This window comes from Notolabrus celidotus, chromosome 1 (assembly GCF_009762535.1).
Source record: "Notolabrus celidotus isolate fNotCel1 chromosome 1, fNotCel1.pri, whole genome shotgun sequence".
Lineage (NCBI taxonomy): Eukaryota > Metazoa > Chordata > Actinopteri > Labriformes > Labridae > Notolabrus > Notolabrus celidotus.
In genome coordinates this window covers 28,718,030-28,845,657 of record NC_048272.1, presented here as the reverse complement: position 1 = coordinate 28,845,657, position 127,628 = coordinate 28,718,030, and the positions used below count along the sequence as shown (strand labels likewise).

At 38.7% G+C, this 127,628-nt stretch overlaps 2 protein-coding genes and 1 long non-coding RNA gene across 5 annotated transcripts; 2 read left to right on the top strand and 1 right to left on the bottom strand.

The window, feature by feature from the left end:
• Positions 1 to 4,406: 4,406 nt before the first annotated feature.
• On the top strand, positions 4,407 to 13,039 carry setmar (SET domain and mariner transposase fusion gene). Its single transcript, XM_034691000.1, has 2 exons — positions 4,407 to 4,475; positions 10,998 to 13,039. Exons 1-2 carry the CDS (start codon positions 4,407 to 4,409, stop codon positions 11,793 to 11,795), a joined length of 867 nt encoding a protein of 288 aa, XP_034546891.1. The 3' UTR covers positions 11,796 to 13,039.
• Positions 13,040 to 13,278: 239 nt separating this feature from the next.
• LOC117813668 lies at positions 13,279 to 14,246 on the bottom strand. Its single transcript, XR_004631429.1, has 3 exons — positions 14,157 to 14,246; positions 13,638 to 14,017; positions 13,279 to 13,536 (listed from the first exon to the last, which is right to left on the bottom strand). It is a non-coding gene; the product is annotated as an uncharacterized LOC117813668 (long non-coding RNA).
• Positions 14,247 to 22,860: 8,614 nt separating this feature from the next.
• itpr1b (inositol 1,4,5-trisphosphate receptor, type 1b) lies at positions 22,861 to 126,969 on the top strand. 3 transcript variants are annotated; one of them, XM_034692065.1, is made up of 63 exons: positions 22,879 to 23,089; positions 24,609 to 24,722; positions 29,461 to 29,531; positions 40,836 to 40,951; positions 41,682 to 41,768; positions 44,477 to 44,635; positions 47,042 to 47,140; positions 47,296 to 47,379; positions 47,732 to 47,878; positions 48,109 to 48,213; positions 48,442 to 48,486; positions 48,598 to 48,627; positions 49,032 to 49,186; positions 52,887 to 52,986; positions 53,072 to 53,232; positions 54,422 to 54,563; positions 54,659 to 54,817; positions 54,906 to 55,078; positions 55,404 to 55,523; positions 56,052 to 56,243; positions 56,541 to 56,792; positions 56,886 to 57,027; positions 57,117 to 57,270; positions 57,457 to 57,650; positions 57,734 to 57,872; positions 57,997 to 58,051; positions 58,142 to 58,307; positions 58,420 to 58,587; positions 58,705 to 58,776; positions 58,861 to 58,998; positions 59,131 to 59,256; positions 59,402 to 59,602; positions 59,743 to 59,994; positions 64,205 to 64,330; positions 64,535 to 64,663; positions 64,788 to 64,805; positions 66,256 to 66,376; positions 66,472 to 66,656; positions 68,107 to 68,255; positions 68,569 to 68,680; positions 71,722 to 71,757; positions 78,234 to 78,269; positions 79,173 to 79,220; positions 79,724 to 79,853; positions 83,343 to 83,527; positions 92,037 to 92,220; positions 92,772 to 93,034; positions 93,771 to 93,971; positions 95,663 to 95,773; positions 96,541 to 96,636; positions 96,708 to 96,842; positions 97,325 to 97,432; positions 97,944 to 98,175; positions 101,131 to 101,253; positions 109,299 to 109,474; positions 109,949 to 110,113; positions 111,331 to 111,520; positions 111,829 to 111,921; positions 112,695 to 112,843; positions 114,491 to 114,656; positions 115,708 to 115,868; positions 124,131 to 124,292; positions 125,665 to 126,969. In XM_034692065.1, the coding sequence occupies exons 2-63, from the start codon at positions 24,631 to 24,633 to the stop codon at positions 125,749 to 125,751; spliced, it is 8,373 nt and encodes a 2,790-aa protein (XP_034547956.1). In that variant the 5' UTR covers positions 22,879 to 23,089; positions 24,609 to 24,630; the 3' UTR covers positions 125,752 to 126,969. The 3 variants fall into 3 exon arrangements, with proteins under 3 accessions (XP_034547965.1, XP_034547956.1, XP_034547974.1); XM_034692074.1 differs by lacking the exon at positions 64,788 to 64,805 and having other exon boundaries at positions 22,861 to 23,089; XM_034692083.1 differs by lacking the exons at positions 64,788 to 64,805; positions 78,234 to 78,269.
• The last annotated feature ends 659 nt before the right edge of the window (positions 126,970 to 127,628 follow it).

Genomic DNA, 127,628 nt, shown 5'->3' with positions numbered 1-127,628 from the left:
GAAAAAAGTTGTGCAGTGTCGCTGTCTTTTCCAGCACAGCGTGCACTCAGCTTTCAATGAATGGGGATGTGTTTTGTTAATAGGGTCAGGTCGCACGCAGCCATGTTGGAATCATTTTCCAGGACTATATGTGATTTTCCAGGACATTTGACTTTTTCTCCCATTTTCCAGGTGTTTTCCAGTACTGGAAAACTGGTCAACTGATTTCCAGTTTTCCAGGTTTTCCAGGACGCGTGGGAACCCTGGGTACTTGAGACACAATGGCCACAAAATGTAACCCATACACCAACCCCCTGAACCAATTCTGCTAAACTGCAAGCACAATTCCTGCCTTTACACTCAAAATCCAGTTCTAAAACGCACTTTTTTCAAAACACTACACACAATTCTCTGCATTTGGCTTAATTTTCCTGAAGAAAATCTCTTGTTTTCACACGGAACACACTGTCATTCAAAGTTAAAGTTAATTGCCCTACTACGCACACTGACTCATCACATGGGCAAACACCTGTCACACAGTTTACAATTAGCAGTCAGAGCTTTTTTGGGGGGGTGGGGAAATAAAGTATATTTGTTACCGTGTATTTGTGTGTTTTGAGTATAAAAACAATATTGTAAAATATATTACAAAACATTTATGTATGTACTGTCTGTAGTAAGTGTAACAGTGAACACAAAAAAGGCCTAAGTCATTATGATGAATGGAGAAGAAGAGTTTTCCATTCATCATAGTGTTTTACATTGAGCAAATCAATGTTCAACTGGTTCTTATAAATGTCTATTCATATTGTGGTTTGTGTGTGTCATTTCAAAACACAATACCATTTTGAGAAGAAATAACATTGTTTTGAATGTAAAGTGTAATTTTGCCTTAGAATTGAGGGGTTTTGCCCATTGTGTGTGTTTTATTTGATTTGTGTGTAGAGTTCTGAGATTATGAGGCATGCTTTCAGAAAATGTGTGTAAACAATCGAGAAACACTGTAATATCACATGGAAAAAAAACACAAGTGACCAGGGAGAATGCTCAGAGGGTTATGTTCATTAATTTCACCATCAAACCATCAATGCCTTCATTCCCTGGATACTGTTTATCATGAAGTTCTGAGGTTCATTACAAGTCTTAAGTCTCTAACTCATCAATGCTGCCTGTATGCTCCAGTTGGCTGTCTGCATTGTCTACCCGTAGACTAAATCACTGGCATCAAGCCGTTCAGGAAATTAATATATATTGAATGAAGTCTGAATATATTGAATGAAACTCGATAAATATTGAATGAAGTCTGAATATATTGAATGAAACTCGATAATATTGAATGAAGTCTGAATATATGGAATGAAAGTCTGAATATATATATATAAGTGTGGACAACTTCCGGTTCCTGGGATCTACTATCTCCCAGGACCTGAAGTGGACCTCCCACATAGACTCCATCAGGAAGAAGGCACAGAGACTGTACTTCCTCAGACAGCTCAGGAAGTTCAACCTGCCCTGAGAACTGCTCATCATCTTTTACACCTCCATCGTCCAGTATGTCCTGTCTCTCTCCATCACTGTTTGGTTTCCCTCTGCCTCCAAACGTGACAGGCACAGACTGCAGCGCACAGTCAGGTCTGCAGAATAGTTCATTGGAGTCAGCCTGCCCTCCATCCAGGACTTGTACCGGTCCAGGATCAGGAAGCGGACCAGTAACATCTCTGCAGACCCCTCACAACCCTGGACACTCACTTTCAAACTCCTCGCCTCCGGTCGGCGTTACAGAGCTCTGTACGCAAAAACATCCAGACACAGGAACAGTTTCTTCCCCTAGGCTGTCACACAAACAGTAAAGCTGCCAAAAAAGCAATTTGATTTGTGAAACAGCAAAACTTCCAGCAAGCTACTTAAAAATGTATTTAAACTACTCAACACTGCTACTTGTAGCGCCATTACTGCACCATGCTTCTGAGTGTTCAGATCTTCTTACAAATGTGCATCACCATTTGTTTACTGCCTTTGATAAATTAGTGGGGCAGTCAAAATAGCCTCTTGAAACCACTTGAGTCAACTCATCACAATCATCCCAACTGAAGCTGACAAGGCAGATGATGGAAAACTTTGAAATATCTCTTTGTTCTCCACATGCAGACGAGTGTATCCGTTAAGCCACTGTGCAGCTTTTCTTGCAAGCTTGGAGACGCATCACAGCCAATTTGAGACCAAGTCAATCAGCACAGCAGCAGAGGGAGTGCTAGACTGTTGTTGAGAATATCTCCAGAGAACATTCTCTGGCATGCCTTCAGTTCGTTAATCAATTGCATCCAGACACTGAGTTTTTGCTCTTTGGTGTTGTGTGTGTTTTATATGAGCCAAGGATTGTTGACAACAGCACCACTTAAGACTTCCAACAGTTGTCCTCATCTTGAGCATGGGAAGCTAAACAATGTCAAAACATACTCTCAGAAAAGATCCTTAACTGCAATAGAAACATTTCCTATTTCTTTTGATTAGGTTATGATTAGGGTTATGATTAGGGGTTAGGGTTAGGGTTATGATTGGGGCTAGGGTTCAGATTAGGGTTAGCGTTGTGATTAGGGTTAGGGTTATGATTAGGGTTAGGGTTTATGATTAAGGTTGGGGTTGGGGTTTTGATTAGGGTAAAGGTTATGGTTCTGATTAAGGTTAGGGTTATGTTTAGGGTTAGGGTTTGATTATGGTTAGGGTTTTGATTAGGGTTAGGGTTATGATTGGGGTTAGCGTGATTAGGGTTAGGGTTATGATTGGGGTTAGGGTTAGCGTTGTGATTAGGTTAGGGTTATGATTGGGGTTAGGGTTATGATCAGGTTAGGGTTAGTGTTGTGATAATAAGCGAACAGAAGCCGAACCAAACTCCAAGCAAACATAACCAGAACCAACTCAAGCAAACAGAACCAGAACCAAACACAAGCGAACAGATACATGACAATCTCAAGCAAACATAACCAGAACCAAACTGAAGCAAACAGAACAAGAACCAAATCAAGCAAACAGACCGAACCAAACTCAAGCAAACAGAACCAGAACCAAGTCAAGCAAACAGAACCAGAACCAAACACATGCGAACAGATACAGGACCAAACTCAAGCAAACAGAACCAGAACCAAGTCTAGCAAACAGAACTGAACAAACTCAAGCAAACAGAACCAAGAACAAACTCAAGCAAACAGAACCAGAACCAAACTCAAGCAATAGAACCAGAACCAACTCAAGTAAACAGAACCGAGAACCAACTCAAGCAACAGAAAACAGAACCAGAACCAACTCAAGCAAATAGAACCAGAACCAACTCAAGTAAACAGAACCAAGAACCAAACTCAAGCAAACAGAACCAGAACCAAACTCAACCTAACATTATTAATGTCCTCAGGTTGGCATTGAGAAAAATCAGATTCCTCAGCTGGATGGCTGATCCGATTTCTCCTCTCAGTGAGTATTTGCCCGGTCTTCAAGAAGACTCTCTCGGAAGGAACAGATGTAGCCAGGATACACAGCCTTCCCTCCATCACCTGTATCCTATATCCTCACATTGTGATCGGCCGCATGGCTGCCATGCTGACCAATCAAAACAAAGTTCTGCTGTGAGCAGAGTTGGGGCTGAGCACTGTGAGAGCTAAGCAGCAAAAAGGAAAAAACTGGAAGCCTGCTCTCTCTCGATGCGAGCCGGCTCTTCTGATTCACTATAAAGCATCGGCTCTCAGAGCCGCAGCTTTTGATCATGACTTGTAGCAACTGGAGTAACTAGCTCTCTAGAGAATATTGACATTCACTAATGAACTGTGTTTTTATTTTATTTATTTATACAGCATACTTTCATCTTGCTGATATTTTGCCTGTCTTCTGATTTCTTTGTCTTCCCTTTATGCTCAAGGCTGATTTTTCCATTTTTGATCCATCAACCTTCTTAACCAATACAGAGAAGAAGACTATAACCTGCCTTTACAACAGCTTAACTGCTTCTGGTAAATACTTGTTGAGAGAGGGAGGGAAGGTGGACAAAAATTGGTGGATAGAGTTATAGGCTGAGGGTTATTAGGCAGCATTATCAGTAGCCTGATAAAAACGTACAGCAGCAGTGCAAAGCAGCAGATCCCAATGCACTTCGTCTGCGTATAATTGTACTGCACGTGAATGTGGCAGTGGGAGTAGATTGAACCTGCTGTTTGGGGCCCCCTGGTGGTGGTGAGGCCTTAAGCAGCCACTTACCTTGTTTAATCATCTGGCAATCTCTGATTGCAGATGAGCTGCAGCTCTGTGCCCAGGTGCACTGAGTTGCTTGATAAGGGGGGCATGGCCGGCAGGAAGAGAGACAACAATGGGTTTCAATTTAACCCACAACAGAGCTTTGGGTCCTACACGGATACCTTGTAAATTGGTGGGCAGACTCAGTGATGTTGGTACCAAGTGACAGCAGTATAGAGTCGTTCAGGATCTACTCTGAGACAAAGCCTATCATCAAGGTTAGTTTTAGCCAGGCATTAATCTCCAGAGTTAGAAATTGAAAAGCCATGCTAATGTGCAAGACATGGCTCCATAAGCAAACCAATATAGTACCCATATCAATGCTCTTTTTTAAAAAAATAGCAGAATTAAAGATATTGGTCTGATACAAAATGGTTTTGGTCTTTACCCTTTTTTGACCACTTGTGACAACGTAAGAGTTTTATTTATTTTATGCCTCAACCTTTACCCCATTTGCCTCAAAAACCTACAGATAAATAGCGCCCGTAAGAATTACTCATCACAACATTATAACGCAAAGGAAAGTCAATATATATGGAAACAGAATATTGTTTTCTGAAAAAAGAGAAATACAACAAAAAAAAACTACTTATCTTCTCTCAGCTGTTGCCTGACAACACATGAGTTCAACAGACAGTTTAGACTTTCCAGCAAGAAAAAGTGAAAAAATATATCATTTTTAGGAAGTAATAAAATATATTACCAATCAGAATTGAATTGATCCTGCAAATCCTGTGCATATGTTCTGGTCCTGCGCTTCTTTGAACAACTACTTCAATACTAGACTGAAATATTTGATACCTTGACAAAGATAACAGGGATACGTATAGAGCCTAATGCCATCACTGCTCTGTTTGGTATATCTCTTTTACCTCTATCTAAACTTCAGCTGATTTGATAGCTTTGTAACATTATTGGCGAGACACCTCATATTATTGAGGTGGAAATCATCAGCCCCACCCTCCCACATTCTATGGATTAAGGAAGGTATTAATAACCTGAAACTTGAAAAGATCAGATATACAGAAAGGAGCTTCTGAGAGGTTTAAAAAGATGTGGGACCCCTTCCTGGATCATGCAAAGAAAATTATCTTTCCAGTGATTCCCGAATGAAAGCTTACCTTGTGCTGCCCTGTTCTTGGCCCAGCCCAGTCCTGTTTTAATTTGATCACTTTGGTTGTTGGAATTTGAGATGACCTGCTCACTGTAACATATGAGATGTGACCAAGCAGACCCACCCCCCATTTTATTAGTAACACAATTTTAAATTTTTTTATTTTTCAATGTAAATTTTTCCTACCTGTTGGAATCTATTTCCTCATGTAATATACACATTATCACAATTGTTTTTCATTTTTCATAGATATGTATGTGTGTATACATTTGTGTACGTGTATAGATTTAATAATTAATTTGTTTGCTTTTTGCATTATTGTTGTTATTGTGATTATTAGAGTTATAATTATTTTAAAAATCAGAATAGTAATCTCCACTTCTTTTTGCCCTTGCCCTTGAGCCATTGGCGGAGGCCATTCGGCAGGACCCGGATTTCAGAGGCATCCAATCAGGCCAAACATCCCATAAACTGATGCTATACGCGGATGATATCCTCTTGTTTGTCACTGAACCAGAAATATCCTTGCCATCCTTACTTAAAACAGTCGATAACTTTTCAAAAAAATCTGGTTATAAGGTGAATTGGTCCAAATGAGAGGCTCTTCCCTTGACAGCATTCTGCCCTAAATCCCTCTCCCAATTGTGCAACTTTACTTGGCCTCGGAAAGGCTTGACATACCTTGGGATTATATTCCCCCCAAGGCTGTCCGATTTTGTTAAGTGTAATTTTGAACCTTTGTTAGCAAACCTACGAATTGACACAGAGCAGTGGGCCCCACTGTTTCTCTCTCTATGGGGTAGGGCCAATATAATAAAAATGACCTGTGCCCCTAAATTTAATTACTTGCTTCAAGCCTCCCCAGTTAAAATTTCACAGACATACTTTAAGCAATTTGACAATGTCTGTAACACTTTTCTTTGAATAAGAAACGCCCGAAAATTAAATTATGGACACTACAGAGGCCGGTTGATCGTGGCGGGCTGGAGGTCCCTAACCTCCAGCTTTACCACCTTGCTTTTAGCCTCAAACACATGGCCCACTGGTTTCTACCTCCTGAGAGAGCTCCGCCATGGTTTACTTTGGAGAGTGCTTTATGTAGCCTACTCTCTCCACATACCTTGTAACAGCTCAGCTACCTTCTGAGGTTAATGGGCACCCAGTGATCTCACACCTACAATGGGTCTGGAGAAGGGTCACACAGAGTCTGAATATTAACCCCTATCTCCATTCTCATGCTAGAATTTGGTTCAATCCTAAGCTTCTTATAGACAAGGTACCCTTCTTTTGGGCACTGTGGTATCAAAAAGGGACCAGGGTGCTTGGCGACCTCTAAGATAAAGGAGCACTGAGATCATTTGAAAATATTAAACAACAATATGATATCCCATAAAATCAGTTTTGGTGTTATCTACAGTTGAGACATCTGCTGAATAAACCTTTAGCTCGACCTCCTTAGCTCCCCCTAAAGTTGACTTCTGGCACAGAATACAAAAAAAATTTGGAAAGGGCCACGAGGCAGCAGCTTATTATTCTGTGTTGCTGACATTAAAAACTGTTATTCCGAGACTCTGTGGCTGCATAGTACTCTAATTCAAACTGAACTACAATTACATGTTTGTTTGTTTTCTGTTTAATTATTTTAGAGTGTTGTTTTAGTCATGCCTCTGTGTCTGTGTTTGTTGGTTGTAGTTTTGTTTTTTGTTTTTTTGTTTTTTTTTTTTGTTTGTTTTGTTTTGTTTTTGTTTTTTGTCTTCTTTGTGCTGTTTGGTTGTGTGCATCCAGACGTGCCAGAATGTACAAACACAGGAATGATACTTCTTTCGACATTCCTACAAGGCCATGTGTATTTCTGTGTGTGTTGCTGTACCCAAACTGTTTGGTTGTATTTGGATGTTGGGCTTGTGTGTATGTGTGTGTATATGTGTATTGTTATTGTAAAAAAAAAAAATCAAATAAAATACAAATCCTAAAAAAAATAATAATAATCATAGTAATGATAATAATATATGAATAATAATATGAATAATTATATGAATAACAATAATAATAAAAAATATCATAATAATAATAATATAATAATAATAATATAATAATTATTATTATTATTATTATTATTATTACGTTTTGTTTCTTGTTTGTTTTGAATTACATTTTTATTTATTTAAATTAACCTTTTTTTGTTATTAGTTCAGGATTGTATTTTCTTATTGTTATTGTTATATAAGATAAGCATATACTTTAGTTGTCCCCCATTGGGGAAATTCTTTTGTTACAGCAGCTTACAAACAGGGGACAAAGTTGATTATTTCATTAAAAGAATTGCATTGATACCAGAAAATAGTTATAAATAAATACCAGAACATTTCTAAACTATTTTACTACATTTTTTTCCATTTGCAGGTAATATTTTAGTCTATCGCAGCAGTCTGAAAGGGGTTTAAAAGCACTGTTTATCAAGAAAGGGGGACCATCAATAACAGGAGATTGAGGGAAATATTGCGTCAAATAAATTGGACATTTTTTCAAGACTCCTCCTTTGTCCCGAGTAAACCCCATATTGACATGATGGTCAATAACTAATGGTTAATAAGTAGAGTGCAGTAATAATACAATGTATCGCTAGGGGAGCCCGCCTCTAAGAACACACCGGAGTTGCAGCTTTCAGATTGGAGTTTTTGTCCCAGCTGATCTGCACAATGCGGTAGTTCAAAACCTTCAAACACACGACATGAAGAGGTGAAAACATGAGCTGTGGATTTGAGCAACGGGCTTGAAAACGTTCATGTTTCTATCGAGGGGATTTCAACCAGCCTGCCTGACTTTGAGGTGACGTAACGTACTTTGATTCTGGGAAACCTAACAGTTCATAACAATGTCGTCACACTTATTTTTAACAAATTTAACAAAACATGCATCTCTTCAGTCTCCAATCATTAATATGTATTTTTGAATTGTGCTAGAAGGGTGAATGATGCTTACTGATGTTTTATGAGGTGCATGTAATGTCCATTTTAAATGTGGTGTGACTATTGTTCAAGAGCTTAGTTGACCTCGAATAAATTAAAATGTGTGTATGTGAACAGCTGTTCACATGAAGTAATACATTACAAACTAAAACAGACTGCTAGATGGAGCCAATTTGGAGTCCGAATATTTTTCAAGTGGAAGCTTTGCTCTTAAACTTTTGAAGAATTAAATAAGAACTAGATAGATAGATAGATAGATAGATAGATAGATAGATAGATAGATAGATAGATAGATAGATAGATATGATTAAATTTGGTTTATGATCTCTGTGATCACATGAAATTGATGGAACTATAAGGGATATTTTAAATCCAGTTAATGTATCTCCATATGGTGATTGATGCAAAATTACTATCTTTACACAGCCCTTGTTGTCTTTAGTTTATTTTCATGAAAGGTACCAATTGTCACATTGGAGAAAAACTGAGGAGGACCCATGTGCAGAAAATAAAGATTTAATAATGAAAGAACAAAAGGTACAAATAAACTTAATAAAAACATCTAATAATTAAATCCAAATAAAACACAGGGAACACAAGAGACATACAATGATCCAACACAGGACAGGGGAAACAGAGCAACTAAATACACAGATTAATTACACAGGTATGGAACAAAGGACACAGGTGGAAGTAATCAGGTTAATCAAAAAAAGGAGAGAATCACTCCAAGGGCAGGAAGTAAACTAACTCTGGAAAGACATGATAAATTAGAACAGAGTAAACACGATGAAAATGAAAATGAAAAAACAAAATTAAGATCAACACATGACACCAATAGCACAAACAGGACCAAGAGGTCAAGTGACTGAATAAGCTGAGGTGATACAAAGCCCCCATCTGCCACTAAATGTGGCCATAATCCTAAATATGCACAAGTTAAAAGCTAAATTTTATTATCTTGAAAAGATAATCAACTGGACGGTTTGTTTAACTCTGCTGGACCCAACAGACTGAGTAGTTTTTGAGGACAGTCTCAAGTGGCCATATCTACAACCAAAGTTTGATTGTAGATTTGTTTTCATGTCATTACACTTGTAAAATGATGCTTTTGTTCAAAGCTGAGAGTAAATACACACAAGCAGGGACCTGGACAGGAGTAATCATTGTAAGTAAGTGCCACTGAAACAGGCAGTGCAAATATTCTGTCATTATCATCAACAATATCAGCAATGCCACCATCATCATGACTATCACAATCATAACAGCAACACAAAGCCACGCCTTCTGATTTCTCTCACCACAATTAACACGTGTTGGCTGGCTGACTGATCAGCCTGGTCCATTTAATACCCATTAAATATCCAAAACAAAGTTGTAAGACATGAGTTGTAGTGATATTGTGATACGTCTGCTATCATGTATAACTCACAGACACACTGCTTGCTCAAATACACGTTTGAAGGTATTAAGTGTGCTTTGTTTTTTATTTTCATGCATGGCACAGCAACTATGAGGGAAATGGTATGCAAAAAAAAAAATTCATTCAAGAAATGCACCACTACAAATAGCTAAGCTGATGTGTGATTGGAGAAACATCAGATAGTATATATAGGTAGTTTATTGAGATGCACTTTATTTATGGAATCAATAATGCCTGACTGAAGCTTTAATGAAACATCTTGCTTGTTAAACCTGGTAGTCCTAAACTGTTACAATGATAACATGTATTTAACAGGCAGATGGCAGCACACCATAACATATAACAGCTTCAGACAGTGAGCAGCACAGGATGTCAAAAATGTACTGCCTCTGTTAAACTAGAGCTGCTCTAGTAAACACTTTTTTGCACATGTTGCTGTCGGTGCCTGTTATGCATGATAATAAAAAAAGGATTGTAGGTCAAAATTGCTGAACTTGGTGAAACTATACAGGAATAGATTTTAAAGGAGTTAGGATATAGGTGTGTGGTTGCACTGCTTGTAAAAAAACACGTCCTCAATTACAAACTAGGAATAGATACAACAGATGGTTATTATCAATCTTTCTCAGGAGTAAATGCTCAGGCCATTATTAAAGACTTTTAACAGAACAATGGCACGTAGTTTCCTTTTAGTGTATTCAGCCAGTGGAGCCTCAGACCTGAATTGACATACCTTTTTTCACCTGTTTTTTTTTTTTTGTTTGTTTGTCTTGGGTTTTAATTACAGTGATAACAGCAGTGAAAGTAAGGAAATCATTAGAAACATAAAACAGGGTAACAGTTGGTTTAACTACACTAAAGGAAAAACAGCAGCTCTTTGAACTGTGTTTTGTTTTGTTTCTAACTTTTTTTATTAGAATTTTCTCAGACAGATATAAAACAAACAGATAAATGCAAACACAAAAAAGAGACATGGTGGAGGTTGGAATCAATCATCAACAATGTAAGATATGATAACTTACAGTAAGATAAACTACCCCTGTCAAATATTGGACATCATTCAAATATTGATGCCTGAAGCTTCAAAATAGCACAAGCTGGCTGCTGAAAGCTCTTGTGAATAGGACTCTCAGCAAAACCTCACAATTGAGAAATGGCTTGGTACTTTAGCTCATTGCTAAACATATTTGTTGTAATTTGGTTTAAGAGTTTTGTTTTGATTTTCTTTCACTAGTATTCTCCGGACAATATTCAAGGACCAGGATGCACTTTTGATCCCAGTGAAGTCACCCTTCCAGGATGTTCCTGCCTCGCCCGCTCCTGCTTCACTGAGAGCTGCTCCTGTCTGCAGACACATGGACAGGCGTATGACAGCAGGGGCTCACTTCTGAGCCTAAGCAGCACAGACTCCGGCTACTGCTCACCTGTGTTTGAGTGTAATGCCCTTTGCAGCTGCAGTGATGCATGCTCTAACCGGGTGGTTCAGAGGGGGTTAAGGCTCGGGTTAGAAGTGTACTGCACAGAGAACATGGGCTGGGGAGTACGGACTATAGAGGCAATTCCAAATGGGACTTTCGTTTGTGAGTATGCAGGAGAGGTGATAAGCTTTGAGGAGGCCAGACGTAGACAGCTTTCCCAGAGGTCAGAAGAAAACAACTACATTATCGCAGTAAGGGAGCATGCTGGTACAGGCTCCATCACTGAGACGTTTGTGGACCCAGCAATGGTGGGAAATGTAGGTCGCTTTCTCAACCACTCTTGCCAGCCTAACCTTTTCATGCAGCCAGTCCGTGTGCACTCTGTGGTACCTAGACTTGCACTTTTTGCTGGCCGGGACATTAATGTACTAGAGGAACTGACGTTTGACTACTCAGGAGGATACACTAACCAACAACCTGTAGAGGTGCCTTCCACACACAGTGCTAAAGCAGTGCAGGCCAACAGGATAGATGGAAGTCAAAGAAAAAGGTGTCACTGTGGTGCCAACAACTGTACGCAGTTCCTTCCACTGGATTTATCTATTCTCAGCTGAAAGAATCTTAATTGGATTGGTACATGTTTTTATCTGAATGTCAAGAGACTATTGTATTTCTGAATAATGGAGGAACAATTTCTGTCAAGCCTAGTGTCTTTCCAGATTTATTTTGAAAGGTCTCCATTGTTATGTCTTGGTCTATTTTTAGTCCTTCTGAAATCTTGGTTAACTTAACACCTTGTTGGAACAAGACATTAGAACATGTTGACTGGTCCATAAACACAATCAGCTGGATGAGTCACATTTTTGCCCTTCATTGTTTCCTGTGTTGCTCTTCCTGTGGTCACCTGACCTTCAGTTGTTTCCCGCTCGATTAAGGATGTTACAGTAAAAGCTACACCTCAAGGCAGGAGGAACAGGTTGTTGTTGTATTTTTTAATGGAGCAAAGTTGTTGAGAATTCTGTTTTCTTTGAACAATACATTTGATCTGTCAGAGGATGCTTGTTGCGTGATTAACATTCTGCAGCTGTCATCTTGTCCCGACAAAGGGATTCCAGTTACCATATGACTCATGAATTTCAGGAGCAGAGGCATCATTTACAGTGACAGAGATGAGAGAAACAGTGTTCAAAGGTTACTTAGATAACCAAACAGGCAGAAAATTGATCTATATGCCCTTAACAGTTTGAAGTCAAATCAGTAAAAAAAAATCAGAATTCTAATAAAGTTATAGCTGTCATGTGTTTCCATCCACTTCCCTTTTTTTCCGTCTTCATGCATCACCCACTAGAGATCTTCATTTTCTCATCGCACTCAAACCTCAGGAGAGGTGGGACCAATTAAAAAGGGCCAGGGGGTATTTTTTTTATATAGAAACAGACTTTATTCCCCTGTCAGAGGAGGAGTGAAGGTGTCCCAGTTTAGTGTGACCATTCTGAAATCAGGACCTTCTCTTTTCAATCTGACCCCTTTCTAGTCTAGACCTGCTTTCATCTTATTAATATCCACATCTGGGTTAATTAGGATGGAGACCGTTTTTCATCTAGAAATAGGACCCGTTCTACAGCCACACGGGGGCTGAGAGAGACTAAATGGTGGGGGAAGATGTAAGCCCTCTGTTGATTGGAGACCACCTTCAAGTTGCCTGGTTTCTGTGTCACCCAGATGAGAAGCAGATGTTGCATCTGTTTATTTTCATAAAACCCAGAGTAAGACTTTAGTCACTGATGTTATACTACTTTATGTTGTTAATAAATGTTGTGAACTCGTTAAATAGAATAAAAACTTTCTAATAAGTGGACGAGGTGTTCGAAAGCGTAGTTTTTATAATAAAGATTGAAGTTGCCTAACTTTGTTTTTATGCTATCCTTTGCTAACCCGTAGCTATGTGTTAAACATACATACAGTGCACATCGGAGAGGTATCAGTTTTTCATCTCAATATGTGCAAAACAACATAAAAATATACATATATTTATTTTCTCACAAAATCAAATTGCTATAAACAAATCAAACAGCAATTAAGAGTAGTTACAAAAATAAAGCAGTAATATGATCCTACAAGAGTGGACCAAATCAAGGTCATGGTTGTGATGTTCCTTGAGTCTAAGAGTAAGAACAGTCAGAACTGCTTTGCAACATTTGGAGTTTCATGACAGGTACTATGATAGTGTATTTTATATGAAAAATTATACAGCCATGGGGAGTGACACTGCTGTACGTCTGCTGTAGCTGTGACCTTGGAGAAAAGTAGGACAGCGATAATGTAGAGAGAAAAAAATCCAGGCGTTGCTCAAACCTACGGAAACATAAAACGGAGAAATGTATAAAAAAGTTCTGGGTCAAGGCTTCCCTCTCCACCATCAGCTAAACCATGCATGCTGTGGTCTGGTATTTTACCTTTGCAAACAAATGAATCCGATTTTATTCACAGGACAAGGAGAAGCCTTGAGCCCTCTTGATTTGAGATCCTCTTTGTTGTGCCATTGTAATAAACGAGACTCCACTGTCCATTCAACAAATCTACTACAAGCAGAAGAAAAATATATTTCTTTTTAAACGTATGACTCATGTCATCCTTGAGTCAGATGTCCCTGGAATCCCTATGGCAACCAGCGTACAGGAGATGATGTGGACAGCAGTATTTGGTTCGGAGGATCAGGAAGGCTGTCCTCAAATCCTGCTGGTTGAAGTGCTGGGCTGAAAATGAGTGGCTCCTTTGCAGGACTGTCACCTAGCAACCACCAGTTAATCACATGAGGTGAACCCCTCCTCCCAACCTTACAAAACAAACATGTCGAGTGTTACTTAATTTAAGTTCCTGGGAATTATGTTGTTTTGTGGGTGACAACTAGCCCCGTATTTTGAATTTCAGAAAACTTCTCAGAAGGAAATAAATGAAACTTCCCATTGGCTTACCTTGGCGGACCCAAGATTGAGTCTTTGCTACTTATTGAGTTATTCCTTATTATGTTGTCACCAAATTTAATTATGTCACAGGTGTCTTGAGTCAGTAGTGGAGCAGGTCATCTTCTGTCAGTAGATTGGCCATCTGATCCCTGCAGTCCACAGCCCTTTCTCAAACATGTCCCTCCCCACTTCCACTCGGAGTGCACTGCTTCATTTGAAGTCACGCCCACAGCTTAATGGAGCAGCCTTGATCAAGGTGGAGGGATCAACAGCTACAAGTGATGGGACAGACTCCCCTCACTCATATGGAAGCAGGCACCTAATGTAACGTGCAGTTTTGAAGACTGGAAAAGGATTAATCAGACCCTGAATATATCCCAAACTTTTAGGTTTTTACATCTGTGTGCCTGTATTATTTCATTATCATTATTCCAGCATTTTCTCTACAGTTTTACTGCTCAGCTGTCTACCGTATCGAGACGATTTCTCTGCTCAGCTACGTAATCCACATCTATCTGAACAGAAAGACAGTCTCTTCTCTCAGAGATCCATGGTTACAATCATAGACTGTATTATAAAATCCATGCCATAAATGTTCACTGACCATGAAGCCTCAAGATTTAGAGCTCCCTCTGCTGATTGGCTGCAGTATAGGTTATAAACTCCATACCTCATGTTAACAGGTGGAACAGAGGTCAAACTTCCTGTCATTTTGGTTAGTTCCTATTATGCTGATTTATGTCCAAGAAGTTTAGTTTTAATCAGTTACTTCATTTAAAGAAGATGATTTCAGCTCTATTGAGAAAGGCATGCTACTGAATCATCCTGTAATAGATTAGCATATATTTAGATTAGCAGAGCAAATGAAGAACAGTAAGAGAAACATAGCAAATACCAATATAAGAGTCATTTAACCCTACAGTGCCATAAGCGCCTGCTTCAAATCAACACAATAATCTGTTCTGCTGTGGACTGTTCTGACCTGGGGGATCTTAATGGTAAGTTTAATTTTTGTTTTGGTTAGCAGAAAGGGTGGACATCAGTCCCACAGCTCTTCCAATTAGGTTGCTTTAGTGCACGCCTTAGCTATATTGCACAGGGGGCGTTCTTTGGTCTTCAAAGCTCACAATGGGTGGAAACGTAGCCATGTTGTCCATTCTTTATACATTCAGTGGTTACAATGAAACCTATAGATTAGCATACCACTAGACCTGAAACGGCTTGCCATGCTCTGTCATGTGGTTACAAAATCTGCATTTTAACAACTGCAAAAATGCCTTCTCCGCTGCTTATAATGAGTTTATTTTCTTCACTTATAACACATTGTGTACATCATTATCCCAAAGTCATCTGAAAATGGAAACATGGAGGAAGAGGAATACAATTGTATACTAACATTGCTAATTGTGGCTTAGATTTAGGCCCCCAAAAATTACACCTAAATGAAACAAACAAAGAAACATATTTTGCTTATCCAAGCCATGCATTACATCGATGAATGAGCAAGACACTATTTCAGGCTGAGGGATCAGTTCAAAAGCATGGAAATGGAAGTCTATTTGTTCAAAAATGGAACTTATTTTTGATGATCCAGATGTCCTTAACTTGAATCCTGCAGCCCATAGATAGCTGTAACAAAAAAAAAAAACATTTAAATAATGAACTCACTGAATGTATGGAACACTTTATTTCTAAAAATCACATCTGTCTATTCTCTTTTACTCATGGGTTCCTGGGCTTTTTGTATTGTTGTATTGAGATATCACCAAATCATACAGCATGTCTTAAAGCAGATGTCTATAGCTAATTATGTTGCTAGGTTGCCAGAAAACATTGAAGCTTCCTCATCATCTGACTAAAATCTGTCAAAACATATGAGCTGTTTGTTCTTAAATCTTTATTTGAAGAAGCTTGCTTGACTCTTTCTCCATAATTTACATTACATATTTAAGCATACATACATACATACATACATACATACATACATACATACATACATATATATACCTGGCTTCTGCTGTTTTGGTGTGAGACAAACAAGACATCAATGGTGTTTTCAAAGTGGGGTCCTCCCATCACAGATGCAAAGTGAAACTGAAGACAAATTTGGCCCAGAACACCTGCAGCATGCACAGCAGGAAGTGCTGGAGCCCAAGAAGCACAAGCTGTCACAGCTGCTCTCACCACTGATCAAACATATACACACATACACGTCTCAATCACACTAACACTACACTATACAAAGTCTTCTTGTTAGAAGTTTTGGAGTGCTCATCAGCCTATGTGTGAGATTTAAATAGCAGGTAACAAAAAGTTTTATTGTTATTTTGCATAACCTGATACATTGAGAGATATGCCTTCATTTAATCAGTCATTATGCTTTACTGCCATCATAATCTTGCTGAACAACCAAATATATAGACAGCTGTTTTGTTTTGGATCACCTTGTTAATTTCAGGTCTAAATAGGGATGTGTTATTTTTACCACTGAGACTTCATTCTTTCTGGGGAAGAATAACACCGGATGATTATATTGCAAATGTGGAAGACACTCTATGCTTATCAGGCTAAGAATAATTATGTGTGAGCTATAACACCTGAGGAGTTTTAAACCTTATTCAACAACACTGTGACAAGCAGTCAATCCCAAGCGTTTCTGTGCAAACCAAACCGTGACAATCCTATTAGCAGTCCTGTGTCCCCTTTGCAGCATTCAGCAGAATTATGTGTTTTCAGTCAAAAAATTTTTTTGAAATATCCGACATTGTTATTTAGTACTGTTACACAAAACAGCAGATTGTATTATTTTACAACAAAAAGTATTTAATCTCTGGTATTTGTATAATACAAATGTATATGCGGGCCTAAGTCAGAAGAAAATGTTAGCATCTTTGTATTTTTCTTTGTATTAGTATTTTTTCAGTTGTATACTACACGTAAGATTCAGTAGTCCAGAAACAAATGTAGGACTAGGTAACGATATGTAGTGAAAGTACAGGAAGAAGTCCTCCAACCCCTAATGATTTCAGTGGATTATCTGCTGTCAAAGCAGCTTACAGAACATGTCCTGTAGGTTAGATAGGTACCTTCAGACCACTGCTCTGGTTGGGTATTGCACTCCTTCAGTCAGATTAGCCCCAACAGTGTTAATGTTTCAACAGTGTGCTAAAACCCTACTCCTCTTCACAAATCAGACACCTGGCAGATAATTTTCCTGGCATACAGTTTGTCAGTTGTCTGGCTTATTGATTATGCTGTAACCACGGGGATTAGGTGAAGTGATCCTCTCCTCTGTATGCACTGTTTATGTGAAAGGACTTGTGAGTGGCTGGGTACTTGATCAATTATCTCTGCTTTACTCTGCTTGGTCTTTGAGCATGGCATACATTTGATACCTGAAAACATGCACATTGAACTTTGCTACTAATGCTATGGACACTGTTAAACTTTTTAATGCTGATTTACATGCAAGGTCCATTTGAATCAATTTTTTTTCTTCCCACATGTATTAACAAGTTATCACTCAAAATCACAGGGCCTACTTACGATAGTTCTGCAGCTGTCCTAATCAGATTATTTCCATTGGGAGTGTGCAGGCCATTATACCAGCATAATTGTCTTTTATTTTTAGTGAGGTAGATCTCTACCTTTTACTAGTTTGAGTATCAAAACATGTTGTCTTGCAAGAAAGACAGGGGGGAAGAAATATATTCAAGGAATTTATTAGCACAACCTCAAAGTCTGTAACACATATTTTATCTAATGGTTAATGTTTAAGCTGTATTTTCCTACTCGTTGCTTGATAGTTATTTACTATCTGAAATACATGTGAAGATCCAGAACGCTTGGTTCTTCAAGGACTTCTTGGGAGGAGCACATATTTTAACTACATAGCATTGTCTGGTTCCTGCGTTGGACCTGGGCAAACTGAAGTATGTTAAACCTCATCAACTTTTACAGTGCTACAGGCTCAAGTCTACAGAGACCTACAGAGACCTACAGAGAGAGACATTATAGTAAACTCAGACTGTTGTTTGCACAGCCTTCTTACACTACACCAGTGTGTGTTTTAAAGCCACATTTATTCACATCAGGCACTACTTTAATCTATTTTTCCCATGTCACATACTGACCTTCAAAAGCCTTGTTACATAGTCCAGAGACCAAAGTCCCATTAAGAACTCAAAGTTCTTATAAAGGTGGGGTTTAGAGCTGGGTACAGCTGCGATTCTGACAAGTTCTGTCATTATTTCATGTTTAGCTTGAAAGCACTTTATCCCTTATCTATTGTTTTTGCTCCCAGTGACAGCAGCATTCAGTGGTTCACTGTCCCAGATCTGTCACAGCAGGTTGATGCTTCAAATAAGTTGACAAAAATGGTGATACAGAGACCCCCATTTTTTTATTCTTCTTTTTTTTCAACCAAACAAGATGTGATCCAAATTGTGAAACTTCGTGCTCTATAAACGAATCAATGGATCTGTTATGACCGAATGGAAGGGACTCTAAGCTCTACTCTGGCATTTCCGATGAATGTGGGGCTTAGTTTGCAGCCATGGCCCACACAGAAGGCTAACAGAGTCTCAGACAGGAAAACTACCAGCCATTGTACCCACACATGCTTCTGTGCTGCCGAGAGAAGGCCTACGTCTGCACATGAGAATACTCCCCCTATTACATGCATAATGATGAATCTCACAATCTGTGCACCCACACAGATGTGCATGATAGTTTGTCACTCTTCTATCTCTGGAGAATTCCAAACGTACAAACGTTGTGTTTTGTAGTTTGTGAGACATTTGTTGTTTTGTCGGGAAAACAGACCTTTGTCTCCAAGAGTGAGTTACCAATAGAAATCTCCACTCACTCCCGCCAAGTTTGACTGAAACCCTTGCAGTGTGTTGGAAAGCAATTTGTGTCTGCATACACATCATCTCATCCCTATCAGTAACAGTGGTTCAGTTGAGGTAGTATACTGTGTCCATATAGAGCCCTCTGGAGTAACAAGGCCTCAGATTGGTCAGACTGCAGCATGTCCCTCCACATAAGCTCTGACCTATAAAATGGGCAACCATTTACATTTAGAAAGTACTCACTGCTGATAAAATCTGATATTATTTCTTTATTTGGATCCCCATTAGCACAAGAATAAGCATCAGCTATTCTTCCTGGGGTCCAAACAAGTGGCAACCTCCGGTCTCAAAATATGAAGCCTATGCGGAAGTGTTATAAATTGCAATTCATCGAGCATCTGCTTGAGGCTGACTGCAGGAAACACCGGAAACCACATACAAAACAATTCAGAAAAGAAATCTTTACAGCAGAAATAATAAACATGTTAAGAGCCTGGTTAAATAAACGGCTTGGGTCTATGAAGCTAATTTCTCTATCGGCACACACTGTACGGGAAGTTAACTGTCCAGAAGACATTAAGATTTCGAGTTTTGCCCAACAAAGGCCATGACTGGCTTGACTGACAGGCGGGAATACTGTAGCTGTTGGCTAGGAGGCTCAAACCCCACCTCCTTACCTCACACTGAGCTTCGTTGAGTTCAGCATTACCGATATGGCTCCCGCCGGCGGCTGGCTTCAAACCATGGGTGACGTTACGGATACTACGTCCATTAATTATACAGTCTATGGGTCCAACACATACACAATCATGCACACAACACACAATACAATTAAACAAAACAAAAAAACAAACCACAAAGCAAAAACAGCTCCTCATAATGAATTACAAAATAACATACAGAGGAGAAACAAATTGGTCATACATTTCACATACGTCATATCAAAAACTTTGTCACAAGTTGAAATAAATGTCTTAACTTTCACTGCACCTCGAGATAACATGATGTACATGATACATCCATAGCACTTAGTAGTAAGACACTTTAGGAAACTAATTTACACTGATCTGACCATACATTGTAGTTGGGAATTTTTTTTACAGTTGGCTGTGTGTAGTGGTCGCTAGACTTTGGACATTCCTAGTTTTTGGCTAGGCCCCTCATTTTTATCGTGTCTGGTTTCACCCCCGCTTGTCACTAGGTTTTGATAACTGATAACTGCCACTGAGCCCATTCAAGAGGTGGTAATATTTGTACTTATTTATTCATTTATTTTGTCTCCCTGTCATTCTTTATTATTGAAGTAAAAACTTACAATGGATGAATTTCCACACAAATTATAAAGCAACCATACACTTACGGTGTGGCTTCAGAGAGATATTGGAAGTGCATGTCTTCACTGTTTTGTAAGAATTACTAGGATCTTAGTGAGGTCACCCACTAAATTTCACTACTGTTTATTTCAGTACAAGAGTCTGTTCCAATTTCAGTAGCTGAAACTGTCAGTGTGCTTTTAATGGGTCATTTGCAAATATACCAGCTCAAACCAGATCACTCTGAGCTGATGGCTTTGATGTCGAAACTGTGTGCTCCAAACAATGAAAAGTAATGGTCCAGCTGGAACACTACATGCTGCTACTTTCCTGCACATAGTGTTCATGGTGCTTCCCTGTAATATCCCTCCAAAACTGAATACACTTGTTTTTTTTTTTTGTTTTTTTTTAATCAAAATAGATGGAAAAGCAGACTGAAAAAAAGAAGAAGAAAACATCTAGGTATTGATCTAACAGATATATTAAATTGATCTTATCACATACCTGGGAATTTGACTGCCAGCAGCTGAATCAGTGTTTCTGACAGGAGACAACAAACACAACTGATGTCTTTCTCTCACTTCCTTTCAAGCTTGGGCCGGCACAGCATGACCCTGTCTTTGTAAGGTGGTGTGTGCTTCTGTTTCTGACATTACATACGTGAAATGATGTAGACATTGACAAAAAAAAAACTTAGGTCACATGGGTTTTATCATTCAGAGACAACTTCATTACAGCCCACAACATGTGAGGGTTATTTGTCAGTCAATTGGTTATTTGTCACAAAAAAGGCCCCTCTTGTCAAATCCTCATTTGACAGAGCTGTGAATTTCTATTTTTTCTCTTTCTGCTATCGTTTGTTTTCTTGTGTTAATTATCCTCATTTAGCCAAAGTAGACAAACTGATGTTTTGCAAGCTTTGTGATATGTATGTTATTCCTATGTTATCTCCACCCATTGAGCTCTGCTTAGCCCCACCTTGCTAGGCTTTGATTGGTGAGGAAGGCCAAAAGCATAAACCCATACATCTAGGAAGCTACTGTTTGTGACTTGTGTGATTTTGGTGGCTATACCTTGCTAAGTAGTCACATGTTTAGAAATAGGCACCAAAACTACTTGGTGCCTATTTTAAGAAAATTCAATCAATGTGGACTTTTTGGGATTCAAACAGCAGAGCTCATATTTTTTAAGGGTTGTGCGAGATAAGATAAGATAAGATAAATACTTTTTATTGTTCCCCATTGGGGGAAATTATTTTGTTACAGCAGCTTATAACAATTGACAGGAATCGACAATACGCTTACAGTGTTAAAATAGAATTATATTAAATGTAAAAATTAAAAATAAAATATCAAAATATATATACACACACTATGTACACTTTCTATTTATGCAGAGTGAATGTAGCGTCCCAGAGTCAAACTTCGGGGCATCCATCACTAGCCAATCAAGATACAGTAGGTTGGAATGGAGCAGAAGCCTCTTGGTGAAGACACCGTATCAGCTATGCTCTATACAAAAAGGCTACTTTAACAAATAAAGTAGGCTATTGGACACACAGATACTTTAAATAATCATCAACTATTGGTGTGGGAGCCATTGTAAAGTGCTGCTGAGTCGTGCAGTCAAAGTTCTGTACAAAATATGCTTCTTGACTGCACTAGTCATCCCCTTTGGATTCATCCTCTGCAGAGCAAACAAACTTTATCTTCCCTATGTTGAAAAATGCGTAACTGTTGTCTAAACCAGGTGTTCCCAAACTTTTCAGCCTGTGACCCCCAAAATATTGGTGCTGAAAACTCGCAGCCCCCACTGTGCCTCCAAGTGATTTAATGTGGCTTCATTTAGTTGGTCTGCAGAAAATGGGCCTACCTATATATGAGCATGTGGCTTTGTTTCTACTGATACTTTTGATAATTCACTGTTCACTAACCCTAAACTTAGGAGTCATTTAGCAAAAAGAAAGGCAGAAAACTCATTGCATTTTCTATTTTCAAGGTTTCATTTTAAATGCAGCTACAATTGTTGACAATATTTTTTACTATAATGGGTAAAATTGACTATTTTTGGATAACTTTTGTCATTCAACTTTTTATTGCATTTTTTTAGTATTTCTTTGTTCACCACAAGTTAACAAATTATATATATAAATAATACAAAACCAACAAAGAGAAGAAAAAGAATAAATAAATACAAAAAATACAAATAAATAATAATAACAATAATTAAATAAATAATGATAATTAACAGTTCAAAAAAAAGGAAGATAAACATAAGAAAACAAGGTAAATAAACAAAAATAAATAGTAATAATAATACAATTTTTTTTAGATATATTTAAAAACAAAACAACTGGAAGACATCTCGCGGCCCCCAATTTGTGTCTCGCGACCCCCTAGAGGATCCCGACCCACACTTTGAGAACCCCTTCTGTAAACGAAGAAAGAAAATACATTTTTTTTCTACTACAACAGAACAGTGCTCATGCTTTTAATTGGATACCTCAAGAACTACATTACCCAGAGGGCTCTGCTGCACTATAAATAGTAACGAAAGAGGCGGTCCCTGCAGTGACATGTGGAGGAGGTAAGAAGCGGATTGTTGCCGAGGACGCATTCAGCTGTCAGAGATAACACCGCTCAGCCTGCCCTTACCTGGAGTTTCACTAACATGGACTTAACCGAGGATAGCGCTGTGGAAATGATCCTTTGTTGACCCACTTCTTCACACGTTTCTTTCTCTATCTGGCTTTGACGCCTTCTTTCTATTCTGTCAGGTAAAATCCATTTCTATTTGTAGTGTTTCAGTGAGGGCATTGTTCATTTTGCCACTGAGCTGCAAGCATCCCTGTCAAGGAAGTAGCCCACGCGCTCATTTGTTGCTGTTGTTTTTGCTACAGCTCGTGCGATGAAGAAGAGAGGCGACATGACATTTCAATCAGCCAGCAGAGAAGTTTGTGTCCCATTTGGCACCGCTAGTACCACAAGATGATCAAATGGCTTAAAAAAACGTGACAATGGTTTAGAACCAGCTTAACTATGTTGTTTATTTATCCTAGCTTAAACGTAGGAGTCTTTATTTCCTTTTTCCCCCCATAAACGGAGGAAATAGTGCTGCTAAAAATACATGGGATTTTTCATTGTGCTTTTATTTTCTTTCAAAACCTTTTCTTTCGTGGTTTGATGAAAGTTCATATTGCAAGGCATAAGGTTTAATATTGAGGAAAGAAGTTTCAATGGTCGGTAGATTAGACCTGATAAAAAAGATAAGTAGGGACAATACTGATTTTTTTAAATGCCTCTTTTAGTCTGTAAAGGGAATGGTGACCCATATTTCAGAATCAGAATCAGAATCATCTTTATTGGCCAGGTATGCTTGAACACACAAGGAATTTGTCTTTGGTAAACTGTGCTCTCTTTGTACAAAGGCGTAAGAATAAGGCATAAAAATAAGAATATAATAATAATAAAATCAACTATAAACACAAAAGAATAACAAATAGGCATGACTAATATGGACAGGCTAAAAATAATATATGATAATAGTGCAGTGGTGAGTAGTGCAAAGATGCTGATGTGAACCTGAGGTAGTTTTACATTAAACAAAAGTATATGTAGGTGATAGTTAAATAATAAAATAAATACAAATATGTGAATTCTGCTTGGAGAATTGTTACATTGTATATCTACATGTTTATTTAAGATGTAGTCCAAAACATGAAGCACACATCAACTTTCTTAAATCTGCTTTTCAGGAATTTTTTTCTTGTAATGTCATCCTATTGTGTATCAGTTTTTAACACAAGTTTATAAGCAGTAAATTCAAACACTAGTTTCTGTGGTTTGAATCTGATAATGTCATACTTTGCATGAGTATGTTGCCTTCAAAGATTCATAACTTATACTTACAAAATGCCCTAAACCAGGAGGGCGAAGATGAGCTAAATGGCTAAGTTGTTTATGTCTAATGTAAATCATTTTAATTCAGTGGTATTTCTCCTCAATTGTTCCTCATAACCTTAAAGTAAGAGGCGCAGCTAGGGTAGACCAAAGCAATTTAGTCTGGACTAAACCCAGCAGAAACTCTAGCAGTATAACTGAGCATCACTATGACTGCTGTTGACACTTAATCTACAGCAGTAGTGTGCAGGACAGGCATAGTTAATGTTTTTTACTTGATTAATGACTCGTATGACTAACAGACAACCTAAATAGTCTTTTCTTCATTTTGAATGATTGTGCAAAATATTTGATGAGGTTCCACAGTGTGTGATTTTATGTTGTCAATCTTTTCAGGTGTTGTCAACCCTGAAGAACCATGTCGGACAAGATGTCCAGTTTCCTCCATATTGGGGACATTTGTTCCCTGTATGCAGAGGGTTCCACCAGTGGATTTATCAGCACTTTAGGGTGAGTCTACAACCTTGTTTTTTTTTGTGTGTGAGTGTCATTACCCTTCACTATCGTGTCGAGATGGGATGCTGCAGGATCACAGGAGGGATGGACAATATGGTTCGGGTAAACAAAAAACTACTACTGTAACAAAGGGCAGACAAGGAAATAAACTCATAGAAGAATCGACATGATTGCTGTGTTCAAGCCAACGAGACTGTGTTTAATGGAGGGATTCATATAACAGATGGTTGCTATGAATGTTGGAGACAATCAAAGTGTAAACATGAGCCTCTTGTTAATTCACATTTTTTAAGGGAATAATGAGTGAATTATTTTCATTTAAAAAAGGAAACAATTGTTGCAGTTTTAATTTTGAGTTATGCAAGGATCAAGTTAATAGTTTGAAAAGAGCGAAATGAAGAAACGCAGACTATCTTTCTATCTTTAACTCACCGAAGACCCTCCTCTTTGAAACATCTGGGCTGAGCCTTGAATTTACTAAAGGGTTTTTTGCAGCAATTTGGTTTAATTTTTAATAACATATTTGAAGCCTTAACATATCAACACAGTTGGAGCTACCAAGCGGCAAACTCCAGGCCGCGAGAATTGAAGCCAATGCAGAAGTGTTAAATACTGCAGTTTCTCAAGTGTCCGTTTGAGGCTGGCTCCGGAAGTACGGCAAGTCACATACACACCCATTCAAAAAAGGTGACCTTTACAGCAGAAATAAACATGTTTACAGCCTGGTTAAAAAAACGAGTGTAGTCTGGATAGCTCATTTCTTGATCGGCACACACTGATGGGGGTTGATTTTTTTCATAACGCAGCAGTTTCAAACATATTAGGATTACGAGTTCTCTAATGAGAGGCACAGCTGACTTGATTGACAGGCGGGAACACTGTAGCGATTGGCTTGGAGGCTCAGAGCCCGCCACTTTACCTCACATCGCTTCAGAAACAGATGGGTGACATCACGGATATTACATCCATTATTTATACAGTCTATTACTGCATATCCATCAGTAATGTAAAAGGTTTCAAGGAAATTAGAATACAGAGTTTTTTGTGATAATTGAAACTGACAGATCTGTTTGATGCTTTTTAGAATAAAGCAAGGTTATCGGAAAAAATGATGAGTCTTGAAGTTGTCACTAAAAACCTTTGCATTTCCTTGTTATTTATGACTAGCGTGAATGCATCCCCGGCCTCATGATGCCTCTTCCTGTTCATTGCTTGACACCATTTATTTAAGTACTTGATGTCTTCCCCTCCCCCTTAGTTATAGGCTTTAGGTTAAAAGTGTGTATCACCATATATAATTTGTCAAAGTCCTTATGCACAATTGGTAGTCACAGAAAAACAAGGCTTAAAAAAGATGTAATGAGAGCGAGGCTGATCATTCACATTCATTTCCCTGTCCAGCTGACATTGTTCTTTATTTGTAGCGTCCTATGTTATAAAACTGTTGTATTTTATTTTTGTGTGATTAATCCAAAACCTCCTCCATGTTCATTCATTTAATGTTGAATAAAACGGATTATTCTAATAACAATGCTTATAAACCATATACCTTGTTACTTATAATTTTTGCACTATCCTTGCAACACTGCTCCAGACTTTCATTTATTGCAAAATGCATTCCTCCTCTCTCTTTGTGCTGACTAAGACGAGCACGGCATCTGTTTTGTTCTGTCCTTTTTAAATGACAACACAATGTGCTGCAATCTCGCTCTCTCTTGCCATACCACCCCTATTGAATTGCCACTCACTCCAGGTCTACTGCCCTCCTTGCCAGCTCTCAGAAACATCGCTCTTTCACAGTTTAGTGTTATGCGTCATCCACCATAGCAACAAATGTGTGCACGGCTTTAAAGACAGCAACCATGACAGAGCTCGTTTGTCAAATTTCCCATCTCGTATAGTCATGCCTAGTAATCAGCTGCGCTCACACACATACCCCTCGGTTGTTGTTACTATAAATAGCACTTTAGTAAGAAGTGTTGCTTCTGCTGCCAGCGTACAGAATGTGACCCCTGAGAGACAGCTGCATCCACCTTGAACACTGCTGGACCAACATCTTTCTGCCTCTGACTGAGATGCTGATATGAAACACTAAGTGGGGATGCAGGTGAAGGTTTTGTTTTTGACTGAGGATGCAAATGACCCTGTAAACTGCTATTATTTCTAACCTTCCATGCATCTGTAGGATCAAAGCTATATGGGTATTTTATTCTAAGAAGAGAAAATTCTCACAACATGTTATATCTTCATCATCACAGCGGTCCTTTGTTGCAGTGTGCACTGCAGGAGCTATAAAAAGATGTAACTGACTGGAACAGCTAGTGCATCCCACTAAAGTGTTGTATTTGTGTTACTCAACTCTCCACTAGTATTCCTAAGGGTTTCCCCCAGATACCCCCCATATATTGGTACTATCAAGCTCAAAAAGTGTATTTAGATATATTTAGAATATTGTTCGGATAATTAGGGATGGATTCTGTTGTTGCTAAGGAGTAAGATGAGGTAACAGTGTTGCAATCCTTCAGAAATGTTCTGTTTCCCCTTTTTTATGTTCAGGTGATGTAGAATATTGAAATGAATCTGTATGAGATTTTCCAAAGCAACTCATTTCCACCATCAAGTCTAAAAGTATAAGAAAAAATTGTGCATAATGTATTTAACATGGCTAAATGCAGGACTACGGAGTCTGTGGTCAACAGTGTCAAATTGATTCGCAGAGTGTGGCTTATATAAGCTAGCAAGCTAGCAAGCATCGGCCTTTGGACTTCCCTGCAGGTTACCGTCAACATGTCTGTGCTTGTATCACATTGCTCTGGCCAAGTAAACCAGACACAGCCAACATACAATTTTATCTTCATTTTCTAAATGAAAATACCACCAAACTGCGCCGTGCTACGAGTTGCCATCTATCATATGTGCTTGTTCACATCCCCATAGTTGAGTATTATAGCATTATGGTAGTCACCTTTAACCAGAACTACAGCGCAAGCTAACAGTGGGTGACTGTGCAGCAGCTGAGACCAAGCGACAACCTCCGGTCTCAAAATATGAAGCCCATGGGGAAGTGTTATAAACTGCAGTTCATTGAGCATCCGCTTGAGGCTGGCTGCAGAAACACCGGAAACCACTTACACACCAATTTAAAAAAAAGACGATCTTTGCAGGAATAAAAACATGTTTACAGTCTGGTTCAAAAAACGGCTTGGGTCTGAAGAGCTAATTTCTCTATCGGCACACACTGTAAGGGGGTTAATTTTTTCTGACGCAACAGTTCCGAACATATTAAGATGACGAGTTTTGCCCATTTAAGGACATGACTGACTTGACTGACAGCCGGGAACACTATAGCTGTTGTCTAGGAGGCTCAAAGCCTGCCTCTTTACCTCACACTAGTTCGTTAGAAGCTAGGTTGCATTCAACATTTCCAATATGGCCCCCGCTAACTTCAAAACAGTGCTTCAGAAACAGATGGGTGAAGTCATGGATACTACGTCCATTATTTATACAGTCTATGGCTGAGACATTACATAGGACTCGGACTGTTAGCCTACAATAATACAAACTTTAATAACTTATGTAACCAACAGCTAATTCTGGGGTTGACAGCATTGGATTGTTAGTCAAGTAAATATTTACACCCCTTATTATAAGAGCCTCATCAATCTGTTGTTTTATGTAAGTGCAGTGAAATGTGTATTTTTCCTAAAATTCATGACTAATGAAAGAGTTGTCACTTCTTTTTATTCCATGCACTACACAAATAATATTTAGAATTTGCGTAGCAGAAAAAGCTTTCTTATGCTAAGTCAAGTCAATTTTATTTATAAGACACTTTTTAACAGCCCCTGTATTTTAAATAAATGGGTGTGACTAACAATGAGAAAACTTGCTCTCTTCCATCAAAAGTACCCTTTGGATGTCTTTGACATTGTGTTAGTTATCCAAACTCACACATTTTGAGCTCTACCCAACATGCTAGCACTCAAAGTGTTAGCAAATCAATTTATATTCAGCATTGTTTGAATCTAAAATTATTGCCAGCAATTTTTTGTTCTGTGCCTTTGCTGTTGGCACATTACTGCATATTTCCATATGTTACTAGTATGTCAAACTGGAGATCTGTGAGCTAGCATAACACCATTGAACGGGCTAGTATCACCTACTGTTATACATGCACAAGACAAACAGGATGAGGTTGACTCATAAGCCCAGGAGCTGGAATTCAGCTGTTTATTAATCAAGGTTTGGATTTCTCTTTTGGAACAAATTGGAACTAAATAGCTAAACAAAATGACCTTTCAGCTCCATCACAACATGAACTGCTAGAGGACACCATGGACAGAAATCTGTTGGATTGGAATTTCCTACCTCTGTTTAAAATAAATAGTAAATTCCTGATATGAAATTTAAAAAAGCTGTAAAAATGTCTCAGTGATCACACTGTATGCGTTCTGGGACTAGTTGTTATTGCAATAGTGTCTCTCTGTTGGTCTACCTCTAATTAAATTCCTTTTTGCAAACAAAACAACTTGAAAAGACAGGATAGAAATTATTTGCGACTCAGTATTATCACCCTCTTTTTCAGAGATTGGTTGTGAAGATGATATCAGTTAGAATAATTGTTGATATGTGGAAGAAAGAAGCTTTTAGTGTGTGTTTCTATGTGTTACGTTTACTAAGATTGCATGTGTCTCCAGTGACTGACTCATCATTATGGTGAATGTGTTCCCAGGCTTGTGGATGACCGCTGTGTGGTACAACCAGACACAGGTGACCTTAACAACCCACCCAAGAAATTCAGAGGTAAGACTGCAGAAACACTCCATTCCCACTTCATGATGTCTTGTTGTTTAAGATATTTAGGATAATTTGAAGTTTATTGTTTATCCATGTCAATTTATTATTTTCAACTGATTATTTGAATTTCCGTTGTTTGGGAAAATGAATAATATATTTTATTATCTTCACCTTTTTTCTTATTTTGTTTGTTTTACTTTTGAGAGTCGAGCTGTGTTGAAAACTTGAGAAGCAGGTCTGGAGCATTTTGAGAACATTTAAAGAGAATCAGGGAGAGGAGAATAAGTCGGAGTTGGTTTAAAGGAAAGCAGATTTCAAGGTTTTAACGAAACTTCTCTGTAGGGATTCCTGTCAATTGTGGAAAGTTAAATCACAGAGCTAATTTCTGAATATAAAGATTGAAATGTAACAATTCTGTTAGACATTGAAGACAAGACAAACCCTGATGAGCCCTGTTTCTTGAACAAAATACTAATACAGGCCTGCAGCACTCAATATTCCTTAAAACTGCCCAAACCAAGGCTACATTATGATAATCCCTTGATTTCCTGTTTGCTGTCCTGGATATGGATGTTTTAAAATCATACTCCTTTTAAATGCTTTGCTTTCTTTTGCTGTTCAATCTTAGCTGTAACGTTACAGAAAGTGGAAAGTGGCTGTTGATAAGGAAAGGGCTAAGCGGCCTTATTTATTCATTTTTTTGGTCACACTTGTGTTTGAAGTAAAGCTAAATGATTTTGCTGCTCACTTGTTTGTTACCATGTTGCTTGTGCTTGCAACAAAAAGGATTGTAGATAGTTAGAGCCACAGAGTAATTTGCGTCTGTGCCTTATTTAACTAATTTTATAGCAATAACAGACTTGGTCATTAATTTTGCTTAGAATTATTTTGATTATATTTTATATTCACCTAAATGCCTTTCTATTTTTGTCTAGCTGGTCAGGGTGTCTGTGACTTTAATTGTCCTGCTGCAGTCATTTGGTCCTGCTGATTGGAGCAACTGAGCAGGTGCGCTGCGATGAGTGCTTTTGGTCTGTTAGCTTCGTTTAGTTGTTGATAGTTTTGATGCTTTTGAGGAAAATAAAAGTATCTCTATTTAGTAAACCAGTTAATAGAGACTAAAGAAGAGATTTTTGTTTGTTAGCTGTCTACATATATATATTTTTTATTGAAGTTATATTTGTGGGCATTTTTGCCTTTATTTGCTGAAGAGAGACAGGAAATGTGGGGAGTAGAGAGTGGGGGAGGACATGCAGTGAATAGTTGAGGCTGGAATCGAACCTGCGACCTCTATGACCAGGGCTATGGCCTCTGTATATGAGGCTCGAGCTTAGACCGCTTAGGCCAATGTCGCCCCAGCTGTCTATATTTTTAATAAATTCTCAGTTTGTTTAATTTTATACGGCACCCCTTTCATATTTGGGTAAACCTGTTTTGGAAAGCACGAGTCAGAAACATCACGTCCTGCAAAAGTGGCAAATAAGATTTTTGCTGAAATTGCCACTACATAGATTTTCAAACATGTGTTCACGCTGTGCACCCCCTTACACTTAAAAGTTCTTTACTGAATTTTGTAGGCTGTGCATGTCACTGAATTTAACCAAAATCACTTTTGTGCTCAGAAACTATCTTGAGATGACAGATTTTTTGGTTGCATAATCTAGAAGATGGGTGGACTGTAGCCATGGTCACTTGATGAGGAGCGATGCCAACAAGTTTTGTTGCGTTCTGATATGCTCATCTTATAAGAAAGACCCTTAGAATACATTTGGTACCCAGAAAGTGCAGCCATTACCTCTTTGAAACATGAATACATGGATTGATTGATACATTGCAAGAAAAACTGCACGGGTTTATATAAACAAACTCTTACCCTGGCATTAGTCTCTACTGGGGTTATCATCTGACCATGACACTCTTGAATGTTTTTATTCAGTAGTTGTTAAGAAAGGATTTCCTCAAGAAAAGTAGTTTGGCAAAGTGCAAGTGTTTTTGGATGTGGGCTAGCAGTTATGGGGGCTGCTGGGCTGGCAGCTTATGATAGTTGAAAGTGTCAAGTGTTGAACATCACTCTGCTCTCAATGGGGCGTGAAGAACACTGATCGCAACCTGTTGTTACCATTGGTGCATCAAGTAACTCCAGTAACTTAGGTAAAATATAAATTAAACCCAAGTTACTAAACACTTGTTCAGACACTAATATCTGTTTCCCTTTTCAAATGCATTACTAGATTTTTTGACAGGTATCTGAAGGAAATTTAATGAGTGAAATGCTAAAACAAAAGTCCCTATTTTCATGTCTTTGGAACAGCATGATTTCAGATTACTGTAAATCAATTAACTTTCTTTTTTCAAGAGATGTCATGCAGGACCTTGTCTTTCACATTTGAATGGTTATAACCTAGAAGTCAGAGTATAATGCACACAGACAGACACATGCAGATAACTCTATTCCCCTGGATCTTTTAGCCCCAGCAAAAAGTAATGGATGTCTTTTTTATCCACCATTTGATACCATGTACTATTTGCACATGGGCCAGAATGCCTAGCTGTTTAACTAAAACCTGACTGAATAATTTCACTTATTTGGTCACAGCCTGAATTAATTCTCTGAGTCATATCTCTAAATGTAGATAAGACTTTCGAAAGATGGGAGTTGCCGGGGTGGAGAGAGACTGCGTTAACCACGTCATCAATCTACCATCACATCTTAACATCCAAATCACGCTAAAACCATCTGTATGAGCTAGCTCCCATAGGGATTTTTAGTTGCTTCAGTTGTTCTGTAGATTTTGTTCAGCTTCAGCCCACATTTTCAGCCCATACTATTTAAGATATTGCACCTCATGATGTATTAAATGCATTTGTTGAGAAAGATTTAAATAATTAGCTTCTTCAAGCTTGGTGATCTGTTAGCATGTTTAATTAACAATAGAAGGGCCAGAATTCCATTTCTACTAGAAAGGCCACAAGAGGTCATTTTGACTGCCAGATTACAAATTGTATCATCTGTTATGATAAATACCCAGTGTAGAGAATGATGTGTTTATTGTTTAAGGATAAATATATATATTTGTACATAGGATGAAACATTCAAAGGCAAGTCACTTTCATCCACTTCTTATTCAGATAGATTGCCGGTCTGCGCTGTAATTCCTGGAACAACTGTCAAGCTTCCTCAGCAGTCATCCCTCTTTGAGCTTCTCTTTGCCATAATTACCAAAATAGAATTTCTCAGTTTCAATTCAACACCTTTCAAATTGCTCTGTACTCTAACTCAAGGCCTGTCTCTAAGTTTTATAGAGACAACGATAATTGCCAAGCAAGCAAGAGGCACATGCCCATTGTCAACATTTATCAATCTAATCGCAGCAGTCATTATGACTGCCTGTGGCCGAAGTAGGTAAAAATAATCATATAATTATTGCCTTTTGTGTACTTTGTATAAATTACATTATAAATACGTTAACACACAACTTTAGGAGAAGTCAGGAACTGGCACCACTGTAATCTTTAATTCAACAAAGTTACACAACATCCAAATGTGAAAACATTTTCTGTTGAAAATGTAGAGAAAGGCTGTTTCTTCAGTGTGCCATCAATCCTCTTGTCTTACTGTTAACCTCTATCAGCAGTTCTTTTTTGTAGGTCATTAAAAGGTATCAGTTTCAATTTCAACTTGTATCACAAGTAGTCAAAAACCTCTCGCAGGGCTTTAAATGATGCGATTATAACAGCTGTGTCATGTTTCCCTTTTGGCCTTGTTTATACACACCACCTTCTCACAACTCCTTCTTACAAGTTTCATGTCTCTGAGTTTCATCAAGTTATCTATGACAATGAGCATCCACATAATATTCTACCAAACTGACCCTGACCCCTGTCCTTCATTTCATTGCGTATCACAGGTGTTTAGTTTTTTCTGCTCGCTGTGTCTAGAGCTGGAAACATGAGATTACTACACATAGATTTTTGCCAGATCCTCAACAACAGTGACCAACAGCACAGATCAATGTGTGTCCAACAGAGGTTTAAACATCATGATAAACATCCAGAGTTAGTTCCCCCTAAAAAATACAACTCATCTCCGGGTTTAGACAAACATTTTAATCATAACTTTTACTAAGTTAACTAATTGTTTAAAGATTAAATTCAAGATATCACATCCGTGTGGGGTCGTTAGAATTCTCAAAAAAACATCTGCCTTTACTTTTTGAAACCTTGTCACCACCATACACAGTACAGATGGGCATACTAGGTATGGATGTGTATTATTTGAATTTGAATTTTATTTTAATTCATCCCAAAATGTTTAAAAAAAAGTTGAAATTTTTTTAATGGTTTCGAAGTGGCAACGTCACATCTCAGCATAAAACTGTTTCCGGGTCGAAGCAAATCTTCACTCTCTGGTAAACTCTTGCCGTCCCTGCTTTTTATTTCAGTCTAATGGTAAATATACAGCCAATACATCATCTAAGCAAATGGTAAGCATGAAGAAATGCTCATCTGCGCATGGTTGAGACGAACACGATATGCTAGCTCGGCCAATACCATCTTGGCTAATACGACAAACATGTAAAACTGAAGTTGCCATTCTTCAGTCTTTCTTCTTGGAGCTCATTGATCTTAAGGTTTTGTACATTTTCTAAACTGAGCAGATGGCTAAGATATATATATATCCTCAGTAATTTTTTGTTTTAAAAATACTGGACCTGGACTGTGTGATCTGTGATCATGTTCACAACACCTGTGTATCCATACAGCTGTTTGTGAGGTTATGTGTAGATTATTGACTGTTTACAGAATGGACACCATTCCTTCATTTCTCACCTATTTTGAGCTTGAAGCCAAAATTACCTCACTGATCGTGACGTGCGACACCTGCGACATTTACCAAAACACACATTAAACGTACATCAAACATCATAAAACACATAAAACATCAAAAGTCCCTCAGGTGGGTACAGTCCACAGCAGATAAGATTCTTGGTTGATTTGAAGCAGGCATGTATGGCCATAGAAAGTTATGTGACTCTTTTGTTAGTTACGTTTTCCTTTGCTGTTCCTCCCCTGCTCTGCTAGTCTTGAACAGAGACTGCATGAGCCTGCATTTGTCAACAGAGCTGTCAATCATGATGCCACATCCCCTCTTTTTGAAGTTGAATAACTAATTCTAACTCAACTTTGTCAGAAAATACTTTTTTTTGACGAAAAGAAAAAAGGTAACTTGACGTGTTTGATAGTTTGGCCTCTGTTCCATCTGTTAACATTAAGGAGGTGGGTTTATGACCAATACTGCAGACAGTCAGCAGGGTGAGCTCTAAATCTTTAAGCTTCACTGTCAGTGAACACGTGGCGTCTGTTTTAATAAACAGCCTATTATTACTTTAGATTTTTTTTTTTTAAATATTACAAAATGTAAATTATTATATTTGTTATTATTATTTAACTCATCTTTTCTTATCTTCTGCACCACATTGGAAAAGTACTAATGAACGTCTGTAAGACTGATCTGCTTAAAACAGCCCTTAATACAGCACCACAGCACTTTAGAATTACGATAAGGCACCTTGTCCTCCACTAAATTAATAATTACTACTCAAAGGAAGGAGAGAGCTTATTGTCTTCATTCTGGGTCTGACTTGTCGATCTGGTTTTGTGGTTTCTTCTGACACTCCTCTTCATATTGTTTATGTGTCATTAGCAACAGCTGCTCAGAGAACAACAACAAAGACATTCCTCTCACATACTGTATATGCTCTCAGGACTTTTCCACAAAAACTACCACAGGCAAATAGAAATAAATGACCTTTAGAAAAACAAAAATATTTTAATGATTGAGAATTGTGTTTATACATACATTTCTCTCTATAATATAATTACCAAAAAGTACACAAAAAGCGTGAGAACACATTTTTAACATTATTAGTAGATATGTGCAGGAAAGGAGACAAAAACTCTAACGTATGACTGCCTTGATAACCACAATTAATTAAATTCTTATTTCCAGGAGAAGAGATATAAGACGGCAAAGAGCAGGAAAATGTGTGACAGATCGTAGAAATTCATTTTAAAAAGATGAAGTAACAGAAGTGAGGCTAACCACAAGAAAGTCCAGCATTCTCTTTTGAAAGGCGTCTGACCTCACCTATTATAATGCTCACCTAGCCCTTATTCACAACAATTCATAATAACAAACTGTATGTCATGTCTATTGATGTGTTGCATAAGTAGCCTTTCAACCAAACAAATTCTCACCTGTAAACACAAGCTCTGACTGATTGTATAGCTCCTTGTTTCATTAAAAAGACACACCACACGATTTTACCCAGTCATTACAAAAAGATACAGAAACGTAACAGCGTGTAATGAATTTAAACAAGACACAGACAATTTAGTGCAGGGTGTAACAAACAACTTCTCATGTCTGTTTCTAACTGAACTATTCAAATCATATTCAAAGCGCCTGGTTATCTTCTCCAAACTGAAATAGCAGCAGAGTAATCATGCCAGGGGCTACATTTATCACCTGCTCATTTAAATCATTCCAAACAAAAGCACCCTATTAGCTATTTTTCTTCTAGAACATAGACGAATAATGAGACAAGAGGAGTGTACAAATAAACATTGAGCAATTTTTAATTTAAGTAGTTAATCAGTGTGTTTTACTGGTTTTAATGATACAATTTGCGGTCTGGCACCCTTCATTGAGGCCAGTGTTACCAGAAGCAAATAGTACAGTACCAGGGCCACGTCCTACTGTCCTGTTGAGTATTAATAGCACACTTAAGCTATTTAAAAGTCTGTACTGCAGGGAGCTGTAAAGCAGAAATTTAAACCCTACTTATTTCTCTCTGTTACGAGTGAAAGATTTACATAAATTGTGTGTGTGTGTGTGTGTGTGTGTGTGCGTGTGCGTGTGCGTGTGCGCGCGTGTGTGTGCGTGTGCGTGTGTGTGTGTGTGTGTGTTGTACTCAATTACAAGTTGCTTGCATGCTCATTGCTGCGTTAGAAATGATTGAACCTGTTTTACATATGCAAATAAAGCTTTGTCAGATCAGTTAAGACCATGCATGAGGATTATATCCTGCAGTGTGCTTCGAATCCTGACATTGGTATGAAGTCCAGCTCTTTTTTGTATCTCCAAAATGAGACATCTACCTGCTTAAAATGGTGAAGTTACCAAGTCTGGACTGGGACCAAGGCAGGGATTAACTTTACTGTAGCTATGTTTACAGGGGTAGTCAGTTGTGCATGACTTTGCATCACATACAGACACTTCTATAGAATGGGGTAATAATCAAAGCTGGATGCCTTTTGCTGTACAGTTAAAACCAAAATCATGACCATACATGATTTTTCAGAACACCTTCAACACGTTAGGTCTTAATTTCATTGATGTGTGCAGGGCATCTTGCAGCACAGGTGAGCCACAAAATGTAGCTTTTGAAACCTTGACTGTGTAGATCATTCTCAAGGTCACTCATGGTCACTCATTCACTGTTAACTGAACTATAAACCTGGAATTGTAAGCAAAGAAAAAAAGGCACACCATTGCTGTTGCTTTTTCCCCTTCTTTAGCCGTCATTTTTCAAATGACTGTTTAGAGCACATGATTGACATCCCACTTTAACGCCCTTTGATGGGCACACAGCAAAACTGCACCATCTTATGACTTATGTTGACATCAAGAGCAGGTTGAAGGATTAAAATAGATTTATACTTTTGCTGACATTAATGTGTTAAGAAAATTTCAGTTCAGTGTTTTTTGTTTTTACTTGTTCCCAAAAAATCTTTCAAAAGCCACTTTTATCACTTCATGGCAGATATTTTTCAAGTGACTTCATATAGAGAATCCATTCAGAATTTCAAGGACAGTAAATGTAGATACAATACTACACTTACATCCCGGTTTGCTTCTTGTCTGCTTATTGAAGTATGTGCCTGGTAACTACAGCTTTTTGTGGTCAATTGTATGAGGATAGTAAGTTTGTTTGTCAGCTCAAATGAAGTTAATCACTTTAGACTAATTCCAGCAATAGGACTAAAGACAAAGCTCTGAAGTTCTTTCTTAAATGCCCCCTCCTTGTTTGAATATTACAATTTGCCATACATTTGCTATGTTGCACAGCAAGTTTTTCTTTTTGTTCATCAACATTTTGCCAAAAGCTTCCCAGCCCGTGAATTCCACACACTTTCTCCATAACCCGAACTGTTTACCCCTGGCAGACTGCCTTTCTCCCAGTGCCCCATTTTCCAGTATTTGTCCTTGGCCTCGTCTCCTGCTGTTCTCCTCTCCAGCCCATGCCAGCCTAGGTCTAATCCCAGGTGGCTTGTGTGTTTGCTGTATTTCTAATGGAGGTTACCGTGGTAGCTATTTTTACCTCACTGATAGATCACCTATTCCTCTGCACCAGATAACATTTTGAATGGTTCAAATGTAATGTGATAATAATGATGACTTATGATTTAGTCTCTTTTTACACAACTATGTCCAGTTTTTTCAAATAACTTTCTTTAGGATAGTATGGCTCCCTAAAAATCAATCAATTAATCTATCAATCTTTATTTGTACAGCGCAGCATCACAACAAACGTTATCTCAAGACGCTTTTACAAACATAGCAGGTCTAGACCGTACTCTTTGTTAAATTATTAACAACATCAAGAAAGGATACGACTCAGTCTTATCTCACCTTCATCCATTCCTGTAACTTGTTAAATACTGTGAGCAGCGGCGAGGAAAAACTTCCTTTAACAGGCAGAAACCTCGAGCAGGACCAGACTCATGTTAGACAGCCGTCTGCTTCGTCCGAGTTGGAGTTGGAAAGAGGGATAGAGGAGAATAAGAGAGAGAGGGAACGATGATAGTGATGAGATGAGTAATGTATTCTTCTGGTACATAAAGTGGAAGCAGACACACAGCAATGTTAAATTTTTGTTCTTTGAATGTGTTATTATTGCTCTACTACTGAGCGGTAAACCTGGAAGCTTAGATGTATTCACTGATACTCCATTGTTAAAACCAGCGTGTGATAGATGAGGTGTGAAATTTTGGCAAGAAGTTTGAACTGATTGTGGGTGGGATCTCTGTGAATTCATCAACAGTGCCCATTCATATTTATACATTCATAAATAATGAATGGAAGTGAAATATATAGCCCATGTGAAAGCTGGCTGGTTTGTGCAAACAGGAAATAGCCTTGTATGAATTTCCCTCATGGCCAGAACCTGTCATCTACTCCTGGCTAGTCATCCTACCTTTTCGCCCTTTGATGGCCATGGAGGAGAGCTCACAGGGAGATGAAACTAATATATCTTTCCTATGGAAAGCATTAATTGGCGGAATGATAGACTTTATTCTTTCTTATTACAAGTGAACATTTTTTACCCTGTTGTAAAAAAATCAATACAAATATTTGTTTTTCATTTTTTGCAAATCCATCTGGATTGGATGCATTGCTTATTTTTATGACTGTAATTATTTTCTTTTTTTAATCTAGACCCTAGATTAAAAAGGAAAATAATTACACCAGGGGTGTCAAACTCATTCTACCTCAATAACTATGTGCAATATTGTAATTTAATCCATAGCATAATTTATTATTATATTCATCTGCTAAAATATGCACTCTGGCTTAGGCTAACTTAACTTATTCATGTCTTTAAAAGTACTTAGATTAGATTTTAGGTTTCTATATTTATTGTCCTTACTGTCTTGTTGTGTCCTTATTGTCTAGTTGTTAAGTACCAGTGTTCCAATCACCATGTCAAATTCCTCATGTGTGCGAGCTCACTTGCTAATAAAGCTTTCTTGATTATGATTCTTGATTCTTGATTTCGATTCAGGGGCCACATACAGCCCAAGTTGATCGCAAGTGGGCTGGACCAGTAAAATCACAACATAATAACCTCTCAAAAAATGATAACTCCAAATTTGTCCCTTTTGTTTATGTGCATAAAAGTACAAGTACATTCAGAAAATGTTCACATTTCCTGAAATATCTTTTTACAAAAACAGCTGTTGTGTTTTTCGCTTTGATGAGTGAGTCTCATAGCGGGGCCAAATATTTTATTCTTTTTATTCTTTACCTGCTGCGAACACACCAAACACATAGGCTACACATTCACCTGACATACAGTGTTGTGTTTAAATCAAAAGAACTTAGAGATTATAATAATGAAGAAGGTAAACTTGACTATTATGGACCCCCCAGCTCCAGCATGAACAGTTTGCTTGCTGGACAGTGTTGTAAGCAGGGGTACAGGGTTATTGTTAGTAGTGATGGAGTGCACCTACGACGCATACACATGCATGGTAAGCACATGCACGATATGTGGCTCCTTTCGAAAATTGTGTATCCACCGCTCTTGCTGTCACAACTTTACATAAACGTAAACTTTAGCGCTAAGTGTATCATGAAGTGCTCTAAAAAGTCTATGAATATCAACCAGATTACGCAAACGGAAAGTAATCTTTTTTCTTAATTTGAGAAAAAAGGTCCCAGAGCGCTGTTCAGATGTGCTCTGTCAGCACTATGATTGTATGCAACCCCCAGATACAAATCTGAAACAGCAATTACTTTATTGAAACATTTCAGGTTATGTCTTCTCTGTCATTTTTTCACCTTGCAAAGTCGCGGCGGGTTGTATTTTCGACACCCCTGATCTAGAGCATCTCAAACTTTTCTAGGACACTCCGTCAGTTATTCTGTTCCTTGCTTGGCCTTTTCCACACTCCTTCTTGCTGAAGACAATTGTAGACACTCCCCCCTTCAGTACTGGCGAACCAATTATTGCCTTAAGTTGTTAAACACAATCTAACCTGTGACTACACAGATGTCAACATAGACACCAGATTATAAAAAGTCTGGTATACCGTGACACGGATGAGATAGACCTGCCTTCACAGTGTGTGGACTGGTTTTGTGAGGGATTTGAATGCAACATACATCTATTTGTGTGTGTGACTACCGCTCTGCAGCTGTAGACTCACCGCTGCAGGGGAAACATTCTTCACATTTCCATCTATAATATTGATTTGTCGTGCACAAGTCGTGCAAGTGGTATCAAGTAGCACATTATTAGTATCCTGATGCAAACTCAGGTATGTGTGTTGTCTAACTGTCCTACCAAAACTACCAAACTGAATCACACAAAATGTAAATTGGTACGTTGTATTTCTGTTGTTGACTTAAATCAAAATGTTGCTGTTGTCTTTTTTTAAATGCGTTAAGACAGTCTGATACCTAATATGTTTAGTTGTAGCTCTTCACCTTTCTCTTCCTCTCCTTTTTTTTTCTTTTACCAGACTGCCTTTTCAGATTGTGTCCCATGAACAGATACTCGGCGCAGAAACAGTTCTGGAAGGCGGCGAAACCAGGAGGCAACAGCACCACGGACACAGTCCTCCTCAACAAACTCCATGTTAGTGTTCTCATAACCTTAGTTAGTGCTCCACGACTTTCGTAATGATGTAGAAAATGAATTTGTTTATCAGGGCCTGATTACTTCAGGCTTGTTTTAATGTAAAACATTCATGTAGCGGTCACTTGGTTGAAGCCCTTAATAGGACTTAAACGAGGACCAGTCTCCGTTTGGATTAACCTTTGAATTATCAAAACCTAGATCAGGGGTCCCAAAGTGGGGGTCGGGACCCCCTGGAGGGTTGCCAGACACTAATAGGGGGTTGCAAGATTATTATTTTTTCTTAAGTAATCAAAAATTTTGCATATTGCCGTTACCGTAAATATATATTTTTTAAAGTAATTTATTTAGAAATAAAAACTTTCTTTAGATGACTCCTAAGGTTAGTGTTAGAGTTAGGGTTAGTTGACAGTTAATTAACAAAAGCATCAGTAGCACCGGTTAATTCATAACAGCACAGGAAAGACGGCCACATGGGCATGTATGTGGCTACTTTTCTGCAGACTAGCTAAATCAAGTAAGAAGCTACATTTAATCACTTCGATGGACAATGGGGGTTGCAAGTCTTTGGCGCCTATGTTTTGGGGGTCGTGGGCTGAAAAATTTGGGAACCCCTGACCTAGATGACTGAAAACCTACACACTGTTGTTCATGTGGCATTATTCTTTCCAGGTGTAGTAATTCTGAAAAACTCTGGGCCCACACGTATCTGTTTCCCTCTGTGTTTTAGCATGCCGCTGACCTGGAGAAAAAGCAGAATGAGTCTGAAAATCGCAAGCTGCTGGGAACGGTCATCCAGTATGGAAATGTCATTCAGGTGTGTTCAGGCTAGATAAGGCGTTTGGTTGATAGCACTGCATCACCATGTATGACACTGTGTGCTGAGTCATTTTGTGCAGGTAAGTTCTCATCATAGACAAGTTTTGAATAATTGCTACAGCAAAAAATTGTTCTGTGGAGTCAACTGTTTTCATGTTGTATCTTACTTTGCTCATCACAAGTGAGTATGAGACGATGTTAAACCAGGTCTGGCAATACATTCCTGCTCTGTGACGTACACAACACTGTACGTACAGTTTTCTGGTTGCGGTGTACCTTCATCCTTGTCATAAACACAACTCTAAGGCCTGATCGACTAATGATTTGCGTGTGCAAGAATGTTTTTTAACTTAATATCACCTGCAAACAAAGGAGCAAGCTGATCTGCCAATGTCAGGCTTCTTTCAAATGAGCAAGATAACACGCAGGGTGCATTTAATAAGTTTGCCTCAATGAATTTGCAGTGTAGGGCGTTTCTACTCTAGAGTGCAACATGCAAATAAAATATTTCAGCACCTTTTAATTTAAGAAGCCTGAACATCATTTCGGTGATTGTGACTGTGTCTGTAAGTAAGTGCTAATCCAGGTGCCCAAACTTCTACATAGTGCTGCTGTTATTGGGGTGAGAAGGAGACATAGGCACAGTGAAAGGAGGTGTAGAGAATGCGTTTTTTTTCCACACATATTCACATGTTTGGAATGACAGAAGCAGAATTAATTCAGACATTTCGCCTATCCAACAATGCCATTTTGGAGCTCTTCGATAAACTGCGTGCTGATTTGGAGACAGTCACAAGAAAGAGTCCTGCAGTACCTGCCATGCCACAACTTCTTTCACCTCTGCGTTTCCTTGTGTCTGGATAATTCCAGTGTACTGTATCGGTTTCTCCTGGTGCCTCCCTGCTTTGTCACATAGGATGGGCTGGTATATAAAGTTTCCACGCACTTGGGACTGAATGAAACAAAGCACGGCTTCTATTCGGTAAAAGCAGTGATCGACTGTTCTCACGTGCAGCTTTTCTCCCCCTTCACCACTGAGCATGTATACGTGAATTGCAAGCACACATTCTTTAAATATACAGGTCTTATGGTGTCATAACAAACGTTGAGGCCAAATATCCTGGGTCAGTACGCAAGTAATTTATTCAGCAGAGCAGTTCTTTTTTGCGAGTTGGCAAGGATGAAGACAACTGGATTTTAGGTGAGTCAACTGTATAATATTTGCTCTGTAAAATTATTCCTCACATTAAAGAAGAGAAGATCATGCATGTCAATTCACTCTATATCCTCTTTGTTTTTTAAGGTGATAGCACATACACCCCTTCCCCCTGACTCCTCTACTTCGCCCGACCACTCCAGGAGAGACTAGATACAATGTGACCTATATACGTACAAGGAATATTGTGGAGCGCACCCTCGGCATACTGAAAAGCCTGTTCCACTGTTAGGACTGGACTGGAGGAGCACAACTATACAGCTGAGACGAAGTGGCCCAGATTGAGGTTGTCTGCTGTGTGTTGCACAACAAGACCAAACATCAAAGGATGGAGAAATGATGCCATGCAAAAGGAAAATGAGAATGACCGCCGGTCACAACGCAATGCTGCAGGATTACAGACAAGCATCAACGGTTGGACTTCTGATAATGATTTACTTTTGAAGAAATTGAAATAAAAAAACATTATTGAGTAAAATGCGTTTGTCTTATTGTGTATCTAACTTCTTCAGCAATTGGCTCACGGTTGTCATACCCTGGTATTCCATTTACCTGCCCATCACAGAGTGAGGTGCACCAATGTTCGTATATACTAAGGTTTTATTTTTAGCCACTTTTTCTTGCGTCCCTTGCTTATATCTTGCCATCGTCTCTTATCTTCATCAGTTCTTCTTGTTTTACCAACAGCATTGACTTCCACACTATTACTCCCCATATTACATTTTTTGTAATATTCAGATTTACTTTGTGTAGCTTACAAATATGTTTATTTCCCCCTTCCACTAATGCATCTAATTCCATGTGACCAAATATAATTTTGCTCTTTTGGTCATTCTGCTTTCTGTCCAAACTCTCCATGGGGTAATCCAGCAAAACATGCAAAAGCCCACACACTAACCAAACATGTTGGATTGAACATGAAATTAAATACTCTTTATTTAGAGTCTTATTTAATCAGGCCCTTGGTGTTTGGATTGCCCAAACAAAGTCATATAAACTGTTTTAAGAATAGTCTTTATGTCATGCATGGATATTCTATGTTTGCAGCCAACAAGCCAATAACAAGCGTACCTGTCGCCTAACACATTCACTGTTTTGCATATCAAGCCTCAAGTTGTTTAACATATTATGCAAAGTCACTGACTCCAACACCACACTGTATCATGTAGGATAAGGTTGCACAGTTTTGTTATGGTTTAACTGTTAACTGGTGTAATTCTTGTAGATTATTTTGGGTAATTCGAAGGCCATTTTCTCTCGGGTTATGAGAATATTTTAAGGGCAAGAGATATCAAGGACATAAATAGGTTGTGAGGAAATAAGGACACAGATGTTACATATTTTAGTGAACAGTTCCCATGGGTCAAGATATACCAGACTGTGACATATTTCCATCTTTTTACCATTTCTATAATTCTTTCTGATGCTTGGATTATGTCATTACCAGTATCTATGTATAACACAAATGTTTCTTTTTGTTTTGCCAACAGTTACTGCACTTGAAGAGCAATAAATACCTGACAGTGAACAAGCGCCTACCTGCACTACTGGAGAAAAATGCCATGAGAGTTACGCTGGACTCAGCCGGGAATGAGGGTTCCTGGTTCTACATCCAGCCCTTCTACAAGCTGCGGTCCCTGGGAGACAGTGTGGGTAGAGCAGGGTGTGGGATTATGATTATGCTCAGTAGGTAATCTGGGATGCAATATTAGATGGCAAGTTACAATTTACTGGCATTCAGTATTTATTTTTTTACGCTATCAAACAGATCAAAGATGGAGCACTAGCCCAACTTATTTTATGAGACCTAAAAAGAGTTAGGCATAAAAGACAAACCATGTCAATGGTTGTGTTTTTGGTACTATGGTTAGATACAGTGCACCCTCAGTAGCAAGAAAACATCCTGCAGTTCAGTCAAGACAGAATGGTGAAATGCATTCTCAGATACTTGAGCTTGAGTGTGATTTTATTACCTGCCCACAAAGTCAAACTTGGGTAGAATATGGATCAACCTTTACAGACAAAGCTAGCTTTCCAAACTTTCTCTGCATTAAAGTTATACAGTAATCTTCCAGCACCATCATTCTTTACTTGCAGATTGCTTAATGTGTGTCATAGATCATGTAGGGCACAGAAGGCAAAATGAAGATGTTTTCTTTAAACTTACACTAGTTTGAAAATGGAAGAAAAAGCAGCCCTTTTGTTTCGGCTACTCATAATACTAATAGTAATAATAATACTTTTATTTGTATAGCACTTTTCAATACAAGTAGCAATGTGCTTCAGAAGAACAATGAAAACAGACAGTAGAAGGAGAGAGGCAATAAAAAAAAACTGACAGTAAAAGCAGAGAGGTAAGATGCTAAAAATTAAAATGAATTCACAAAATAAAAGCTTTACTATAAAGGTGTGTCTTGAGTAGTAAAACAAAATTAGGCACTGACTCAACAAGTCTGATTTCATCTAGCAGGCTGTTACACAGTTGGGGGGCTCTGACAGCGAAGGCTCTGTCGCCTTTAGTTTTCAGTCTAGACCGAGGAACAGCAAGTAGAGCACTACCAGATGATCTCAGACTGCGTCTAGGTTCATGGGGGGATAGAAGCTCAGAAATATATTGAGGGGCTAGTCCATGTTGTGCTTTAAATGTGATTAAAAGTATCTTAAAATCAATCCTAAAAACAACAGGGAGCCAATGTAGGGATGCTAAAATTGGGGGATGTGAGAAAATGTTTTTGTTCTAGTTAAAAGCCAAGCTGCTGCGTTTTGCACTCTCTGAAGTGGGTAGATTGCTTTCTGGTTAAGACCAGTGTATCGTGAGTTGCAGGAGTCAAGGCAGGAGAAGATAAAAGCATGAATGAGTTTTTTTAGATCTATTGATGAAATAATGGACGTTACCTTTGAAATATGTCTGAGATGATAAAAACAGGATTGGACAACTTTCTTTATTTGTGGCTCAAAACTCAAGTCCTGGTCAAGAATGACTCCAATACTTCCATCCTCATATCTATGGAAAGGGTAAATTGACCAAACCATGAGCTGCATAACTGTATTGTGGGAAGTGAATCACCAGCTTTTAATTGGTAAGAAACACACTTAAATTAAGAAACAAAATAACTCTGGTCCTGCTTACTTGATTTTAATACTTGAAGCAATGTGTTGAATTTAAATTCAAAAATGCTTTAGGACTTGATCACTAAATCATTGGAGTAGTCTCCTAAGGGTGTAAGATCTGATGCAAAATATGTAACGCATCACAAATAGCACATGGAATTACCGTGCTGATCGTGATGTAGTTTCTGCTCGTGCCCGTGAGCAGTTGTTAGAGTAAAGAATGGCCAATTTGCAAATTATGCTGCACCTAAATTTGACTTATGATCTGCCTTGGATTCATCTCAACTATTAATTTTAAGGACAGGAAATGTGCAAGAATTCATGCACCGACTCCAGTCCCTGCGTCTTTGTCTGCAATAGTGGAAAGAAATGTACAAAAAATACAGTAGATCAAAATATTCACCTTTTCTGCAATAGCTATTACACTGTGTACTCATTTATTGTCTTCGCCTCATTGAAATCCAATTTGTGATGAAATTGTTCATTTTCAAACCTTGCTCAAGTAATAGGTTCTGTTTTCTGGTGCATTCTGAGTTTATCTTAAGGCAGGGCAGTGGTGTCAGTCATGGTCTGGGTCAGAGCAACACCTTAAGACTCCTTGGTCTGATCCAGTTCTCTTACACAGAAAACGGTCCATAGCTCCCTCTAGTGCTCATCTGGAGAATAGCATGATCCAATATTGGTCATCCATTACACCTCTGGGTTTGTGAGGAGAGGAAATTACAGTGCTGAAGAATGATTGCTAATATCATGGGACCTGACATACTTCTGGTTTGGAGTTTAAATGGAGTTCTCCATCCCTCACAGTGATGTATTTGAGGGACCTGTCCTGTCATGGGTAATGAGTAACCTGAAAGCCAGATTCCTGTTGTTGTTATTGAATTCCTCTAAACAAATGTTCCTTTAAAAATACTGTGCTTCTTGTGTCTGTGTTGAAACTGCAGGTGGTGATTGGAGACAAAGTGGTCCTTAACCCTGTGAATGCTGGACAGCCTCTACATGCCAGCAGCCACCAGCTAGTTGACAACCCGGGATGCAATGAGGTGCAGAAAATAAGACTCACACGAGGCATTTGCATAATGAAGTGTAACATTAACCTAGGGTTAAAACTCTGTATTATATAATGATACATAAACAATTTGATGAAATGATGTGAATCTTTAGATTGGTTCAAATACTGTCCCTCCTTGCCTTTCAGGTGAATTCTGTAAATTGCAACACGAGTTGGAAAGTTGTTCTGTTCATGAAATGGAGTGACAACAAGGAGACGATACTTAAAGGGGTAGGCACTCCTTTTTGGATGACATCAATTGTAGTTAGCTGTTTTCATGATTATATAATATGACCTCACTTTTTTTTACAGAACTTCAAACACACATACAGTTTTAGATGAGGTGAAACATAATTTTCTTAAATGTTAAAAACACAGTAAGTTAATAAACATAAGAATTAAAAGAACAATACAAATATGATTAAATGTCTGTACAGTGTTGCATTTAAAAATAACATGTCACATTCACATGTGTGTATGTATTTGTGTGTGTGTGTGTGTGTGTGTGTGTGTGTGTGTGTGTGTGTGTGTGTGTGTGTGTGTGTGTGTGTGTGTGTGTGTATGTGTGTGTGTGTATTTGCAGGGTGATGTAGTACGGCTGTTCCATGCAGAACAGGAGAAGTTTCTCACTTGTGACGACCACAGAAAGAAGCAGCATGTTTTTCTAAGAACAACAGGCCGCCAGTCTGCCACTTCTGCAACCAGCAGCAAAGCACTCTGGGAAGTGGAGGTTAGAAAAACAAGTCCCCTAATGAAAACTAATTTACTATTTTATGTTTGTCGACCATTGTGCCAGCTGTTTAGTTTATTAAAGAATAATATCCTAAACATGTAAGAGACTAATTGTATGGTAATTGTCATAGTGCTACAGTATCGTATGAAGAAATAAGAAATAGTTCAGCTTTATGCATATGTTCACATATTTACTCATTCTTTTTTCATGTCTTTTGTCACTGCCAGGTGGTTCATCATGATCCATGTAGGGGAGGTGCAGGCTACTGGAACAGCCTGTTCAGGTTTAAACACCTGGCCACAGGGTGTTACCTTGCTGCTGAGATGGGTGAGGTGTGTGTCAACTCCTTCTTTTTGAAGTGTTATGATTCTGTTGCAACAGTTTTTCATACTTACTTCATCCAGCAAAGTAGCAGTAAGTTCTGATCACTGAAATACTCTGACATGGTTTGACAATAACTATGAGTGGAAAAAAAATGCATTTGTTATCTTGACATTGTGTCCATCATTTCAAGTTAATGATGTCAAGGAGGATATTTGACATGCCAATGCTTTCCCTAGGTTAATCAAGACTTTGAAGAGGAGAGTGCTGAACAACGGTCCTCGGTAAGACCTGATATCTTATCCAGTGAGTGTTCAGTAACTTAAAGCTGGATGCCCCACTGCTATTGATCTAATCTGTTCAACCCTGTGCTGGATCTTCGCTTTCTGCTTTAGGTGGTGGACTTTACACCCTTTAATTTCCAGGTACTATTCTGTAGTCTTTACTTGGCTGTAGCAAGCATATACAAAAATCACTCTCATGTCTTCTCATGATCATGCTATGCTTCTACTAATTGTAATTCATCATTTATAACTCATTAATATAGGTTGTGTATGCTTGTAGCAGAATTACACTGGGTATCATTATGAACTCAGTTTATGTATTTCTCATAACAGAATAACCATTGGGTGGCACTGTTGCACAAACCATAATCCCCCTTCCATGGATTTTGTGTGCAACTGTAGTGTTAACTATTCTCTAACAAGGCCCAGAATTTTGTAGCACTGACTGAAGTACATTTACTGTCTGATTAGCAGTCATGTGAACTTGCAAATGCAAATCCTAGCCAGTGCTTTGCTCCCTCTCACCGCATGTGTTCTGACTGCAGCTTGATGGGGATAATGAAGCTTTACGAGGTCGTCTGCGAGCGCCGCTGGAGAAGATCATGTACACTTTGGTGCCGGTTCCTGATGGCATGGATATTTCCTCCATCTTTGAGCTGGATCCCACCACTCTGAGAGGAGGGGACTCCATGGTGCCCAGGTGATATATTTATTAAGAATGTACAGTGAACCTACACAGATACATGATAGTTTCTTTTGTAATTGGTAGAACATGGCTGCAACTTCCATAATGACCAACACACACACCAGTCTTAATCGCTTCCTACAACGACAAGGTTGAAAACAAATATTTAAATGAATAAAGTTGGTATGTGTTTGTAAAACACTCATGACCTAAAATATTTTAATATTTTATTTGAAATGCCCAGGGACACAGATACCTTGAAACAGAGACCCCTTTAATACACAAATGTTTCAAGGATTTTTAAACTATGGAGGTGTGTGAGTGGATTGCTAAATACATAAACATCATTTTACAGAAACAGAAAAACCACACTGATGTCCAAACTACAACTAATTAAATGACACTAATTAACATTTGACTCTTGTTGGTTATGGTTTGTACCAAAGTATTTCAACTGGACCCAAAATGCAAACCGCAGATGGGGGTTAAAGGTTGTGACAGAGGGATTTATTAAGAACAGGCTGTTTGAGGCAGTTGAGAGGCTGAGGTTGGGAAACAAGTTGAGGGAGGCACTGGAGACAAAAAAAGCTAAATGTTAGGTACAGGATAAAGCTACAGGTAACACATAATTGGGCAACAAAATCAATGTTTAAGGAGCCGACTATACCACTAGAGGAATGGTAACAATCTGGCAGCAAGTGGGGAGAAGACCGGAGTTTATATGTGGCAGCTAATCAAGAGTAGATGGATCACAGGTGAGTGGAGAGCCCAGCGCCTGGTGACCACGCTCAGCCTCTGAAAAGGAGAACAGGGAACAAAAAACAAAAACAAAACAAAAAACACACAGCAGGGAATATGACTTCAAAACATGAACTAAAAATCCAAATCATGACACTTGTTTGAGTTAAAGCAAGGTTTGGATAAGTAAAGGCAAGATAGCCTGACTTGTTATTCAGATGACAGCCTGCTGTCCAGTCTTGGTTGAATCATAGATAGCAGAAGAAGGAACAGTTAGTGGAGAGAGGTCATATAATGAGGTTTTATTATTTACTACTTTGGTGTTTGGTTATCTAGATTTTTGGCTTCTATCCTGACAGTGTCCTGTGTGTCATAAATGTAATGATTTCCTAAGACATCATGCGACTGAAGTATAAAGTATTGTTTGTGTTGTGCTTTCATTTGTAAAAAGGAATTATGAGAATGTGTATGGAGATGACTCAAGTCCCTTGCAGCAACACAAATCTGATGATTGGTGATAGTCTGAGTTTTACAAACAGAGGATACTACCTCTGCAATGCATAGACTTTGTGTTCAGAGGTTAAGCTTAGGGCAAGGTGAACAGGTTCACACAAGTCACAGTTGTGGATAAGGGTAGGAGAAATCTCCAAAAATAACTCTGCTGAACTTGTTGTTTTTTCTTCTTGTTTTTGTGTGTTTCTGTGTTTGTGTTTTAATTTATATGTACTGGTCACCTTTGTATGGTGTGATGTTAGACAAGGACAGCAAGTAAAGTCCTAGCATGGCACAAAAGTCAAACCTTTGTAATCAAGCAGAGACTTTGTGTGTGTAAGGTGCACAAGAGGAGGAAATGTTTAAGTCAGTGTTTTGCTTTAATATATCAAACTGACTGTTTGAGTCAGAAAATCATTCTGTGACAGCAAAAACATTCAGTTTTGCTTTGTTAAAAGTGGTGACATTTCATGTACTTGTTGATAAAAGCAGGGCAAAAGAGTCATATCTTTAGGTGTTGGCAGACCTGTGTACTTTTATTAATAGATTTTCTATACATCCACTCGGAGCCTCTGTTTTGTCCCTTACATTTGGACTGTGTCTTGTGAGAGGATACACTTCTCGAATTACAAAAGTACATCTGCCCCTGTCAACTGCACATGAGATTAAAACAGGCTCTGCACGTTTTTAAGGCCTCCATTGTGTCCCACGGTCAGGTGTGCGCATGCATGCTATCGCTGCAAGCTCCTCCCCTTGCTACCTGAAATAACCCCGTCCCTCTAACTGTAGCCAGGGGACTAATTATTAATGCCCAGGGGAACCGGTACACAAAGGTAAGCCTGTTAGCTTCAGTAGGACTTTACGTAACACCTGACAAGAATACAGCTACAGTCTCCTGTCTGTGTGTAAGGTCTGACGAGCTTCACACACACACCTCCTGTTGCACACGTGAAGAGGGTACAGAAGGTGATGTTGGCTTCGACCTTACTAAGTGTAAAGGTTAAGTGCCTGATGATGGAGAGCTAATATTGTATTGCTACTGTCATACACTTCACTGAGGAAGTTTTAATAAGCATGATCTTTGTTTACATGTATTCCTCACTTCTCACGTTTGCTACAACTGCCTATCTCTACATGTACATGATCCATTTTATGTTGGCACTGTTTCAGTGAGGCATAGATTTATGAATGTCTTATCAACATTTATGAGTTTATGAGTTCTTTTTGGGAAACTGCAGGTGTTGTACTGTTGCTTGAGGGTCACTCGTATTTCTCAGATCTAAAGTTCATCAGGAGAATGTGGTCTGCACATTCTCATGTAAAATAAGCTCAGTGCTCTCCATAAAATACAATGTCAATCCTACAGTAGAAGTAGTAGTCAGTCTGTCTGTCTACCTCAGGGGACCTTGTACACATGCCAAAGATAAGTTTAAAAGTAATGATTTCACAAACAAAAATCATTGAATTATGAGAAAAATTAAGCAAATAAAACTAAATTAAAAAAATAAATACGAATAGTTTAGATAACACTCCTGGATGAGGCAGTGAATTTTGGTCTGGCTGCCTGGGGGCTCTCTGCTGTTGTTGTTACAATGCCACAGCTTCTTATTATTAATTTATATCATTATTTTTTCCCTAACTTGATGATCATCATGATGATGATGATGATGATGATGATGATGATACTAATGATTGATAGCTTTTTTTGTTTTATTTTTTTTATCTTGTATTATTATTATTATTGTTATTATTATTATTATTATTATTATTATTATTATTATTATTATTATTTATTTATTTATTTTCTCACTTTTACTTTCAATAGAGAGTAACTGAGAATGTTAAACTGTACATGCGCCCACCACCACCCACACACACACACACACACACACACACACACACACACACACACACACACACACACACACACACACACTGACAAGCACCTGCACACACATACACAAACGCAAACACACACAAAGATACAATACATTCACTAACACCTTCGAAACACAAAATGAACCCATTTCCTTGACTATTATATCTATGTAGCCTGTAGTCTTTGTAATCGTCCCTTCTCTTTTTTATGTTAATGTCTGTTGTTGTCTGTGCACTGTTTTGCAATAGAATAAAAAAAATAGTAGTTAGTCAAACCTCCTCCGTTTCCTCCTCTGATTAGTTTACCAAAAACGAGGGGTCAATTTTGTTGAAACAATACACTGTTAAGAAAAAACTAACACATCTGTGCCTCACTCTGTTGATTATGGTCTTGCAACAATTATTGGTCAATGCATTTCTGTTTACTAGAAGTAAGATAAGTATAATATTTGGTAGGATAAGCTTTTTAAGGTCATGTAGCTTGTTCAAACAAAAAAGCTTGTTTCTTGATACTGAAACTCTCAGAATTTTGGAGCACATTGACACCTTGTGCTGTAAATCAATTTAAAATCAATCTTTCTTGAAAACTGTCCTCTGTTACCTCTAGGAGCTCATATGTGAGGCTAAGACATCTGTGCACCAACACGTGGGTTCACAGCACCAACAACCCAATTGACAAAGAGGAGGAGAAACCTGTCATGCTGCGGGTGAGTAGTTGATGACTAGGTCTGCTTGAATAGAACAGCTGGTGTTTTCTGAACGGATGAACTATAAACAGCACGTTTTTTTCAGATTGGAACCTCAGGCCTTAAAGAAGATAAGGAGGCTTTTGCTATTGTACCTGTGCCGCCAGCAGAAGTGAGAGATTTAGACTTTGCCAATGATGCAAGTAAAGTGTTGGCATCCATCGCTGGCAAGCTTGAAAAGGGCACCATTACACAGAATGAAAGAAGGTATGCAGAAACATGTACATTTCAGGCTTTAAACGCAACATTAGAAAGTATCGTGTGTGGTGTTACTTAATTATATTTTTCTCAATCAATCAGTATTTATTCATAAAGCCCCGATTCTAAACAAATGTTATCAAATGATATGTCTTTACAAAAAGAGCAAGTCTAGACTCTACGCTTTGTTATATTATTTACAAAGACCCAACATCAAGATAAGATAAGATTGAGTCCCATCATACAATAAAAGACTCAGTCTTATCTCATCTTTATCCACTACTTTGCAGCATTTAGCCAGTTACAGTAGCAAGGAAAAGCTTCCTTTTAAAAGGCAGAAACCTCCAGCAGGACCAGACTCATGTTGAACAGCCATCTGCCTCGACAATGTTCGGGTTGAAAAGGGGATAGAGGAAATGCAAAAAGGGAGAGATGGACAGAGACAGACAACAATAATAGATTATGCAGGCTTATAGCACGGGTTCCCAAACTTTTCGGCTCAGAACCCCCAAAATATACGTGCCAAAGACTCACAACAAGTATCTCAAAGTGGTAAAGGTAGCTTCATACTTAATTTAGCTGGTCTGCTGAAAATTTGCCATCTACTTGCGGATGTGTTTCTTGTGCTGTTATGAATTAACCGCTACTACTGATGCCTTTGTTATTGTGAACTAACCCTAACTCTAACCCTAGCCATAGGAGTCATCTAGCAACAACGAAAGACAGAAAAAGAATGACAAATTTGTGTATTTATTACTAGTTTTTCGATATATTTACAGTAATGGACAAAATATCACATTTTAGATTACTTAAAAATATAAAAATCTTGCGCCCCCCAAGGGGTTTCCGACCCACACTTTGGGAACCCCTTGCTTATATTTACAGTGCCATTAGTAAAGGTAACAGTGTGCAGAAACAGCAGTTTGCTGATAATAGACTGATCCTATATATCTGACAGTAAAAGTCAGCAGGTCTAATATTAGCATTAAAATAATGATGTTGATAGCAGGGGTAGGAATTGTGATATCAATCAAAGCAATCAGAGTTGAGCTGATTTAGGATATATGCTTTTATTTCTACATATCTGATGAAAATAAACTGATCACACCTAAGATGCAGCTGAAACAAAGAAAGAGGACTGTGGTGTGTCATGCTTTACTGTTTGTTTATGACTTTGTGACTTCCGTATCTTTTTCAGATTTGTGACCAAGCTCCTGGAAGATCTAGTCTTCTTTGTGGTGGACATCCCCAACAGTGGGCAGGATGTTTTGGAGATCATGGTCAACAAACCGAACAGGGAAAGACAGAAACTCATGAGAGAGCAGAATATCCTGAAGCAGGTCGGTCTCAAACCTCAGAGACGGTTTCTGCACTGATGTGTAGTTTATGAATAAGCACTTTTTTCGGGGTATTAAAATTCTTCATTCTATTTCAGATTTTCAAACTTCTCCAAGCCCCTTTCACAGACAGCGGCGATGGTCCTATGCTGCGGCTGGAGGAGCTTGGAGACCAGCGCCACGCTCCTTTTAGACATATTTGCAGGCTTTGCTATAGAGTGTTACGCCATTCCCAGCAGGATTACAGGAAGAACCAGGTAGGCGGGCACAGCAGCTCCTCTCTAACCCCTGATCTTATGGCCTTATCTTTGCAGTAACCATCCCCTAATTTCGTTCTCTTTTCAGGAATACATAGCCAAACAGTTCCGTTTCATGCAAAAGCAGATAGGGTATGATGTTCTGGCAGAAGACACAATAACGGCACTGCTGCACAACAACCGGAAGTTGCTGGAGAAACACATCACTGCTGCAGAGATAGACACATTTGTCACTCTAGTGAGGAAGAACCGGGAGCCGAGGTGAGGCCTATAGGAGGGTACAAGCTTTAAATGGTGTATTAGTTTGGCAAAGACAATGCAGCTCTTGCAAGATTTGTTTTTATAACAGCACCAAAGAATTGCAAATGTGTTCAAATGTGATCAGATGAGTATTAGTAAAATTATTTGGCAGCAGATTAACTGCAGTGCCAAGGACATGTGCCTTAGTTGTTTTGAAGTCCTGTCAAATGCTGATAATGATGTGTATATCAGGTTGATCCAGAATTTTAAAATAATAGGCTCTCACTGATCTTAGTTTAAGAGCGTTTAGATATTTTTATGATCTGTGTTTTGCATTTGTACCCAGGTTCCTGGACTACCTCTCAGATCTTTGCGTGTCCATGCAAAAGTCCATCCCTGTGACACAGGAGCTCATCTGCAACGCAGTTCTGGACCCTACCAATGCTGACATCCTCATCGAAACCAAGTGAGTTTGTCAATGTTTTATATATGATAAGGATATTTGCAAAACTGAAAGGAGCATGTTCAATGGAGGACCACTCGTGTCAGAAGAATTATTTATTACATGCAATCAGTTATATTTTTGGCAGTATGGCACTGTTCTGGGAGCTCCCTGCCTTTCCATGTGCCTACGTGGAATGTCAAAGTTGTGCAGGGCACAACTCCCTTCTCTTTCGTCTTCATACATGAAAAGCCAAGGCAGGGAGAGCATCAGCAGCAAAGCCCCCCCGGGTATAGAGCAGAGCAGGCATCAGTGACAACACATATGACACTGGTAAAAGTCAGAAACAGCATAAAAGGAGGCTTGGGTGGAGGTTACAAGCAGCAAGTGAAGGCAGGCTGAAGCAGTTCAAATAGAATGCCAATTTTTCTTTTTGCCACTTTGATGTGTACTGTAGATGTAGTCAGCTGAGCTTTCAGCTGATATGGGCTGGTGTCAAGACTTCGTGGCCTGCCTGAACCAACACTTTGCTCAATTTATGTTGTTCACCAGATTGGTCCTGTCGAGGTTTGAGATTGAGACGACTGCAAATGGAGAGAGTCCAATGGAGGCGGAAGATGAAGAGGAGGTCTGGCTGTTCTGGAAGGACAACTGTAAGGAAATCCGGAGTAAGAGTGTCAGAGAGTTGGCCCAGGATGCAAAAGAGGGCCAGAAGGATGACCAGGAAGTGGTTAGCTACTATAGGTGAGATGGCTTTTATTACACCACTTTAAAAACATTATGTTGGACAGATGACATGATGAATCTAGAGTGTGTATTTGGGTTAATTGTTCCTTTTAAGGTAATTTCATTTTGTGCTGTAGCCTCAGAAACAACCATATTCCAGGCTCACATAGGGAGCTGTTGAGGAGGGGAAAAGTTTAAGCTAATAATTAAACATGTTCATGAAATATTCATTGTTGTATCAGATGTTTTTTTTCTGCCTTTATATTGACACATCTGACGGCATAATTCAGATATACATTCACTGTTTCCTTACAGGTGTCAGCTGAACCTCTTTGCAAGAATGTGTCTGGATCGTCAGTATCTGGCCATCAACAAGATCTCTGGTCAGCTGGATGTGGATTTGATCCTGCGCAGCATGTCAGATGAAGACCTGCCCTTTGACCTGCGGGCGTCCTTCTGCCGCCTGATGCTGCACATGCATGTGGACCGGGACCCTCAGGAGCAGGTCACGCCTGTCAAATATGCCCGACTTTGGTCTGAGATCCCTTCAAAGATTTCGATTGATGAGTAAGTATTTTCATAAACACTTCAACTTCTCTTGTGCTACTATTCTAAAGATAACACAGCTCCCTTAGATGTATTTTTCCTCTAATCACTCAGCTATGACAACGATGAAACCACAAGAGATGAGATCAAAGAGCGGTTCTGCCTCACAATGGATTTTGTGGAGAACTACCTGAGAGAGGTGGTGTCACAAAACATTCCTTTCTCTGACAGGGAGAAAAACAAGCTTACCTTTGAGGTACTCCTTTTTAATGGATGGTGATAACAGCAGAGAAGTCACATTGCTTTAATAAATCTGAAAGAATGGTTCTCTTTTTTTGTCTGTAGGTAGTGAACCTGGCAAGAAACCTCATTTACTTTGGTTTCTACAACTTTAGCGACCTGCTGCGACTGACAAAGATCTTGCTGAACATTTTAGACTGTGTTCATGTCAGCACCATTTACCCCATCACCAAAATCGAAAAAGGAGAGGAAAACAAAGGTAAACATTGAGACACATAGGCTGAATTTTGCTTTACTGGACATCAGGTAAATATGTATAAGTGTGAATCCGTTCCAATACAGTTTACGTTCATGATTAATTCATTGTGGCCTCTCGTATCTAAAGTAAATCAATTAAGATCAATTGAATACCATTATTATTGTTTTTTTTCTGCATGAACTAAAGCGGGCAGTAATGTGATGAAGTCCATTCATGGAGTTGGGGAGTTGATGACCCAGGTAGTGCTGCGAGGGGGAGGATTGTTGCCCACCACACCTACTCATGAGCCGGAGGGAGATGTGGTCAAAACACAGACTGAGCCAGAGAGAGAAGACATCATGGTCATGGACACCAAGCTCAAGGTCATTGAGATTCTTCAGGTGAGACATCAGGACACTGATCATATCTATGTCTTAAAGTTGTGTTTCTTGTTCCTACCCTAACTCTTTATCTCTTTCTGTAGTTTATTTTGAATGTACGGCTCGACTACAGGATTTCCTGCCTGCTTTGTATTTTCAAACGTGAGTTTGATGAAAACAACCCACAAGGCGACATGAATGCCAGTCAGAATGGAGCCAATAACGTCCCAGGTCAGATGCCAGGTATGACACCATAGTTTTATTACAGAACTGTAGTTCTTCTGAAAAATGTTTGTTACAACTTTTTCTACAACAATGTAAAAATTGCTTTCTGTGAAGTATTGATTATTACTTTGAAAATCTTTAGGAAATCTTGACTTTGAGAATATTGAAGAGCAGGCAGAGGGGATATTTGGAGGAAGGTAATCCAATGTTTGCTTGCCTTTAATAAGCTATTTTAAAGAAGGAAACAGTGAGATTAATTCATTTTTTTATGTTCCATTGGATTTTAGCGAGGAAAACACTCCACTAGACCTGGATGATCATGGCGGTCGTACCTTCCTAAGAGTCCTGCTACACCTGACCATGCATGATTACCCCCCTCTTGTGTCAGGAGCGCTTCATCTGCTCTTCAGACACTTCAGTCAGAGGCAGGAGGTTCTCATGGCCTTCAAACAAGTAGGCTATACCGCTTCTCTGGCATTGCAAACAGCAAGTGCAAACCTGTAAATAAGGAAATAAAAGGACTTTTGAGATTAAGATTAAATCAATGCTCTTAATCTAACATCAGGTCCAGTTACTTGTGACGAGTCAGGATGTGGATAACTACAAGCAGATCAAGTCAGACCTGGACCAGCTGCGTTCTATCGTGGAGAAGTCTGAACTGTGGGTTTACAAGAGACAGGGAGAGGATGGGATGGATGGAGATGGACCCTCAGAGTCTGACAACAAAAAGAAGGTGTAGTAAAACACGTCACATTTGTTATTACGTTTATTAAGAGAATTAAATGCCCTTTAAAAAGAGTGTATGAATAATGCTACAAGATATCTTCACCTTATTGCTGCTTCTTTAAAGGGAGACTCTCATGGTTCAGACAAGGACAAATCAGAAAGCACAAGCAGCTACAACTACAGGGTTGTAAAAGAGGTATGCTTTTCTCTATTGTAATTTCTTGGGGTTGTATTGGTGATGTGTTTCCTGTAATTAAATCGTGTGTTTGTGCTTGTTCAGATCCTTATCCGTCTCAGTAAGCTATGTGTTCAGGAGGGAACCTCAGGGAAGAAGAGCAAGAAACAGCAGCAGAGGCTGCTGAGGAACATGGGAGCTCACAGTGTAGTGCTGGAGCTCCTTCAGATCCCCTATGAGAAGGTATAACCCTACATCTACATCAGACAAATAAAAATACTTCAAAGCTCTGAAAAGCTTTTACAGATCCAAAGTGTACCATTGGTCAAAAGTGAATAAAAAGGGAGTCTGACCCTCCTGTTTTACCTCAATCAGGGGGAGGATGTCCGAATGCAGGAGATAATGAAACTGGCTCATGAGTTCCTGCAAAACTTCTGTGCAGGGAATCAGCAGAATCAGGCTCTTCTCCACAAGCATATCAATTTATTTCTTAACCCAGGGGTGAGTAGTACTAGAATATGATATCTACTATTATGAACTTTTTTCTTAAGTTGATACAGTGCAGTGTTAAGAAATTTATTTTTGTAACACATCATTATTTCTCACTAATTTCAGTTTTTCTCCATCTCTTCTCCATCTCTCTCAGATCCTAGAGGCGGTCACCATGCAGCACATCTTCATGAATAACTTCCAGCTGTGCAGTGAGATTAATGAACGTGTGGTTCAGCACTTTGTTCACTGTACTGAGAGTCATGGTCGACATGTCCAATATCTGAAGTTCCTGCAGACGATTGTGAAGGCAGAGAACAAGTTCATCAAGAAGTGTCAGGACATCGTCATGGCTGAGGTTGGTTCTGTGATGAAATATATCTAAAAGACGCAGTGGGTTGAAAAATGTTGATGCTTAATGAAGCTAACAATACTGACTGAGATGTGCTGCAGTAACAAAGGATTTTGGAAATAAGACTGTTCCCTCTACTCACTCAGCTTGTGAACTCCGGTGAGGATGTCCTGGTCTTCTACAACGATCGTGCCTCATTCCAGACCCTAGTCCAGATGATGCGTTCAGAGCGAGACCGTATGGATGAAAACAGTCCTCTCATGTACCACATCCACCTGGTGGAGCTGCTGGCTGTGTGCACCGAGGGCAAGAACGTGTACACTGAGATTAAGTGTAACTCTCTGCTGCCCCTGGATGACATTGTACGTGTTGTTACGCATGAAGACTGTATCCCAGAGGTATGGAGCATCAGTTTTATTTATTCTCAACAGCACTGTGTTTCCCCCTTAGGTATTCAGGAATTCTAACTCAGCGCATAGATACACTGTGGCACACGTTTTGTTATTTGGTATTATACTAAGGCTCCTTGGAACTGTAATGAAACTGTTATAGCCGGATATTTATTCACAATAAGATAAGTAAATCAGATAAACACAAACATGAACACAATTTAAATGACAAACAGCAAACAACATGTTTAAATAGCAGTTAAAGACAGGTGAGAACCCTCCTCCTCTTTAAACAGATCAAACCTAATTTCTCATTTCATGAATCAAATCTATGATGAAAAGATTACAGACTACTAACTTTTCAAATTTGACAAACAGGACATGTTTGCCCGAAGAATATGAAAAACGCAGCCTTTGCCGTATAGATCCATAGAGAGAAGTGAGATTAATGTTTCCAATAACTTCCCTCTCTTTTTACTGCATATATCTTACTGTGTTTGAAGGTAGTATGTAGTATAACTGTTCTGTTCGATCTGTTCTGCAGTATGCTGGGTCAGGCGTCGCTGGATTTCCAGTTTCAGAAAGCGGAAGTAAACAGCTGATCGCAAAACTGTTTCTTTAGCATCACTTATGATTTGAAAAGTTAAGAAGAAACTTAATAATTTTCACAGCACCTTTGCCCCCTGTCAAAAAGAATAAAAAAGAAAAAGCATAACGTTAGCGCTGTGCATTGTGGGAAACAGTAAGGGAGACTGGTCCACTGTGTACTGAGAAATTTTCCCAAATCAGTACCACATCCGGGTAGTTTTGGCATACTGCAGATTTTCCTCTTGTTCAAATACTTCAAAAATACGGCCAAATCATTACCTACTACTAGTATAGTAGGCGGTTTCGAAAACAGCCATTGTTATATGTTGGTAATGCATGATTGTTACTGGAACATCTTTCTTTTCATGACCTGGCAGATATACATCTGCTCTGTTTTTGTTGATCTGTATCAGTGACGAGCATTAGTTCAACTTTCGATCACCCTTTTCAGACCTGCACAGAGTTCCTGAAAACGTACTTGGGTGAGCCGCATGTGTGAACACAAACAGCAGGATTTTCACCCTAACTATTTCCTACGCCTACTTCCGAGGCTCCTAGTTTGATTTTACAGTGATGTCAGGGTGATCTCATGTGAGAACACAACAGGAAATCTTAAAATTCACTGTGAATGTGCGGGCGGTGGTGTAACATTTATATGATGTGGCTGATGTTCTGTTTAGTTAAGCTGCTTGGTTAAAAAAATGCTATTGGAGCACAAATTGATGACAGAGGCGGTCAATTTGGGTTACTAATGAATGTCGCCAGGGGTGGGTGTACTATAAGAATAAGTCGAGCATGTATTATTACTCTTATATGAAACTCTTATTTCAGACTTTAGTTGAAGTGTATCTCAGTGCGCCAATACCCCCATCAAATAACGCTCCCAGTGCAGAATCATTTCACATCACACCACTACTCTCTCCATTTGGACGGTCAGGATAAGGAAAACATGTTTACATACTCTTATACAAAAATATTCCTTAAGATTTCAGGAGATGTGATAGACTTATATCCTCTATCGCTTAATACTGTTACTGGATTCCAGAGCCCAGGATTCTGGCTCTATGCATGTGCTGAGCTGCTTGGTAGCATATCTCGATAGGAAACACTATTCAACAAAACACCGGTGTGCACCTGGTAGAGTAATATGTAATGAGATAAAAACATCGAAAGGCTAAGAGACTGCCTCATACTCACTTCTGCTCTGGAGTATGTTCTTTTTCACTCATTTGTTGATACTGTTGATACGTTCAAGTACTTTTAGCTTTCTTACAAAGGCAAACACCGTTGTACAGCCAAGACTCTAGGTGCTTTAGACCAGAAGTTCCAAGAACTTTTAGTTTTAAAGGTGACATATCATGCAAAATCGACTTTTGAATGGTTCTCTACCTGAAATATGTTTTCCTGGCATGTCTACAAACCCTCCGAAAATGAAAAAAAATCCATTCTGCCCCTGTTCTGATTTCTCCACCTTTCTGTAAATGTGTGTGAAACGAGCCGTTTCAGTTTTCAGTGTTTTTCATACGTCACAACGGCATCCGGTCTGTAACGGAAGTCAGAGCTCGGAGCTTGTTCAGCCCATAGACTGTATAAAATACAACTCAACTCCTCCTCCGTTTTTCATTCCCTGCACACATGTGTGCTAACAAGGAGCTTAGGAGGGAGGCATGCTAGTAGTAGGCTGTCTTAATAAACACAAAGGTCAGTTTTACTCCCCACGTCTGCAGATTTGAAGATCTAGTGGATGATTTTTATATTTCATGGAAAAGTGCTAGCGCTAGTTAGCATAGCCACATAGCTACATGTTTGTAGCTGTGTACCAAGACACACGTCGACGTACTGACAAATAAAACAACAAGAAACACTAAATCTGTGACCAATGGTTCAGAAAGGTCCTGCTGCAGGCGCCTCTCCGTCAGGATCAGATTCTGGATCAAATTCAGAGGGTTGAAGTAACGCTGGTCTGTGAGCAGCCGTGTATATTCAGCCAACATGTAAATATTAGATCAACGTGCTGGAGAGCCGAGGCCACATCCACTTCCTTAGGGGGCGTGGTCAGAGAGCATAAACTTTAAAGACATGTTTTGGGGACCTCTTAGACCAATATATTTTGATGAAAAAGAGCGTAATATGTCACCTTTAACAGACAAGACAGGTGGACATCATTATGAGTCACACTACAGTTAGCCTGTTAGCATGGAGGAGATTGAACTTGTGCTGTTTGAGATTGTGCATTGCGGATGGACTCAAAGGATCAACACTTGAAAGGAGACAAGCACGAGTAGCTGAGTAGGTTTGAAGAGCGACCCTGTAACCTGGCCACTCTCAGCTGCATGTATCCCTCAAAAATGTCTTAGGATATTTTGACATTTTAATAAAAAAGTAAACTGTGCATTCCTGAGGACTCGTTCTGCGTTCAAACAGCTGTTGTAAACCCGATAAACACGACACGTTCAGCCCAAGGTCTCCAGTTTACAGGGTCACTTTTAAAACTATGTTATTAACTTGCTATTTGTATTTACAAGTGACCTGATAGGATGCAAAGTTCACTGTTTAAGACAAAGCCTCCTCCCTGGAGTGGACAAGCAAGAGCAGCTTGTTTAGATACAACTAACTCATCCTGGTCCTGCATACCAGCACAGGCCATCTCTGTATATGTGGACAAATGTGTCGCAATATGCTTAGGATGGGCACAGAGAACAGAGAGAGAATTTACTCAGATTGAGATGCATTTAAACCGTTAAACCCTTTATTGGCATTGTCCATTATGGGAATCAGGCAGTAAAGGTTACAGTGTGTTACAGGTTTCTTTTTTTTAATTTATTTTCATTTTAGAAAACGGTTATATAACAGTACATGAACACACATAAACATTTTCAGGGGCATTTCTAGTATGTGAGTCCTCCACCTTAGTCACTTCGAGACCGTTCAGTTACTTGTTGTTCTCTCTTTCCGTGTATGTGGTCCATTTTCTCCAGTTCTTGTCGTGGGTATGTCCTCTGAGCTTTAGTTGGTATGTCAGCTTTTCCAGTATATAGATACCCTGAATGATTTCAAACCAGTGCTCTTTCTCCGGGGGTTCCGCTTTGTACCAGTTTGTGGTGATAGCTTTTTTACTGGCTATGAGTAGAATTTTAATCAGATACCTATCTTTTCCTTGAACAGTCTCTTCAATGTTTCCCAAGTACATGACGGCACAACTGTTTGGAATCTCATATCCTGTTATGTCATTTATAGTCGTATTTACAACATCCCGGAAGGGCTTTATCTTAGAGCAGTTCCAGAAAACGTGTGTGGTTGGCGTGTTACAGGTTTCACTATGCAGAATCATTATATCGATTGTCCATAGAATTCTAAAATGATGATATCTATAGATATGTGTAGAAAGTTATTGATAAGCTGACTTGTAGAAGAGTATCAGCCATAACATGCAGGACAAAATTACACAACAAATGTACCTGGCAGCTTTGTTGGTTTTGAGCCTGCAGTTACTCCAAGCTACCAACACGTCATTGGATCAATGCTGTTTCCCACATGTGAATGTTTTGAGTCGTTTTTTCTCTCCATTCATCCCCAGCCCACCTCTGTTTTAAATGTTGCTCATAAGTCTCTTTTGTTTTAATCCTAACAGGTGAAGATTGCCTATATCAACTTCCTCAACCACTGTTATGTTGACACAGAGGTGGAGATGAAGGAGATCTACACCTCTAACCACATGTGGAAGCTGTTTGAGAACTTCCTGGTGGACATTTGCAGGGTAAGCCCCCTTTGTACTTGACACCTCAATATGAGACTGAGTGGTTTTGTGAATCAGTAAATGGAGAATACTTTCCTGCTTTGTTATGTCTTGTGATTATGTCACCACAGCATGCAGTGAACATATGTTACCTGTTGCCCACATGCAGGAAGTGTGATCCAGTGGCTGTGCGTCATCCTAATTTATTCTCTGTCCTAACCCTAGGTGTGCAACAACACCAGTGACAGGAAACATGCGGATACCACGCTGGAGCGTTATGTAACTGAGACAGTCATGAGCATTGTCACATGTTTTTTTAGCTCTCCTTTCTCTGACCAGAGCACAAGCCTGCAGGTAATCATGATTGAGAAATACAGCATGTCTCACAGTTGTTTAAATGGCATGTTTCTCTGGGTTCAGTTGTTTGACAGAGAAAAAACAAAATAGACAATAAAATGTGGTTCTTTCCTCTGCATAGATGGCACGTCATATGTATGTAAGTAATGGAGACTCCCCCATGATTGTTTCCCAACCCTGTGGTGCTCATCAACAGTCTCTGAATGTTGTGTCTTCACTGTCTGGGTTTTGATGATTTTAGCTAAGTCAGCTCACAGACTCTGTTGTTCCTGGATCTGTGGGTGTGTTGCACAAAGTTTTTCTTGGAACATGGTGAAGATGATGTTTGCAAGCAACATGGTTCCTTAGTTTCTTAGAATGTAATATAGTGGTGTCTTGTTGTCCACAACTTCCCCAATTAACCGTGAGCGGTACATTCTGCAGTGTAGTCACTTTGTGGTGTGGTATCACGTACATCCGTACACTTAAAACTCTTATTCTTACATGGAGATGTTTTGTTCCAAGTTGGTCATAGTTGTAATAGTTTATTTTCTTTATGTGAAACTTTGCCCATCCTGACAATTCTGCTCACTGAGCTTGTTCAGTTGACAACAACATTGCCGTTATCTTTCTTTCATAACAGGCAGCCATTCTTGGAAAGATAACTGAGGTATTTATTGTACTTCAGGGCTGTGGACAGCTGATCGTTTTTTCATGGTGGTAGATGTCAGTTATGCCCTGTGTTTAAAACTGGTTTTGTGTTGGGATTCCATGATTAGGAACAGCTGACTTGTTAGACATAAAGCTGTAGACCCTCCAGACATAGGTGTAGTAGTTCCCTTGCATTATATTTCTAGCACAAATAGAATTATTATTTCAACCTTAACAGAGCCACAGGACCACAGTAGCCTCTGTTGTAGAAATTAGATTTGTATACATATTATCTCCTCCATCCATCCTATACAGCAGGGTTTCCCCTGTGTGGTTAGGGACCCCCTGGGGGTTCGCCAGACACTAGTGTGGGGTTGCAAGATGTCTTCCAGTATTATAATTTTTTTCGTAAAGTAATCTAAAAAATTGCATATTTTACCTACTACTAAAAAAAAGTATTTATAAAAATAGTATTTACATTTGAAATAAGACCTTGCAAACAAAACATTTCATTCGTGTTTTGGCTTTTTTTGTTGCCAGATGATAAGATAAGATAGTCCTTTACTCGTCCCACAACGGGGAAATTCAAGTGTCACAGTAGCAAAGACAGTGTAAAAAAATAAATAAAGCAAAGCAGAGCCTATAAAGTATCAATTATTAAAAAGTTATGACGCCTAAGGTTAGGGTTAGGGTCAGTAACAGTTAATTAACAAAAGCATCTTCAGAAGCCACGTGTGCATGTAGGTAGGCTAATTTTCTGCAGACCAGCTAAATGAAGTATGAAGCAACTTGTAATCACTTCGAGGGACAGTGGAGGTTACAAGTCTTTGGCACTTATATTTTTGGGGTCACGGGCTGAAAAGTTTGGGAACCCCTGCTGTACAGGATGTGTTTTCCTCTTAGTGGTAATGATTTTGATATGTTGTTTTCTCATACTTTGCTCTTTCCCTGTCTTACAGACTCGTCAGCCAGTATTTGTACAACTTCTTCAGGGAGTTTTCAGAGTGTACCACTGTAACTGGCTCAACCCTGTTCAGAAGGCCTCAGTGGAGGCTTGCATTAAAGTGCTGTCAGACGTTGGTAAGATACAGTCAACACTATCATTTATGTTAGAAAGGGCATTGTGGCACATGTTAACAGCATTGAACAGAAACATGTATCGTTTTTTCACACAGCTAAAAGCAGAGCTATCGCCATCCCAGTGGACTTGGACAGTCAGGTGAACAACCTGTTTGTCAAGTCCAATAATGTTGTGCAGAAGAGCATCCTCAGCTGGAGACTTTCTGCGAAGAACACGTCAAGACGAGACTCTGGACCGACTACCTGCAAAGACTACAGAAACATCATTGAAAGGCTACAGGTAGGTGGCAAGATATAAAGTGTTTTGATTATTATTTTAGTGTAGCAAATTTGATTAAATGTTTCTGTTTTATTTATGCATTGTATCATTTAATTTAATTTTATGATTTTTTATTTAATTTTTTTATTTTATAAGTTAAATCAAACTTGGGTAAAATACTTGAATTTGTTGAACAGCAATTGCGGCTGTGGTTAAAAAGTTCGCTAATATGCATTTTTGCATTTTTATCAGTTTTGAAATAAGGTGACAAATTGTGGAAAAAATAATGCAAATGTATTAGACTTTTTGTGGAATAATTCTTACTGAGAGATGCTCTGAAATCATATTTTCCCCTCAAGAGACTCCCCACACATGTTGATTATTTTTTCTAATACTCAAGAAATGCAGATTCAAATGAAATGTTTTTAGTAACTTCAAGGCTTAAAAAAATATTGTAGAAGTGGTTCCTCATTCCATTTTGGGAGTGGGGCATGTTTTTGGTAAAAAGGCTAAAGGTTCCACCCTTATTCCTGAACTGCATGACTCAGTATACCATGGAAGTTGAATATGTCTCACTTAAACAACACTATATATCAGCCAAACCCTGGGTTTACTGGAACAGCAGCTTCGCTTAACAATTTAGTCACAAGAGAAATCTTCTCATGTTGTCACAGACTTTCACAAAACAGATGCTAGTTAATTCAACAACCCATTTCCTAAAGTCTTATTCCTCTCAATTTTTCACACAGTGCATCATCAGCATGTTGATTTACCTCCAAATTAATATTTTGTTCTATCACTTATTAAACAGCCCACAAAACACTATAATCATTATCAGACTAGCAGCCTTCAACTGATAATTCATCTTCACTTGTTTGAACATTTTTACACGTACCCTCAGCGTTGGGACAGAAAGCTTTTAAAGGAGTGAGCTGTGGTTATGCATCATACGCATGGTTCTCATTATTAAAGCACACTGTGTTGTTTGCTAGATATGTCACCACATGCTCCTCTTACATTTAATCATGAAGCAATCTTGTACATATTTTGAGGTTAACCCCTGCTGGATTTCATGGTTGGAGAAAACATTAGATAACAGATAGTGAAGATTCAGTATTGAGAGATGTAAGTCAGAGGCTGAATGTCATGGGAGTATTCCCACTTCAGAAAAAAACAAAGCACTACATTATATATACACTATCATTTTTTATGGGGTGTGTATATATGATTAGTGTTGCCCATTATACAGTTAAGTTGTGTAGCATTTTTGTGACAAGTCATAGATTTGGGCCACTCAGAGTGAAATTGTATGACCTTTAGTAGGACTCTATAAATCGAGACTTCCATGGACCCAATGATAGAAATGACATAAGTCATTTATAAAAGCTACACCATTATTGTGTTGAGACTTTTTCGGTGAAAGGAGAGGTTTATCTGAGCTCTGGCTGTATGTCACTAAAACGCTTTGTAGGATATAGTGTCAGCACTTGAGGACCGTCTGAGGCCGCTGGTCCAAGCAGAGCTGTCAGTGCTGGTGGATGTCCTTCACCGCCCTGAGCTGCTTTTCCCTGAGAACACGGAAGCTCGCAAGAAATGTGAAAGTGGAGGATTTATATCGAAGTAAGTCTGAGTCTCAAGCTTCTGTTTGATCGCACAAAGGTTAGAGGACCAAAGACGTTATTTATTTAGACACTTGATAATAAGATAATGTTTACTGTTTATACAATACATATATAATATCCGAACACTAGGTTGTTTGGATTGTGATCATGTTTTTATAAATGTGCACACCATTCCTGATGATAAAATGAGCAAAAGCAGTGTCTGCCATTTAAATTAGTGGAGTTAATGTGTTGTATTCATGCAGAGATCATACCGCTTCTAGCTTTAACTAATCCAAATGGAACTACTCTTTTTCTCCACTTCTGTCCAGACTGATCAAACACACCAAGCAGCTGCTAGAGGAGAATGAGGAGCGTCTCTGCATCAAAGTCCTGCAGACTCTAAGGGAAATGATGACAAAAGACAGAGGCTACGGGGAGAAGGTGTGTAATTTCTTCTTTTTCTGTTCCCATTCATCAGTTTGTGATCGTGCCCCAAGATTTACATGAGATAAAATGCGTAATTGACATCTCAGGATATAGTGTCTCTGCCCTGTTGTGCCAAAGTTAAAGGAAGGAAAATAGTAAAGACAAAAAGGGAACAAAAAAAGAAGCTGATCTCTTCTTGGTGGCTTCTGGAGTCTGTACAGCAGGCTGAACAGAAAAGATCTAAACATCAGGTCCTTTGAAATCATTGCAGCCTGGTCAGTTTATGGAAAGCAGGGGTTGTTTCTGGTTTTATTTTTGGTACATTGGTGCTTATTTAATGGAAAAGATTCCCTCTTCTTTCTTAGTTAATTAGCAAAATAAAAACTGAGGTAACACATGCCAACATTATTATTGATACAACTAACAACATGCATGCACTCATTGTCATTCGACTCTTTGACACAACATTCATTGTCAACTAATTATCTTTACTAATCTCTGATGGATTGCTTTTTCTCTATTAGCATGTGCTAACGACAAACTTTCAAATAGAATTTTGATTCAAATTCATGTAATTTAAAACATTATATAGAAAACAGAACAGCAAAGAACATGAAATAAAACATATGCCTTTTGTATAGCAAAGTAAAAAACAATCCTTTTATTACAAGATATTATTAAAAGTATGAAAATGTTATTATTTGTAGTATTAATGAGTTAACATATACACTACCACTCAAAAGTTTGGAAACATCTTCTCATTCAAGGGTTTGTATTTATTTTAGTTATTTGAAAAACTGTACATGAATACCAAAGACATACAAACTATGAAAGAACATATATGGAATTATTTAATTAACAAAAAAGTGTTAAACAAACCAGAATATGTTTTATATTTTAGATTCTGTAAAGTTGCCCCCTTTTTCCTTCATGACAGCTTTGCAAACTATTGGTATTCTCTCAGTCTGCTTCATGAAGTGGTCTCCTGGAATGGTTTCCAATTAACATGAGCCTTGTCAAGAGTTCATTAGTAGAATGACTTGCCTTCTTAATGTGTTTGAGACCATCAGTTGTGTTGTTCAGAGGTAGGGTTAGTACACAATGGATAGCCCTATTTGACTACTGTTGTAATCCAGATTATGGCAAAACCAGATTATTTCATAGTTTTGATGTCTTCAGTATTAATCTACAATGTTGAAAATAATTAAAATAAATAAAAAACCAAGAATGATAAGGTGTGTCCAAACTTTTGACTGGTGCTGTATATGATGGGCTTCATGGAGAGGGAAAGTCCTTATTTACGTACTGGAGCAAGCGAGCGAAAAGCAGCTCATTCAGATTTAAAAGAAGAGGAAAAACACCTTTAAGCGTAATGCCATCTCTTTTGTGCGGGGGTTGAGCCTCCGGAAACACGACTGATTTAACCCCTTATTATTATAATGTGTTATAATAGTAATGTCAAAGTATAATTAACAACATTTATACACTGATATGTTATTTTTAGAAATGTTGTTTTGATCACTGAAAAGTTTGAGCGTAATAATACTGTGGAGCTCAAACTAGATATTTCATTCTTACTGTGTGGGGCTGTTCAATCAATCAATCAAGCTTTATTTATATAGCACCTTTCGTACAAATCAAATGCAACACAAAGCGCTTTACAGCGATTGAAAACAAGAAAGAAGCAGAAATAAAATAAGGACAAGACATATTAAAAAACAAAAATGGATTTTAAAATAGAAACTAATGCACACCAACAACAATAAAATATGTGTGATTGAAATAAGTTAAAGCACCGAATCAACATTTGGATTATAAATAGTTAGAATAAATAAAAGGGTAAGGATAAGAGTTGAAGATAAACTAAAGACTAAAAATATCAGTCAACTTGAGCAGATAAATGATAATAAAAAACATATAGTTAAAATTAATAAAACAACATTAAAATCAATATAAAACATTAAAGAAATACAATCGTTAAACCCTACATAAAAACCAGACTGAATAAATAAGTTTTGAGTTTTTGTTTAAAAGGCTCAATATCTCTATCAGCTCCTCTCAGACCCTCCAGCAGGCTTTTCCATTGTCTAGGAGCGTAGTGGCTGAAAGCAGTGTCACCAAAAGTTTTTGTTCTCCTTTGATGAGCCGCAGGATCTGAGAGGCCTTCCTGGTTTATACACTAAAAGCATCTCTGGGATGTAGTCTGGTGCGAGGCCATGCAGTGCCTTAAAAACTGGTAAAATAACGTTAAAATGGATAAGAAAAGAAACAGGCAGCCAATGTAAAGACTTTAAAATAGGCGTTATGTGTGCTCTCCTTCCGGTCTTTGTTAAAACTTGTGCTGCTGCATTTTGTATTGATTGCATTTTGTTTATTGTGTTCTTTGGAAGACCAGAAAGGAGAGTGTAACAGTAGTCTAGCCTGCTAGTTATAAACTATGTGTTTCTCAGAGAGAGAAATGGCCTCTGTTAGCATCATTCTTTGTATATTACGTTTTATTTGTGCATTTGCAAAGAAAAGGGCTCATTTTGGCCCAAACTAATGTGTGATATCACATTTAATTGTTTTCAAACAACCCTGGTTCACTTTGCTGTGCAGAGCAGTTTCTGAAGCGTTTAACCCTTTACGCAGGCTTTGTGAATTAGACATCTTTTTGGCTTACTTGCACAGGTATAGAGGCACATAGCTGTACGATCCTTTTGTGAATCAGGCCCTGAGTCACAGGAAACATGAAATCATCTGCAACCCAATACTGGAGGGCAGAACAACACCATTTCAAATCTTACTGATTCATGTGTAGATTTAGCTCAAGCCTTTATTTTTCTAAATAAGATTGGAAGGTGCTTTTTATTTTGTGGAATGTGAATGTTGTTCGGTATCCTGTACTAAAGTCGATATGTTTGGGAGCTTAAAAAGAAAAACTCTTCACTATTTCTTCTAAGTGGACATGCTGCGTGTGTTTGTGATGAGCTTTACGTTTGCACTCTTGTGACTGAGCTTTGACTAACTATTCAAGCTCTGCTAACTCTCTGCCCTCTATGCTTTTTCTCTTCCAGCTGATTGCCTTTGATGATGAAATGGATGTGGCTGAGGTTGATCATTTTACTTACTATCAATATGTGCACATGATTTGTCTCCCACTTCAATAGACATGCTTGTGCTGCAAGTAGTCTTCCAGCATTGCATACCCATCTATGGCACTATCCGATAGCTTGGTTTCATCCCTCCTTGTTGTCTGTATGTGATAGAGTTGCTCCTGAACTCATTGTTGAAATGTAGCATATTGTTAGCATGTTTAGCTTGCGTTATGCAAATGCTTGTCTGTTGTGCCTGTATGTTTGATTTGAAATGATCAAAGGAGAGCCTCTTGAGATGAAGCATCTCATTTTCAAGGGGGTCCTTACACAAATACAAGGTAAAGAAACAGCAATACTTAACAGACACAATTATAGAAATCCAAACAAACACTCAGTCTCTCCACCCCGACCCCAGCACTCAGAGGTTGAACAAGTTCTACATGAGAAATAAGGTACAGCATCATAAAGAGCAGCAATAAGGCACTTAATCTTTGAGTTATTTGTTGCACAAGCAAACATCAAAAACAGGAACAGCTTGTTTTAGAGACGTGTATAAATTTGACCTAAAGCAGCTGAGAGAAGTAATGGACTTAAGAAGAAGGAGATTATTCTGATTAGATGGAGCTTTGCATTTAAATGACCTGTGACCAGTTTCTTTATAGATTCTGGGGACAATGAAAAATGGACACTGCAAATGTCTGAAGACATAACTTAAACCAGAAACCCTTTTAGATATGTGGGACAATTAAAGTGGGCACAGAAAAAAAAAAAAAAAATGGACCCATGGGAATCGCCTGTTGATTTTAGGTTGAAGCCAGATAAGCGATTCAGACATAAAGCAGGGGTGTGTGCTGCTCAGACACCTTAAAACAAATCTGTAGAGAGAGTTATGAGCAGGATTAAGGGGCTGAAAGTAAGTGTGTGAGGTGCTCTGGTAAACAACATCAGCACAATCAAGGATAGGTATCTTTAATTATGTTTATGTTTATGTTTATTTATTTGCACAATTAAAAAAATACACAAAAAAAGAACAAAGATAAATAATATACAGTGCAGGAAGAGGCTGAGAGCCTATTTGAAGCCTCCACCCAAATAATGTTCTAATACCACCAATTAATTAAAAAAACACTAAATTGACACATAAAGACAATAGTTAATACTAATAATAAAATAACAAAAAAAATATACTAAATTAACAATATAAATACAGCTATTACATAAACATAATTCAAGAGTAGAAAATATGAAGTGTATGGATACCTGTGTATGAGTATGTGGTTGAGCATAATGTGTATAGTTAAATAACAGTGGTTAAATGTCTTTTATAACATTTTACAGACAGTTTTTTCGCATTATTGGAATAAATATTCCATTGAGAAATTATTCTTTTCATTACCTAAAATGGCAAACATTTAATTGTTTTGAATCATTTAACAGCTTTCAATTCTTTCAGAAATACAATTAATATATGGCTGAAAAGAGTACACAGGGTTGATCCACAGTCCCACACTGACACAAATCCTGTGTTCTTATATTAACACTCTGTATAAGAATGTAGTTTTCAAAGGTAACATGATTTTAAGAAAATATGATATATTTGAAGAATTTAACTGATTGACCGTACATCATGAATAACCTCTCGGCTAATTTTTGAGTGTATGGTTAATCTTCTTTAACACACTTTGTTTAAAGCCTGTGACTAAATAGTACAGATATCCTGTTACAGAACGAGCGGCTGAGATTGTTCATGACCAATCGTGCAGGACTTTAGTCCCTGGGATTTCTGCAGAGAGAGATAGAGGGTACTATTTTTAGACTTAACTATCAGGAATTTCGTTCAGTGTATCCGCCAGTCAGTAATGTACGTTGAATATTATCCGCATTATAATTAAGGCACATGTTTTTGTTCCTATTTTTTTGGGACACTCAATCATCGAGTCACACGGTCTCTTATGATAGATGGTGTTTGGACTGCAAATTATTTTAAGCCTCGTGTCATCATTACAAGAGCAGGTGTGAGTTTATATAGGGATACTTCATCCAACAGATAGTTCATAACACAGGGGCTGGACTGTGTGCTGTAGCGTGAGTGTCATGCCCGCTGTCACAAAAATATGTTTGTGGTCATGACCTGTGACCTTAAGGAAGTGTAGGAGCTGTTTTCTCCTTTCTGTTTGTGATAGTGATCACAGAATCATGGTCACAGGAATTATGGGTGTGACTGCAGAGGAACTATATCTCACATGTGACTGGTGACTAATATCATAACATGGGACCTATCCCACACAGATCTATTTAGAGTAGTAGGGGATTTTGTTTACATGACATTCAGCTGAGTGTGGTTGGGGGGGCTTCAGGCACCTAAAATATAGAATTTTTCTGAAGCTGTAGCAAACTTCTTAAAATATGTTTTAACTAGTGGTGTAACAGTAAACAAACATTTCTGTCTGGTTTGGTTCGGTACTTTGAAGCTTCGGTTTGATACATTTTTGGTACGGTAATGGAAAAAAAAGAAACAACATTTTTTTTTCCTTTATTGAGAACTTAAAGAACTTTTACTCACTGTCTAAATTGCAGCATTGTAAGTTCAGGCTTGTAGGCCTGCTCAGATTTTTCTTTACTTTTCTACATTTCAAATGATATATTACTAATAAAAGTATTATTTAAAAAATCTAGATTAAAACAGAATAATGCAGAACCCCCTCCAAACACCAAATGTGAGCAGATCCTTTTGGTGAGTAAATGTCAGAGCTCTATTCACCATATAACAGTTTAATATCTAGAGTGGTCACATTATTAATAAAAAAACTTGCTTAATTTTTTCAGTGTTTTTTGGTGTACATGCAGCCTGTCTGTCCTGCTGCTTTCGCTGTATCTTGGTGCTCCGTGAGGTCGTACTGACACACAAACATGCACAAAGACGCACACACAGGAACGTCCGTGCCACTGTTTACTACTTTGAACGTTAACCTACTCCGCTGAAACCTGGTTTTGGGATTAAGACTTTATGACAGATGTAGTACCTAGAGGTTTATTTTAGTTTTGTTTTTTATGAACCCGCAAGAGGCTTGATATGTATTTTTTTCTGCAAGATGACAATAACAATAATAATAATAATAATAATAATAATAATAATAATAATAATAATAATAATAATAATAATAATAATAATAATAATAATATATTTATTTGTGATGCACCTTTTAAAACAGAGTTACAAGGTTCCATACATACAGACATACATTAAAAACAAGGCTAAAACAAGCTGATAAATCAGGATATCATGAAGTTAAAATAGCCCAAAAATAAACAAATGAAGTATTAATGGCACACCAGTTCAGAGAAAGCCTTACGGAAAAAGAAAGTTTTTAGTGAGGATTTAAAAGACGACACAGATTCAGCTAACCTAAGATCATCTGGCAAGGAGTTTCAAAGGGGCCTGGACAGTAAAGGCCTGATCCCCTTTAGTTACATGAAACCAACATAAGCTAACGCGATCTAGGCAGCTCTCAGTGTGTCCTCTGCTCCGTACAACCGACACACACACATACACACACCGCTCCTCACCAACACACACACACCGATGATCACGGCTGGGTATGAATACATATACTTTTACACCCCTAGTTTGAACCTTTTTAAGGAGCCTTTCACCTTGCAAATAATTAATCCCCATAACAGCCAAGCAAACCTGAGCTAACACTAATTCTTCCCCAGTTAGCCTGACCTCATTTTGGAAATGTTATCTGTTATCTGAGTCTATTTTTGCAGGGCATTGAAGTTGTTTACATTTTTAGAACCTTATCGTCATGTTTTTAAAGCAAAAGATTTTGTGATTGCAAAAGGGGCCCCCAAGAGTGAGAATGAGATAATGGTTGTTTCAAAGTGTGAGAATGAAAAGGGAAGTAATCAGTGATATAAGTGGGAGAAATGAAGAAACTGTTGGAAAGGGTCTTTCCAGAGTTACTAGGAAGCGACTCACTGTTATCTGTTATGTCTGCCTTTTTTTAACTCCTGCCCTCACTTATGTATTCTTCTTAGCAATGGAAATCCCCAACTTCCACAATACTAGTGCTGTTCTTACAGACTAAGGCTTTGTTCTGGCACCTCCTCCCATATGCATCTTAAGAATGTACACACACTCCCTCACCCCCGCAGCACATGCTGTTTGCCACTCATTCATGCACACACTCCCATTTCCAGCAGCATACAGTGCCTTGACTGTTGGCTGGCAGCATGTGTGTGCATAAGATTCAGATGGAAGACAGGCAGGCTGAAACCCCAACTTCCTCTCAGCAGCAGCAAGATAAACTGCCATGATAGCTGTTATGTAACCCCAGTATTTAGCCTGCTGCTGCTCTCTGACCCACACGCACCTCTCTCCTTGCAGCTGTCAGTTTCACTGCTGTTTGACAAACCCCATCACACACCTAGTTGACGCATGCCCAGTTTCAAGGATCGTGCGTGTGTGGTTTTGAATGTGAGAGTGTGTATAAAGGAATGGTGATGGTGATGAGAGAGCCTAATAAAGCTGGTGGTTTCCCCGTTATCAGGGGTCGTCTCACTCTCCCAGAAATAGAAAGCTAATGAAATGTGAGCCAGAGAAAAACGAGACATAACCAGAACTGACACCCTCATTGTCAGACCCGATCATGTCAGTCCTTGTACATGTTTGTGTTAACCTCACATGCATGTGAACTTCTTTGTTGCACAGAACATGAGGGGTCGAAGAGGTCAGTTGGAGATGATGTTTCTGTCTTATTCTGGTGATGTAATACGGTTTGCTGGGGATGGTGCTGAGCAGTGAGCACGTAACCCATAACATGTAGTCAGGGTTATATAAGAGACTATTTCTTTGCCAGTGTGGTGGTCCTCAAGTGTAGTGTTGTGGGAATGTGTTTTTAGACCTCACATTCTAACTGTGTTTGTGCAAACACACCACAATTATGCTTTAGCTGGAAAGTTCTTGAATACTGTATCCTTTTACTCTTCATGTATTCTTATAGTCACGTCCCTGCTGACACTTTTAAAAATACTCCGTTTTGTCCATTCACTTTCACAGCCATGCTTTTCCCTCAACACTTTCTGGTCTCCTGAAACTTTGCCAGTGTGCAACTCATCCAGCTGCCACTCCCATCACTAACTCTGCCAACTGCCTTGGATAGACTCTACTTGTCCTGGTTTATCCTTCAGCCTGCTACTAAGTGGACTCAGTCAGGAGACTCTGGGTTGTTTTCTTCTTGAACAACAGGGGGCACTGCAGGCATTCTTCTTCAACACACGCCACTGTCCCAGTTTCCTTAACTTAATGCTGCACGATTCTTGGGCTCCAGCCAGCTCTCAGGAAGCTGTTACATAAGAGAAAGCAATTTCTCTTTTTTTTCTTCTTCTATATTTTCCTGGTATTTCAAACCCTTCAATGATGTGTGACCTTAAGGGGTAATCGGCAATAAAAGTTCAGCGAAGATCTCTTCCAGGAGGCTGTAGCAGTGGTGAAACTTGATCCTGGCAGAACAGGTCAGACACTGGGGCTATATGAAAGTTAGGGATATGGCAGACCTGGAGTGATTTATAAGCACTCAAAATAAAACTGGCCTTGTTGTCTTTAATTACAAGCTGACAGTTTCATGCAGGTGAGTAAAGGTGAAGAGTGGTTGATGTGCGTTGCTGTTTAGGGAAATAAGATAAGGATCTTAGTTATGATATGGTAACAGAAGAATGGTTCGACCACTGGCAGCAGTTGCAAAATCTCTACAGGAATACACTGATGGTATGAAAAATGAATCAAATGCTCCGATGAAAATGACAGTGAGGAGATACACATGTAAAGCATGATTTTAAAAAGCACAGGGCAAGTTGTTCGATGGATGGATGTCGAATTTAAAACCTTTTGTTAAAGTCAAACACATTAACACTGGAGTTGCATAAGTGATGCATCACCCTTTTTCTGTGGAAAGCAATTTGTTGACGTAAAAGGGGGCTTGAGGTAGGGAAATTCCGGTGTAGTTGCACAATTAATCAGCATAAACCACCATGACTTGCAGCCAAAGGTCTACAGTCTGGTGGCAGCAGAGCATTTTGTGAAATATTCTTCTTGTGCATAGTTTCTGCTAACGCTGTTAATCCATCATTCAGTCGCTGCGTAGCTTCAAATAAATCACATCACACACAAGAAGCAAATTGTATTACACAAAAATAACATACTGTTTTGCATTGTTAATCACCATGTTCTCAAAGAGCTATATGTTTGTCTGCTACGACCTCTGCCTCTTTAAGTCCCGTAGGTTAGTAATGTGCGGTTGTGCATGTTACCTACATTCTTAGTGAGTTGTACAAAGTAAGATACAAATAGGTTCATCAGCAGAAGTGAGGAATGTGAGGTGTGTTGGGTCATTCTTTAAGTGAAGGCGCTACTCTTGGGACGCAGAAGCAACATAACTAATCTAACATCTTCAAACTTTGACTAACATCATCCTCTTATTTCCAATCAGCTGGCACCTCCACCTGAGCCTGAAGTCCCTGCCGAGGTGTGTTTAAGACCCATATTACCGCGCTGCCTGCCCATATGGGTCACTGCTGATCAGAGATCATCTGTCCTACACTAACTCCACCCCATTACACTTCTTTTCAGTGTTGAGCATCTCTTATTCTATATAGATAAGAGTAACAACCCATCCATGTTGTACTTCCTACTTTAAATGATATTTTTTGCATTTTATAGATCTTAAATAATGCTGCAAATCAGCTGTTGTACTTGTGCCTCCCTCCTGCTTAGTTTTTAAGCAAAGTCCATATTCCCGACCCTCTTTCAGTGGGAAAAGGGGATGGGGGGTTGTTGTGGGTGAGGTGTTTTTCCATGCCAGATTGGTGCTTACAGTGTGTGTCAGCTCACGGCTACATTGTGTATTATGTAACCTGGACAGAGCTCCTATTTTTCCTCATGGCTTGTGTTACTCCCCCTCCGGCAGCTTGTCATTCTCTTATGTAAATAGTTTGTGCTTCTTTGCCACTGTGACTGTAATGAGGGAGCCACCACGTGCCCAGGACAAGAACATTCCCATGCTGTCTAGATTAATTTGAGTCTTTGGAGTTTTTATAAGTTGAAGAAAACATTGTCACATAAAATATTCTGCTTCTTAAAACGTAGCCTTATTCTGAATAAATCTGTAGGTATACGTATGATGCTTTAAGAAACTCTGTTCTTTTATGCATGAAGCATTGCATGACTGAGTGAACCTCACATCTTCCTTGACACAACCACTTCCCTTTTAACTGCATGATCTAATTTGCACCCAGTTTTCTGCATGCTAGTGTAATAACTAATTTGCACTGTACTAGCCCTATTTTGTTTTCTAATTTCTTTTTCAATTTTCCTTTCCACCTTTTTTTTTTTATTTCACTGCTTTCTGCTTACTTATCTCACCTTTAAGGATCTTGATCCCAACCAGCCACAGAAGCAACTGGAGGATCAAAGGAGGGTAGGTACTGAGTTTGGTATGCTGTGGTCTCGTCCAGGCCAACATCTTATTGATGCTTCACAACTGAGGGACTGTTGTTATGCCTTCACAGTCACTCTGCTTCCACAGCATGGCACTCACTTTCTTCTCTGACAGTTTTACGATCAGTAACATGTGAGGCAAATCAAAGGATGGACATAAACTTTGGGTGTTCACCCTTCTTTGACGGCTTGTGACATGTTAGACCCAGAGGGACCATGCAGGGGACTTTGCTGCAATGATTTACACCAAACATATGTGGGAAAATGCTGAATATCAGCATGTTTGGATTCAAGAGTGCACTTTATTGCCTTTGGAAATCACTAAATGTTGTGTGTGAATGAGTAAGTTATTCCAAGGGGGGTATTCAAATTTACTCTCAGCAGGAAATGATTTGGAAACACAAATGAGTAGATTTCACAGGTTTCTCCCCAGAAGCTGAATCTTTTCCAAGCCATCTTAGTAATATTCCTATTCACTAACAGGGTGAAGCGCTGCGGCAGATCTTGGTCAATAGATACTATGGGAACATCAAACCTGGCCAGAGAAGAGAGAGCCTCACCCCCTTCAGCAATGGTCCACTGACCGCTGGAGCTCCAGGAAAATCCCCCACAGGTATGTGAACAGCTTCAGAGTCCAGAGTGGTCATGCTCATTAAGATGAAATGCCTCTGAAATAAATGACTTTGGGAAAATGGGTCAGTGATGCAGCAGGTTCATGGCATAGTATAACAACTGAACTAAAACATGTAAATAATGAATAGCTGCCATCTGCATTAGTGTAGCAAGGAAAATATTTGCTTGGTCTCGCCATTGAATTTATACTTTTATCAAACAAACAAACAAACTAAAACAATAGTCTTACGGAGGCCAACCGGGGCAGACAATTTGCAAATGCAGAAACAATGCATCTTTAAAAACGTGCAAAAGCAACACATTGCAAAGATAAAACATGCTGCTAAAAGCCAAAACAACTGCATTGATACCATAGACCGTATAAAATATTGACGTAGTATCTGTGACGTCACGTCACCCATCTGTTTCTGAAGCGCTGTTTTGAGGCCAATTGTTGACAGGAGCCATATTGCTGCTGTCGAACGATTGGGACGTAAAGAGGCGGGCTTTGAGCCTCCTAGCCAAAAGCTACAGTGTACCCACCTGTCAATCAAGTCAGCTGTGCCTCTCATTGGAAGACTCAGTGTGTGCAGATTGAGAAATGAGCTATCCAGACTACACTCGTCTTTTGTACCAGGCTGTAAACATGTTTATTTCTGCTGTAAAGATCGGGTTTTTTGAATTGGTGTGTATGTGGTGTCCGGTACTTCCGGAGCCAGCCTCAAGCGGATCCTCGATGAACTGCAGTTTTTAGCACTTCCGCATTGGACTCATATTTTTAGACCCGAGGTTTCCGCTGGATTGATACCAAACATGCTACAAATACACAAATGATGTAAAGCAAAAAAGAACACAAAAACGTAAAACACCAGCAAGAGAAAAAACTGCTTCAAATTGAGGCTTGACTACGGAAGTGCTCCAGGCCTGTAGGGGGCGCTAGATAACACCGCTAAACTTATAGAAACTTGCTCATTGGAAAAAATTATTGAGTTTAATTTGATATCCAGAAGTCAAATGCCTTTTAACCCATGATATTATCATTTGTTACAAGCAGAATCAACACATGAATAATACAAATTTATCAGTGTTGACGGATTCTAAACAATAAACACGAGAGTTTTTACATGGGTCAGAATTGCCAACCTCGACCACACTATGAGGTTTAATCAAAGTACAAGGGCATTGGTTTCACAACAACTCATTTACATCCGTTCATAGATACTGTTCGTACAGAGACGCTTGTTGCCTCTTCAATATCTTCATTACAGCTAAGTCAAGAAGCCCATTCACAAAGATTTTACACAGTTCAGAACCTCACTTTTATTCATTCTAAAGAGTCGGTTTGTGTCACAGCTAATGACTCATCCGTAATCTGATGCCACAGAGGAGAAAAATATGATCTTATTCACAGCCATGGCCTTGTACTTGTTTAAGCCCTCTCTGACTTCTGCTCTGCTACTGAGCATACTGCTGGCCATGTTGTTGCCAGGCGACCGGGGAGCCAAGCTTGGTCTAGAATGGGATGTGTTGTTGATTCAGTGGCTCGCCCAGCCAGAGATGGCTCTGATGGGTGCTGTTATCTCAGCCTGACTCGTCATCCTAGCAGCCACAGCAGGAATGGAAGTACCGCTGTAGATACGGACACATCTGAGGCTCTGTAGCTTGTTACATGTATCACACACTCTTTTATTTGATTCAGACATCTTATTTTAACTTTTTAAAGTGAAAATTGTTGTGTGATAATCCTACAGTAGATTGTTAGGTATGCAAATAGAATAATTCTGGTAAAATGTCTACCGTCAATGAGTAGCCTCTTCAGGAAGAATCCATGAATCTCAAATAGAGACATGCCCTTTTTTGTTGCTGTCGATTGTTTTAGTTGATTCATCGTTTCATACAAATTATTAACAATAATGATTATAAGATAAAACATTTTCATGTATTTTCATATATTTTATTGATTTTCAAAGTGGACATCAACACAAATTAACAATACAAATCAGTGCAAGAAAAAAAAAACCAAAAAACCAAAGCATTTAATAATTAACATAACAAGAAAATAATGACCTGGCAGCCCCCAGATCAAGACTTGCAACCAGATAACAACATCTCATTGCATATGCTGCTAAAGTAGTGAAACACACATTGGTAGAGAGATCAACAGATATATGACACCATGCCACAAACCCTCCTAAGAGAAAGAGAGGCCAAAAGACATCCCGCAAGAACAGAAGAGGGAGATAAGAAAATGTTTATGAAATAAGGTTCGAAATTTGGAGGGAATCTGTAACAGGTCTTTAATTTCATAAGGTAAATAAACTATGATATAACTAAAGACTGGTTGTCAGATATCAGAAAAATATCTGTTGTTCCCTTCTAACTTTGCAGAGAGGCTCTCCATTGGTATACCCTTGTATAGTTCTCTGTACCACTGTGTTACTGTTGGTGGTTTGTCTTAAATCCATTGAAACAGAATACACCTTCTTGCTAGTAATAACAATTTCATTAGGAGAATGTAATATGAGGGATTAAGAACAAGAGCTTCTTGGGGAAAACCCAACAGAAACAGTGCAGGTTCCAGTTAGATTTTTTTTGTGTAAGATTGTTTGTACCGCTTTTTTTTTACATTTTTCCAGAAACGTGCTATCATAGGGCATTGCCATATTAAGTGAAAGTAAGTTCCGACCTCTTTCTGACATTTCTTACAGAGGGGAGATACAGTTGTGCTCATAAGTTTACATACCCTGGCAGAATTTATGGTTTCTTGGGTAGTTTCTGTTGTCTTTATGATATAAAAAGAGTAAACACAGTTGTTTGATTAAAAATTTGCTTCACCCAACAACTAACCATGAGTGAAAAAAGTTTTTCTCGTATCATTCATATTCTCTGAATAATGGCCAAAAAAATCACAAATTCTGCCAGGGTATGTAAACTTATGAGCACAACTGTATGTTAGAGCTACATCTATTTAGAAATTGAGATGTGAGTTGTGTCCTATGGAGGATTCAGTACCGGCTTTCTTTTAGTCGATTACATGTAAAGATTTTATTTGACACTGAAAATACCTTTGACCGCCCTGTCTGACTTGGTTGGATTTTGTGGTCTTTCTCCCATGTGCTGGTGATTTTGTCAATGATATATTGATCAAGGATTTGTTTTGCCTTGCACTGATTTGCATTGTTATTTTTTGTTGTTGTCCACTTTAACTATTTTAACCTAAAAATTGTTCTGTTTATTTATCAATTTGTAACAAGTTGTTTGGCAGTATTTTTCTCATGGTTCTCTTTTTCTGAATGTTGTAAGCTGCCTAATCCAGCCTCTTGAACTTTAAATATTTGATTGAAGTATGGGGCTGATTGTCTGGTTCAGGCTTTCAGATCTCATTAGCTTTCTTCTTCATAATCTGAATAACTAAGACGTATAAAACTGTTCAGTATCATCCTCTATAAGCTTGATTATCTTGTCTAATCATCCACTTCTGTGACCACAGTGGTCAGCTCTGGGGTAGGGGGTCGAGGAGAGCTGAGTTTGGCGGAGGTCCAGTGCCACTTGGATAAAGAAGGAGCTTCTGATCTGGTTATCGATCTCATCATGAATGCTACCAGCGACCGGATCTTCCAGGAGAGCATACTGCTGGCCATTGCATTGCTGGAGGGTGGAAACACAGTCATACAGGTAACTGGGGGGTTACTGGGTTCATGGTACAAACAGTGCAGAGGGCGCCGGGTGTGAAGTGTAAATGAGGCCCAGCCTGGGATTAAATGGTACAAGTAAACATGTTTCCTTACAGAAGCATGAGCAGCACTTCAGCAAGGCAGTGTTATGTCAGTTAAAAGTTGTGGTTATTAATCATTTAAGTTATTGCCTGAGAAAAAAGTTAAGTTATAGGGCCTGACTATACATGAGACAAGGAAAATTGCAAATTTATGAGTAAGAATCCACATTTGGCTTCAGGAAGCTGCCTGACATGACTGAAGTTATTGACATTTTAAGTTGTAAAGAAAAGGAAAGTATGTTTCAAGTATGCTAGTGGAGGAGAAAGGGAAGATGGGAAGATAGGAGAAAAAAAAGGTTCAGTCTGCTGCTCTAGGTCAATGCTATGCAGCCAAACACGTCATTACCTCCCCATATCCAGACAGGGGGTTGCTAAGGCAACTCTTTGCAAACCTCCCAGGAAGGAGGTTGAAGAGAGACATAGCTGCTGCATTATTTCAGCTTTACTGGATGGTGTGTTTGTATACGTGTGTAATCATGTGCGTCTTCATGTGTGTACAATAATAACTTCATGCATGCAATTATGAGCGCTGCTTAAAAAGCAGTGTATCTTTGTATTCCAGTTTTGGGGCTTGTGTATGGATGCTCTTGTGTGTTGTCTTGCATAAACAGATGTGTTGCATAACAGGCTCTTATTTGCATAGTGTTACAAAGTGTGAAATCTGAGGGATGCTGATTCCCACTGCTTGATATGGAAACAAATCTGGACTTACAACCTGATACTTGATTGAATACATGTAAAGGGGTGTATTGTTTTCAAACACTATGCATTATAAAGACAGTAACTCATGAAGCATGAATAACTGAGCAGAAGTATAACTGAGCATACCTAAGGGCACTCTCTGACCGATAAGGAAAGCACAAAAAAGTGCAAGTGTGCAGATGTAAACACAATGTACTGTAATCATTTGGAAGCATATTACTACACCGTGCTTGGAGGAATAGTGACATCATGTTTTAAATCTAATGACCAAAATCATGTTTGCTCAAAAAATCCAAAATGTTTTGTTTATCTCACGTTGTGTGAAACTTTTTCCGTTTGCCATGGTGCCAAAATTTCTCTTATATGGAAGAATAGCCTCTCTGCTCCAGTCGTGTACAAGCAAAGATCTCTTCAAATGAAATAAGATAAAAGATCTCATGTAGTTTAAATGGAGTACAAAGTTAGATTTCTGTCCAGCAGAGCAAAGATAAACTGAAAGATAACTCCAGCATGTGTATGTTTTACAGTGTCAGCAATGTCAGGGTATGTTGACTATTATGGTTGATTATTTGCTTGAACCCTTTTCCACATCCATTTATGGGTTACAATCACTTCCTCATATGAATCAACTTTTGCCCCAGCCTTCCCCAGCAAGGCCTGACCTCGCAGAGTGTACACAAAGGCACTCACATGACTTCTGTTACATAAACTGCTGCTGCTTTTCTTTCTGGGTGAACATTGCCCTGAGCCCTGGGCCTCCTGACGATCCTACTGGACTCTTTACTGGGTCATGTTTTGCTTCTGAAAAAAAAGGGCCGTACAAGGCACAACCCTTCATATGCTTCCCAGTAGATTCATAGAGTTTCAGTCAGTCTGTAGTGTTATTTGAGGGAAACCCTCTACCTGCTTCCCTTTGAACAGATCAGCTTAACTCAGCTTGTTTGTGGACTTTGCTTTATTTCATTTTGCTGAGTGCCTTTTATTTAAGGTCAGGACATTAACAGGAAGCTCAGGGTCTACTGCAGAAAGTGGCTCGTGGCCTGCATGTTGAACAGATCCTGGAGCTATTGTTTTATTTATGGACCCAGGACTATTTTTTTTATCTCTAAGAGTTCCAGTTTGTTGTAAATGTTTACAATACAGTATGAAAGAGTGTGTAGGATGTGAATTTAAACCTTTCTATGGCTGTTTTACTATCCAGAGATATTAGCATAAATAACAGAGAATCTACAGTAATTTCTTACTTTAGATCTTTTACTTATTGAACAGCAATGCTGTGTTCCTTTTTATACAGTCTGATAGAGGGACCAGTGGCAGACAAAGTATTCAGCTTCATTACTTAAGCCAAAGTATATATCTTCCTTGTTAAACATTACTCCAATACAAGTGAAAGTTGTTCCGTCAGATTATGACTTGAGTTAAAGTCCAGGAGTACTTGCTTTTAAAAATACTGAAGAATTCAAAGTACTTTTTAAAATATCTGAAACTTAGTTTCACAAAGCATGAGTGCAGTACAGAATGCATGGGTGTACATTCTGCAACGTTCTGTTTATCTAGAAAACATGATTTCATATCTAAAAAGTATACCATGAAATATAAACTAAGTTACTACAAGCACAGACATGTTTCAAAGTGTTGATCTAGAATCAAACAAGTTCGTTGACCTCGACATGCTTTCTGAGGTTAGACGGTGATGTTTTGTCGGCTGTGATGAAGTTTGTGTGGTAAACAGATCAGAGATTTGCAACAATTCCAACCATTCTATATTTAAAAACTTCAAATGTGGGTTAAGAATATGGCCGTGGTGCTCAGGTAGAGAGTCTTCATCCTTCTCGGCCGTAGCCATCATCACCACAACTAAATGAACGGACTGATCTGAATAATGTTTGATCTGCATTTGCTCTAAGGTACGAGGTACGGCTACACCACTGAGACAAACCAAACCCAAGTACACGAACAGTTTACGCTCTTTGGGATCTGATTTCAGAAACTGAAATGAATCAGCTGACTTCAAAGCAAAAGTAGTGAGTAACTAGAGCATTGATAGAAATGTAGTGGAGTCAAAATTTTGATATTTGTCTATAAATGGAGTAAAAGTAATAAGTTCCCCCAAAAAATAATACTCAAGTAAAATTCAGATACTCAAAAAATGTACTTAAGTACAGTACTCAAGTAAATTTACTTTGTTACTGTCCACCACTGTGAAGGACCATTAAGTGAGCTCATTAACTGGATCCATTTCTCGGCAAAACCAGGAAGAAGGACAATTATAAAGAAGCCTCTTGTTTCAGAATTTAAGCGAGATGTTAATTCCTCTATGGCTTGGTACACGGACAAGCAAGCTCTGTTAAAAGATCATGCATGGTCTAGAGTGAATTCACAACTTATCAGCAGATTCACCACATTTCCCTGTCTTATATAACCGTGGTGTCCGGCCCCCTTTTCAGGACAGAAGGGTTCCTGTTGTCTAAATGAAAAGCAGGAAACAAACATGCCCACAGACTTTTCCAAGCAGTCTGTTTGTTTTTGAGGTAATCCAGGGTCGTAGCCTAGCCGACAACATTTCTACGAAAAACAAGTAAAATGTAGTTTTTAGAAGAGCTGTTTGTGGCTTCATAATGAATCAAGCCTGGCCCAGTGCTCTGTGCTCTGTGGACTTGATATGACAGTCCTTAGGGACAAATAAGTGTGTTTGTGAAGATAAAAAAACGGGTCAGAAACAGACCTACTGCCCCTTTTCCTGTCTCTCCTTCTTGAGGATTTCTTGTGTATCTCCTTAAACAGGGAAGTGCTGTCCCCTTCCTAATGGTGTTTATCTGCTAAGTTTGTATACCTTACATTGTGCTTGTCTGGTAATGAATGTTAAAGAATCATGAACTGATTTGCAGAATTCACTTTGTTTATCCTATTATTTAACCCTTAATTTGTAATCTGTGTGGTTTTCTGATTGCATCCATGTAGGCCCTAAAAAGCTTATTCAGAGCTTTTATGTAGCTGTAATAGTAAACCACATGTTTTGATCACATATTAAAAATGTGACATGTTTTTAATTATACATAAAATGTTCAGTATCAAAAGGTGTATCGGTCACTTGAAACTGGACTGGAAACAGTTGCAATGGAAGGCAAAACAAGTGTTTGGGAAACCGGAAACCGAATCATTAAATCTAAAGAGCCAGTCTGGCCCTGTTGATATCTGAAAACTTATAAAAAAGTACGACTCATTGATGCCACTGATGAAGTTAATCTCTCCAGTATCACACTAAAAGTCTCCAGTATCACACTAAAACTACCACATGCTAAAAAACACCCTTTGGTTCAGATGTCATATCTTATATCTGAAATACAGAAGTGTTTGTAAGCTAATACCAGTGAAAACAAACCCTTATATCTGCAGTGTGCTCGTTCTTTTTGTTTGTCAAGCAGTAACAAGAAGAACAGATAATTGTATTTTGTCACTTACATACATAAAGTAACAATGAAATAATTTATAATTTCAAATCTGCCATTATTGGCATGAGAAAGACACTTTTTGGTACAACACCCTCCTGGTTGTTCATTGGTAAACGGCAATAAACAACCTCACACAGATACTGTATTACAAGTCTGCACCCTGGCAGTCTCATGGCTACACCCCATTAGCACATGCACAAACACACGGACACACTCCTGGATATACTTGGAGGCTAGAAAGTGCATTCCAAAAACAGCCCTGAGAGAGTGTATGTGTGTGTGTTTGTGTGTATGTGTGTGTTATGTAAGAAAAGAAGTGTCGAAGCTCTGCTCCCTCCAGCCAACCATCCATCTACTCATCACTGTCTACATGACCTCAGATCTTTAACTGTCACAGGAGCAAACAGGTGCCACCACTCTTACTCAACGGGCTTGTTGTGGCATGCTGCTCCCCTCAGACCCTCCCAGACATGATTTACTCCCTCCACCTCTGCCGAGCTCAGGCTCACTTTACAGCCGCCTCTTGGAAGGCTTTAAAAAGCCTCTGCAAAGTGAGTTTCCAGGCATCAGTGTCATCAACATACCAGCTCTCTTCTTACTACAGATTGGGCTGAGCATTCTCCTTTTTAAAACCCACTTCATATTTATTAAAGGTTAGATTATTTTAATCCTGCCCTGCTCAGCTCTTTTTTAAGAGTCGTTTGATGTCTGCATCGGTCTGTTTTTCACTTTCCGTTCAGTCTTTTCTTTTCTGGTTGCCAAAATCTTCGGAACTCAATTTGTTTGTTTTTCCTTCAATTTCAACATCCTGGAATTTTAGTTGTAGCGTCAGAGAGCAGATCTCTTTTGGTACCAGCTGATGCTTGGCATGGACGAGTACGCCACTGAGGCCCTCCAATAGGCACAGAGATAGCTTTGTCACTCACTAAGGTGTCAGGCTGAAAAGGCGGGAGACGGATAAAATGAAAGAGAGAGCTGGTGGTATAAACAGGCCTTATATAACCAGCCCGTGTTGATGCCAGGAGCTGGGGTGGCAGCTGAAAGGGAATGCAGGGAAAAGTAGAAGCATAGAATAATCGGAGAGGAGGCCCTGCTTCGCCACAGTGTTAAATCTGTACAGAGAGACAATGAATTATCAGTCAACCTAAACCTGCTGAACATGACTGACAGCTGCAGGATCAGCACAGCTCCCAGAGGGCTTAGAGGCTCTGGAGTTGGACATGTAGAGGGCTAAGCTGCCTTAAGGGAGCTGTGGCTGATTGGCTGACTGACCATTTTCTGTGAGGAGTGACTCAGCAGTCAACGTGTAGAAATGGAGCTTAATCCGATACACATTGTTTAAAATGGTCGATTTGTGATTTTTTTTTCTTTTTCGTGTAGAACAAAGCATCTTTAACTTTAATCTCAGCATTCAATCTCCTGTCAGCTCAGCTGGTGAGAAAACTAATTTCAAACATGCACAAAAAAAAATTCAACAGTTAGCCACGCTGCAGTGGACCTGTACTCTTACCTGTTACTGACTACTGACCACATATTTAATCTATTTATATTTGATGTGATCTTATTAGTATATTACATTACATTATATCAACTGTTGGATATCATCAAAGTATTTAAAACCAAACCCAGACAAAACAGAAATACTTTAGTCCATGCATTCATATCAACTGGGTTAGAATTATTGCAACGCACTGTACGCAGGGCTATCCAAACAATCCTTTGGATGGCTCCAGCTCATTCAGAACACAGCAGCCAGAATCCTGACACATGCAAGAAAATTGGATCATATCACCCCAGTTCTCAAAACACTTCATTGGCTCTATTTGTGCTGTATTATTTTGTACTACTCTTGCTACTATGTATGTGTTCTGCAACAACCCTATTTCACCACATGGATCAATAAAGTATCCATGTGTGGTAAGTATTATCTTGACTTATCTTATAATTTACTCGCTTCAAGACTGAGATAAAAAAAAATCTTAAAATTTTGACCAAATTATCTCGATAAACCTCTTCTGAAACCTTGGCTAATGTCAATTTTTGAATGCTGTTTTGTGTCAATCACAGTGCTGCATATCATAATATTTCGGCCCTGCAATGACCCTCAAAAAACGTTCTATGGTTTCCCAAAACTTCCAATATCTTGTTTGAAAAATAAAATACATTTTCTTTAAAAACCTTGGATTTTAAAGAAGTAAAAATGTTAATGCTTTAATTTTCACTCAACACCAGGAGCCATGCAGTGACTCTGTAAAGGTCTGAAACTGATAAAATTGATATTTTAGCCTCAATAAAAGTAGTCGATGGAAAATTAGAACTACTGTCACTAAGGGAATTTGATTCTTGTTATTATTATTTCAGAGTTTGGAAGTATTTAGGGTAGATTCACAACCCAAGTGCAACTATCTCTGGAGGCAAAACAGAGGGCACCAGTGCTTATGAGCTGTTCCTTTTGCCCACTGCACATTGAGAGAAAAGTGTTGACAATATCGTCTATATGCATCAGTGAAGAAGTTGAGTTTTTATGGCTGTAGTCATGAGTTATATTTATTATAGTAATTTTGCAAAATTTCTATCCTCAAGCTGTTGCCTGTTTAGAGAAGTCAGCTTGCATAACTCTTCAGCTGATTCTTAATCAGATCACCATCAATGAATGACCCTGTCTTGTCAACAACATGATGTTAACATCTTGAAAAACAAGCAAGAAGAACTGTTGCATAAAACAGAGAAAGAAAACAACTCAGTTTTTCTAAATGCGTGTAGTGTTCTGCCTCCCTTCAGGCTCGAGTCAGGTGACACTGCAAAGACTCTCACCAAATAGGTTTCTTATGTTCGAGATTTTCCAAGCAGATAACGTCATTCAGTCCCCTGCACAGTACTTGCATGCTAATTCTTTGTTTGCATGTCTTTCCTCTCAGTCAGGAACTTAACTGTGAGTCTTACATAACATGGTTTCAAAGGCGCCCCAGAATCGATGCATGTGAAAAGTCCTGCTCGCATCAAACCCCAACCTTCCTTACCGCTATTGGACCCTCCCCTCACACCACTCACTTGCTTCGTGCCGTTCTGGCACAGAAAAGTAGGGCAGGGTTTTCCTCCCTCTCTCTCTCTCTCTCTCTCTCTCTCTCTCTCTCTCTCTCTCTCTCTCTCTCTCTCTCTCTCTCTCTCTCTCTCTCTCTCTCTCTCTCTCTCTCTCTCTCTCTCTCTCTCTCTCCCCAACGCTCACCCTCTGTGGACTGATGTAACAGTGTTAGAGCTGAGGCGCTGTGCCCTCACTGTAACCACTCAGCTGATTACAGGTCTTATGTAAGGAGGGATTGTCAAGAGGAAAAATGGGACAGAACATATGAGCCTGTTGCAGAAAAACAACAGCTACATGCATATGAGCCTTTCACAAAAGATAGCCTTTTGTGTAGCCTAGCTGGAAGTAGAGCAATTTGTTCCTCACCTTGACTTAACAAACCCCTTGCTCATACTGAATCAAGCTTTACTGCTGCAAAGCTGATAAGCTCATAAAAGCAAAAATGTTTGGTTAGTTGCAACTCCAGTGAGGTCAATGTGGTGCATTTCTGCCTGCATGTGTTAATGTGTTGTTTTGACACCCCATTTTTGTATGGGTGCATGCACTGTGAAATAGTGCATGCACTGTGGTGTGTTTTCTGCAGGGTGTGTGGTTATGTCTGCATGTGTAAATGCATTTGGCTTAGGCTACCAGAAAACCCTCAGTTTTTAGGTTTTGGTCTTCTTCTACGCTGTTGCTTGCCTGTTGGTGTGTAAAACACAGAGCATAGTCCTCAAGGTGCCAGAGCTATGTTCTGCCCAGGGTGCAGAGAGCAGATGGTGTAAAATCAGGTGAGCATGGTGAGGCCTTGCAGCATGTTTTCCTGGCATGAAGAGGAGTCTTATGTAAGAGCCTCTAACAGAACGCTTGGCTCTTACCGCTGCAAAGACAGCTCCAGGGAGACAATAAGAGAGTGATTAAAGCAGAAGTAAGCTGTTACCAAATAAAGAAGTCCTCTGACCCTAAATATTGTAATAGATTCTTCAAAAACAAACTCAAAACTTCAGAAAGCTGACCATCTTGAAGTATTATTTTCGCAAAACATTAGCTCATCGTAAAAGGAAGTCACCAGAGTGTGGAATCTTAGCAAACCTGTTACTGTTTCTTTTTAAACACAGAGAAGTGCTTAAACTAACTTCAATGTGCCTGATTTAAATTACATCCATTTCCCTTTTTGTGTCTTTATTTCTGCAGCGATCGTTTTATCATCGTTTAACCGGAGACAACAAGTCAGAAAAATTCTTTAAGGTGTTTTATGAGCGCATGAAGCTGGCTCAGCAGGAGATCAAAGCCACTGTGACGGTTAATACGAGTGATCTTGGCAGCAAGAAGAAGGACGAGGAGCCACCAGACAAAGACGCACCAACATGCAAGAAAGGTTAGAGGTCGAGGTCGGGTCAACGGGTTACCAACTTATGGCTTTATTGTCTGTGAAATTGTCATTTAGTTTGTATGCATACCTATGCTCATATTTTCTATTGTGTTTAATGTTCTTTAGGTATCAATTTTACGGAAGAGGATTAGGGACACTTAAAAAAAAAAGGGGCCAATATATATTTTTATCATTATTATTATGAGAAAAAAGTCAAAATTCTGACTTTAATCTCAGAATTCTGACTTTAATCTAAGAGTTCTGACAATTTTCTCAGAATAATCCTAATGATAAAAAAGATATATTGGCCCTTTTTTTTTTTTTTTTTAAAGTGGCCCTTATCCTCTTCCGTACAATTTTCTCCTGACTGTGTTAGGTCAAGTTTTATTTTTCTTAAATGAAGAAATTAGATAAAATACGGTCATATCACTGAAATAACTGTAATGGTTCCATGCATATGAATGATAATACTAATCAGTATGCATGTGTTTGTCAAACTTTGTTTTTAACACTGTCTTCCATCCAACTGTCTCTTTCTTCCCTATACCTGTGGTCAGTCAAAGATGTGCCAGTGGTGGCAGTAGTGACAGAAGAGGTGAAAGAGCAGCTAGTGGAGGCCTCTGTCGTCACCAAGAAGGCCTTCACCACCTACCGCCGTGAGGTAGAAGCAGAGGAACATCAAGCGGCTGCTGAAGGCGCCCCCGTGCCGACCACTGATAAAAGCCAGGAGGAAGGCGAGATGAGTGTCATCATAACCATCATGCAGCCCATACTGCGCCTCATGCAGCTGCTCTGTGAGAACCACAACAGAGACCTGCAGGTCAGCGCATGACACCGATGTGTTGTCTATGGGCTTATGTTTTTCCTCAAACCCCACCAGCTCTGACATGCTGACATTTCATGCTCTGTGTTCTGTAATTCTATCAGCACACTTAGTTATACAGAAACGAAACAGTCACCATTTGCAGAACTTCCTGATGCAGCTGTTTCCATATTGATGTGTCTTGGTCTGGTTTCGCTATGAGGAGTGTGTTGGTGTGTAGTGATGGCTAGTTCCAGCAGTGCAGACAGAAGACTTCCTTATTTGCACTGATTCTGTTTACACCTTCGAGCTTCAACACCTTCGTTAAATGGTAGTTACCTTTATGCTGAATCTCTGTTTCGTCCATCGTAACCCAGCGTGGGTGCAAGACATTGATTGACTGCTGGCTAAGCAGCATGGAGACATAGTGTAACTGTCTTGCTGCTGTAAAGAAACAAAATTAGGATGGGGAATTCAACTTTGACTTTTACAATTTCTCAATTCAGAACAAGAAAGTAAAAGAAAAAAGTATAAGTCACAATAGGACAAATAAATTTGCTTCAAATGTATTGGACCTGTGCTAAGCTTCAAACTAGGCAGTTTGTTTTTCTATTATTAGATTTCCAAAGCAAGAAAATTGTATGTTGCTGAAATATATAATCATGGCCACATCTACAGGATTGTGTGTTACATTAGTTCTGAGAAAACAGAATGAACCCATGGTTAGTAAATGTTTATCTTCATCTTTTCCCAGAACTTGCTTCGCAATCAAAATAACAAGAACAATTATAATCTGGTGTGTGAGACACTTCAGTTCCTGGACTGCATCTGTGGCAGCACAACAGGGGGACTGGGTCTTCTTGGACTCTACATCAACGAGAAGAATGTAGGACTCATCAACCAGACTGTAGAGAGCCTGACTGAGTACTGCCAAGGTCCCTGTCATGAGAACCAGGTGACATGTACACACACACACACACACACACACACACACACACACACACACACACAGGCACACACACACACACACACACACACACACACACACACACACACACACACACACACACACACACACACACACACACACAGGCACACAAGTGACTGAACTATTAACTGGCCAATGCAATCGCAGTTTGAGTGGTTTTAGTTTTCCCAAACATTGAAAGCAGACTGCCAGCATTCAGATTTTGGGATTTAAGTCATAAATTTGCCAGAGTAAAGTCGTAGATCTATGAGAATAAAGTCTAAATTTTAGTTTATGGTTAATCTTTATGTTATTTTGAAGGGACAGATCACAAGAGCAGCCAACAGCCGACTAAACTAAAACAGGGAATGTGGAGTATCTTGTGAAATTAAACTTAAGTATCGGTTTCACAAATAATCATTCAACTCAACTCAGTCTGTTTACGCATTAGCACCACAGTATCAGGGTCCTGAATCGACAGTGCGTGATAGTGATAGTGACAAGTGATAGTGTCTGTTTTGAAGAGGGGCGGGCTAAATGACAGCATACTTCTGCTTCTGCCTTGTCCTCAGCTTTTGAGTTGAACTTCACAAGACGATCAACATTCCTCATGTTAATCCTGGCAGCTGGCTGCTCCTCTATTATCACCCTATATGTTGTCTTAGCCTACAGATAGAAGCTACAACTTATTGTCCTGAGTTTATGAGTATTTTCATATATTTTTTTCAAACTTTGGTCTCATCATTTTTATCACTTTTTTTTCTCATGGTATTATGATATTAATCTCATAAATGTATGGCTCTAATCATGTCAATTTATGAGAATAAACTCCTAAATACATGACTTTAATCTCATAAATGTAAGACTTCATTCTTGTAAGTGTAAAACTTTATTATTGTACATTTATTCCCATAATTGAACATTTTTTTTCTGCCTTATGTGACCCTAATACACCATCCTAATTCTGCTTGTGTTTTAGCATGTTGTTGAGAATTTTTGCAATTTTGAAAAGAGATCCCACAAAACTTCAGAAAATAAATTATAGTAATATGCTAGTTATCCACTCAGAACCAATCAATATAGGCATGCTTTTTATCTTAAATGGGATACATAGCACACTGATGTTGATACAGCTCTGTGACTACCACTGTTATTAAATGACTGAAAAGAAAAAGACATGGTTAGTAAAATTGAAGTGTATTGTACACAGCCAATAGTTATGTAACTTAATCTTATTTGGAAAAGTGCCTCATCACATCAGTGTCTGTGTAATGGTTTATAAACTTGAGGACATTTAAAGTATAAAGAAGAAACAAGGTCTGTTTTGAAGTATTAAATATTGTCAAAAAAGCTGTCCAGGATGTAAATCAGAGACCAGATAATTTGATGATTGGCCAAGATGATGTTGATTTTATGTATTGGCTTTTGTAAAGACAATGCTAGTGCAGTGTTTTCAGACTGCAATTAATGCAAAGAAAAAAATAATTAATGTTCATTTAAAATAACAATGTGTTAATGTCTTCAGTTCAGACATTAATATTTGGTAGAATTGCACTGCTGTGTTTAAGCAGAGGTCGACTAAACTCCAGTTGCATTCATATTTTCTATGATTGTACATGTGTGAGTCTTTCATGCAAGACATGTTGATTTCATTTTCTTTAATTCTAATTTTTCCTCAGAACTGCATTGCCACTCATGAATGCAATGGTATTGACATCATCATCGCTCTCATCCTCAATGACATCAACCCACTTGGCAAGAAGCGGATGGATCTGGTGCTGGAGCTCAAAGTGAGTGATAATTAGTTTATTATTGGTGATAAGTGTATTGGTGCTGAAAAGGAAACGGCACTTTAGAAACACTCCTTTTGTTGCTTGATGGTATATTTCTCTCTTTTCCTTTGGTAAGTTATTCTCATGAAAAGGTCACTTTTAGAAAGGAAATTTGTCATGTGAAAAATTGCTGTCATTAAAAATTGTTTTAACAACTATATGCTAAAAGGTAGCTACAATGGGCACCGTTCGCCTAGCGGTTTAAGCGTGTGCCCCATATACATTGTACTCGTCGCTGCAGTCGCTGGTTCAATTCCCAGCCTCAACCATTTGCTGCATGACTTTAACCACACTCTGCTCGCCACATTTCCTGTCTCTTTAGCTACCCTATTCAATAAAGAAGAAATTGCCTGCTGTATTTTGGTTTTGTCTTCTTCCCCTCTCTCACCGGCCACAGGAGCAGCACACCTGTGTGCTCTGTCATCAGCAGGCTCCTGCTGAGTTCACAGATCAGGCAGATCAGTAATCAGAGGGTTATATAGGTTGAGTACTGGATGCAGGTTGCTGCCAGAACACCACAGCTATGTGTCAGTGCAACTAGTCAGCTGTGATTTACTGTCTTTGCCTGCATCTGTTGTAGTTCAGACAGTTTCATGTTGCGGTTTGGAAAGCAATTTAGCTACGTATAAAGAAAAAATAAGATAAATAAAATGAAATAAATTTGTAAATAAACTGTGTTGATTAAACTGAATTTGTGTATTTATCTGTGCTCTCATCTCTTGTAGAATAATGCCTCAAAACTACTTCTTGCAATTATGGAGAGTCGCCATGACAGTGAGAATGCAGAGAGGATTCTGTATAACATGAGGCCTAAAGAGCTGGTGCGTAACACTCAATATAATTTATCACACAGACTTTGTTAGAGGTTATCTGACAGTTTGTATTTCTGCAGGTGGAAGTGATCAAAAAGGCCTACATGCAGGGGGAGATAGAGGTGGAGGAGCCCCAGGAGGGTGAGGACGGAGAGGAGGAACACTCTGCGTCTCCAAGAAATGTTGGTCATAATATCTACATCCTGGCACATCAAGTAAGCCAACAACAATCTGCAACAGTTTGGAGACACACGCAGGAACAAATGCTATAGTTTGGGCATGATCACATCATTTAATTCAGTGCAGATTATTTCTATAGCTGGATGTCTGTCATTTTCTGTGACTGCGTAAGACACGAGATGTATCTACTCTTCTATACTCATCTGCTCTTTCTTAGCCCTCAGGCTCCTAAACCATGATTTAGGTTAACAACAGCAGTTAGTTATACAACACCCACTGTCAATCGAAACACTGCAGCTCTGTGACTGTAGAGCAAACATCCTGCATTAAAAAAAACAGCAACAAATAACATATTTGTACCCAAAACTGTACCAGCTGTGATGTAGCGTAAGCTAGTTTATCACATATGCGCATTCAAGACAAATCTTTCTGCTCATAATAACAGAAACTGTGTGTGTATTGATTGTCTGTCATTGATCAGTTGTTATAGGTCTGCTGGTGTTTGTTTTTATTTCAGTTAGCCCGTCACAACAAGGAGCTGCAGGCTATGTTGAAGCCAGGGGGGACCTATGGAGAGGGTGACGAGGCCCTGGAATTTTATGCCAAACACACAGCTCAGATTGAGGTCAGTTGTTGGATCCATGTTGAAACTAAACTGCATTACCTAGAATCTGCTGCTGTTGCTGTAGTATGTTATGTTTCTATGTAACATCTATCTATCTAAACTATCTGAACTAGAATGATCTAACATCATAAGGCAGGTTTTTAGGCATCTCAATTGACTTGTTGCATGTGAAGGTATTTTTACTTGGCCCGGTTTTGAGTCTCATGGTGTTACTTCACAGAATGACAAGCACCTTTGACATGTTTGCATGCTTTCTTGTTTTCAGCCATTGAGGAAGAATGTAGATGGTTGAAAGCTTTGGGACTGAAGTTGTTGGTTCAGTTTATCAACCTCTTAAGAAAACTATCATTCTCTTTGTATAACAAAGTATACTTTATGATTGTAACAAGTTAGAGCATTTAAAATGATTGAGCTGTCTTTAAAGTCTTTACTGTACTGGACAAAGCTTTGTTTCCTTGTCACAGTGATATAATGTTATGTCATTGGTGGCTGCTTCTATCGTTCTATCCAGATTGTACGGCTGGATCGCACCATGGAGCAAATTGTCTTTCCCGTGCCCAACATCTGTGAGTTCCTTACTCAAGAATCCAAGCTGCGTGTTTATTACACCACAGAGCGAGATGAGCAAGGCAGTAAGATCAATGACTTCTTCCTGCGCTCAGAGGACCTATTTAATGAGATGAACTGGCAGAAGAAGCTGCGAGGTACTCAAGAGGCTACCGGTGACGCAAACACAGTTCCCTGTACGTCTTCCTCCTTTACTCTTATCTCATAGATTCATGTCTACATGTTTTCCCCTTGTATCCCTCCAGGTGTGAAATCAGCTTTGACAGACACTTAACAAATGTTCACTTTTAATCATACTCAGTGAGACTACATTCTTAACATTTTGTGAAACCTAACTAAAAAAATAATTGATGTTACATGTGTTGGACTGTTAGGCAAAACATGGCAGAAGTTACCTGAAAATAACCTGCATATTTAGCCACCTGGGCAGCCTTTATTAGATCACTTGTTTTATTAGTTGTCTCTTTTTAATTGGCTGCTTTTAGCAACATTACTGCTTTCTTGACAAGTAGATTATTATAAAAGAATAAACTTTCTTTGACGGTAATATACATCTACTAACTGGTTCAATACACTTCTTCTCTTTACCATCATAAGTATCTATAATCAAACACCATTAAAGCACACAGGTGCAGTGACTGAAAGCGGCTGCACTCTGATTCCCAAGTTTAAACACTGGTGGGATGGAAATGCAGAGTGTGTAAACCTTAGCCCTTTTCATACTGCCAGTTAAAGGTGCGATGTTTATGGCCCTGTAACGTCCCACCTTAAATATCACAGTTTCAAAGGTGTGATGGTGAAACCAAATGGGATTCCTGTGAAAGTTCAAAGGTGTGATGATGACAAAGCTGCATTGCAGTGCTGTTGCATGCTTGCAATATGAAAAGGACTCTTGATAATCTAATGATTACTATATAGTATAAGTTCATAAAAGTCTAAGATGTCATGATAAAGTATAGTATAAGTATATTCTATAATGATGTTTATTGTTTTTTTTGCATGCAGTTTTGTTGCATAATACTCATCATTTCTCCCTTTTGGTCCCATGCCACCATGAAGACTTGATTTAGGATAAAACTATGAACTTTGCAACCACGAACTACTCATGTGGTTGTATTTGGGAAGTCACAAGAGTACTATGAAAGGAATATTCTTGGAAAAAGAGGATATAGTGTCAAGCCAGAGTTTAATCTAATGAGTAACAGTGTTGGTAGAGTCTGTTTTATTATAAGCAGAGATAGGACAGAATAATGGCACGGACCAAATCGCAAAGAAAAAAGATGTGGACATGATCATTATCCTGGGCTGGATTTAAGTCAGGATGTCAGGCTGATAATAAATGTTGTATTTTTGGTTACTGTAGTTAAGTCATCAGCCTGCTCTGAGTCTGCTCCTGTTTAATGGTTTTGGATGGCAGGGCAGCCTCTGAATCTTCAGGTGGAAAAAGAGCACCAAAGCCAAGAAGGTGTCAACAATTGATGCAGAAGAGAGGAAAGGATGTTTCAAGTCCTCTTCCATTTGTTAACTAAACTAACAATGAGTGCGTTTACAAAGACTCAACTATCTCGGTTATGAGCTTTATCCCAGATCTGATCATATTACATGCACTACAGTAGATAAATATGATTATTCATATCCCTGTATACATGAGAAATGCTTGTATCATGGTTTCTGATAACTGCATCTTATTTGGCACTTGAATTGTAATCATTTTTTCAGGTCAATCCACAGAAATTTTGAAATCAGAGAAAATTAGAACACAGTGGCGTATTGCAACCATAGCAATATTGAATGCCAACATTGCGCTAAAGATATGGCATATCCACCTCAATTCCAGCAACAGGAGTAGCGAACGATAGCATACAGTAGCTATAATAAACATTTCCTCAACTTTAACGGTATTCTCCATGGTATTTCAAAACTGGCATACTCAAGTCCATGTAAACACAGTCAGTATGTAGTCACACTGACCTTCCGTCTACTTCCTTATTAGCAGAGCAAGTACAGGTTCATCCCCTGGCTGACTATTTTTCAGCTACTACATGAAAGTAACTGGTTTAGCGTAAACGCATATACTGCTGGCAAACCCTCTCCTGTCTGTATGAATCAGTGCAGCTGGAGGCCTGTTTGTTCTACTGGTGCTAACCATTTGTCATGAATATAGTGACTTCTGTTGCTCAAAGTCCCCAACTACAGTTCTATGCTTTAAATGAACCGACAGGCTCAGAATAGCCTTCATCACAATAGTGATCTCCTGGCCTAAGGTCTGAGTAGCCTGTGTGACTTTGTGTGGGTGCGTCTGTATTTAAATATTTGCATCCCAGTCCATTTGTTGCTCCTCTTATTAAGTTAATCATCATTTAGTGGAAGCATTAAACTCATCAAAATGAATGATTTGTTTACAGTTTGGAAGATTATAACTGCACTGCAAACAACAAGGAAGCTTCTGTTTACTTCTGTGTCTCACCCCAAGTTTTAATACATTTTTTAAATTACTAAAATCTGTGGGTCCTATTGGAAAAACAATATTTTGAGGCTGTGAAGAGACTCAACAAACCTAGCTATGGATTTATTATCCAGATTTAGATTGTATTTGTGCTCTGTCACACAACATACTCTCATAATCCCATTAGTTAGAATTTGATCCCTGTGTTGTCTTATTGAAAAGATTGAGGCACTTAGAGGGTCATTTTGCCCTGATGAAGGCCCTAATGGCTGAAATGCATTGGCATGCTTTCACTATACAATTATGAAACAAAGACTTTTTATTTATTTCCCCTCTAAGTGCTGCAGATCACTTTAAATGTGGATCCCCACACTGAGAGCACTAAAGGGACAAAACTTTTGTCACACCCATGCAGCACTCGATTCATCTGCTTTGTCCAAGTTGATCTTTGTTCGGACAATAGCTAAATAGAAATTAGATGAAAAGCACAAATCCTTCACATGTGACTTCTTCTTGGTGTGAAACACTGATTAGACACTGTCCATTCTACTTTTAATGTAATTTAAAGTGTTGTGTACATTTTCATGATGAACTGTTTTTTGTTTGGATGCTGATTGAGTCCATGTTATGCTTTCTTTACAGTCCAATGACCTGTATTAATTTGTCTTAAAACTCTGTCCTCCAGCTCAGCCCATCCTGTACTGGTGCTCCAGGAACATGTCATTCTGGAGCAGCATTTCCTTTAACCTAGCTGTGCTCATGAACCTGCTTGTGGCCTTCTTCTACCCTCTGGAAGGTGTCCGTCGAGGTTAGTATGCCAAAATATTAACCCTTTTGTGATGTCCATGTTTTCATAACTGATCTGTGATCAGTGATCTGATAACGATCACAGTGGGATTCCTGTACTATTGGGTTTTTAGAACAAAACAGCCATAACAGTTCATTTTAACTACTTAACAGATGTTTGGTATACCCCCATATATACAGCAAATGTGGTTAATATTGGCAAGTGACCTATGTTAGATCATATTTAGAGGCGGCTGTGACTCAGTGGTATTCTGTCATCTCTCAACTAGAAGATCGGAGGTTCAATCCCAGGTCCTACTGTCCACATTCTGAAGTGTCCTTGGGCAAGACACCAAACCCCAAAATGTTCCCAGGTAGCAAATGGGATTAACCAATATGAGTACAAAATAACATGTTAATCTTGAAAAAATATAAAGGAAAATAGCCTTTTCATCACTTTTAATGGTTTTCTTTGAATTGTATTATAAATTGAACACTGCACATCAGTCTATTCAACATGAGCCCAATTGCCCTAACAGCTCATCAACAAGCCACAGTGAGCTTGCTTTGAAAAATGATTTAAAAGAACAGTTTATTCACCGTGTTATGGTGGTTACAGGCACTAAACATTACAATACAGAATTTGTCAATCTTGTTGATGCTCTTGTTTGCCTTTGTCAGCCACAAAGAAGCATCACTGCTGATTTTAGGCTGTTTCATAACCAGTGAAAAACTCCTCACGGGGGCTTTAAGCTCCCTATTTTTGGGTCTCGAGGGACAGTGTTATACCATGCATGTTACACCTCCAGATGCAGCTTCAGTCAGGAGAAAACAAACATCCTGTGGCTTAGTGTGTATAAGAGAAGACTGTTCTCAATTATACAAGTCAACATTAGAGTTAAGGCTGATATTAACTACAGAAGAAATGATGTTCAGATAAGTCTAAAAGCAGTTAGTTAGTGTAACGTTTGGCAATCATTGAAAGTTCAGGTTACCTGTAGAATGATAGACACACTTAATCAAACAGAAACTAGCAGGTTTGAAAATGAGTAGAGCTCTACTACAGCTACACTTATTTCTGTAAACGGCAGAAAATGTAACCCTAACCTCAAAAAGAGCTTGCAGTGATACGTTGTTTGGCTTGAATGAAAACTATACTGCTATGCATGCATGAACTCTTGGTGTAGCTCCTTCCTGAGCTTTAACTTTAACCAGGTATATTAAAGGTACTCATCAGACCCAACCACAGACTGTGTGAGAATAAAGCATGGGTGTTATCTCTGAAATGTCACCGTTTCTTGGGAGATGTTTTGAAACCGATCGGTGGCCGGCACCATATTAGTAATACTGACTTTGGGAATACTAACTCTGTCTCTCATCAGCTGTCCTATCAATAAAGGCAACAATGTCAAAAGTATAACTTTAAAAAAGAAAGAAATGCTGATTGAAACCAACTTTTGATCAACCAAGACACCTGTCCATCAAATCAGCCTTGCCCCTAATTATGCAAATGTATGTACAGCTCTTGGCCTTTATATTATCGTAAAACTTGAATAAATAAATGGGCTCCATGGTCCACACCAGGCTGTGAAAATGAGCCTTTTCAACATGGGAGCAAATAGGAATTCTTTGGCTTTTGCAACCGGCCTCGAAGGGACCCTCAAGGAACTGTAGCTTTTTCACTTGGACCCAGCCAATGGCTAGAGTCAGCACTGGTTGAATATGAACTACAGCTTTAAAAAGAAAAGCATATGTGGATGATTTTTTAGAAAGAACTTAGCTTACATACCTCTTTAGTATACTCCTAATCTCGAGGTAAAATTAGCGTCTATAAACATACAGAACTCAGAGTTAAATTTCAGCTGCTCAGTTGCAATTTTGGTGACAAACATGCAAAGATGCCAAGTTACTTTGGTAAATTAAGAAGATGGTAGATGTGGTTATGACACCTAGATTTTCCACAGTGCATGAAATCTTAAGGTTTATTTACGCATGCACCAAGTTGCTGTTTGGAATTTTCAAGATGCATGTGTAAACACAAACAGCCAAGTTTTTTTTACACCCCCGACCCTGGACTACTTCTTGCTGGCCCCCTCATAACATTTCCACAAAAAGTGGAGTAAATATATGAACACAGTTAGTAGTCAGCAAACCACATCACAACCAAGTGGGGGGTGACCAATCTTTGCACGATCTTGTGCACGTACTGAAGTTTCGTCGTTCTCTTTTCTAGTCATCAGCATGTTTCTTTCCACTTGTTTGTTTTTACTGTGAGAACATAGTAACGCATGGCATCAATATAAAGGTAAAAGCTGTTATCATAGCATCAGGCTCTGCAATCAGGAAGCATGAAGCATGGTTCCTTGAATAACTTTTTATGTGACTTTAGAATTAATTTCCCAGCATTTTTACTCTCACATATATTCATAACACCTGGCATCAGATCAGATCACATGCAGGAAGTTTTACTTTCCTAACACTATTTGCTTATTTTCCTGTGGTTTGGGTGCAGCCTCACACCTCCCTGACCAAAGTGAGTTTTACACATGGGGGCGTGATGAGAACATAAACACTCTTCATATATTTCCAGTGATTTTAACAGATATCTGGCCTCACTGACACATAATTATTATTCATAATACATTTTATATAAGGGTGCCTTTCAAGACAACCAAGTTCACCTTTCAAATGTAACAACATTAAAACAGACTTAATATCAGAGTAAACAATATGCAATCAAAGAAAACAAATCTTCTTGACTCTAAAGAGGTGGGTTTTTAGTCGAGATTTGAAAGTTGGAAGAGAGTCAGTGTCACAGATAGCTTGTGGTAGAGCTACCAGAGACGGGCCAAAAATATTTTACACCGGCCAAATAAAAAAAAGTCATGCACGGTTTTTAAGCTTTCACTGTGGCATTTTGACTTTTCATGGTCCCTAATACTTTCCAATTGCATGTTCGTTGTGCCAACAACAAATGGGTTTTGCTTCTGATCCTTTGTGTGTTTGCAGCAAAGGCTGCAGCTCATGGTGTGGTTTGTCGGGTTGTAAGTCAGCCAGGACTGAGGTTGGCCAGCCTCGTCAATTTTCCAGTTTTATTTGAAATATCATATAGTGACTTTACTCTGTTTAGCTGTCTGTTCCTCTTCTTGATCGTCCCCTGCCTCTTTATTTATCCTTTTTGTTTGTGGTGGCTTCACGCCGGGAATGTGCCGCCACGTCTTCCTCGAAACGCTCTTCCTACCGTCCTTCTTCAAGCAAAAGGAATGAATAGAACTCCAGTAGCTGACGTCACGCCGTTCCCGATGTACCAAATCACAACACAAGTACAGCCCGCCGCAAGGTTCAAAACAGCCTGACAGTCGGCAGCTATGGGCGAAAGTATGAAAACAAAACCTCACATGCAATACAAAATTTTCTATTTGCCACTGGCGGGTGTGTTCTTTTGTTTTACACGCCAAACAAATTTTTTGGCGGATGTTAATTTTACACCCTGCATACAACCTAGGGATATAACTTTTTTTAAAGGTGGGAAGCTTACCTTTGTGTTCTTTAAACATTTTTAAATCATGGAAAGAAAACCATCTGGCAACTTGGTTAGATTTCTTTTCTTTTTCTGTGTAGCTCCTGTAGGTCAATTAGTTTCTATGAAGGCTCTACTTATTTGACCTTGCACTCCACACCATATTAACCCCTGGTCAGGTTGTGCCATGTGCACAACATTTAAAGATTTAAAGTTTGAAAATCTGTCTGGTGTGGGGTCACTGGGTGTGACGGATCAATGAAGAGGGAAAATGTTCCTTTAAGAAGATATCTCGAAGTGATACAAATTCCTGCTTGACGGGGAGTGTTTACAAACCAAAGGAGTGAGTGACAGACCAAAGCACATCTTTACTTGCAGTTTCAGTTTTCTGTTTGCTTTGCTGTCACTAATTCCTTTCTTTTTTTTCTCAGTTCTCCTTGAGGGCTGTATTTGTGGGGATGTGAAAAGCCACAACTGTTCGGCCCTGTATTGTTCTTGTGCAGTGTAGCACAGAGAAGACACACATTGTGATTCACATAAACTTTCAATTGTTCCGTGTGGGGTCAAACGGCGAGGTCCCTTTTGTGTTAACTTCCTAACAGCAGTATACAAGAGACAAAAAAGAGGTTGTTAGCTAAGCTCTAGAAACTCCATGTTGTTTTAGTGTCAAAGGTCTTCTGAGAGCTTAGCAGTTCATTTGAGGGCACTATAGTGGGCTTGAAACTGATGCCAGTTTCAAGTAGCAAAAGAATCTCAGCCATTGTTAATATACTTATCGTGGATATGTAAGGACAACCGCTGCATACACATCAAGCGGCAACCTTGGGCATTGAAAAGTGAAGCTAACGCACAGCTCCAAAGAAGTCGTTGAGGCTGGCCAAAAACAAAAGTTAGTTCCTTGCATGATGATGAAGATAGATTTAGCTCAAACAGCAAAATTCAACCTGGTTACAGTCCAATACAAAAACACTTTTTGGTCTCTTTTGCATATTTTTCTATTCTTGACAACTGAAAATCAGTACATTCTTTACATATCTAATGAGTCCAACTTATACAAGAGCATCGCATTAAGCATGATTTGGGGTTGGGTCACCTTTAGCAATATGTCCTGTGTGCTGTGCTCAGTTGTACCTACAGACTGCCATACAAAATCTGTCTACCGGCTTTTTCTACTGAGTGAAAATCACTAACAAGATATCAGCACTACTCAGACGTGTGTTTACCAGCAGCAAGGCAGACACTCTATCCAACCAGATATTTAGCTTTAGTCTAATATATACAACCGTGCTCAGAAACCATCACAAAAAGAATCACGTTTAGTGGTATACACTGTAAATGTGCTCATTCAGCAAGGGGCATAGAAAGTAAGGTTTCGACAACTTGGTGTTTGATAACCCTATGGTCCTCTCTTAAAGAAACAACGTGTAGCTCCAAGTTGGTTTAACCAACCAATTAGAAATGTCAGCTAGGTTACATTTATTAGCCTACATTATGCAAACGCACGCACGCACGCACGCACGCACGCACGCACGCACGCACGCACGCACGCACACACACACACACACACACACACACACACACACACAAACACAGATTGTTTCTCAGGTTCTCACCACACAAACGTATCTTCTTCATGTTCAGGCACACTACTTGCAAACCTTTAGTGAGCCAAACTGTCCCTGTGTAATGCCATTCATACCCAAGTTTTTTGCAAACTCCTCATTAGGCTCTAGTCAGCTCTAGTTTTAAATGCATGTTTTTTTTTTCAGATGCATGGATAAACAACATAGCCTAACCTTAAACATTACACCTCAATCACATGCTGTTAGTGGGTGTCCACTTTGGGTGGTTTGTTAAAAGTGAAACTGTGGTTGGGAACTTTTCTCTTTCAGGGTTAGATCTGCTTTAGTCATAGAAAACAGCACCCTGAATAATTGCAGTCTCTTAATTCTGTGTTTTAATGCTTATTTTACTAATGTTACATAAGATAAGATAGTCCTTCCTGGTGGATGTTGACCAATAGCAGTCCAGTCGTATATGACCTGATATTAAGCGCCACAGCCTCAACATGATTGTGATCGTGCAAAGTGAAGAAGGCACCAGAGCTCCACAGCTCAAATGGTTTAAACTTGCATACATATGCATATTAAAACCTGAACTTTTATCATGTACATCTGCCTGTGTGAGAAGTAATACAGTAGAGGTGGTTGAGTGCTTCTATTGCTGGAGTAAGTAAGAATAAGAAATGAATGGTCACTGTAAGTATGTGACGTATAGGCTGCTGTGTCTGGGTTGGATGCCAAGTTCATGGACACAGGCATCCTGTTACAATGCAGAACCATCCCTGATGAGTTTAGCCAGAGTCAAGTGTATTTTTAGCCAACTGAGTTATATAATGAGTACCTGTCATGTGATGTGTACACAGTAAGGCAAGAAAACTGCCTCACAAGGGAGGGGGTGGAGGTAGAAGCTCTGCATGTGTTCTTGGTACCTCAAAGAAAAAAAAGAAAACCTGAATGACCTTCTTTTACAGCAGATAAATGCATGTGTCAGTGAAACAGGGAATGAGATTAGCATCCATCTTTTCACTGCATGCTGGTCAGGACATGGCACTGAGCCTGGGCCCGGTGAGCTAACGTTTTGCAGAGCTACAAAAACAGATGTTAAATACTTCACTATTGGGCAAAAATCAACACATGTGCGCACACTTATGTTCACACAAAAACACACAGGAAAGAGCTTTACATATTATACTATACTAAAACTAGTGAGTTCATGAATGGAATGATTCTGATATTTTTTTGCTGGGTAACATCTGGACCCTGTTTAGCTACATTGCACAGGAAATATGCTCAATTCTGTTTTTCACAAATATGTATTTAAAAAAAACAAAACGAGGTATGTACATCCTAAAAAGATATGTAAGGAAAGTGTATATACACTAGTTTAGGCCCTGAAAATGATTGCACCAAACACTGCCGACAAAATCTTGTTCACTGAGGGCTGGGAAATACCTTAACTATCTTGACCCTCATGTAGGAACATCTCTGTGTCCAAAATAACCCATGATGGATATGATTGGTATGTTCTACAGGAAGGGTTTTTGTGCATTTACTTTCTTTCTTAAAGGCTTGGCACAAAATCCTGGCACAAATCCTCCAGACCTGTTTGGTGAGTTGTGTCTACTCAAAAGCCACATGTTGTTCCCAGCTAACAGGATGGCTCTGACTGTAAAGTGCATGGTTTACTATATTTCTCGCAATGTAGGATATGTCACGTTATTTTAAATGCCTGACACATGTAATTACAAAAAAATCCTGCACACTGTCCAACTAGCAGAAAAATATTTAATGGCAATGTTTTGGTCCTAGACCTTCATCAGGGAAACAGTTTGCAGAGAGAGGCAGAAAAAACTTTAAAAGGGTGTGGCCATTCTGCACTTAATCAACATCATAGCACCCAGCCTAGTGAAGTAAAAAGGTCCAAAAAGCACCCAAAAATGCCTCACACAAACATACTTTACAGATTTAACACCAGGGAGGCTAAATGTCAGTGTCTAACCAGACTGTATTTGACTCTATTGTTGAATGCAGTGCTTACTTACACACATTCCTGAATACAAGTTGGCAAATTCCACAAGTTTTGTTAGCATGCTCATACAATGTTTCTAAATAAAGGTCCTGGAGTCCATCTAAAGAAAAGTAATTCACAAATGGTGAATAAGTGCTTGTGTCCACAAAGTGTTTTATTCAAAGCACCAGCATTTTATTTTTTTTAACCTGATAATAGAAGAGACGCTTGTTTTAGCTATGTGTTCTGACCATAGACTGTATAAATAATGGACATAGTATCCGTCACCCATCTGTTCCTGAGCGCTGTTTTGAAGCAAATCGTCGGCAGGAGCCATATTGGAAATGCGGAACTCAACTAAGCTTAGTGTGAGGTAAAGAGGCGGGGTTTGAACATCCTAGCCAACAGCTACAGTGTTCCCGCCTGTCAATCAAGTCAGCTGTTCCTCTCATTGGAAGATTCGTATTCTCAATATCTTCAAAATAGCCGCGTTTGAAAAAAAATTCACCCCCCCGTACAGTGTGTGCCGATAGAGAAATTAGCTGGTGTGTATGTGGTTTCCGGTACTTTTGCAGCCAGCCTCAAGCTGGAAGCTCGATGAACTGCAGTTTATCACACTTCCACATGGGCTTCATAATTTTGAGACCGGAGGTTGCCGCTTGGTTCCGACCCAAGTCGTATAAATGTTACATAGACGTCATGATCGAAAATGGACATAAAGACAACCTAGATCAAATGAGTAATGTACAATATGGGCTACATAATAAACACAAAGGTTCATGTTTTAGTATTTGTCAGGATATTGCCATACATACAAAACATATGATGTCTTTTGTCTCTCTTGCTGCACTTTTTGAAAAAAAAAATGTTAGATTCAAATCCTTTTGAAGGATTTCCATGTATTATATTTGAGTGTTGCAGAAAAGTAGTACGTTTCAACCCTGAGTAACTGAATAAAGCATATTTTGCTTCTTCAGGTACCCTGGAGCCCCACCTGTCTGCGCTGCTGTGGATGGCCATGCTGGTTTCTCTTGCTATAGTCATAGTCTTGCCTCAGCCTCACGGCATCCGGGCACTCATTGCCTCAACCATCCTGCGCCTCATCTTCTCTGTAGGCCTGGAGCCCACTTTGTTCCTTCTGGGTGGTTTCAATGTAAGTTTCCATCATTGTGTTAAAAGAAGCATTACATACTGTTTTTACAGCTATCAAGTGTTACATTTAGATATGCTGTATTATTGTTGCCAAGTAAAAATGAATGAGGATTTGCCAAGGCAAAAAGTATGTAACATGCCAGACATCACCTCAGCAATGCACTTGGATGGAAACAATGCATGAGCACAGCAATTTCAAACAGTGTAATTTGCATGACATATGAAGTAGTATTTCAAAGTGGACACACTGGTATAGCAGCAAAGGTATGCTTGTAAAAATGCAAGGGTATAATATGATCATACGCCTCCACTTTATATCAAGTGGCCTTACTGTATGTGAAAGCATATACACAAGCATGCTAACACAACTATTTGAGCCTTCTCGTTCAGTTACTAAGTTTGCGTATTGTGTGTTCTACAGTGAAATGGCTCCTGTTTTTTACTTGTTGTGTCTGTTGTGTCTGTTGTGCCGCAGTTCTGCAATAAAGTCATCTTCCTGACGAGCTTTGTTGGGAACCGTGGAACCTTCACACGTGGCTACAAAGCCATGATCATGGATGTGGAGTTCCTGTACCACCTCCTTTACCTGATTATCTGTGGCCTGGGGGTCTTTGCCCATGTCTTCTTTTACAGCTTGCTTGTAAGTGGGAACACACAGAACATATAATTAATACTACACACATATATAATTCACATTAAAGGTGACATATCATGCAAAATGGACTTTTTAATGGTTCTTTACCTGAAATATGTTTCCCTGGCATGTCTACAAACCCCCCGAGAATGAAAAAAATCCATTCTGCCCCTGTTCTGATTTCTCCACCTTTCTGTAAATGTGTGTGAAATGAGCCGTTTCAGACTTCCGTGTTTTTGTTACGTAACAACAATATCCAGTCTGTCACGGAGTCAGAGCTCGGAGCTTGTTCAGCCCATAGACTGTATAAAATAATACTGAATCCCCCCTCCGTTTTTCATTACCTGCACACGTGTGCTAACAAGGAGCTTAGGAGGGAGGCATGCTAGTTGTGGGCTGTCTTAATAAACACAAAGGTCGGTTTTACTCCCCACGTCTGCAGATTTGAAGATCTAGTGGATGATTTTTATTTGTCATGGATAAGTGCTAGCGCTAATTAGCATAGCTACATGTCGTAGCTGTGTACCAAGACACACGTCGACATACTGACAAATAAAACAACAAGAAACACTAAATCTGTGACCAATCCTTCAGAAAAGGTCCTGCTGCCTTTCTGGCAGAGGTCGGGTTGAAGTAACGCTATCTGTGAGCAGCCGGGTATATTCAGCCAACATGTAAACATTAGATCAATGTGCTGCAGAGCCGAGGGCACAGTCACTTCCTGAGGGGGCGTGGTCTGAGAGAAAACAGACTGTTCTGAGGAGGGCTGAAGATGAGGGTTCTTCAGGCATGCCAAAATCTGATTTCAAAGTGTTTTTTTGAGCATAAACTTTAAAGACTTGTTTTGGGGACCTCTTAGGCCAATATATATTGATGAAAAAAGCGTGATATGTCACCTTTAATTCTTAGAATAATTATTACCAACAATGTCTAATGTACTTTTATGTTAACTAAATCCCATTCAATCTTGTTTTTTTCTCTTACAATGAAAATGAACAATGACATGTACAATATGTTGTATCATTTATATTGATGACAGTACACCTGGGTTGTCTCTTTGTAATACTTAATTATAAGTGAGTATTAAGGTTATGTTTGACACAAAAAGTGTCCTTTATCCACTGTGGCATTTAGTAAATGTGGTCACATTAACACACACCGTTTTGTTTTATTTGTCCTTCTTATTTCTTGCAAACATAACTCTGAATAATGTGTTTTTGCAGCTCTTTGATCTAGTTTACAGAGAAGAAACCCTGCTGAATGTTATAAAGAGCGTGACCCGAAACGGCCGATCCATTGTTCTCACAGCCGTGCTGGCTCTTATCCTCGTCTACCTCTTCTCCATTGTGGGCTATATCTTCTTCAAAGATGATTTCATTTTGAATGTGGACAGGATACCCAACAAAACATTAGGTATGTTGATATAAAGATTGTTTCTCATTTTTTTGCTGACTGAACATACACATGCACACAGATCAAGTTAAACATGAAATGGTTTTCTGCAACACAAACCTGCACACAGATTGTCAGCGAAATTGTGGACAAAGGGAAGCGAATAATTACAAAAGAATGTGAGTTTAGTTTACATGCATTTATCCAGATGGCAGCTGGTATCAGTAATAATCTCTGTATATAAAGGACATCACCATTAATTTGCATCACAATTTGTATATCTGAATTATACCAAGACATGATAATGTCTTGTTTTTACAATTAAACAGAGCATGGGGCCAGTATGGTGGGAGAGTTCTTCTCCGGTGGAGCGTGCCAGAAAGAAAATGGGGAAAATTGTTCAACAGAGACCATGATGGATGGTAGGTCAACAAGTTCCTTTAAGATGGAATCCACGTGTTGTTGCATGCATGTGTCTTGGGAATTCCAAGTGTTTGTATGTGACTATGTGCTTATGCCTGACTGTCTGTGTAAGTGCAAGGGTTTCTCTGCCTTTGCAGACGACTGACTCAGCCAGAGAGATTCTTCTGAGCTGTAAATCTGGGCAGTGGGTTGGTCATGGGATCAAACCTGGTGAGGCCAAATGGGGTCTTTCAAGACGCTGGGTGCAATGCGGAGGGTTTAAACTCCTTGTGCACATTGAGTGTCTCAAGACACTCCTGATGTAGGGGCCCAGGGGTGAAAGGTCAGGGCTTAACCACAGTCAGGTACAAGCAGGTCATTGAGTCCACTTGGGGATGGCGCAGAGGGTTTCTCACTGCAAACAACTAGTTCTTGCAAACCTACTGAACCTAATGACCTTGATGGGAAAAACCCAGTCAAATGAAAGCAGAACGCTGTTATGGATCAGTAGAATCCTCAAACTCCTGAGAGTCTGACCCCTGGGTTCACATATCCATAGCCAGAAGCTTGGCGTGTGATAGTAGTCTAGGATTTTGTTTTTTGTGAATAGTTGAGGACATTCCCACCTTTCAAGACCTGATGGGGTCAATTAAATGAAGCCATAATAAAGTATGAAATGAGTTTTCAAATGCATGTGTTGTGTCATTTATATATTGAATCTGAGGTCTTAGTGGCATCCCCCTTTTTCATAAAAGACATAGAAATTACTAACTGTGTTGTCGTGTCTCTACAGCTACCCTTGCCGTCCAGCCGTCAGCAGTGGTGATTGAGGACAAGGAGCGAACATGTGACTCCCTGCTCATGTGCATTGTCACAGTATTGAGTCACGGCCTCAGGAGTGGAGGAGGTGTTGGGGATGTTTTGCGGAAACCATCCAAAGAGGTACAAAGCACAGGAACAAGGAGGAAATTGAACCCTGCTTGAGTTCAGATTGAGTGGAAAAAGCTGTGCCAAAAGATCCTCTTTTCCAGTTTTGGGTTTAAAATTGTACTCTACACTTCAGTGAATTGAAATAAACTTGGACATCTTACTGCTTGGATAACAAAGAATTCATCAAACATGATTGCACAGCCCCCCTGCAAGACCCAGAGATTAAATTGAATGGAAGTAGCTAGTGCTTAATAAACTAAAATATTTTAATGAGTCCATGATTTAATCTCTGAACTCCAACTTTAAAAAGTACATAACATCTTTGACCCCTTTGGTTAATTAAATCTCACCAGAAAGAGGTTACTTTTTAAACAAGTAATGGCTAAAACATGTAGCATGAACTATTGAGGGGTTAGCGAGGTTACTCAGGGGGCTGTCATAACTGCAAACATGCCAGAAAAGAATTAAAGTACTTATTTAGCATACAGATCCAGCTCACTGCTGTAACGTCCTGGAAATGAGGCTTGCCCCTTAGAATGAGAGCATTACTCATTCATGTTTACTTCAATCAGGGTAGTTGAATTAAAGATAAATAAGCTGATTGAAGGGTGTCTGTCTGCAAAAGTTAACCTCACCTGAAGTTCAGACAATGGTGGTGGACTTGTTGGTCAATGCTTTTTTGAGGCTGATGAGATGATCAAACCGATCAAACAGCGAAGATTCTGCAGGGATAGGGAGATAGCTGATGATATTGGCTAAGGCTGATGAGATGAAGAAGCTGATAAAACTTGGAGGACTGGGCAGTGATGGCATGAAAGAACTGGAGGAAGAGAATGCTATGTTTAAAAAAAGACAGCAGTGATAACCATGAGGGTTTGGGGCGGTACTATTGGATAGATGTGACCAGGTGATGAGAACAACTTCAGGAAATATGAGTGAGCCTGTGTGGAGGGGTGAATGCAACAAAGTGACATTCAATTTGCATAAGGCAAAATAGTCCTCCAGACTGAACTTTTGCTAGAGCTCCATCTAAACCTCAGTCTTAAAATATGGAGCCCATGGGGAAGTGCTAAAGACTGCAGTTAATGGAGTGTCCGCCTGAGGCTGGCTGCAGAAACACCGGAAACCACATACACACCAATTCAAAAAAAAAAAATCTTTGCAGTAATAATAAACATGTTTACAGCCTGGTTCAAAAAACTGTTTAGGTCTCTTTACCTCACACTACCTCGGACGAAGTTTGGTTGTGTTCAGTATTTTCAATATGGCACCCACCAATGATTGGCTTCAAAACAGGGCATCAGAAACAGATGGGCGATGTCATGGATGCTACGTCCATTTTTTATACAGTCTATGGTAAAGAACAGAAGAGCAGACTCACTCTAATCTGTTAACCCAGTGACAGAGATAAAGTGTGATCATAATGGGCTCCATGTTTACAAATTATTTTCCCCTCGAAATGATCAATAAATTAAACCTCAGAGCAGCACAAAGCAGCCTTGTTTCCTTACATGCAAATTGAATTATATTTTTATTTTATTTATGTTCAAAAAAATCTACAATCAGACTTTTGTGGTGTAAAGTTGTGATTAACTAAGTAAACAACACATACACTGTTACACAACCTGATGTTGTTTTTTCCACCTCTGGCTTAAACAGGAGCCCCTCTTTGCAGCCAGGGTGATCTACGACCTGCTCTTCTTCTTCATGGTCATCATTATTGTCCTCAACCTCATCTTTGGTGTCATCATCGATACATTTGCTGACCTGAGGAGTGAAAAGCAGAAAAAAGAGGAGATTCTGAAGACAACATGTTTTATTTGTGGTAAGTGAATAACTTCAGATTATTGTCCTGTCCAGTCATACTATAATAGGACAGTTCATTTGCTGCCTAGGTCACATTTGTTTTGCAGTTGTAGTCATTATGCCTGATCAGCAGTCGGCTCAAGGCAGACACTGTTTCACCAACATAAGAGGAACAAGCCTCATGACCTCTGAGACACGTTTTCCTGTCTTTTCCCTGTCATTGATATACAGTAGTTGTTCTCCCTTTGTATATTTCAATAAACAAGATTCCTCACAGTTCAGTGCAACTTGAAGCTGCATTTGATACCTGACACAGTGCTGCACACCATTTGTTGTGTAGAACCAGCATTAGTAATATGTGGTTTGCAGATGATGATGAAATAAACAGAAACCAAATGATCGGTCTGCTCTGAGCCTGCTCTTGTATGAGCGCTCTGATGTAGCCTTGCAATGGCGCATCAGGTCTCTGTGCAAAATGGGGGCTGTTTTCTGGGTAGTATATAAACAACCAAACGCCTCCTCTTCCCCGAATGAATGGTTAGTCACACTAGCTGCTGCTGAGGAGTAGAAGTGTTTCTTCCTGTTGCCATATATGTCCTGACCAATCTTTAGTGTACAATCACTCATAATTGATGACACAAGCTACAACCGACACTGATTGGTCTGACCTCCAAATAATCATCGGTCAGTTCTCGTCATTCATGTTGGGAAACTCAAAGAAGGGTTATTCCTCTTTTGCCAATGTAATGCAGGGATTTGGTGTGACAAACAAATGTGACCATTTTTAGTAAATCTTACTTCCAACGTTGTATCCGTCCATTACCTCATTACCCCATTCCCTCCAGTTTTTTCAGTAACTCAGGTCATTAGAACAATCACATAATTTTACCATACAAAGTGTATTTCTTCATTGTGTGTGTGTGTGTGTGTGTGTGTGTGTGTGTGTGTGTGTGTGTGTGTGTGTGTGTGTGTGTGTGTGTGTGTGTGTGTGTGTGTGTGTGTGTGTGTGTGTGTGTGTGTGTGTGTGTGTGTGTGTGTGTGGCCCTGGGGTTTTATCCTTTCATTTTCAGGTTTGGAGAGGGACAAATTTGACAATAAGACAGTTACATTCGAAGAACACATTAAAGTTGAGCACAACATGTGGCACTACTTGTGCTTCATCGTCCTGGTGAAGGTGAAGGATTCCACAGAGTACACCGGCCCAGAGAGCTATGTGGCTGAAATGATCAGGGTAAGTTTGATATGGTTTTGATTTTATTGTTATCATTATTTGTTTAATTTTTATTATTTTTGTTATTATTGTTATTATTTTCATTACTATCACCTTTGGACAACAGTTTATATTGCACAGCACCTGAGAAGAACATAGGGTTTAATTCATCTGCAGTCCTCAGTTTTGTTTTGTTTTTTAAGAAAATTGGAACTTATAAAATTCGGGAGATTTGAAGTGTATACTTATGAGTAATTTAAAACATGTCCTCTCGACATTTGAGAGTGAAAAATCAAACAAAAGGATCAGAAGCACACCCTTGGATTGTTTGTTAAATTCTTCTCTCATTGTACTCCAGGTTTTTAAATGAGCTTTAATCTTAAGATTTTTTACAGCATCCATAAGCATTACCAGTTTTTGTAGGGCAGTATTACATGAACTGGTGGTGAGTTATTAAAGGGTTTAATCTGGGCTTCATTGAAATAATCTTTGAAATTAGGGAGGGCCATTCTTCCATTTTCCTTTGGGAGTGGTCAGGTTTTAAGTTTTACCCTGAGTGTTTTCCCTTGCCAAGCAAAAATAGAAATTACCTTATTGAAGTCCTTTGTTCTTTAAGCTCTCCGTCATTTAAAAACCTCAGCAGTCAAAAGGATTGTTTTCCTCACCAGGTAACAAGTTGAGCTCCTCAGCGACTCAACATGAAGTTCATTGAAACCATGTATCAGTTACAGTTGCTGTGTTCCTGAGGTTAACCCTCCCTCCTTGACAACGCTGTAGGCACTTGGACTCCAGTGATCATTTTTTTTTATAGATTTTTGTAAAGTTGATTAGTGCAGCCTTTTATTTCTCAGAAACATTGATGGGCCGTGTGTCTTGTTTCTACCTCATCTGAGCCAGAGTACCAGGGCTGCATTATGTAATCCCTGCCTCCATGACCTTGAATCCCTCCAAAGTATTATCCCATCAGTCTGCTTTGAGATTGGAGAATTAATTTTCAGACAATGTCTGCCATCGGCATGAAATGTGTTAATCCCCAGAAGCAGCCATGCTTTGCTCTAATCATTAAACATACACACATACACACACAGGTCTCACCTCATGTATGGCACCAAGCCAAACTGAGATGCTGCCTTATGACTTCTGTTTAGCTGCAGTGTAAGAGATCTTTAAAAAGTATATTTTTTTAAGTCAGTAGAATATACAGATAATTTCTCTATTCTTTTTCATAAAATATGCTATTCAATAATTTATGCATCTACAAAAGAATCCCCATTACATTTTACTGCAGCAACAAAAACAGTTTGATAATATATAAACTTTAGAGTGATTTTGTTTATTGTTCATTTTGTACAAATGTGTTAAAAACATATAACTGATAACTGTACAATTTAATAAAATATCAAAGTTATAAATGTCAAAGAAGAACGTGTTAGTATGAGGACTCGGTATTTCAATTCCAAAACATTTGAGTAAAATAGATGCAGGCACACACACACACACACGCATGCTAACACAACCACACACTTAACACGGCACTGTGCTCGAAGTGATTGAACAAGAAGACTGTGAATGTGAAATCAGAATCAAAAAGAAAACCGATAGTTGTTATGTTTTGGTTCTTCCATCAAACTTGTGGTCTGCTAGCAATTAGAAAGTATTTTAACTGCCAAAGGAAAGCCCCTTCTTCTGAAGTGGTTGCTTCCCTGACGCACTTGTACTGCTGTCAGTTTCTGACACAGTTTCAGCCCACTCAGTTGCCTTTTTGCCTTGATCTGCTACACTCAGTCTTGTGAGGAACCACCTGATTTGGGATTAACCCCCATCCTCTTTCCCATTAACCTTGCACCCCTCTGAGCCCAAATGAGTTCGTCAAGGGTGTGTTCTGATCAGTACTTAGTAGGGTCAGACGGAGCAGAGAGGGCACACATGGTGCGAAAGACCCTGATGACCTGTCAGCTGACACAGTCGTCCTTAACGTTACTGCTCAGCTTCACATGCAAGTGTGACCTCGATGTCTGAGTTGCCCAAAAAGGTTGCACGGTTCATAAAGCTCCTCTCATATAATACATTTTTAACAACAAGTATTGACATTTTTCACAACCTTCAGCTGTGTTACAAGAAAGAATACAGATTTCTTATTTTGTTTTAATGTATTAATGATGGTAGATGTAGAAACAGGGAAGAAAGGACTTTGCATTTCAACTGGTACTGTGGGACAGCTGTGTAGAAGAGGAGGGAGAAGATCAAATAATTACAAAAATCCTGAACACTGAACAACTTGCAAAAAATATTCTTGGCAATGTTTCAGTCCTAGACCTTCATTAGGCAAAGAGTATAGATATAGAAACAAGGAATGAAAGGACATGCTCAGAGATATAATGTATTTATTTTTTTCAAATATTTAGAAACAAACTATAAAACTGAATGCAGAGTTTAATATCAAACTTGTTAGATTTGATAATTACAAATATTTTTTGGTTCTAAACTTGGCAAAAAAAAAATCAACTGACCTTGAGATTTAAAAAAATAAGTTAGTTTTTCATATGAGTGTTAAAATCTTCTGTATTTATATTTTTATATAGACTATACAAATCATTGTTTTTCATATTTTGGTTTAAATTAAAGCCAAAAAGGTTAAGACAAGATAGAGACGGTTCACTTATTACAACAGCTCACAACTCACAGTAGAGTAAAAAAGTAATCAAGTGACATTTTTAACATTTAACATAGCCAACATTAGCCTTCAGTCTCTCCCACTGTTTTTCATTCATTATTCATTCATTCATTTACTTTTTATTTGGTGTTGGGGCAGCATGGAAGACCAACAGAACAGAAGTGGGTGTAGAGGTCAGGTTACTCTGACAATGACTGGGACTGACGTCAATGGTAAAGAGTGCTGAGAATAAAGTGTCAAATCTAAGGTGTAAAAACATGAGTCTTTATTCACACTCATTGCCCTCATTCTTGTGATCTTCAAAGCAACAGGATATTTCACCTGTAGAAACAGAATTTAAAAAATCTGTAACCATAAAAAATATATAAGAACATGAGTGTCTCTCAGAACAGTAAAATATGCTTAAACCATATCTGTCTGTGTCTAATTTAGATGTGCGGTGCTGTTTGCTTTTTTTTTTTTTTTTAAGTGAGTGGGCTGTCAGCTTATCAGGTGGCTTGCGGCATGACTCTGACGTTTTATGTTGCTGTTTTAACCACATAGCATCCTGTTTCTCTGTTATGGCAATGTGGTTTTAATAATGAAAGATGTACTTCCGTCATTTCCATTGAACCAGTGTGAAGTAGAATCTTTATTCATAGCTGCACTTCTCAGTTTACTGGAAATGCTTGGGCTTGTAAACACTAGGGATGGAAACAAGGCAGGGCTTGACAAAGTCAAACAAATGCTATTTTTTCTACAACACTATTTTTTATTATTATTACTATCTTATTGTATGTCGGAAACATACTGTACGTAACAGTAAAATCTATCTTCAAACTTCAACTGAATTGTCGTTACTTCTTCTCTGACAGAGAGACCTGTGAGAAAGATAATAATAATAATAATAATACATTTTATTTATAAAAGCGCTTTAAAAGATTCTCCAAGCGCTTTACAGGAAAATAAAATTATACAATAGAAAAGCAAAGGAAAACAGTGCAAAAAAAGCAAAGAAAAGCAAGGCAGCAAAATAAAACAAAACAAGAAAAAAATCTATCAATTATAGTTTAAAAGCCTTAAAGATGATATAATAAATTTGATAGATTAGATGGTAAAGATTGAACCATCTTAATGATAAAACTGCTCGTTCCTCCTTAATCTAATACATCAATGTTCTGATGAGTATAAACTTGTGCTTATTTAACTATAAGTGCTGTTATTCTAATGTTTTGATTTAATCAGGAGGGGATCTAGCAGGTGAACTAGGTAAACACAGCCTTTGTCGCCCTGCATTCAGGAAGTGGAACCTGCTCACAGCCGTTGTCTCCTTTCAGAGTACTCGTTTACTGTTTTTTCAGAGTTGTGTGATTCCCCTTTGGCTACCTTCTGACCTAGCACTGGTTTGTGGTTTGGAGGAGCGTACTCACTCACACATCTGTATCCAAATCAACCACTGAAACCTAGGGACTTTTTCAGTCCAGTTTCTGCACAGCTCTGTTTCTAGCCAGGGACCTTGAGGGCTTTGCAGCATCCTCTCTCTAGGTGGTTATGCAGTCAAGGGCAAATGGTACAGGCATGGTTGTGTATTTACATTGTGAAGAATTGAATACAAATGTATTTCCATGGGTAGCTGTGGATCCAGTGTTTCTGGATCATGTTTATATATGGTTTCCTCTTTGCATGGTGCAGTTTCAACCTGCATTTGTGGATGCAGCAGGAACTGTGTTCACAGAAAATGTTTTTTAGATGTGATCTTGGGCCAATGCAGTGACTTCCACTACAGAGTCATTTCTGTTATAAATGATATTATGTACTAAAGGTGAAATCCCTAAATTCTTTGCAGTTTTATGCTTCATTCCAAAATTGTTGAACTAATTGCTCATGCAGACCCTCACAGAGTGGTGACCCTCTTCTTTCTTAGAGACTCAGCCTCTGTGTCATGTAAGTAACATTACTAACATGAGGCAAACTAACCTAATAGACGGGTGATGTACCTCCAGGTGATTTCTTTTTAGCATTACACAACTTTTTCATTCTTTTGTTCTCCCCGTCCTAACTTTTTTTAAACATGTTGCTAGTATCAATTTAGAAGAGCAGATCTTTGTCATATTATTTTTTAGTTTTAACATTTAGGGTGTAGCTTTTGCACTATTTTCAGTTGAATATAGGGATTTGAATGATTTGCAAACCTTCAAATTCTCTTTTTATCAACATTTTACCCAACATTTTTGGGATTTGGGTTGTACTTCTTCTTATGCTTTGGCATATCCAGAAGCTTGTTTGGACAGTGCCTAATAATATGTAGGTAGTGGTGTACTGCTGGAGTACCTTGACTGCTTATTTTATTCAGGAAGATCTTAAAAAATATAACTTTATCTGATATTTTGGTTCATAAAAACATATATGTATAACTCTCATAGTTGTTAAATCTTTTAAAATGACCCCCTGTTCCACTTCCTGTTGATCTTCAAATATACTTTTGACCTGTAAGTTTACACCATCAACCACATTTAAACAGTTTGTAACCATGCTATGTTTAGCTTTAAGTCGAAAGTAATTGGCAAACTTGTGAAAAACTATGTTTAAATCAATAAATATGTATAAATGAAACTATTATTTATATAACTTTTTTTTGCTTGTCTATTAAGAGAATTCATGGGCAGTTAAAGGAATTATTTATTCATGTTTACCAGTTATTTCTCTGAGTGAGCTACACAGAGTGTAGTGTCTCAGAAGCACTAAGTGTCACGCCTACAAAACCTGTTGTTCTTCAGTGACAAGAACCATCATTTAATATAGTTGGTGACCCAGAAAAAATACACCCTGTTTCATCTGGGACTTTTTTTACTCTTTGAACTTGCTTGGATTGCAGATGAACTATGTTTGCAACAGCATAAAAAACATTTCAAATATGAGTACTGACAATGTCATAGACGGGGATCCCAAATTTGGCTTTCTCATTCAAAAGTCATGGCACATTTTGGTTACAAGGCGAACAAATTGCAACAAAGCATACACTGAGGAAATGATTGCCTGAACTGACTTACACTTACAATCAGCACCTACTGGAAATTCATCCGAAAATGTTAACTCCTTACAACAGATTCCTTAACAGTTCTTTATACAGTATTTACAGAAGCGATAAAATCTGTGTTTTAGTTGAGCAAACTTAAGTCTTCTGTCCTATACACTTTAAGTCTCCTTTTTTTTACCAGCTTAGAAACATTGCTGAATTTAGGCCCATTGTATCTACAGCTTAAATTAAGATTATCATCCATGTATTTCTGCCTGGTTGATTTACTGTAATTCACTTTTCACTTGCCACCGTAAAATATCCCTAAATCAATTATAATTAGTTCAAAACGCTGCAGCTGGGCTTCTAACCAAATCTTCCCAAATGTCTCATAAAACACCAATTATGTTATCTTTACACTAGCTTCCCATAAACTTCAGAATACATGTTAAGATTCTTATCATCACTTTCAAAGCCCTGCATGGACAGGCATCTGCAATCCAAGCAGGTCCTTGAGGTCCTCTGGTCCTCTGTTTGTTGTTCCACACTCCAAAGGAGACTGTGCTTTTGCTGTTGTAGCTCCAACATGTTGGAACTCTCTGCCACTGGATTTAAGATCAGCGGTCTCAGCTGACACTTTCAGAAAGCAACTCAAAACCCATTTATTGTATTAAATACTTAATGTGTAGTGTACTGTTGCTTGCCTTTCCTGTGCTGTAATGTTTTTTTGTTTTTTTAAGATTGACTCTTTTTGACTGATAATTATATTTTTACAACATGTATTTATTTATTTATTTTTCTTTAATCCTTTTTGTTTGTTTCTCTTTGTAAAGCACTTTGTTACCTCTCTTCTTGAAAAATATTATTATTTGTATACTTATAATTGTTGTTGTGTTGTTTTTGTTGTTGTTATTTTTTATTTGTATTATTTGCGTTGTTATAGTTGTTGGTATTATTATTATTATTATTATTATTGTTGTTGTTGTTGTTGTTGTTGGTATTATTGTTATTATTTTTGTGTTATTGTTATTATAATCATCATCATCATCATCATCATCATCATTATTATTAAGGAAAACTCATTTTACACATCACTGAAGCAAGTCCCATTAAAAAACCTCAGTTTCAGCTTGATGGCACACTAGATTTCAGCACTTTGTATAACAGCTTGTTGCAGATTTTTTCTGTATATCACAGGAGCATTCAAGACAAACCTTTTATTATTTTTTGTTTCTTATTCTTACAAAAAAATGTATCCAATGAAAATCATACTTAAATCTTAAATACACACAAAGGGCAGGGGGCATACAGATGACTCAGAGAACTGTATGCAAATCATGTGTCAGGACACAAAAGTTGATAAATGTCATCTATTAATGATTTTTAAATGTGAGCCATCCACAATGGAAGTTTGCTAGAACAAAAAGAAAAATCAAAACAGAAAAATGTAGTCAAAATGAGTCCAAATGTTTCAAACAGAGGCCCCAAGCTTCTTACCATTTATTTTATTTTCAATTATTGGTTGACAATTCTGTCATGTGGATAACCAAAACCAGTTCACGTAGCCAGATTCTGAAGCACAGTGGAGTTGTTGTCTTCAAGTCTTTCAGCATTTCTTTTTTGCTTATACCATGCTCATGCCTAGAGCTGTTTGAATGCATGAAGGGGGAGTTGAGGAGCCCTCTAAGGCTCCAAAGTGAGACAACTGACTGTCAGGAGATAGAGTCTTGTGATAAACCCCTGAAAAGAAAAAAAAAGAAAAGTTGACCAGAGCTAAAAAAAAATTAATGGCTGGTCCCAAAATAAAATCAACAATAATCCATCATTTGATTGACATTTATCACAAATTGGAGACATGAGGATCATATTTATTGTACATGAATGTAGAAGAATGAAAATGGTGGATGACTTTGAACTGAATAACCCATGTGTGCTATTTGATGAGCAACTATGAAGACGAGAAAGTGCAGTCCTCCACAGTCTATCAGATAAAACTAAATTGATTTCCCTTTAACAAGCCTTCTGAATATAGTTGATGGATACAGAGACCTTACAGAAGTCATTTACACTTAGTTATTATAATTTGCTGGTGGAAGATAAAGCAAACATAAAAGCAATGTATTTCTTTAGCCCTTTTAGCACTTTGTGAGACATTGCATGTATTATTAAATAAGAATGGGTTTAAGTTTGCCCTTTTTATTGTGTCTATGGTAAGACAAGACATCAGGGAAATATACAACCAATATGTAAACTACCTGTTCCAAGTGATTTCAAGAATAGAAACTTGAAAAGTTCCTTATGATTGATTAGATTCTGATTTATAGTAGGCTTTGAATCACTGGATACTACCAAAGACCAAACACGGCTGAAATCAGAGAGGGCCTTGTACTAACACTTGATGCCTTCTGTGCTTTATAATGTTAAAGATCTCCACTACACTGGCAAATAAAAACTGGACCAGCTTGTTTGAGTCAACTAAATTTAGAATAATTCTAATCACTTCTGAAAAAGCTGTAAGATATTGGAAAGTAACACAGGAAATGTGATGCATCTGTTTCATCATGAGCTTACAAGGCCGCCGTAAGTGTTCACCTTTTTTTTTTTTTTTTCACAGGAGCACAACTTAGACTGGTTCCCAAGGATGCGGGCTATGTCGCTGGTCAGTAGCGATGCAGATGGGGAGCAGAATGAGATCAGGAATTTGCAGGAGAAGCTGGAGTCCACCATGAAACTTGTGTCCAACCTGTCGGGCCAGCTGACCGAGCTCAAAGAACAGGTTTGTTTAACGAAAGAGGAGACACTGACAGAGGGTCTTCAAGTACATCATGGGGAAATCATAATGTGTGAGACATTAAGTGTGAGACGGCAGTCTGTGCTTGAGGTTTGTGTGCTGCTCACTGCCCTTTAGATACAGAGCTCACAGAGCAAAAGGTGGTGAGTCATAGTTCAGCTAGTTCATTGCTCATGAGGCTCTCAACTTGAATCAATTTTTACCATCCAGCAGCGTCCAAGATTGTAGTTGCTATCTGTAATGTATTTATTTATTATTTTTATACCTTGATAAGACTTTGTCCTCAAAACAGGACAAACCCCAAAAGTCTGAACCTTTGCTTTGAGAGAATAGTTTTAAAAGGTAGCGTAAGTCCTCGTGTCCGAATGCCTACTACTGCTGATATAAAGTGTATAAAGGCAAAAGAGGCATCTGTTGCACAATAGCTGCAATCCTCTGTTTCTAGTAAACAGAATTGAAAAATATCTTACCCTTGAAATGAGAACTCTTTGTGAGGAAGTGAATGTAACCAAGACATTCTGACCCAGACAGGGGAAATGATTGTGATGTTGCTGAAAGCAGCGAAGGGCATCGTGGTAGCAGTCACATTTTTGGTACAAAAAAAAGTGTAAGGACAGATTTAAGTTGTTGTTAATATAAAGAAGAAATAATTAAAAGCTTTGAAAGTGTCAATTTGTGAACCTGAGGATTTGAATTTAAAGCTTACATTTGAAGTATTGAAGTATCATTCAAAGTAAAGCACAAACGGAAAGAAACGTGTTTCAAGAGTTCTCTGCATCTTCGTTCAGGGGAAAGTTGTCTCAATTATACTAATAATTTAGAGAACCTCCCTTTAACTGAGTTTAGACTATCCACTTAATATCTTTTGATATATTTAGATTCAACAAATCTCTCTCCTCAGATTTATTTCTCCTTCTCCACTCATCACAAAACAGTTTGTCTCAGTTTTAATATTGTTTTGTTGAGGTGTTGAGGTGAAAACCTCTCTCTGTAGTTCTTAAAGTTGATTCTTAGTAGAAAATTCATTCTTATACCTGCTGATATAAAGGTTAAGACATACTTTATGACTCATGTGCTTTGCTTGATCTCTGAAATTTCTATCGACAGAGTTTCAGTATTAGTACTTTGTATTCTGTTGCTTTCGTCAGAAGATACTGCAAAGTGTGACATGGCTGGCTGGACTTCAAAAGCTTCTGTTTCTCTTCAGCAGTTTGCAGAGTTTGTGCAGCTCAATGAATAAATGAACGGCTATAGATTAAGGACACAAGAGGTTTCCAACTTATTCAGCAGAGGAGGACGTGTATGCCAAACAGCTACAGGTGAAATGATCTTTTACAAACATGCCTTTTCTCTACAGATGACAGAGCAGAGGAAGCAGAAGCAGCGGATCGGCCTGTTGGGACACCCTCAACATATGAATGTTAACCCTCAGCAGCCAGCGTAGAGTCAACTGACAGCACCCAGAGGCAGCTTGGCATCGGCTGCTCATGTGTAGTCTTTACTCAGAGGTTACACACTATGTAAAGTGCACTGAGTGTGAGTGTTACTCGTCACAGTAGGAATACACTGTAACATAAGTAGGAATAAGGCAATCTGTAGCTCTACCCCACGCATGTGTTACTCCAGACAGTAACACTCATCCATCGTTTTTTTTCTGTTCAGTCCAGTTTGAATTGGTGCCAAATGTTTTCTACACAATTATTGGATGGATTCTTCATCACATGGCCTTTACGAGTTGAACTTGAAAAATGTTAAAGCTGACTGGACTGAGAGAATTAGTCAAATTTGTTTTTCATTTTTTATTTCACTGTTTTCTATTTCTGGCGTAACGAGCAGTATTAAATGTCTTATTTTTGTATGTTGTGCAATATAATGAATTGAATATGCAACATCATTAGTGTGAGGATGTAAGTTCCATCAATTATGTCTTATTTAAAAGTGGGCCAATGTTTTTGTTTGAACCTTAATGTTACTGGATAAAATACAGAGTAGTCTCTACTAACATAAATATAGGAGTTATATTAAGCTGACTTTCTCAACTTTTGTCTTTTATTTCTTAAAGATGTGCTTACTTCTGGAGTGTAAACAGCACTCAATAGAGATAGTTTATTGTGTGAAAGCAATATATACATTAGTTTTCCTCACCTGTGAAATTCAATTGTCATATTTCAGTGCTAACTCTTTATAAAATAAATTTGCTTTCTCTTTAATTTGGTTCTAAGGGACGTTAGGAGTGTTTTGTCTCCTTGCTCAAATATACTGTGTAATTTATTCAGGATCGCTCATGCTTTTACAGTTAGCTCAGGAGTTGTGTAACTTTCACTCTAACAAAAGTCATGAGTATAGATTTACGTTCTGCAGTTAACCTGTTCCATTTGTGCCTGTTTTTGGCCTCATTTAAGGTCTCTTGTTTGTGCAGAGGCACTTATTTCATGTTCATGTTGACTTATATAATAGTTAGTTTTCATGCTACTGTTAGAAGGATCTTTTTTGACCTTTTTGTGTACAGAAAGTTTGTTGCTTATATTTGCTTTTGTATAGAAAATGAGATTGAGTAAAAGAACTGTTACTCATATATGTTAAGAATAACTAAAATTCTATGTACTGTCAATTTGTATATTAAAGTAGAAATATTTATTAAAATTGATGTATTTATCCTTTACCCATTGTTGTGTTTTCTTACTGTGGAGCTGATGACACAAATTATTTTTAGAGAGTTGCCATATAAAGTCAATCAATAACTGGATTTATTGGTTTCATTTTTTTAATCTATTTGCCTAAAACTATATACTGTGTATAATTGTTTAAAATTGTTATCATAAACTCACCCACTCGGTCACTGGTTCATCTTTAAAAACATATATAAAGTCAATGTATTACTTTCTTTTGACCATTTTAATTTGATTATCAGGACAAAACAGATATGAGTATGCAGTTTGTATGAAATATAGAAATTAAAACATATAAATGTAATATTAGGACAGGGAGGGGAAAATATATAGATACATATACCAGCTATTAACAATGCACTGTCTATTAAGCTGTTAAATTCAGCCTGTGTTTCGGTTCAATGTTAATTTTGGCCATCATCATGATATTGTTTGGCTGTCAGAGAAATTGTCTCAATTGAGGTCAGCAGATGTCAACAGTACAATTGAAATGTGTGTAATAAGCTGGATGTTAGAGTATATCTGAGTGGTTTTAGGGCCCAATTGTCATGCCGTATTAACAACACCCTACTTGTTCTATGATGAGCTTATCCTGATCTGCCTTTCAGCCTCATATGATGAGACTTCCTCGAAAATGAGGTTCTTTTCAAGG

Coding starts and splice junctions, on each gene's coding strand:
- itpr1b (XM_034692065.1), top strand. CDS start 24,631: ATGTCGGACAAGATGTCCAGTTTCCTCCATATTGGGGACATTTGTTCC. Junction 58,588..58,704: donor AGTCTGACAACAAAAAGAAG/GTGTAGTAAAAC, acceptor GCTTCTTTAAAG/GGAGACTCTCATGGTTCAGA. Junction 68,256..68,568: donor AGTGGAGGATTTATATCGAA/GTAAGTCTGAGT, acceptor ACTTCTGTCCAG/ACTGATCAAACACACCAAGC.
- setmar (XM_034691000.1), top strand. CDS start 4,407: ATGTTGGTACCAAGTGACAGCAGTATAGAGTCGTTCAGGATCTACTCT. Junction 4,476..10,997: donor AGACAAAGCCTATCATCAAG/GTTAGTTTTAGC, acceptor TTCTTTCACTAG/TATTCTCCGGACAATATTCA.